Below are 119,584 nucleotides of genomic sequence, written 5' to 3'. Positions count from 1 at the left end.
ATACTAAAAATTTAAGGCAGCGCTCTTGAGCCCTCGGAAGTGCATAGATTTTCACTGAGGGAGGTGTCTTTACACCTAAATTTTTGATGGAAAGGCAGTGGAGATACGGTCATTTAGTTAATGTGATGCGAAGGACATTGTGGCATGTTCTTGAAAAATCCTCTCTGCAGACAGGATATGCAGACAGGGTTGAAGAGTAACCTTGTTTAAATCTGAAGTGTCATAGAATCAGCTAGGTTGGAAAAAGACCTTTAAGATCATCAAGTTCAATCATGACCCCAGGACTGCCAAGACCACCACTCAACCATGTCACTGAGGGCCTTATCTATATACAGTACGAATGCTTCCAGCAATGGTGATTCCACTGTTAGCGTAAGAATACACACATAACCACCGGAATGGTTATATGAGGCGCTTTATTGCAGCTCTGGGAAACCAGGGGCACTCGCCCAAATCTGGTTTCAACTTTGTCACATCGTGTTCACAATTTATCCATTAAAAGTTTCACAGTTAATGCATATTCAACATAGGTTGTTACATCAACTAATACATATGCATCAGGGATTGCCTCATCAATCCATTAGGACATCAGCCTCTTCTGCACTTGCGCAGCCCCCTCTGGTGATCATCCTGATGAAGTATGGAGTCTTCCTCAGATGAAGTGAGAAGTCTTCCTCGCAGTGTACTTTTCACCTTTGGCACAGTTGAATCACAACTCGCTAAAACCAGCCATATCTGTAATTATTCTGATAACTAGCAAAGATTTAAAACAGTGTGACCTTCCTGCAAAATTTATAGCAGGACAGGCAGACAGGGAGTATCCCAAGCTAGTAGATGTTTGGGAGGCTCTGTCTCTAAACTAACTGACAAGTAGAAGGTTGGTGTGAAATAACTCATTCATGTTTAGTGGGGTCACTAAATCTTGTTATCTCACATTTAATGGGGCCACTAAATTCCACAGGCTAACAACATAAACATTGTTCTCTTTCTACAGCCTAAGTTAAGCTAAAAAGTACTTTATGTTTTACAGGCACTAGCTTTTCTTTTATCAAGCATGCAAACACCCCCCTTTCTTGAAGGGATCATCACGAGACTGAATTTTTTACATAAAATGTCACCCTTTTCTAACACCACCACTTCCTTGGGCAGCCTGTTCCAACGCCTGACCACTCTTTCAGTGAAGAAATTTTCCCTAATATCCAGTCTAAACCTCCCCTGTTTCACCTTGAGGCCACTACCTCTTGTCCTATCACCTGCTATTTAGGAGAAGAGACCAGCACCCGCCTCACTACAACCTCCTTTTGGGTAGCTGTAGAGAGCGATAAAATCCCGCCTGAGCCTTCTCTTCTCCCGACTAAACAACAAGGTCTCTCAGCCTTTCCTCATAAGACTATAAAATAGTACCCTGCGGGTGGCTAGTGTGACTGCTAAAGACTGAAGTAAAGGCTGCATTGAGTCCTCAGCATTTTCCTTTTCCTCAGTCACTAGGTTATCCCTACTATCCAGTAGAGGATGGAGGTTTTCCTTGGCCCTCCTTTTTTTGCTAATGTATTTGTAAAAGTACTTTTTATTATCTCTCTTCCACAGTTTGAGGATTCCAGATGAGAGAAAATGAGAGACAAATAGAGAACGCACTAGTTTATTAATACAAGAAAACGTAGAGACTCTAACAGGTAAAGGATACTTTTGAAGACTGTATACATTACCAACCCCCATGACCCTGTGAAGACGATTAGGAAACCAGCTCCAAGGATCATCATCGGAGTGTGAGGATATGGGATCTACCATGGTGGGCGTCCCCACGGAGGAAATGTTGACCTGGATGGCACAAAGTTCTGCAACCTCACATCGCATGAGGCTCAGGGTTTTGGACTGACAAAACTGCAGAAATTATTTACTTAAGATATCTTCTTCCTCTCTGCCCTCCCTTCTCTAAAAACCCATTCATTTTCTCATCCCTTGGGGGAAGAAAATGCTGCCAGTACTCTCCCTATGTTATGCATACGTAAATCACGTGCCTTAAAGAATGAATAAAACCATAAACCCCAAAGTATAGCCTCCAATATATTCTTCCCTTCAGGGTCGCGTCAATGGCTTGTCAGACTGCAACCAATTCTGCCAACTGACTACTGCCTGAGATTCCCTCCATTACCAAGCATGTTTTGGTAGTGGGATTAAATGTCACCATGTGCCGCTTCTTAGTACCATTACTACTTCCATCCATGAACCAGGCAGTCTCAGGCTGCTCATTTGTCAACTCCTCATAAGGGGGACCTCATCCAGCAGTCTGGTAATTTACTTGTTCACAGTTTAGTGGTCTGGAGGCCCCAGTCACTCCGTCACTTACCATTTCATGTAAATACTGCACTCCTTTTGGTTAAGACTTTGCCCGCTCTTGTATGTGCCATCTAATTTTTTGTATAGTGGCTTCCTGGAAATATCCTATCTTATGAGCGGAAGGATTGCTTAGGACCCAAGTCATAATCAGACTCTCTTTCCTAAGCAACACTTCATGACCAGAAGTATGAGCTTCAGTATCCTGTAATTCCCAGTACATGGCTAACAACTGTTGTTCAAAGGTGGTGTATCATGTGGCAGCCCCACTTAATTGCCGTGACCAGAAGCCAAGGGGCTGACACCAACCATCTTGAAGCTGCCATAAGCTCCACAGCACTACCCCTTGACTAACTGGGACGTGCAACTCAATGGGTCCTGGCAACAGTGCATGCAATTCCATTTTTTCAGTCACTAGAGCTTTCACTGCTTCAAAACCCTTTTCCTGCTTGGGTCCCCATTCCCATTTTCCCTTTTTCCTCACCAGTTTGTGGAAAGGCTTAAGTAAGGTAGCCAACCCAGGTAACTGAGTCCGCCAAAATCCCCATGGCCCCTAAGAATTGCTGGATTTGTCATTTCGTTTCTGGGGTGGGCCACTGTTGCAACCTCTTCCCAGTTTGTTCTGGCATCTGCTGCACATGAACACTCCCTGGCCTGCTCCAGACCCAGGTACACTATCAGCAATTCTTCTGGTTTGAGGTTTTTTTTTGTGTTTTTTTTTTTTTGGTTGTTTTTTTTTTTTTTTTTCTTTATGTACATAGTGGGAACAGGATGGCTTGCAGTTCCCATGTCTCTCCCTTTCCTACCCTCTCCTGGTCCTGAACTCCTGTGCTGCTTTATCCAAGCTCAGCCCTGGTAAATCCCTTAACTGGCTTAGCTTTTCAATCATTTGTTCAATGGGATTTCCTTGTTCTGATACTAGTATGGGGTTGGGTTTTTTTGATCTTTTTCCTTTTTCTTTTATTTTATTTCCCACCCACCCCGTCCAGCAGTACAGTATCTGCTCCCTCCTCCATGATACCAACTGGGAATTCTGGGGTTCTTCCCCTGGCCTTTGCTTGTATTTATCCAGTAAGTTACTAATCTCCTCAGGACTGTAGTCTGTCAATTCATGTTTTCACTTGTCTATTTGCCCTGGTAATTATCTTACATTTTAAACACAGCAGGTGTGCTGGCTCCTTCCTTTTTCACATCTGCCTTGTCACTGGTATTTCATTCTGACTCGCTGGTATTCCAAATATTCCAAATGTCTGGGTCCCAATGCGGCTGTTACTACTGCCCGTTAACGCAGTCTCCTACCCGCACGGGGCTTTGGGAGTCTCTGCCACAGCTGTGCAGCCCACACAGCATACAATGTTGCTAATTTCCCTAGTTTGTTTGTTTTTTTTTCCCTGCCACCCTGATGCTGCTTGGGTGGCAGCTAATAAAGCTTGTGGTTGTGCTACCTCTCCCGCTTCCTCAGCATTTCTTGTTTCAACGGATCTAGCTGTTCCTCCAAGTCTTGGATTTACCCTCAGGTTACTTTAAACACACCAAGCAGCAGGGCTCCTCACAGCCACTCAGCGTGTTGCAGGCGCTTTTTAGGCTTTGCTTGTGGTGTCTCTACAAACTGCCCCCAGTACTTCAGTAGATTGAGAGGGCATTTTTTGTGGGGTTTCTTTTTCCTCTTCAAGTCGCTCACCCTGCTCTGTGGCGGCTACAAATGCCTACCTGCTCGGCTGCAGGTATAAATGCCTGCCCGCTCAGCAGCAGTTACAGCTGCCTGCCTGCTCAGCAGCAGCCATAAATACCTGCCCACAACCCCACTTTTTCATTAACCTTTTCTTGCCCGGAATGTTAATCTGCTACCTGTTAAAAACTTCTGTGTGAGCCTGACAACAAAAAATACATAGAACACCGTATCTTGGTGCAGCTACACATTTCAATGACCAAACACCGCCCACAACACGCCCAAACAAGAGATCCCACAAGCACACGCTGCACAACTACAATACTTGAAACACAAAATCCAGACAATCAGTACCCTCTATGCGGCCCTATGTATAGGATGTGGCGCAATCCAGTTGCGGTGCCTTCAGCCTCACATGCAGAATGTGATGCAATCCGATACCTGTGCATCTCCACTACATGGCCCCATGTACAGAAAGCGGGGCAACTTCGTAGTAAATCATGGCATAACCTGGTAGCTGTGCACTCCGATCCCCAGCCCCACTAATTCTTTATACCCAACTATTTATCTCACGCTCTCTCAGACCTGGAATTCCACCCTCATCACCATTTATGTTCCAGAGGTTGAGGATTCCAGGTGAGAGAGAACGAGAGACAAATAGAGAACTCACAACTAGTTTATTAATATAGGAAAATGTAGACACTCTAACAGATACAGGAAAGGATACTTTCGAAGAGTGTATACATTACGAACCCCAAGGACCCTGTGAAGACGATCAGGAAACCAACTCCAAGGATCATCTTCGCACTGCGAGGACAAGGGCTCTACCGTGGCGGGCATGCCCCCAGAGGCAACGTTGACCTGGATAGCATGACGTTCTGCAACTTCACATCGCATGAGGCTCAGGGTTTTGGACTGACAAAACTGCACACTCATTCTGAAGCAGGGGGCCAGCCTACGTCGGAAGAAGTGGCCAGCAATATTAGAAAGGTCTTCAAGGGTCAAGACTTTTCTGGAGAGTGCTACAGCGGAACTTTACGGGTAGGACCCAAAGCTGGATTTTCTCGGCAGGAACCAAAGCAGGACACACTGGAAGAAAGAGGGGGGAGCTGCCACGGACCATTACCTCACGTTTTAGGCTTGCCTGCCTAACACTATCTCTTATGACAGTGACAAGATTTAGTTCCATCTGTGCCTTCACCTTTCTAACTTTCTCTCTACATAACCTAACATCCTTTTACTGTCCATGGGGTGACAGTCTCTTCTTCCACAGGTGATAAATTTTCTTCACCCCTCCCCACCCCAAGTTTTAACAATATCTCCCTGTTCAGCCAGACTGGTCTTTCCTGATGGTTTGATTTTCAGCACGTAGGGAATGCCTGCTCCTGCACCTTAAGGATTTCATTTTTGAAGAGTGTCCAGCTTTTCTGGACTCCTTTTGTCCTTCAGTAAAGTTCCCGAAGGAATTCTGCCAAGCAACATCCTAAACAGGCCAAGGTCAGCCCTCCAGAAGTCTAAGATGGAGGTTTTGCTGACCTACTAGAATATCTGCTTGGTTGGCCTTCTCCCTGATCTTCATTCACAAACATTCAGCCTTCTCACTCACAACGCTGATTTCAAGGCAGTCAGTGCACTCTCTGACATGCAGAGCAACCTCACCGCCTCTTTTTCCTTGCCTATCCTTTCTGAAGAGCCTGTAGCCATCCATAGCAGCACTACAATCATGCGAATCATTCCACTGTGTTTCTGTGGTGGCGATTATGTCATGATTTCCCTGCTGCACAATGGCTTCCAGCTCCTCCTGTTTGTTGTCCATACTGCAGGCATTGGCATAAATGCATTTAAGTTGCCCTGTATATCTGGACTTCAACAGTGGCATGCTACCCCATGGCTCATTTTTAGTAAGTCTGGTGTTATCCCCTTCCCCCTTCAAACCTAATTTAAAGCCCTCTCTATAAGCCCTGCTAGCTCCTGGGCTAGAATCCTTTCCCCCCTTTGGTACAGGCATACCATATGTGCCGTCAGCAGGTCTGGCACTGTATAGACTGACCAATGATCAAAAACCACCAAATTCTGGTGCTGGCACCAATCACAGAGCCAAAAATTAACCAGTGAGATTTTTCTGATGTAAACATTGTCATTGATTGTGACTGGCAGGATGGATAAGAACACTACTTGGGCTCCCGAACCCTGAACCAGTCACCCCAAGTCCCTGAAGTCCATTAATCAGATTCTTGGCCAAACTCAAAACAGTTTGAAGAATATACTTTATTATAAAAATGTGCAACTATCCATAAAATTTTATTAGGCAGCCTTTTATATTACAATCATTGGAGGAGTCAGTCTGGTGTTTGCTATTCTTCTGTCTTTGCTCATGTCTTAACAGAACCAGGTAGTCATGCTTTACAACTAAGTTATACAGGTGGAATAATAGTAACTTCCCTATGATACATTAATAAACTCTTATTTTTATTAATGTAATATTAAAAGCAAGAGTAATGCTTGCACACCACACCTAAGTAGTTTTGGTAGTAAGAAACAAAAACTTGTCAGTTTGTTCCATTCTGGAAATCCAAAGGTAATACGGTCAATGTGAGAATTTGTTATTCAGAATATTAAACTTTAAAATGAATGGTTGGATAGCAACATTTTCCTATGATTGTAAATGCACCACTTTGAATAAAGTTTTTTGGCAAAATACACTGTAGCAATAATTTATAAGTAAAAATCATTCAAAGAGTTTTGCGGAGAATGTGCAGTCTGTGCAGCTAGTCTGGCACTGATAAACAGTCCGGGCTGCTGCTTATATCTCACCCACATAAAGCTTCCCTTGCACTCACTGCAGCCTGTCCTTGAAGCTCCTCAAAGCCTTCTTTCAGAAGGGTAAAGGAAAAATTATCAAATTTATGCCTTTAATAGACCAAACATTTTGGTGATCTGTAGCAATGAAAGAAATTACGAGTTTTAACAGCTGTGTGAACCCTGGTTGTGAGAGAAGTATGCAGAACTCATGAAATATAGAGTAAGGGTGGTTTAATGTAAAGCTTTTGAGAAGAAAAAAGGTAGCATGAGTCAGTGACTGATGGTCAGCCTTTGAATCACCTGAATTGTATCACTCTTCTAAGTTGCAAGGATGAATTTGCACTGAGTGAGTTTGTTGATAAAGGATGGAGAAAATCTGGCTTTTGGTATAATATTAAAGTAATATGCAGACAATGTTTATGTCAGGTTTTTTCTGCAGCTGATTTTGGCATCATTACTGCTTTGTTCTTTCATCCCACATATGCCACTTCTGCTGCTGGCAGAAGTATTCAGGACCTATGTGAATGGGGCTGTTTTGTCATTGCAAATGTACGCAGGGTACTGGTGAACAGGAACTGACGTTCGTCACTGCAGCCATGTCCCAGGGTTTGCTACAGTGCTACTCTTGGGTCTCTCCAAAAATAACAGAAGAATGGGCTAAGAAAAGCTCTATTTTGAAGTTGGTAGTTACACATGGTTCAAATCAACTTGAAGCAGATACTGCAGTTGTCTGTCCACATGCAACCTTAATTTTTTTGCTTTTTTAGATTTGTTAAGGACTCAAGATATTGTTGGCTGGGTTAATGCTGTACGGAGCAGACTCACGGACATTGTAGAGGTGTAAGCTTTACTCCTTGTGGTGTAGTTAAGAGATTTTCTCGTGTCAGCTTTGCTCTTGAACTGGTGCTCTGGAATACTTTAAGTGGCTTTTGTAAGCACTTACTGCATACAGAAGCTGCCAGTTCCTGAGCGGGCTCACAACATGGTCAGTCCAGCATGCTGCTCTCACTGAAAGAGCTCCCCACTTTTTTTTTTAGATATGGTTCTACAGGCATATGCTCCTTGTGATCGAATTTGCTGCCTAGGGAAGCAAGTTGTGCATCAGGTGGCAGCTTAAACCCTGGTAGCTTAAGGTAGAATGTAGATCTCCTCTAGTGGCTTAGCTTAGACAACAGTCTATCAGATGCATTAGCTTGCTTTTAATTCAAAACACAGTTATTACTAGCTTAATTCTGGTTTGTGTCCACCCTCTGTTGTCCTACAGATAGATTATTTGGATTCCACAGGTGCTCAGACAAGTAGTAGATGGCTGTGGGCCTGAAAGCTCTATGGCCACATTTCCACAGTGCTGTGGACCCAGCTGCTTAACATGTAGCCCAGCCACCTGTGTCACTGAATTGTCTTGTCTTCATCATACCTTTAGTCTCCTTCATACTATATGTGCCTTCAGTCTAATTTAAGTACTCTTGATACTCCATGTGGGTTTTGTTTTACCCTGGGTATCCCAGGATGAAACTTTCAGCTCAATTATGTGAAAGTTGACTGTAAACAACAAAATTGAACACATGCATAATATAATATATATTCAGTTTCTTTGAAACTTAAAGGTCAGGAGTGTACACAAGTGCTCGGCTTATTTCTGGCTATTTGGCATTAGGCTGTATTTGACAGAACAGATTAAACACTGGGCAAAAGTGACAAAAGCATAACTCTCTGTAGTGCACTTGGTATATACATTCTTATGAAAAACTAAAATGCAAGTTAAATACATACTTATTTTATTCCAGGCTATAGAATAAGTGTATTTAGGCAGTTTTTCAAAGTGTATTGTACACTGCATGCACAATAAACCAGTTTAATTGCTTGACTGTTTTACAATTTGTGTTCAAAGAACTGTATGATAGGCAATGAGATCATGTTATGGCACAACTTGTCCATTTGGACCATATCAATTTTTTGATTAAAAAATTTGAGAAACCCAAACTGATAAAGTGTATATTAAACATTTTAATATGAGCATATACTCCAAGAAAGAAAAGTCACGTTACATTCAATTTTTAAATCCCTCCAAATAGAGGATTTAAAACAAGAAATTTGGAACGTGATTTCATTGCAGTATTACACTGAAGACTGGTGTAATATTTTTTTACAATGACGTAACAGTTTTTAAATACAGATTTTGGAATCTTATGCTAGAAATTAAGATAATATTTTAGGGCACACATCTACCTTTAAAACTGTCCTTGAAAGGATGACTTGTCTATGTTGACAGGAACTTCTACATGTGTGAAATATCTTATAAAGATAGCTTATGACTAGCAGGTCACCATCAAATAGTAACACTAAGAATATTAAAGTCTACATTTCTAAATACTTACGCATGCAGTTTTGTCTCATACACATTATTTAGATGTGTGGACTTAAATTTATTGTGCCTCAAACACCAACAAACTTGAAAATACACTACGTAAATATATACATATATGATGCTGTATATGTTTAGTACCACAGTAAATACAACTGTAATCAAATGATACTAGACATATGTAGGACCATAAATTCCAATCTAAAAAAAAGGCAGAAAAAAATCATTTATTCTAACAATATTTCACAGTAGAAGGAGGCAGTCCTTTCTCAGTGAATTCCCCCCCCCTCAGTATTTGTAAACATCATAGCTATTATTCTATCAGTATAATAATTGAATAGTTTATTCATAATGGTAAGTAGCTAACCAACATGAATAAAGTTGTCATAACACAGTAACAATTTCAGACAAAACAGGTATTTATTAAAAGAAACATTTATAAATATTTTGTCTTGCATTTTAAACTACATTTTCATAAATAACAATATTTAAAAGTGCTGAATATGGTAGGATAGTCAGCAACGCCACTGTAAACAGATTTTTTTTCCACTTTGAAGATTATTTTTAGTTTAGATCCCATTTTGTCAAACACTACAACAGTTAAAATATTTGCATAGGGAATAGAGAATAGCCCTTTTAATCATCTCCTGAATTCTATATAAATTACAAAACCAAATGAGTTTAAGAAACAGTTCATTAAATTGTTCATATATATATCCAAAAAAACCACACAGGTTTCAAGTAAAAAGAATGATTAAAAAATTCCCCAGACTTGCTATTTGAAGCATGTTCAATAAATTAAAAAAATGAGAGGTAGTAAAACAAAGGAAAAAAAATAAGCCCCAGAAGATAAACTAAGACCTGCATCCTACCAGTTACTGTATAGCAGCAGACCTGCCTCAGCAGCAGCGGCTCCAGGGAGAGCTGTCACTGAAGGCTGCCTGCAAGGAGTAACTGGGGGTTGGAGCCAAGTGTGTTGGGGCTAGATTCCACTCAAGGACATAACAGCCAGACCTTCCAGTCCCATCAAAAGCAATGGACTTGTGCCATGTTTAGTCCTATACAAGTGAGAAGAATCTTGCCTCTTAAGTCTTAGTATAAGACCAGAGTTGTCAGTATTAAATATATATATACACACATACACACATACATACATATATATATATTTAACAAGTATTCAAAACCATTTCTTGGTCTGTCTTTAGCAGTTTGTGAGGGATGCTAACACTCATTTTGCTTGTTTATGGTAGGAAAGAAGATGGTTTTTTGTTTAAGTTCCGCAACACTGTCCCTTTAAACATCAAAATGCGTCCTAAAATTGGACATTTTTTTGATAAAAAGTCCAAGCAAACACCTATTAAAAACACCATGGCAGCCAAGTGATGGGGGTACCATGCTGCCTTAGCTCTGATTATAAGGGCTCAGTATAGGATTCTTTACCCAGGAAAGACACCTGTTGCATTTCCGTAGGCATTTTGCTTGGGTAAGGACTGTAGGTTTAGGAGCCCTTGAAGTTTGGTTTAATATTACTCTCCATACCGCTTGTTTTCAAGGAGCTACTTAAAATCAGTCAGGCTACAAATTAAGATAAGTCTTTTAACCCACCACCTTGTAAAACATTACTTTGTTTAAAAACATTTTTTACTGGATTTAGCTTTCAAAAAAATATTTTACAGGACAGATGCAATTCATCAAAATGTTCTAAAATGCTCTAAAATGCTACATGTAGGCAATCTTTTATTAAATTTCTTTATTCAAAAAACTAAATTATCAAGCTTTTTGTGGTTTTGTTTTTTGCTGAAGTACATAACATTATACAACAGTGTTAGAACTGGATAGCCAGTCTTTAATAAATCAATTACAGTATCTGACATCTGAAATGTACATTGAAAATCTTTGTTCTTTTAACAATTAAACAATATCAGCGCATAGATTGTGTCACCCAGATATGGATCCCTTTAAGTGATTTGTGCTTTTTTTTTTGCTTTTTTTTTTTTTGCTTTTTTTGACATTGCAAACTCTGTAATGAAAATGCCACAGTTTTGGCAGTGTACAACCAGAGGAATCCTCCGCTTGATTTATTTTAAATAAACAGTGATAAATAGCTCTTTCTTTCTGTACAGAAATATTGGCTTCAAAAAGTCAGTGTATTATACTCAGTAGAGCATGTTGAGTAATGCTACACCTTAAAAATTGGCTTTTTTCAGTTAGTGGTGTTAAAAAATGCAAGCCTCTTTCTGGTTTGCTGCAATTGTTTCTATGTACCATAAGACTGTATTGCACAAAAAAAGTTCTTAAATACAGATATAATTTATGTTATTGGATTAAACATTGCAACAACTAAGTGGTAAGTGAAGCGGTTTTACCTTGCACATGCAGTGTGAGGATACACAAGGAGGCTGTTCATAAAACTACAAATACATCATTGCAATCTTGACTGCAGTAGGGTGAAAGGAGTGCGAAACATGTATTTTGGCAAATCCACTGTTCCCCTCCCACGCCATCTCAAGCAAGGAGAACCTTGGCAAAAATGTAGACAGAGACCATAATATGTATTTGTTTTCTTCACAGTAGCCTGAGTAGTGCTAAACTGTAGTTCTCCAGGAACCCAGCTCCAGATGTTATTAAACTATTTTTCTTCCATCCCACCCACCCCCCAAAAAATCAAGTTATTTTGTCTGAAAATTAAAACTAAGTTTCAGAAGTAGAGCCTGTAATACTTTCAACAAGAGACTTATAAATCTGAGAGTTCAAAAACCTTGGAAAAGAGTCCCTATGCATTAGAGTGTATATCTGGAGTTGAGCATCTTCATACATGTGAGGGCTGGGATCCAGCAAGTTTCTGTTGATCACTTCTCTCACCCGGGAATCAAGACTAACCTGAAGATGAGAACAGACTAATGTTAAACAGTAATATCAGAAAGGCTGTTGTATGTATCTTTATTTCTCAGGGCACCATTGAACACTGTGAGTTTATTGGTTTATTCAAGCAATGCCCTATGCTTCTTTCAGAGCCACCACACAATTATAGATTGAGCCCATCAACTCTATTTTAGTTTTGACTTAGTCTGTGCATCCATCTTAAGATCTGTAAGATGAAATGCAGCTGTTTAACAGAATAAATACAGTGCAGCTAAATAAATAGCTGCAGTAACCTGTATTTCCCCAAATAATGTTATTTTACATTTTTTAAAAATTACATATTTAAAATAATTTCTCTGAAATGAATGACTCTCATTCTGAGAGCTGAAATGTTTTTTCCTGGTGGTTAAACTTTTAGAAGCTTTCTATTTATCATTCTCATAGATATTTCCCCCTTTTTTTTCAGGCACTTACACTTATACTCTCAAATTACCCAGAGTTTTTAATCATTGTTATTATGCTAATCTCCCCATTAATCTTAAATATTTCAGATTTGTTCTTCTTTCCAAGACTCTCTAATACCTGGTGATTTATACAATTAATACTTTCAGGATATCATGCATCCATATTGAAGTTGTTAGCAAGGGAGTATTTTAGCTTCATATTTACTTTCCATTTGTCATGAACTCCTGTGCTTAGGCAGAAAAGGCCATATTATTCTTGGGATGTCTGTAGAGATGATTTTAGAATATCATTTAGAAATCAGAATGAATGTACAGCTTATCCACAAAATTCTCTAAACTCAGTAAAATTAATGCCTTCTGGATTAAATGAAATGGCAGTAGCAGAAAAGCTCACTGGGGCCAGCAAGGGTTTACTCAACTAAGAAGAAAAAGGCTAAAACAGAGAAGAGAAATACCAAGCATTGATGAGTTAAGCTACTATGATTTATACCAGGTTTCAATCTGACCTTACTATGCAGCCTTAAAAATAGATATTCATATTGTCTGAAGGACTGAGTTCACATACCAAGATACCTTGAGATGTGAAGGAGGCTAACTGAGATGAGAACTCAGAACATGTGTGCATGTGTGAGCTTGTGGTTTTTTAAATATGGTGAAGCAAGTATTTGAAATACAGTGGTACGATACGGTACTGAGTAGTAAATATACATTTTTATTACATTTTCAATATCAACTGTAAAATTCGGCATTGTTAGTTTGTTGGCATGTTGGACTATGCTACTGCCACATCAGGCAAGCTCTTTCTCCTCCAGGATTTGCTGTTACTTGATTATCAGTCACAAGGCACAAATACAAAGCAGGCTGTGAGTAAATTGTTGCTTATTCATGCTAACAAACCCTAACTGTTACTCAAGTACACTCTCCTTGCAGAACAGCTATTACACCTGCTTAATGCACACTGTCCATCTAAGTGAACAGTTCTATGCCTACACGCAGCACCCTGGAGTCCCTTCTGTATGTCTCTATTATGGATCAGCTGTGGTGTTGCATAGAATCATAGAATAGTTAGGGTTGGAAAGGACCTCAAGATCATCTAGTTCCAACCCCCTCCCATGGGCAGGGACACCTCACACTAAACCGTATCACCCAAGGCTTCATCCAACCTGGCCTTGAACACTGACAGAGATGGAGTATTCACAACCTCCCCGGGCAACCCATTCCAGTACCTCACCACCCTTACAGTAAAGAATTTCTTCCTTATATCCAATCTAAACCTCCGCTGTTTAAATTTCAACCCATTCCCCTTGTCCTATCACTACAGTCCCTAATGAATAGTCCCTCACCAGCAACCCTGTAGGCCCCCTTGAGCAATCTCCCTGCCTTCCTACCCCAGTGCTTGCCTTGGTCTGGGCAGTTCCACAGCTAGCTGAGTTAAGGAATCTATCCATCTGAAAACGGCATTTTTTTTTCTGGGCTGTTTTTCAACCCAGGCATTTTTCTCATTGAATCCATTGACTAATATAGCTGTGCAAGCAGACCGGACTGCACAGCAGGAATGAAGAGACCAGTGGGGCTGCTTGGCCAGTGACTGCCAGCATTTAGACACAACAGAAAGCGAGGGCGTAATGTTATGTTGGTTTTGATAAGCAGTGTTGCAGCCATGTGTCTTGGAAATTTATTTGAATAGATTTAAATCTTAGAACACTGAATTTCTGTAGCACAGAAATGGCACACTCAGATTTAAGCAATTCTTCCTCAGACACAGATATACACACGTATCTTAGCAAAACCAATTTACGCAGCTAGCTAATTGGTTCTTTTTTATGAAATGTAGCAGCTGGGATAAAGAGCTTAAGTTTGCTAGGATGGTGGGGTTTTGTGCCATTGTATATAACAAAACTCAGTTGTACTTACAGAATTAAAAAAACAAATAATTTTGGAAATATTAATTTATATTGTATTTTTTCAGTGACTAAAGCCAGATGGCAAAACTAGTTGGAGTTACAAAAGGTATTTCCTCACTAAATAGATGAATAAAAGGTATCTGTTTAGAACACTAAGACCTTCTGCCTCAATAACATAATTACTGAACAAGTGATCCTAAATATTTCAGCTCTTATGCCAGAAGAAAACATCTGGAACAGGATGCCTGGATGAACAAGAACTTTTCAGCTCCAGTGCTATCTAAAGCATGGCAAAGAGTTCTTGTTTGCCTCATAAGATTTCCAGTAGGGACAGGAGTGAATGGATTGATGACATCTGCATCATAAGTTTGTAAGTAGTTTTGTTAAACCCCAAGTCAAACAACACACGGTGTTTGAATTTTAGCTGCTAGTGATCTTAGCCTAAAAAGATAACTGAGCATTCAGCACATACATATGTACTAGAGATATTAAATTATAAGAAAACCTCATTATTAGCTTGCTGTACTGGCTTCTATCTCACTCCAAAGCAGAAGCATACCCTATGGTACAAGAGAAAGTAATGGAGGCTTCATTCATATGAATGAAATTGCAAATTATTACCAAAAGCAGTGCAGAAATAAAAATGTAGGAAGCAAGGTCCACAGTGAGCATAAATTAGCATAATACCATTGAGTAAAAAGTCAGGTGCAATGCACAGAGTCAAGGCAAAGGAGCTTAGTACACTGCCTAAGAAAGACTCTTCTATCGTTGTCATGGTTTGAGCATGTTTTGAGGGTGTTTTTGTTCAAGGTTTTTTCCAGCCAGGTGGAGGAGGGGAGGCCGGGAGGAAGGAGAGACAGGACACCTGATCCAGGCTAGCCAATGAGGTATTCCATACCATAGCACGTAATGCCCAGGATGCATACTGGGAAGGAGAGGGGTGGAGCTGGAAAGGAAAATGGAGGAGGGGCACGCGGTGCTTGGCCAGGCAGGGTGGAGTGAGTTATGGGTCGGTGGCTGGTGGGGTGTTGTATTCTTTTCACTTGCTGTTTTCTGTATCAGTATTATTTGTAGTAGTAAATGGCAGTAGGGGTTTTGTGTTATGCCTTAGCAATTAAACCGTTCTTATCTCAATCCGCTGGGGCTACATTCTTTGGATTCTCCTTCCTAACTCTCCGGGAGTTGGGGGACTTGGTTTAAACCACGATATTTTTGGCGCCCAACGTGGGGCCCGAGGATTTGAGATAAGAACAGATCTGAGCGGATTTATGGTCTCTTGTCACAATGCTGATTTATTGGCTCTTAGAGGTTTTTCTCTGGATCTCACGGTTTCGGGATTTTGCCGGGTACTTTGTGTATGGATTGGATGTGTTTGTGTTTGTCGATCATGGGGCTTGGGCTAGGGTTTTTGTTTCACTGTACTTTATGGCAATGACTTGTAATATGGGGGGGCTCCGGCAGCAGGGGGGGATGGACGTGGTTGTGGACTTGGACTTGTACCAGGTCTTCCCACTGCTCTTCGCCATCCTTGTCCTTGTCCTCGTCCTTGTCTGCGTGAGGCTTCATGAAGCCGGAAAGGAGCAGCCCCGGGAGCTGCCGGCAGCTGAGGCTGCCAGGGAGAGCGGCACGGGGAGCCAAATGGCTGTGGCAGAGCAGTGGGAGCAGGCGGGGGAGGAGCGGAGCAGGGCAGTAGCTGAGCGGCAGGATCAGGCAGCGGGGGAGGTGAGTCCTGCGGCTGTTCCCAACCCCCCGACGGCCGAGAGTGTCCCCCAGAAGTCACCCGCTGAGCCCCAGCAGGATGCAGGAGACCACGCAGCACTTCCCAGCAAGGCAGTGGAGGAACCGGGTCCCGCCACCATTCCGAACTCCACAGCGTCTGAGAATATTCCCCGGAAGTCACCCGCCGAGCCCCAGCAGGATACAGGAGACCACGCACCATTTCCCAGCAAGGCAGAGAAGGAAGGTCCGGACTCAGGAGAAGAGAAGCTGGTGGTGGGAGAACGGGCAAGCAGGGCAGCTACATCAGCCCCAATCGCAAAAGTTAAGCAGAGTCAGGTTTGGGACTTGTCTAAGGTTATACAAGTACATAGGAGCACCAGGAGACTGTCCCCAAGGCTGGACAGTCATGAGTGGCTGGGCATGTGGGACAGTATGGCCAGGTATCTGATCCACTGGGCCCCTCCAGTGCTTTGGAAGCATTGGAAGTGGAAGGCAGCTGTATGGAGTCCCCAGCAGCAAGCTGTAGAACTGCTGAAGGGGACGGTGAATGATTTTGAGCCTGGTGGGCCCAGATACTTCAGGCCATCATTCCAGAGGTGCAACATAGAGATGTCTCATAATCGAGGGGTGGACTTAAGAGTGATGGTGTATTGAAAATGTGGGATCTGGGCATGACGTGAATGGTATGGAATAAGGGGTGGATAATGTCATGGTTTGAGCATGTTTTGAGGGTGTTTTTGTTCAAGGTTTTTTCCAGCCAGGTGGAGGAGGGGAGGCCGGGAGGAAGGAGAGACAGGACACCTGATCCAGGCTAGCCAATGAGGTATTCCATACCATAGCACGTAATGCCCAGGATGCATACTGGGAAGGAGAGGGGTGGAGCTGGAAAGGAAAATGGAGGAGGGGCACGCGGTGCTTGGCCAGGCAGGGTGGAGTGAGTTATGGGTCGGTGGCTGGTGGGGTGTTGTATTCTTTTCACTTGTTGTTTGCTGTATCATTATTATTTGTAGTAGTAAATGGCAGTAGGGGTTTTGTGTTATGCCTTAGCAATTAAACCATTCTTATCTCAATCCGTGGGGGCTACATTCTTTGGATTCTCCTTCCTAACTCTCCGGGAGTTGGGGGACTTGGTTTAAACCACGACAATCGTGCTTATGCATTTCTGTCTCTCTCCATTCCAAAATGTGGTTTGATAGTGGATGCCTTTTCTTCCCTCCAGGTGAAGATAATTTCAGAATTTGTCTATTTCAATTTAACGGTTGATGAAAATCTTACCTAATTTCCTAGATATTATCATACCTTTCATTATAGAAAATGATGTGGTCTCTATTCCTGGACTCTCATATAGGAATAACCACTTCAGATTTGGATTTTCTCCCAGACAGCTGTTGCATCAGATAAATCTATCATGATTCTGATATAAATTCCTTAATTTTGGTGCCTTTTCTCCAGAAATCCATTTTCATTACTTTCTGGCCAGCATGTTGCATTACTAAAGAAGCATACCTATTTCTCAGCCTTCTCTTACCAGAGTTTTTGAGTCTTACAGAGAACTTTGAGGTGTTGTGGCCAGTGATGCTAAATGGCCTGCCACCTCTGTGTCTACTTTGCGTGTCCTTTTCTTTCCTGATTTAATGTCCATACTAAGACTTCCCTCTGACATCAGGCAGGCTTTCAGACCCCTATCTGACAATCCAGGGTATAACACTTCTGCTCTGGAACAACAGAAACTGTAAACGTAACATTTACAACTTTACCTCTTTTGGTGATAGTATAGAGATGTAATCTTCATATATAAGTCTTGCTTTTTCTTCAATAACTTTCTTGTTCTGTTCCTTCTTTAGATCTTCACATGCAAGCCAGAAAAGCAGGTTCTCCTCACTATACTCTGTTCGAAGAAACTCTCTGAAAAGGTTCCTCCCAGCTGGTGTTTTCATCATCTTGTCAAAATTCTGAGCCCAAGACAAAATTTCTTCTGCAGTAGGGTTTTGGCTGCAAAAGCATAGTATCATTACAAATATGCTTGTATTTTTGTAACAGTGTTCTTATACATTTGTCCAAAAAACTCTCCTTTCAACTGCACTTCAGTCCAGAGTGAAAACTGGAGGCAACAGGGCTTCATCAGTGACAGGGGAATTTTGTTCACTCTTTACTTGCGCATTCATTATCTCAATAGCCCACTAAACGTGCTTAATATAACAAGACATGCACTTGGCTTTCTACAAGTTTTCTATTAGTGTTGTTAGCCATCAGACTCAAAAGACAAAATCCCATAACAGCATTGGATTCCTGCCCCTGCAGTTAAAGGAGATGTAATTTCAGGGAACTGGCAACAGACTTTCTTTCATAGAATCTCTTTTTTTCAGATGATACCTGATGTGCCCGCCTGCTCCTGATGGTGCTTGGCCAGCCACTAGTTGCCGCATGGTTTGGTTCAGGAAGGACAAGAAAAACAAAAGTCTCTTGGCAGCCAAGAGCATACTAATGAGGCCCAACAAAATAGTAATTCAGAGAGCTTTTAAATTAGCATATTTCTCTGTGCTTGTACCTAAGGGTTGCTAAGTTTCCCTCTGTTTGGTGCTATTGACCTGAATGATGATCCATTGGCATAAGATGTGATGGATGTTGCTGGCAAAACTGGAGAGAGAAGAAATGGGGAAAAGTCCTTATTCCCATTTTCTGAAGGAAACTATTTGTGGTTTGTAATAGAGAACACACTGGATAAGTGATCAGAAGACCAGTGTGCATCACTGATCCATTAATGTACCAATTAATAGCTTGAGAAGGTCATCATCCATGTACCTCCCATTCCTCCCGGCAGCTCTTCCCCACAAATAAGAAACTGTAAGTAAGCCAGCCTTATGAATATCTCTGCTGGCATTTCAATGTAAGGACAGATTTGGCTTCCTTTTGTATAAATCTATTTTTAGGAAAAGTAATTAAAAGGACATTCTGGAAGCATAAAAGTCAATTCTTGATATTAATTATAGGCAAATAAAAACATATATTAGACAACTGTTTGACCAACTTACCATTCTTCTATGACTTGGATACTCTCCATTTTGGTTGTATGTGTTGGCCTTCCTGCATTGTCTCCTCTGTCTTCATTCCTAACAGTGAGGCTGCAATGTAGTACAACACTTTATTTTGTCTAGAGAAAGTTAATTTAAAACAATGACTGTAGTAATGAAGACTTGTAAAAGATATAAACCTACGTAAAGTGGTTCATTTTCCACTCTTCCCTTTAAAATTTTGGAGAGAAATTTTAACTACTTTTCTCCTTAATTCTGATAAATAGCAATTAACAGTTCCTATTGGCATATGTAATTTTTTTACAAGCTCACAGTTTATCCACTGAAAGATGGACACAAACTTAGAGGTCACTTCTGTCTGGAGTAATTTCATTCAGTAAAATGAGAATACTAGTAAGAATAAGAGTAGGGACATCTGAATTGGACACTGATGAGGCTTTGGTGCCCCACCAGTTCTGAATGGATGTTAATTCTTTAGGAACATTGCCTTTTTTTCTCTCCAGGATACAGTGGCAGTAGATGACTCAGATACAGAAGTTAGTGTGTGGCAGCTTCTTATGATTTCGTCCTCTGACCTAAATCTGTTTTTCATTCATGAAAGTAAAACTTACTGCCTCTCAACAGAAAGGCATCCATTACCCTCATATTACCACAAGCACGGAAAAGAAAGACTTCCTTTATGTGAGTATGGTTTGGTTGTGATTTGTTTCAGCTTTTCTTCTTCTTTTTTGAGCTGGTAACTAGCATTACTTATTTCTCTGTAATATCTTTTTAATAGGATTTGCTTTAGTGGTAGCGACTTCCTCTGTGTGTTCTTTCCATGAATGTTTTGGGACGTGTATTGCCAGCAAAAACAATTCCTGATAACTACTGAAATAAAGTATGTTTTGCAAAACATAAATATTTATATAGGAAATGTGGTTCCAATAATTAACCTTAAGAAGTGGAAAGTTTTAAGGAGATGGAGATTTCCCTTTATTGGGTGTTCCCTATGTGTCCAGTTGAGACACATAGGGAACCAAGCAAAAAAATTCCCTCTCCCAATCCCAAGACAGTTCATATTTTGAATATTGAATATTCACCATACAATGATGATTTCAGTCCTCCTAAGTGGTTATATACAAAAATATGTTGGTAGAATAAAGCTCCTTCCCTCACTAATCTGAATAACTTCGGCTTAGCTCTGAGAAGAAATCCCAGCTTTGGGGCATTTTTAGCACATCTAACCTTTCCATATGCATGTAAGAGTTTTTTCAACATTTATGAGTTTCTTCAACATTTTTTTCAAACTTTTGGCAGAATTAATATGTGATCTCAAATACTCTTCTGAAAACTGGAAGTTTAGGCTCCCAGCTAAAGCATAGCACATATTAAGACTTAAACATTACAAAGACATACACTTTCAAACACAGCTGTTTGATACTGTTTGCTCCTTCACTTACCTGCCAAGACCTTAGTTCAGGCCCTTGGTCCTGCTTCCCCTGTTACAGCGTAGGAATGCAGCTCCTGTGCTGCTAAGGTGTTAGGGTGTCATCAACTGCTGCAGGAGAAACAACACATCCTGAACTCTGGGGTTGGCAGGTAAAAAGCCTTTCATCTCCTCTGAGGTGCTGCTCATCAATCTATAGAGGGAGCACCCAGGAAAGCCAATGGGAGTTCCGTATACAGGAGGAGAAACAAAAGGGACCATCCACTTTCTGTCTTGTAATTTTTAAGTCCACACATGAAACTGCTTAGGGTCACCTTGCACCTGTCCAGAACACAAAGTTGGGATGAGGGAGTAGCAGGGAAGGCACGAAGCTTCTCTCCCTCCTTTCCTTGCAGTCCATAGGTAGAACTGCATTTGTATTGTCTGCTGGGTGCAAAGAACTGAGTATCCTTTGATTTCATGGCAGAGTAACACCATGGAAAGAAGAAAAAACTTATGTAGGTTGGGAATATAATAGGGTGTTCACCCAAGTCAATCTAAAAGGAAATGAAGTTGTCCGCTTTCTTTCCTCCATCACATGAGCCACAGCTAAGCTTTACTGAGATAAGTTACTTGTCAGGCAGTAGACATTTAAGGTTTGGATGCACAGTCTTACTGGAAGTAGAAAGTGACTCATCCGAAAATATATGGGACTCATCTAATCTATATGGGTAATTTAATTTGATGTCTACGACCAAATACTCTTTGTTTTGCTCATACAAAATCTTTGCTAAACTTAGGAAAACCAACATAGGCCGATGAAGGTGGAATAGAAGTAGTGAGTGGTGAGTAAGAGAAATATGAAAATGGACAAGAAAGCCCTGTTGACTTCAATGCACTTTTTTATTAAAGGAGTAAAGGATAGGCCCTATGCATTTTGATTTTCTGTAAGATTACACCTCAGTAAAAAGTTCAAATGGTGGGCCTAGAGTGTGGTGGGCAGTTTTTTGGTATCTATACCAGAGTGAAAATGTGAGCTACACACTTGGCCATAATTCTTTCACCTCACCCTTCATAGCTGGAGTTCAATGTTTGAAGTTAGTCAGAGTTACAAAACAGGGGAGACTCTAAAGAAAGAAGTGTTATACTTGGTTGGAATGATTTCTCAAGTTTGGGTATTGTACTTAAAACTGTGCTAAATTTATAATACGTCTTGGCCTAAATTCTGTATTACGTTCCCAGTGACAAACACTAGCACTACATTTCAACTTTTATTTATCTACATCTGTCAAGCCTGAAGTTCTATTGGATACATTACTTTTGATCTGTTTTTCCTGTGAAAGAAACCATCATTTTTACATAGAAGTACATTGAATTCAGACATGTTCTGTTTTCACTCAAGGAACTGGCTCATGTTCACTTAGAAAAAAAATTAAATATTTACACACTGGTGACTGCAAACCAAATTTGAAAGCAGTCTTTAAATAACTCTGATCGCAATAACAGATTGCTACCTTTTACCTCAAAATGTCTATGCTATGTTGCTATTTGCTATGTTGCTATCTCCAGTTGAAAATACCCTATCTGTTTACATTTCTCTATGGAATTTAAGCAGTCCTCAGCAGCAAAGGCACTTTGCATACCTGAAGTTGGTGTCCTTGATACATTATTCCACCATGAAAGCTAGCTGATTATGGCAGAATAATTATGCTGCATAGTGTAAAATTAAACAGAGTAAAAGTAACAGGATAAACGAAATTATTTTGGTTAAGGCTTTAAGAAGAAGAAAAAATTGCTGATACTTATCAAAAGGTCATTAATTTAAAGTATGATATTCTAGAGAGGTATCTGATGTAAATTAACATATAGGGTGCCATTTATTAGTTGGAGTATATCAGCAGGTATCTTTAAAATCTAAATTGGAAATTACCCATGATAAAAAAGCACAATAAAACTAAATATGCCTTTAAAAGAGAGAGTTTGGGGTGTCTTCTAAAGGCAAAGTTTAAGTGGAAAGCACAAGCACTAGTTCGTCTTCTGTTCTTACAGAAGGTTTGTTCTGCCCACTTTTATGCTGGTTCTATTGTTCTAGAGAGTATAGTAAAAAGTACTCCAGTAAACCCAAGTGGCCTGAGCTCAATGTATCTTTCAAATATATTTTGGGTTTGACTTCTACAAAACCAATAATCTCTATAACTACTGCAACAGTATTATTACAAGTAATATCTGTTTGCAGTAAGTGCATTTCCATTTTGCAACTTCACAGACTTTATAAGTAAAAAATTTAATGACCAGGGACTACTAGAATACAAATTTAATAAATTACTCTGTATAAGGTCAAACTGTCCAAGTTCAGAAAACAAATCTTTATCTATTTAGCTATAATTATTTATTTAGCTGTTATATATAGCTATAATACATAGCCAACTATCATTTGGCTGTTAGTATTCATGTTCAGCAATTAAATAATTGTTCTGTTGAGTAATTACTTAGCTAAATCAGTATTGCAGGGCACTGATGCATGGTAAGGTAAAAAAGCCAAACTAATTGGATAAAATCATCATGAGAGTTGGACTTATTTAAGAGCAAAAATCTCATTGGCTCTTCCTCCAGATGTTTTCAGCCAGTGGTTTTAGCCTGTTTTTAAAGTTGCTTAGCATCCTTACTGCTGCACTTACCTCATACTGCCATTTAGAAACTGAAAATTGTTTTGAGCTTGAACCTGATCTTTTGTTCTCTGCATATCCAGTAAACAAATAGTCTTTAGTTGCTTCCCAAGGGTCATTCAACAGCCTAAATGTGGTCACTCTGACCAATTGCTGTTATCATTGTGGCCACTGTGACAGTTACTAAGATTAATATTCTGCCCATGTGTGGCTAACACCAGTTACTATTCACTCAGGTATTTTCTCAGTTGTGCACATCATATGTAGTATGCCTTCACATTAATTTGCAATTATACCTTGCACTGAAGTCAATATAATAATTAAAACCTATTGCCTCAGTGGTGTCTTTTGTGCTGCCATGAAGATAAGAAGTCAAACGGGGACACTCTGAGCTAGCTGCCATTCAGGAATCTGTGCTCAAATCCTGCTTCTTGCCTGAAATTTGTAGGTGCCAGGATCCGCAGGGTGATGATTGGATTTTAGGCTGAACCTGTGTATGTCACACTGTAGAGCCACAAGTCCCCCAGCCACCACTGAAACATCAAAACTTCCCTTATTCCAGACCAAAGGCTACATGAAGTGAGTTGCACATATATAATCTAAAGGCAGAATTTGGTTTTCAGATAAAAATCAATATTTAGTTAACATTCTCTGGATAACAGCTGTTCTGACATGTTTCTTTCACTGCTCTGCTACTTTGAAAGAGTGCATCTCACTGGCACCACTCTTCACCCTATCCTGCTCCTAAGAATTTTTATTACCAGATCAAGAGACAAAATATTTTTAGGTCAGAGGTCCAAAAGCCAAGAGGGATTTTTTTTTATGCTTGAGTCCAGCTTGCAGTGCAAGTGAGCTACAGGCACTGTAACTTAAGTAACAGTAATTTAGTAGATGCAGTTTAGGCATATGCTTAAAAAATATCCCCCCTCCAAAAAAAAAAAAAACCCCAAACAAAGCAAAGCAAAGCAAAACAAAACACAAGAGATCAGGATTTAACTGTGATTTTAAAATTCCACTGGTAGATGATGTAAAATGGGCATTCACCTAAAATGCTGACAAACACAGGTTGAATTTACCGAATAGATTCTGATAGGAACTATTTTTTCAGGGTTGTCTGGAGGACAAAAAGCACTCCTTTGAAAGAACAGGTTAGTGCACTCATTCGAGATTTGAAACACCCTTCCTGTGGGACTGTGGTGGGGTAGATGTTTTTCACACTGTTCTGCTTAAGCTATTCCACTTTGGTGAAAGTAACAGAGTACTCATACACAAGATAGAAACAGAAGACTCCTACCTTCATGGCAAATAATCACATAATGATACTTTTAAGAGTTTTATATAGAGTACAGTATTTTATATACCAATGAGGGAAGAACCGGAAAACCAGAACATACGATTAGTGCATTTTCCTGATGTGATGGGAAGGTGGTATCCAAAACTCTGAGACAAAGATGGGCACAAACCCTGAATTTAATCTTTCTGGATAAATACCTTCACTCTTCAATACAAAGTGGTTGTGCCCCTGTCTGTCTCCAACCTCTTTGATTCCTCTATTTTTACTACAAGTGTCTGGCTTAAAACATGCTATATGAACAGAAACATATTTTTCATGCTTTTAATTCAGTTGCAGAAAAAGTGCATGTCAGTTTCTTTTTCATTTTTTATTGTAATTCAATGTGAACAGACTGTCTTCAATACTGCGGTTCAGCAGTCAGTCACTGAAAAATCAATTGTTTGCACAGCTCTGTTTACCAGTTCATTCCTACATGCTGAAGCAGGTTCTGGCAGAAGGCAGATATGGATCTGATTCCTATGTGCTGTATGATAATGCAACACACAACAATATGGGCACTCTTTAATATCTTTTATGAACCAAAGATAAAATTATTTTCTGACATCTTGTTTTTCTGACAGCTGGAGTATTTAAACTTTACAGCAGCCAAAACTGATCAGGGGTGTGTTTCTTCATGAGTAGAGAAGCCTGATTATTTTGTTATACTGTACAAAGCAATAATAATGAAAAACCCTGCAATATTCTAAAGATCCATTCAGAAAGAAAAATACAGCTACGTTAATCTCAGAATCATAGAATAGTTAGGATTGGAAAGGATCATCTAGTTCCAACCCCCTGCCATGGGCAGGGACACTTAAAGTCTAGTCACTAATACCATCTTGTATCTCTCCAATCACACAAAAATAGGCATCTGTGAGAATGAAATGTTACATGAACAGTATTATCCAAGGATAACTTTCTAACTTTTTTTTTAAGCTGAGTAAAGGGTAACAAACCTACTTCGACCAAATTTAGCAAAAGAATTCACTTCTTTTTACTATAAGTGAATAATGTCCAGAATGATTATTCTGAGAACATCCAGAGATAGAATCATGGGTTTTATGAAGAAGATATGCCTTGTACGAGATATTTGCATAGGCTCAGGTAAACTTGTATTATATCCTTCAGGCCACTGGCTGTATTAGAGATAAAGGTGATGCATCGGCCATCAAAGCCATGTGTTGTGGTCTCTTACCTCTGGCATCTGAGAAAGTAACTTCTTGTAAGAATGGTAAGACAGAATGAAGTACTTAGACTACTGTAATAATACGAGTATATGCAAAGCATGGAAGTAGAGAGCCAATTTTAGCCAAATTAGTGGCGCTAAATGAATTCTAGAGCGAGCCCTGTGTGGGCCTCTGGAGCTCTCCAAAGCCAACCTAAGTGATGTGCAGTTCATCCACAGACGTGTGAAACAGTAAACATTGCAAATTTGGTATTTCCGTATGTCTGCATTTGTTGTCTGAGGGGAACAGTGGTCAAGAGACTTTGGAGTCATTTACTTAAATTGATCAGAATTGGGTCTTAACTCAGCAGAATATGGTAAATTTTGTTCCAAAGAAGAAATAGATCCAAAAAAATGGGAAGGATTTTTTTTTTCTTTTAATTAGTGTCCATCTTAGTTCTTTATAAGATTTATGGATCTTCACTGAATTCAGTACAGAAATGCAGGATGTAAAATTTTATACTGAAAAGGAGTGTTAGTGAAAAATATCTACAACCTCCTCTATGGAAGAAATGTATTGCCTTGTGCTTAAAACTAAATGATGGAGTTTTTGTTTAGTGGAAAGCAGTGCGTTGGGGAAAAGCCAAAAACTACCATAAGGCTGTAATCAGCCTACTTGGCAGTATCTGCTGAAACCATAAACTCCTTTCAAAAAGTCCAGGTACCTGTAGTGCTAAGTTTCTTGAGTGCCAGATTTACATTTGCCTTAGGTGAAAAGATGGTGCAAGATGTATAACCTAAATAGTGTTCAAACAAAGAAAACAAGCAGCTTGGACTCAGCTGTTTTAGAGTGAAAAAAATGTGTTTGTACAGACAATTTACAAACTTGAGGTCTGATTCTGCAGGCCTTACCTCATGTCAGAAAAACACCCAAAGAAATATTTTGTTTTGTTTTGCATTTTAAATACTGCAAGTATTTGCAAGGTTATCATTCTGGCTATTTTGTATTACAGCTAAAAACTCTTGAATATTTCAAAGCTATATTCAAAAATATTTCAAATCCAAATAGGGGAAGGAACGTAGAGTCACAAACCTCCCACCTCTCTGTTCCAATTAAACCATGGTCTCATCATTTTGATCTGTAACCAGAAAAGCTGCAGTGATAACTGGCCTTTTTTTTTCCCTTTTTTCTCATAGGTTACTAAAAGTAAAAGAAAATAGAAATAAATTATAAAACCAGGTGCTTTTTCTCTTCCAATGGCTAGAAAACATTCAATTTCTTCTTTTCTAGTTTTCCTTGGTGGTATTTTTCCCCCTTGATTCTGTTTGCTGTGTTGGAGCGTGGTGTACTTCAGATTTTTTTCCCTTTTTTTCCATCTCTTTGAAGAGAATACAGCAGAGAAACAGTCTGTAACAGACAGCTGGGCACTTGTGTGTGCTGTGAATGTGCTTTCAACTGAAAAGCTTAGTGTCTGCTCAGGATCCAGTAATAGTAAATGCAGGCAGACTTCTGGCTTCCATATGCACCTTTCTGCATATCATAAATCCTTTGGGCCAACAGGGAGCTCAAGGTGGAAATTTTCTGGTCTGATTCTTGCTACCTAGGATAGGTGCAGACCCTTCCACTAGGGTTTCATAGAGAGTGCACCTGACTGGAAATGAGATTTTTTTCTACACAGATTTGATAGTTAATTTACTTCTGAATTGGATTTTCCACAAAATAGCATTTGTGGAAAAGTTTAAGATTAATGAAATTTCATAATTTGTTTTGATGATTTAAAAACATTAGCATTACATTTTAAAATGAAATAATTAGTTGTCTTTGTTTCATTCATTGTTAGTAACTCTTATTCTAACTAGTCTTGTAAGTAAATCTAGTTAATATAATAAAATAATAGTTTTTAATCAAATACTGTGCTTAACTTTAAAAAGCTCTCTAGAAAAATTATATTCTGTCATAGTAGATGTTTTTACCCATAAGCTGATTACAAGAAAAGAGATTCATCAGGAAATCCAGCAGCTATAACAGTCCAGGGGTGACTAAAGAAATTGGTTGACAATTCTGTCTTTGTTCTGCAGTGTTCCTCTTGCAGTGCTATTTAGACTTTTCTGTGTGAAGGAATAGCTTTTATCATTGTGAGATATTTGAGAGTTTAGAAGGAAATACTCTTGAAAATATAAGAGATGAACAGGGTCCTACCTTTCTTCCTTGTGAAAGTCTGGACTAATGTCTGTGAATTTGTTTTCTCAAAGGTTTATGATAAAGCCAGCTGATCATTGTTCAGAGTTGTGAACTTCCCCATGAAAAATAAGAAACTTCTCAGTTCATCTGAGGTTGTATGTTTCGGCCACACTTTGAAGGTAGAAGAGGGCAGGCTGAATTTCTTACAGCTTTTCAATTGCAGTGCTTTTTTACTACTGCACTGGATTCAGCATACTTGGTCAATGCCATTACAGATTCAACTATAAACCCTTAAAGAAAAAGGAGATTGGTGGAAATTAAGGTTTAAGATATTTGAAGCATCTCAGGCTATTAAGATCTAATCAGTTAAAGATATTTAGCTTTGTCCTGATAGTCTTATTTATTTTGTCTTACTCCTCAGCTTGAGTAAAAGCAGAATTGAACCCAAGTGATCTAGTGCTTAAGAGTATAATCATCTCTGTTAATGGGAAATCTTGGCCAAGAATTTGGAGCTTATGTAAGATCATTATATAAGGTTATTAAATTGCATCCCACATGCCACTGTGCAGGTAAATCATCCTTACTGCAATATGAATGCTAAGCAAAAGTAAGTCATAGAGGGATGTGCTCAGTAAAGCAAGTACCTTAAAAGGTTTCAGCATATCGGCAGTGTTCCACTCTGTTCCCTTTCCTGTATATTTAACAATTTAAAATGGAATAGATCTAAAGTCTGGTAACCTTTTCTGCTCACAAGGGACAGTTGGACTACAGACTCTTTTTAAAGCCATGAGTTATATTCTCCTGCTGTATTTTTCATAAAAGTTGAATTCAGTATACATTTGGCAGAAAAGCTTTCAAATTTGTCCAAACTCTGCATTTTCCTTTTGGACCCCATGCAGAGCTTGAAAGCAAAGCCTTGTGGAATCAAAGATCCACGTGTCAATGCATCTTCCATCATAGATTGCTATTTGCAATATGATCTTTGATGTGATTTTTATACAGATCCTTTCTTCTTTTAGAAAATGTTCAGAAGCAGATTGATAGTGGAAAAACTAACCTGCTGGAAACCCCCCGACAAAAGGGACATTCTCCTAAGATACTCACAGTACGTCCTGAAATATTTTGCAAACATTTAGAATCTGAGTTTAGTCTTTGCCAAGTTGAGCACCGAATCACAGAAATACAGAATCACAGAACAGTTGAGGCTGGAAAGAACAGAGCTCTCGAGGTCATCCTGCCCACCTTCCCTGCTCAAGCAGGTTGCCTAGAACCATGTCCAGATGGCTTCTGAACATCTCTAAGGAAGGAGACTCCACAACATCTTTGGACAACCTGTGCAGTGCTCGATCACCCTCACAGTAAAAAAGTGTTTCCTGATGTTCAGAGGGAATGTCCTGTGTTTCAGCTTATTCCCACTGACTCTGGTCCTGTCCCAGGGCACCACTGAAAAGAGCCCGGCTCTGTCTTCTTTACACCCTCTATTCAGGTATTTGTACATATTGGTAAGATCTTCCTGAGCCTTCTCCAGGTGGAACAGTTCCAGCTTTTTCAGCCTTTCCTTATAGGAGAGGTGTTTCTACTCATTTTAGTAGTCCTATTTGCTAGAATTTCTCCAGTATGTCCAGATCTCCTGAAACTGGGCACAGTACTCCAGGTGTGGCCACCAGTGCCACAACTAACATATTTACTGCAATCACAGTTAAAGAAGGACTGCACTTGAAGAATATTGGGGAAGCTACCTAAAGAATGTAATATTTACACTTCAGGATGAATTCAGAGTGTAGGAATTAAATGCTGTCAAGGTCAATGCAGGCTGAAAGGTATGTAAAGGAGACTGGTTCTCTTAATGGTTGTCCTTGCTGAACTTGCTTTCCTCTGCTTTTGTGTGACTGATCTAAACTACCTAGCTACAGATATTGCAGCTCAGCAGGCATCCAAAAGCAGATGGGAACTACCAGCATGCACTGTACTTGAACTTTGGAAATAAAGGACAGTACCTCCCTCAAACAGACTAGCACTGAGGAAAAGTTATAACTGTAAGAGAGGAAAGGACTAGTCATTTAAAGCAATGACTTTCCTAAACTCTCCTTTTTCTCTGATTTTTTTTTTCCCCTGAAAATCTGTAAGAAAATCCCTGTTGGATTCTATTTTAAAGAGATTGCATTGCTCTTTATAATGATGGCCACACCAGGAGCTATTTCAACTTTTGGAAACTTTTAATCCTGTCTAGGATAAATTTTTGCTCTCAGATGTGGGATGCAATTTTTGTATAGGTAAGAAATCTACAGCTTGATAAAGTTTGCTTGCCAATGATTCCTAATGGAGTTACTCTAGCTTTGTTTCGTTATTGTAGAGCTGGTTTCTGCTTTAGGCAAGATTCAACGCAAGGGTATATTTTGCTTGTCAGGTCACCCAACAGATCACTAGTCTGGCTGTCAACTTCATTTGTTCTTTCAGAATAATATTAACATTTATATTCCATCTTGCACAATGGATGCATCTAATTACTAGACAATCTGCAGTGTCCTTACTCCTGGCTACAGCTATTTTGCAAGCAATTCCTTCATATATATGAGACAATTAAAAGTGACAGTAGTCTAGTGTTCACAGAAATAGAAATTGTATTCTTTGCAAAGGTAGCTGGATGAATAAATACCTTCCAATCCACTAGGAAGCTAGCCTAACAGTAAATGTTCCTTGGCCTCATTTTCTGTATTGCCTTTCTTTTATTGTTCTTCGTTTGCAGAGATGAAAATAGCAGCAACTGTAAAGAATTGAGCCTGACTGGGGTCACTCCTTTGATTCCATAGATTTAGTTGTTGTTTCCAAATAGGAAGAGACGCCTGGGAACATTTTTTCTTTTCATAACGGGTTGTGAAGTTCTTTAATTAAAGAGGGCTTTGTAAAGTATAATACACGATTTATGAACACCATATTTGTTGAAATTAGCCTGGACCAAACTAGTTTATGCTTATCTACATTACAGTCAAATAGTATGGGGGATCTTCTACTTAACACCTGTTCAACGAGACTGAGAACCACCGTGCCAGCCTGTATATGTTACAGTTGTCTCTTTTGATGGATGTTAGCTGCTGGTTTCCAGATTTTCTGTTAAACAACACCCTTAGGTGGGAAACATTTTCAACTTGGATGTCAACAGGAACTGAAGATATCCAGTGCTCCATAATGGCTGTTCAGCATCTGCTGATATGAGGCCCTTGATCAGCTACTTCAGGAGAGCCAGAGTTGCCATGTAGACAAATATATGCGCTATGGAATTATAAAGGGTGATAGGTAAGATTCGCATCTCCTTTGCCTTTCTGTCTCACATAATGAATGTCTGACTGACTTTTCTAGTGAGAGGATCACCACCTTGTAACTGTTACCTATTAGGGGTAAAGACTCATTTCCATGATACATTCTCTCATTTTTTCTCTTAAAAGTGCTAGATATTTATTGCTGTTTTAACTGTCATTTTAAACAGATTTGGAATGATACGTGGTTAAAAAAAACCAAAACAAAACAACTGCATAAGATGGGAATTTTGCTGCTTTAAGTAGCCTTTTTTTTCTTCCTTTTTTCCTCTTATGGCTTGGAACTGCAGACTGCATTTATTCTTGCAGAGATAAATTGGTCTGCGAGAGTTCACTGGCCCTGGTGCTGACTGGCACCATGCAGCCTGAGTCCATAAAGCCCATGCCCAAAACAGGGTTTCAGTGACGCATCATTGCCTGAGACTGTGCACTTTGCACTGATCAAAACTCTGCTGGGGAGTTAACGCTTGCTAACAGTTTAATTGTTCAGCTGCTTGCTTGAGCCCATATTAGACCCTAGCCCTGCTTATTTTACTAGTACAGGCAGAGCAGGTGTGATTAATCTGGAAAAGATTTTTTGGTTGTTGTTTTTTACCTGTTAAATATTTAAGTTTTTTTTCAGTCCACAATGAATAAAGTTCAGAGGATTTGCAAGGACACCTTGGCACCTTTAAAATGACACTATTTTTCAACAAGCCTTACTTCAGCTTATATTTTGATCAGAGACCTATTCTGACCTTTCACACATTTCTTCACTTCTGTCATTTTCCAGAGACTCCTTAGTTAAAGCATCTTTGTATAAATACATAATTATAAAATCCACAATAAAGAAACAGTAGATCAGCCCAAACCCTATCGGGGGAGATTTCAAAGGCTCCAAATTTCTAACAACTGAAAATCCCAGAGTAAACTGGACTCAGGCATCCTCAGCACTCCTGTTTTTCCTTTTTTTTTTTTCCTTTTTTTTTTCCACAGCAACAGTCAAGCTGTGTGTTGGTGACAGAAAATCTGTCATGACATTATGAATCTTCCTCCAGCCACCGCTCTGCAGACACCACGCTGAACAGTATTTTGGCAGGGGCAGGTGGGGAGCAGGCATGAGTGGAAAGGAAGAGCCAAGATGCTGATGCTCTGAAGCAATCAATCTCTTAAACAGCCTCTGAGGAGACATCAAGCTGCTTTACTCCAGTGGAGGTGATTCTGCTATTGCTTTCCCTCCCTCTAGTCTCCTCAAGAGCAGCTGTCCCTGAATACACTGTGTGCTGTGCCATGGCAGAATCAAGATCATTTTCTAAAGTTAACTAGATTTAGTCTTCTGTCTCCTTCTAAGGAGCTACTATCAGCATCTTATGTGTGGTTGAATTAGAATGAGCCTTGCATAATCCCAAATCCCCTCTGAGCATGTATTTATTCTTCAATTTAGGAGGATTGCAGTTCTGGTGGTGTTTTTTTTTTTTAATTCCAATTTTCTTTACAGAATTGTTTGCTTGAGATAGGACTATTTTCTGAAAGGTTTTCTTATCTTTACTATAGTATACATACAGGAATCTATGTATTTGGTTTGTGAAGCTTCACAAACACTAATTTGCTAAGATATTATGTTTATGTTCTACCCATTCACTACCTGATGGTAGTGGGTAACAATGGGTAACAATGTCAGTAAACTAGGAACCTTCATCTCTTTCCCAAAATGAAATTAACTTTCAAAGTTTAAAATACTAAGAATAAAATCCTGTTACTAGGAAAGCTCCAGAGAGCACAGGGCTGGTTTTGATGTTAAAGAGGGTTCTACCACTGGCTTGTGATCAAATTTAACAGACCAACTGCATAAGGAGCTCTACTCTTCACATTAAACATCTATTTTATTATGGGGAAGAACACATTTACCTCACATCTTTGAAAATTGAAATGTTTATAAGTTTACATGTCAAGTCCATTTACAGTATTAAAAGTTTACTCAAAGCACAGTTCTTGGCTAAAAATTAATTTAAAGTGATTTATACATGCTGAATGTCTGCATAGTATCTTGTGCTTCCACCATGATGTTGCAGGCCAGCAGTGCCTTAGTGACCATCCATTTGCAGACACTTGCTGAGATAAATGCAGTGTGTATCTTAGAGCTTTCTCCTAGAGAACTGGGTGGTTTTGGTTTACTTTGCATGTCCTACAAAGCAATGACCTGCACCAAAGCTGCTTCTGCGACCTGTGGAAACCCACTGCTGCTATGGGAGGTGGTGGCTCACAGTTCTTGACCCTGCTCCAAGGCTGTGCAAGACCTTGTGCTTTCACAGTTTTGGAGGTATTTGGCAGGGAGCTGAGAAAGAGAAAGGTGGGAGATAAAGGGTGGTGGATGAGCTTGGAAATACGTATTTCTGGGCTGCTTTTTGACAAGATGAGATGTATTTGATTAATTTAGAACAGGGCTCCACAGTGACCAGGGCAGGTTCTCATGAGATTTAACAGGTTAACTTTAAGATTTATTTAGTTGTTTTCACATTAAATTTTGCTTTTTGTAAATTTTATTTCTATGCGCCTTTTGGCTTGCTGGTAACATTTTAATTTCCTGCATTTGCGTCTTACTCTTTAGAAGTAGATGCATAAAAAATGAAGGAGAAGTAACTTGCTGAAGTTAGTATAACATAAACTTCCTCTAGCATACCTTCGCACCTTGTGGCATCGTTTATATAGAATAAATATGCTCCCCTCTTTCAGACAGTAGTGTTTCACATCTGCTTCAGAGGGAGGTGAAGGAAGTGGACAAAGCTGCCTTTACTTGCCATCTCTGGAGCTCTGGGATAAGCTGTATATTGAGTTACATCTGAGGTATATTTGTGTTCTGGCTCAAGGAGAAAGCAGGCTTACAGGAATTATTAGGCTAATGCTGGCAATCTGGCCCAGTGTCACAGACGGGCACAAGCCCAGAGGTTGGCAAATCAGGCTGTGATGCCCTGGGAGAGTAGTGTAAACAAGCATGCACAGAGCCACCTGTCCCCAGCCTGCCCTGAGGACCTAAACATTCATAAAACTCCAGCAAAATCGTTTGTTCTGTCTAAATTATAAAGCAGAATAAGCCATTAAATATCCTACCCGTTAGGAAGACATTATTCCCTCCCCTGATTTTTTTTTAATTTAAACTTTAGATATCATTCCTATCTTGTCCTTTGAAGGGAAAAGAAATGCTTTGCTTGGGTGTTATTTAATAAGTACTGTTAACATTACGTACAAAAGTAGGAAAAAATACTTGACAGGTGATCTATTTTTAGAGTGTCTTCTGCTTGTTTTTCCAAATGCTGAGAATTTAAATTTCTTACTTGAAGTAGCTCAGGGAACCTTGAGAGGCCCATTTCTGAGGACTAAGTGTTTAAATCCTTACTCCACACTCACCGCACAATGCATTCCTGTGACAACAGAAATATCTGCCAAGCAGCTCTCTCTCAAGGCCTCAGCACTGTGGATATGTGGACTTAAAGACAAGGTGATTTAAGACTGATTTTCTAGTATATTACATTCAGTAGCTTCTGTGACAGGCCACAGAATGGATTTTACACAGCTTTAAATTCTACCTGTCAATAAAACTGGTACGGCTTCCCTAAGAAAGCACCAGTGCTGCCCATTGCACTGGGATGATACAGATGATGCTGTCCCATAGATGCATAAAGCACAAGTTCCTGTGCTAGCTAAGGCTGCTATCCCTCAGAATAAATTATTCTCCAGGAAAGAAAGGGAATGTTTTCATCTCTGACCTCTGCAATAGCAGATGATAAAAACGGAAGGAAGTCCTGTGATGTTTTAGAGGATAAAAAAGAATGGAACATCTTTTCCCATTAGCTATTTTTAAAAATACCACCTTCTATTTCATTAAAATACAGTACAGTAGCCTGCACTTGTATATCCTGCACTAAAGTACAGCAATTCCTAATGCAATTTTCCATATTTGCTTTTCTCAGGTGTAATGTTGAGAAAGGTAAAATGCAGAGAGCTCAGTACATCTCTTTCAGATGTGTTGCCCTCTGTGTTAAGGGAGGAAAAGAAGAATTAAAAAATGAGGTTGGTGAAATAAAATAAAATTGAAGGCCAAAACTATTTTTCAAAATATGTGTTTTGTTTCAAATATTATTTTTTTTTTTCTTGCCAAAACTTTAACAAAATCCAGGAGCCTGGGCAAGCATTTTTGTACCGGCCCACCTCTTGTCTGCCCATAGTATAAAAGTTCCATAGGCATGGAAATTACTAGCCATTGCTCTTGTGGGAGACTTCAACCTATCAGATGTCTGCTGGAAGTACAATAAAGCAGAGAAGAAACAATTCAGGAGGTTTTTGGAGGGTGTGGAAGGTAGCTTCCTAACCCAGCTCGTTAGTGAGCCAACTAGGGAAGATGCCTGGCTAGATTTGCTGCTCGTGAACAGAAGACTGGTGGGCGATGTGATGGTTGGAGGCTGTCTTGGGCAAAGTAATGACAAAGTGATTGAATTTTCAGTCCTTAGAGAAGTAAGGAAAGTCAGCAAAAGCTCCACCTTAGACTTTTGGAGAGCTGACTTTGGCCTGTTTAGGATGCTGGTTGGCAGAATTCACTGGGAAACTTTACTGAAGGCCATGGGGGGGTTAGGCTGGATACTAGGAAAATTTTCTTCACAGAGAGGGTGCTCAGGTATTGGAACAGGCTGCCCAGGGAAGGGATGGAACAGGCTGCCCAGGGAAGGGATGGAATCACAATTCCTGAAAACATTCAAACTCTATGTAGATGAGGTCCTCAGTGACATGGTTGAGTGGTGGTCCTGGCAGTCCTGGGGTAATGGTTGGAATTGATGACCTGAAATGTCTTTTCCAACCTAGCTGCTTCTGTGATTCTATGGGAATGATAAGGGTTTTATTTTCCATGTATTTCAGAACGTGGCTGTAATTTCTTGCATTAATTTATGGTGTGGGAAACTAATTATGGAAGTCTCACAAGAAATCAAATGGCAGGCATGGCTTTTGTAGAGGGCATAGCTCAGAGCTGCCGGCCATGAGTCCCTTTCCCTCTTCCACAGGAGACTTCAGCAGTAAAGGTAAAGGCCTTCCAGCTCACATGTTTGAATTGAGCTACAGAACCAAGTGAAGTGGTGTGATCATCTTCACTTATCCCCTGGAAGCCTTTTCATGCTCCCCAGACTCCTGTACTGCAAAATCTCTCGCAGGGCAGATGTTAGATGTCTTCTGAGCCTTCTGTGTATGGTAAAAGGAGAGGGATTAGCAGGCATAATTTGTCCCACAGCTTTAAAACTCACTGAGCACCTTATGAAAGGAAGAGAGGATAAAAATATATGACTCCAGCTCTGGGTGGGAGACAAGAGCAAAATAAAATTGGCAGAATAGCTAACCTCCTTGTGCTCGAGAGGCTTTTTGAAGAATGTGATTTACAAGTGTTTGCAAGAGAACGACTGACTTCATGTCTGGTCAGGAAGCTGGAGTAATGGATTGCTAATAAGGTTGGGGAGGGGAAATAGCAGGTGCCTACTCTTACCTTGCCAAGCTGAGCTCAAAACTGTAAGGCCATAGCACTAGATACTTTCTCTGGACACAGTGTAACTGAGGAAATTGTAGACTGTCATGTTAGGAGTTTTACTGCAAATGTGGCAACCCTTGGGCTACCTGAGTCATTGCATTTACACCTAGTAAGGAAGCTCTTTCTTCTCTTCTTTGTGAGAATTATATGTTGTGGGAGTTTAAAACACAGGGTGAGATTCAGTCCAGCACCTTAAGTACCTGACTGGCACTTCTCTGTTAGGTGCTTTAATGAGGCAGTCTTCCTGAGGTAAGTGCCTAAGGTCTGTATTTGGTCAACGGAGAGAGAAAGGTCCTATAGAATATCTCCAGAGGGTTATATCATCTGGCTCTGCAGTAAGTGGACAAGCTTTTCCTGTTGTGAACTTTAGAAGCACTTTATTTTCTCCATTAAGGAGGACTGCTTCCTTCATTACCGGTGGTCAGGCACCAGTTCACAGCTTAAGCTAGTTTGGCAACATCCTGACCATGCCTATTACAATAAAATGGCGAAGCTAAGGAGCCTATTTATTTCCACCTTTTCCAATCTGAGCAAACCTGGGTAATCAGCCCTGCTTTGGCCTTGTGAACTAAGCAATTTACTGTCCTGACAATTTCCAGTGCTACTAGAGGTACCAGATCTGGTTGCGATGGAGTTAATTTTTTTCATAGCAGCCCATATGGTGCTATGTTTTGGATTTGTGACCAAAACAGTGTTGATAACACATGAATGTTTTAGCTGTTGCTGAACAGCATTTGCACAGTATCAATGATTTCTCTCTCACTGTGCCCTGCCAGCAAGCAGGGTGGGTGCGCTCAAGAGGCTGGGAGGGTATGCAGCCAGGACAGCTGACCCCAACTGACCAAAGGGATAGTTCACACCATATGACATCGTGTTTAGCAATAGAAGCTGGGGAAGAAGGAGGAAGGAGGGAGGTTCACTGTAGTGTCTGTCTTCCTAAATAACCATTATTCATGATGGAGCCCTGCTGAACACTTCCCTGACAATGGGAAGCAGTGAATTAATTCCTTGGTTTGCTTTACTTGTGTACACAGCTTTGCTTTACCTGCTAAATTGTCTGTGTCTCAACCCATGAGTTTTATCACTTTCATCCTTCTGATTCTCTTCCCATCCCAATGGGCAGGAGTGAGCAAGCAGCTATGTGGGGCTGAGCTGCCTATCAGAGCTATCCCACAGCAATGGAGAAGTACTGCAAATATTTGTTACCCTTAAGAAGGAATTATTAGTGGAAAAAAAAGTTTATAAGAAGATGTATTGAATAATTTTTTAATCTAACTTTTTGCTGTTAACAATTCTCTATTAGGCAAGGTACTACTTCCCCAAACAAAGGTGTGAGTATTTGCCTATAATGTTATGCAAACAGAAGACTTAATGCATATTCTGATTGTAACACAGGGTGGAACAGAAGAAAACAAACATCACATGATTCACAAAAGATATTTTTAGAATTCTAATGATTTGTTTGGATATACGAACTATTGAACCAACTCTTCAAATAGATAAAAGTGAAAGCTCATTAAAAGCCGCCCCATTTAACTTCTATGAATGGTGAGGAAGTTGAGGCACTAAGAGATTTGTGATGTAAGAGCTGCCCTCAGTCACACAGGCTGGGGGGAAACAAAAGAAAAGTCTCCTAATCTTGATATTGACAGCTAAAGCATTTTCATCACTATTAATGAATCCAGAAACATTTCCAGCCAGGTATCTCTTGAGAAATTCATGTTACTTAAATACAAAGACCTGTGGAACTAGGGAAAGCCTGTAACTGCACTCAGTCCAGAGAACCTGTTAGAATGTTCGATTCAGCTTTCCTGTTACCTAGAGAATTACCTACCTAGAACCCCCTATATAATGAGTGACTAGCTAAGTTACATATTTTTTTTTAAACAGTTTTTGTGGAGTTTTTAAGGGTACACAACTGAGGCAAGAACAGTAATCTGTGCTCTACCTGGACAGCTCATATTTACCAAACAAATTTGGCCCCAAAACAAATGACTCCATTTTAGCTGAGATTCTGAAACGTTTCATATCATCTTTTTCAAAGTTTTGTCCCATCTCTCCTCTTATGGAGTTTCCACGATGGAATCACAGAAGAAAGAGCTTGAAAAGATTTATGCATTCCTCCTTTTTGATCTAAAAAAACATAAGCGATGTCACTATCCCCTTTAACCCATTCTTTGACTTTATCCTGAAAACTACTTCACATTGACAGGATTTCTCCATGCTCAGTCTAATCTATTTTACAAAAACAAAGCCCTCAACCCCCAAAGACCCCTGAAAGTCAGATTATTTATAGCAAAACCAACTACTAAATCAATAATTGCTGTAATTTAGATGCATAAGCTGTTCAAATATATAATGATACTTCATATAAAGACAGTGGGGTCTCCAAGAATCACAAAGCTTATGAAAGCTTCAAAATATAGTTGTCAAATAAGACTTCTTGAGCTATAGCTATATTGCTTAAAAAATAAAATCAGTTGTCTTTACGTTTTAGAAATTAGGCTGTTACTTTAATGGGCACTCATGTTCCAGTATGCAAGGCAAAGCCAATCCTAGCTGTACATGCACAATGATGGGCTTTATTTCCATTCAGTAAAGAAATATTGTAGTCATGATGGATAATCCTATGAAGACATAATCTCAGGGGCTGTTAAAAAATAAGCAGAAAGCTAGGAATTAATAATGAAAAACCAAACACAAAAAATGGTACACCTGTGTCTTGACTACTGCAACAGATCTAGTCACACATCTCAGACAGGAGACAACAGAATAGGAGAGGTACATAAAAAGACACAACATAGGTGGATAGATAGAAGAGAGATAAGGATAAACCATGGTCTGGGGCATTTTCTATATTAAAATAGAGAAGACTATGGAAGAGAAGACAGCTGAAGGGGGATTTGAGAGAGCTCTGCAAAGTCATCATCATCTTTGGAACAATTACTCACTGTTCTTCACAGTCATAAGAACAAGGAAGCATCAAATTAAATCAACATCTAGTAAGCTAAACCAAATAAAAGGGAGCAGTAGTTTACAGAGCTCACAGATCTCTTGTAGAATTTATTGCTACAGGAAACTTGGGATGCCAGAAGTTTAGATGAGTTCAGGAAGTCACTTCAGAAAGTGGTTTGACAAATTAATGAAAGAAAATTCCATCAAGGGCTATAAAACACACAGAAATAAGCTCTGGGCCAGGAAGTCCCTAAACTGCAGATTGCCAGAAGTTGCGAGGAGTTTTGCTGTGGGTAGGCTGAGGAGGTGCATGTCCACTTTTTTGAATCTTTCTTTGTGGCATCCACTACAGGTCAGTTCCTGAAATAAGGTACTGAGCTAAATGAATCTCTGCTCTGTAACAGTATAGCTAACCTTACATTGTGCTCTTGTCACAAAAGCAGAGGTAACAGTGGCAAAACATCCTTCCTTCTCTTCCCATTTAATACACTTCCAACTCTTTGCTGTATGGATTTAACACACTGCAAAATAACTTTGGAAAAGAATGAGCTCTCACTCATCCTTGCTCCAAATATCTTCTGCCTCCAGGTGAAACCAGAAGTAACAGCCAAGGCAGGTCCACCCTGGTACTGCCTCCAGGATGTGGCATCTTGGGAAAAGCTGTCCCATTTGATGCCTGGTGCATACATGCTGGTATGTATTTTAAAATACACTGATAGCAAATAGCCTCAGGTTCTAGATTGGTGACAGATGGCTCATTCAAGTGAAAATAACACAGATACACAGAGGAATAGTCACTCCAAAAAGACTGATCTATGTATGTAACAGGGTGCACAGGCTCCAAATAGTACTGCATATTACTGTGTATTTCAACACTGTGTTCATGACAAGAAGAAATAAAGACCTGGTGCATCTCAAGACACTGAGAATTTAAATCTATTTCTGAAATTGGCTTTAATTCTTTAAATTTCCAGGTGAACTCTTTGTTTAGGAAGAGATAAGCAGTGGCAATTTTTGAGCCTTTTTTCCACTAAAATTATGCCACACCAATTAAAAGATAAAGTGGAATGTAAGGCTTGTGTTTTCAGATTTACAGTATATATGTTATTTGACAGCTAAGTAGTAAAACAGGTTATCACATATTCTATATTCCCATTTATGACTATCTATCTTCCTTTTACACTCCTGAATGTAGAGAACTACAATATCAAAACTACAAGCAGGAAAAAATAATGTTTTGAATGCAAATTATAAAGCATTCAGTATCAAGTCTATCATTCACACATACTAGTTTTACAACTGAAATTTCCTCATTTAGTTACAGTTTAAGTATGGTAAATATAGCTGGAATTTACTACTCTCTCCTCTTCCCCCTCACAAGATGTCCAACCAAATCAGGGAACTGTTTAATCAAATTCTTAAGTGAAATGTTAAACTGTGCCTCTTGACAGAAATCCTCTCCCACACGTTTGCGTGTTCCCAGTGCTTGGCACTTTCCATTCTCATCGTTTACCTGTGGTGGATATGGAACCAAATAGACTACAGAACATACCATGAACAGCTGCAGCAACAGCACCAACAAAAGCAACATGTGTTGTTGGGCCTTTGGTTTCCAGGTGCTTGAGACACAGCTGATGTTCCTTCATTTTGTGACTGCTGCCTCTTTCTCATTTCAGCTACTTCAGTGCCCAAGTGGCTATAAGAACACAGACATAAGAGATGTACAGAATTACTACAGACCGTCATAAAGTACATTCACATTTCTACAGCAATTCTGATTCTACTGATTCTCACAGCCCATGGCAACAAAAGCACGTGACAATCAAATATGCTGGTCAAGTAATAGTCCTATTGTGTTAAAAGCAGTTTGCAGAAGATCACATTTTAGTGACACACTAAAATGTGCCATTGAATCATGTCTATTCTTATCACTTTGGCTGGAATAAAAGGACTGTTTATTACCCTTCTGAACAGCAAACTACACAGCTTGTGTAGCACTTGGTAGAGACTGAGTTGCTCCTTACCACAGCACTATCACAACTCTTTCCATTGTAATAAAAATACAGTGGGATGGTTCTTCACTTTAAACATGAGCTGGAAACTGAGCTTTTTCACTTTTTGATTTCTCTGGTCAATGCTGGACCAATGAAATTGATATAAGTGATATCATATCGCAGGAACTAGTAGTTGTCTGTTTAAAATAAAGATTACTGTGTTATAACTGGGAGGTTTGCTACTTAGGAGCTATTCTCCGTAAATAAAATGAATATTAAATCGGTATTTCCAAAATACTTTTCCAACTTTGGGACTATTTTGGTCCCAGAAGATTTTCTATGGTCATTGCCAGTCTTTCCTATTTTTTGTTAGGCCAAGATATTTGTCTTTCCAGTGACTTGCAATATGCAGCTGGAAGTAATATTCCATGCATTGCCCAGTTTTTAAAAAAGGTGAAAATATTTATTGCTATGTTATATTAGGAAGGTTCACATCTTTGTGTGACACGTTTCCCAGACTAACGGCTATTACATGCATATATAAATTAGAATAAATTTTGCCTTTGAAAAAGTACAGATTACTGTGGGGAGAAGTCCAGGTTAAAACAGAAGCAGGTAGAAGATGGCCTGGTGTGAGCAGTATGTGCCATGGTCCACACTCCCAGGGCATCCTGCTGCAGCCAGGAGTGCTGAGGAATGGCAGGCTCTGGTTGATTCGTAACATGGATGCATCATGCACAGACAACACAGAGATGCGCTGCTCCATCTACATGCATTCAAGCAGCAGCTGCGGGAGTCTGCATTTACATGGTTGCTAAAACTCCTGAAGTTCTTCTGCTGTATCCTTATAGCCAGTTTGCACACAACAACATGTAACAAGGATGCTAAGCTTCAGAACTCAACTCATGCTGCAAAACTCAGGTTGGTGGTTATTACATCCTCTTGCATAGCTAACTTCCATTTACACTGTCACGGAGTAGAATCAAGTAATTTCTGAAGTGTCTGGTCAAAGTAAACAATGAAGAACCTTTTAACTACCTGTGGTGAGGGCATCTGCTTATGATATTGATATTACTTCATATGTCTTATCGTTGCTGAACTTGTGAAGATTAAAATGACATACTAAAAATACCACAAAAATATTATATTTTTTTTTTTTTTAGCAAATGTGAGCATGTGTTTTTAGCGAGAGATACTTTGACATGATTGAAAAACTGCCCCTGTTTTTATGATAGATGGGAAAGAAAGAGAAAGTGTTACAGCATAATATGTAGCTCAGACAGTGAATTATAGCATGGAGTCATTACCTCCAAACTACAGTTCTGAACTTCTGCTGACTGCACATGATACAGTTAAATTATTTCATAGATGGCTGTGTCATGCTGCGATCAGTACTTGCTTCAGCAATTTCAATAGCTGTGGTTAAAGGTATTAAAGCCAGATATTTTCACAGGGAACATTTGTTTCTTATAAGCAAAACAGACATTCTAGAAACATTTGTATAAACCCACAAAATGTATTAGTTTCAGAAACCACTGAAATTACCCATATTTAGGTATTTGTAGGGTTGTAACCTCAGAATGAAAACACCCCATGTATTCCACCTATGAACCTAAAGTCACGTATTTCTTACATAAGTTTAGATACATCTGTGAAATGTACTATGGCTAGAATCTGTTGCACTAATCTATTCAGACACAATGATGAGAGTCTGTGACTTTGCTGTAGTTTCACAATAATTGTAACTCAGCACAAGCTGCTGCCGCCACTGAAATAAATGTCTCTCTCCCTTTTCTCCTGCAAAAGCTCACAGTCACTCATTCCCTCAACTGAGTTGTTCCCTTCTCTGTGCTGGCAGCAGCATTTGTGCAGGTACTTGAACTGGATAAAAGAATACATGTGATTTAAAATTAACCCAGAGGGGAGAGAAAAAAACCCAACCCTGTTTCGGAGGCTTGCAGGTCTGGCTGTACACCATAGCAGTAGGGGCTGAGAGAAACATGGGTCTTCACTGTAGAACATTTCAGGGTACATTGTCTCCTCCAAGGCTGCTCAGAGGCCGCAGGCTAGCGAGTACTTAGAAGGAGACTTCTTGCTTTGCTATGCTCTGACTCTGGTCTGGAGTTCAGTGAGGGACATAAGCCATACCCTTCCTGACTGTGCAGCATTTGGAAGAGTCCTTGATTGCAGGTACAGTTATATTTATCTATTTAGGCTGTATTTGAACAAAAAAAAAGCCCCTTTTTTTCTGCTTGCATTAGGATTGTAAGCTCTCGGAGAGCTTCTAAGCTGAAATCTGTAAGAAATATGAAAAATCCACTCAGTGTGATGCAAAACAATAATATGTTTACTGAGGATGAAGTAGGATGGGTGGAAACTTTAGTTTCATGCTTATTTTGGTTGGACTTCATGTTTTGTGTTGTATTTGTAAATACCAGATGCCATCTACGCAAAACCATAATTGATTCCATTAGATTATTCAGGATGCAGAAGCAGGAATATCTTAATTCTTGGCTAAATTTAGAGACTGCACTGTAGATGGAAGGTTTATATTTGGTGCTTTGGCCCAAAAAAGAGATTTAGAATCTTTAATTCAGCAAGTCAGTCTGATGAGATAAATTATTTTTCTGTAATTAAGTGTGAAAGTTCATGACTGTGAAGGAGTAGGATATTGTGAACTGATACTGAGTAGACCTTCTAGGACAGTCGTGCAAATTGCACATACTGTCTACACAGCTTCCCTTTTAGCTCTGTAACATTGTCATTATTCTTCAGACCATCTACCTCGGTTAAAATACCAGGTGGTGGGCCTTTGTCCAGCGAAATATTTTTTCCCCTTGCCATTCTATATGATCTCTCACACTATCCCAACACAGGTGTAAGTTTCTCCTGACAGTTTTGCATCTTTCTCTTTGTCTCCATTTGGTGGCATGGTTTACTAACAGTGTTACGATTTCCATTTGTGCTGATAGGAAAGAGGAATAGAATTCTCATTTGCTTGACTGACTCATTCTCTTGGGGGTGGGTAGGTATGATGGCCCTCTGAGCAATCCCATAATCACAAAGGATTTAATTTTGCAGAACATCTGCTGTTGCTACTCTGCAGCTGAGGAAAAGAACCCTAGGGTACAGCAACTGTTTATTAAACAAGTTACAAGACAGGTAGTTCAGGTAAGCTGCAGAGCAAGAAATTCTGTGCAATGCTGCGTGTATCTTCAGTCTTGCAGTGATAGAGGAATATGAAAACTGAAAAACCCTTAAAAAATTGGGGTAAGGCTTCCTGTCAGTTTTGGAACCAATGGCATGAGGATCTATTTCTACATTTAGGCAGTGTAATTACCACTTATTCCACTGGGCACTCAGGGGTAATTATTACAGAAATCCCCTTGTGCACAGAGCAGTACCTTGGGAAGAGAACTCAAAAAGGAATAGCTGATGGAAGAATCATTCGGTTTATTACAGTTACACCTGTCAAATACAAACCACAGTTATTTCAAATTCCACAGGGTGCCTCCAGAAATTGAAAAGGAGGTAACTTCTGAACAGTTGCACTTCTTGCAGGACTTGTGCTAAGGTTTTACAGTATTTTCCCTGCAAATTTCCAAGATATTGGACATAGCACAAAACACAGGCTGCATCACTTCAGTCGTTTCAGTGGCCCCACTGATGCCTATCCTCTGATGAGGTATAAGCAAGCTTCCCTCCCCTCCATCCTCACTCCCTCCCCCAAAGCCTGTTGTAACAGCCCTGCAAACTATCTGAACTCTTGGCACTGTTCCATCCAGCCCCCTCTGCTCATCTGGGAGCTCTCCCTTGCACATTACCCTCCTGTAAGCATTTCAGTCCCCCTCTCAGGACTGAGGCAATTCTCTGGGGAAGCTCATGCCCTACAGAGTTGTAAAAAACTCCATTAGGGATTAAGATTTTTTTTATTGAATCTTCTAGAGCCATTCCCTAATGGCTGTTTTGAAAGAGAGATATCCTATAAGGTGTGGATGAACGCACACTACCAGTTTACACATCAGAGAAGGGGCATTTTGGTTTTTGTGCAGGTAGGACATGTAATGGCTTTAACTTTCAGGAGAGAATCAGAGCACAACCAGGTAGAGAAATCTGTCTTTTTTTTCAAACTTCTGCAATAGGCAAGAACAATCACCTTGCATCAGAAAGGTGCAGTCAATGATTTAAGGATACTGAGGGTGTTTTGCTCTGCAGGCAAGAAACTTACCCCTTAAAATACTGTTTTTTTTTAGGGGGGGGGATACATCTATCATAGCAGCTCTTCTTCATTGCTTTGCTTTAACTTTTCCAATAAAGGAGCAAAACCTCAACTGTGTAACTTCCATAAATTCGAACCTTGTAACAGCCCCAGATGTGACTGTTGATCTCTTAACCATACTTCATGTTTTCACTGTCTTAACTGGCATTCACTTGGTGCACGGTTTTCTAACAAGAGTTGTTTTTAAATTCAGGGATTAGTTTGAAAGCCTTCAAATGCTAAGCATTAAGGTAAACATTATTCATTTAAGACCCCATTCAGGCTTCATTGTAAGAAATAAATGTATGCCAAGGAAGGCTTTGTGTACTGTGGATTCAAGACTTCCAACTATCATTTTAGATTTTCTACATATTTGGAAAACCTCAACATTTATAACAGAGTTACATTAACACTTCCTTGATTTTTTTTTTTGAGTTGTTTGGGCATAATTGGAGTGATCTTTACGGATTTGGATGGGCTCGGGTTTTAGTTTTCTAAAACAGTCAATAGGAGAGTGACAGCAATATCCCTAAAACACAATGTTTTTTTTTTTTTCAGAGGAGTTAGGTGCCTTATTGAATTTCTAGTATATAAGACAGATTTCTAACTCCAAACACTAAGTAAAAACCCTCACAGCATGTTGTAATATGTTACTTCTAACACCTGTGATACGCTATCTGTTTTAAAGCCATAGTTATTTTAAGGACAGACTTACTAGCATACCAGAACAGTGCAACACAGCCCCAATGCACCTGCCAATTAAATAACCTCACAGATGCGTGTGCTGCTCTTGCAATGTAAAGATAGCCCTAACATAACACTTTTATTTGTGTTGTCTTCATTCATCTAGAGAAGTATCCTCAGGGTACCACAGTCTAAATGAAGACAGATTGTGAGATTTTTTCAGATGTCTCTGAGCTATTAAGATTTCCATATACCCCCTGCAGTGCTGAGTGAGTAGCTAAATCAAAACAGCACAGACATGGGCATGCTTTTAAGTGCTCCTGACCACTTAGTCTTCGCAGAATAATAGCATTCATACTGGTCACTCTGCCCAAGAGAAACTTTGACACAGGCACATTCTCTCTTTTGCCACTGAGTCCTGAAAGCCATTCAGTATTTCACAAATAAATTAATGTAAAGTAATAGAGAAGAATAAGTCTACCAGAAAAAGTGTAATTGAGTTACCTTAGGCTCCATTTACTTATTCCAATGTATCTGTAGTCTATTACAGTACAATTAGAAGCTATTGGCAACAATGGAACATTAATTGCACCTTAATTGATTTAAGTATAGCCTATTCCAATCAATTGCAGCAGCATGGAATGTTTGAAATGTTTGCATTTTTAAGATTTTGTGTTTTGGAAAGAAAGATCAATGCAAAAGGCAATTTTTGAAAACTAGTCTGGTTAACGGAAATCATGTCAGAATCTGATTTCTGAATTTTAACAGATTTGGTTTTTTGGGTTCTTCAAAAACTGTATTTTGCATCATGTTCAAGTTCTAAAAATTTGTAAAGAGTAAAAAAAGTCTGAATCAAAACAGACTTTGTATTTGTAACTAGACCTTCATATTGCATACCTGTCCCATGTTCATGTGTTATACAGGCCAATAAAAGGTATGCATATATTATAGCTTTTAAAAGCTTGGCTGCCCACATCAAGCTGTATGAACCATGCTTTTAAGTTTGATGTCCCATACTATTACCAAAGTGGCAGAATCATGAAGGGACTTTATTTCTCTTAAGTAGCTTGAAGTGCCCAAGACACCACATGGTCTCCATTCTGTTCCTGTGTAAGTGGCAGACCACCTTTCGGTAGTAAATATTGAAACTGCAGGGTTTGAATACTTGTTGGCTCAGGGAACAGGTTATTGCACCCACTACATTTTACTTTGGGGAACTGAAAACTTGAGTGTCTACAGGAAAACATCTTGCTCTTCTGTTGGTTACTGTAAATCAGTGAAGTGTTTCAATACATGTACACCTTTACCATACAGACATCTTTCTCTTGTCAGGTCTTCTTCTCTGGAGATGTTAAAGTCTTTCAGAGCAAGCCATAAAGTGGACTTTCTGTCCACTTGATGGAACAAGAAGAAAAAGGAATTTTGTGGACAACTGGCAGAAAGTGTTCAGACATTAAATGTTTTATTAGGATAGAAAACTGCCACGTGAATATTCATTTAAACTGAAATTACAGTTTGGCTGAACATTATAAAATCCTTGCCTTGTGTACAGTAATATTCTTCTTATTACTTTGACAGACAGCTTCTATGCTCATAAAGGATGTCTAAGATTTCCTTTTATTATTTTATGGCAAACTTAGTATCCTGAGGAAGCCCTGCTTAAATCTGTACATCATCAAGCAGATATGCATTTGTACTTCTGAATCAGTCATTACTGCTCAGTAACAAAACATTAAGCCTGACAGTAATGCATTATTGAAAAGTTTGAGATGCCTGCATGTGGTTTTTAAGGAGCTCTGCTAAAATTGTGATTAAGAGCACTCTACAGTCTTCAGGAACATTTTATAAAAAGCAAACTGTAAAACTCATCAGGAAACCTGTTATCTTTTTAAAGAGTATTGTTTTTATGGGTATGCACTTGAAAAACATGTGAGAATCCCATTTCACACTACATCTATCTGCTTACTCATCTATCATGGCTGCAGCTGACTTAGACACATGACATACTTTAGAAAGCTGAGAAAACACTTTCCTCACAGGGGGGAAATACATATTGCTGGAAAGGAAAATGGTTAAAATCCATGACATTCCCCACAAAGAGAACACTAAGAAGACTCTTGAGAACACAGAGAGCTTTACTGCATGCATTAGCACTGTAATTTCTAAGTAAGTTTCCCTATGCTTAAAGCCATTTGTGTAAAAAGTCAGATGTCATTTGGGGGTTATGTGAACTGCACAGATTATGAACAAATTTCAGCAAAAATTAAAGAAAAAAATCATAGGGCCAGCAGAAGTATTTGTAGCTAACTTAGCGTAAAAAGATTTGCAAGTGTAATTCTAGTATCATACAAGCTCTAATGTTCTTGAACTACTTTTTTTCTGCAAATAATACATACCATTCTGGCAAATTTTAATCTACAGAAACAGCAGCATTTAATCAAATAAATGCACACAACTTTCATTTATAGTGCATGTGCTGCTATAGGCTGAAAATGAATGAAGGTATTAGGAAAATTGTTTTAGTGTGAGAACAGCTTTTCTAAAAATGTTTTGGAAATGTCTCTAGTCTTTGAAGTGACAGAATTGACATTCTTCACTGCAAAATGAAGACTTGCATCCTGTACTTCCAAGGCATTTTACATTTTCAAATTCCTCCTGAAAACAGTTTTTTTGGTAATCATGTTGATTTTAGTCTCACTTACTTCTGAGGTATTCTGACTTCTCATTAACTGACTGACTTGTGACTAACAGGATCTCTGTGTATTCCAGCCCTCCGTTCCTCAGCCACCACTAAAAAAATAAAAGTATAATAAACAATATCAAGAGATTAGTGTGGCAGGGGGAAAGTATTTGGTTAACATTGTAAAACTGAGAAGGATAGGAATGGAAGGTGGCATGAGGCAGAAACTGGCTTAGGGTCTTTCTGGACGGATTTGAATAGTGAGAGAAGCTTAATCCAAGCACTATCTGTGGATAGGCTTGATCAAAACCAAGATGCTTCCAATAAGAGAGGCAGGGGTGGGGACTGTAGTGGTACCACACTCTGCTCACATTACAAAATCCATGAAGCTCATGACTGTAGAACGAAAGGAATATTTACCCTTAACAGATAGCGGCCAGACTGGGCGCTTACCCATTGCTAACGCATCTCTACTTCCACAGGCTACTTCTGCTAAAGTCATAGCCAGCTCCTGATACTTTTGGTCCTCTAGTTGTCATGAATGCTTGCTTGTGTAAGGAAGAGAGTGTCTACTCTGTACAATCATGCTGGCATTCGTATCAACAGCAGTTAAATCCTTGAATCTTAGAGCACTGTGCTGTTGGCAAGGTTCTTGCTTCCACGTTGCTATTTCTCTGCTCCTTTGCATTGCTGCTACTTCCAAACAACACATTTATCACTTCTGACTTCCTTAGTTGTTAACTGAAGGTTTTCAAGAGTTTGCCCAAGATTTGTATGTCAGTATGTGACACTCTACTACTACTCTGCAGCTGTCCTTGGTTTCCTCTGCTCCACTCTCACCCCAAGTCTGTAGCTGCTTTAAGTGACCTGCAGTCCATGGCAGCTTGAGGTGTTGATTTCTTACCTATGCTGTGGGTGGCCATCTGCTCACCATATAACAGGTTCAGATTTGTGATGCTTTTATTCCTTAGCATTTCTATAATGATGTCTGTGTCATGTCAAGCATTTCTCTATGTGTTTGATTCTCACAGGCAGGTCTTTACCTATCAGTTTGCGTAGAGTTATAATTAGTACCTGATAAGGTACAAGGGAAGATTCAGCATGACATAGGAGAGATTCCTTTCCATGCATTCTTTAACCTCTGTCAATCTCTTGATTAACTTTACTGCTGACAAGATCTTCCCATTGTTTACTGTTTATGCTCACTGGTACTGGGAATGGTGCTATGCCATGGGTGCAGTAACACTTCTGCATATGATAAGAGCATAAATCATCTTTGAAAAGAATGAACTTGTTATGATAGTTTTGCGTAAGTACCTTCCAGGTTGCCAACTCAGTTTGGGGATGTAGTTTAACAATTATCTATATAATTAAAAGCAAACACACTTGCTCTTGACTTCTTCCAGGTTTGTCCGCAATTTCTTTAGTATGTTTTTCTACTTAATTGCTATGTTTCTACCAGGGCCATACAGATTATTAATTTTCACTTTAGGCAGATATTTTAATCATTCCCTGGATGGTTCTGTTGCCATGAACATTTCAAACCGTAGCTTTAGGATGGAATCTACTATTCCCACCCAAATATTTGCTACAAATTGTAATAAAATATTATTCAAGTTATGTAGTTTGAAATTATGGAATCTTACACAATTTCCAAAATTACCAAGGTTCCCTTAAGTTATCATGCCAGTCTTCTTGCCATGAAAGTTTGTTCCCTCTGTGCTCCTAGATGTTAGGTGAAAATAAAGAAGACAAATAAGTCTTTTCTTTCCTGTTACTCAGTTTTTGCTGTTTCTGTGTTTCAGGCACTGTTTTTCACATAAATATTGTAGCCTCTGTCCATCTCCCTTTTATTAATCCCCACCTCAAAACAAAGCTTTACCTTCATTATCTCCTCTTTTTACAGAAGCAGCTAGTGTTCCCATGCTTGAGGAAGGCACCTTTTCTGAAATCCTGTATTTCCACTAGTCTCACTCTTTCACTATACTTGCTTGTTCTGCACTAGATGCTATTCTGTCTGCCTTTTAGTCACATGTACTATGCAGTGATTCTCACTTTTCCATCTGCTGCTATCAAGTTTTATGTCTTTCATGCTGTGTCACATGAGAGTTCCCCACTTATAAAGTGAACGTAGCCCTTTTCTTTAGTAGTAGAAGGATTTGCGGAGGTGTTACAGTAGCCACAAGCTTACTCAAGGCTTCATCATATCCCTGTAATTGGTGTTCTCCCTTCCCCAGGCTCCATGTCCCTCACTGCTTATTTTGACATCTGGTTAGGAATTCACCAGTGCAGAAAGAGGTGGGAGCTGCTGGTCAGTCACAAGCACAGGACAGTCCTTGGGAGGAGCTATCAAGGTCTCTTTTATCCCTTTGTGCTGTTCAGCAAATTACCAAGAAAAATAGGCAGGAAATAAAAAGAGCATCTGACAATACTGGAAAAATGGGAAGACAACAGACAAATATGGAAGACAGAAAACCCGGACTTAGTTGATTAAATCCTGGGTTAAACCCATTGTGGAGCAAGAAATCAAAGTGGGTGTTAGAGAAGTGACAAGCTATGTGGCTTGAAAACCTTCAAAATTTTAATAGGAGTATTCAGATTTTAATTAGTGTGAAATTTGACACACAAATTTCAATTTTCAATATACATATAGTGCCTTGAACTATGTATATATGTTAACAAAGCAAAGATTTCAGCAACAATATTTATATTGGTCCCTTAAGATGTTTTCTTCTGAGATTCCTTGACAGCAGAAAAAAGCATCACAGAGTATTTAAAAATGATGACACTGTGCTCTTTGAGCTTTGATTTGCATTCACCTGCAGCAGCCCACTGCAGGGGTTCAGGATGTATACAGCTGACAGCAGAGTGACAGACTTCCATGGGACCATTTACCTCCTCCAGATTTGCTCCAGTGCCTTAGCTCAGCTCTCTCTCCATGGTGTACTTTTCTTCCTGCTCCCAAGGTCAGTAGCTTTCCCTGGCTGCGATGTCTGTCAGCTCTGCTGTGAAACTGATGACCTGCAGAGCAATACAGCAGGCAGATCTGTGTCTGCTGGTGCTGCAACAACACTCACTTGGATTCATCTGTCAAAGCCACTAGGCAGCACAGGAAATAAAGAGATTTATGGAGAAAAAGAAACTTCAGACTTCCAGGTTAAATCCCCTTGCCATTACAAGAGCTTTCTAGAACCCACTCACTATTTTTTTCAGTGACAGAAAGCAGGTTTTCTTTCCTTTCTCTTGTTCTTGTCTTATCCCTTCCCTTGCTGGAAGGATTCCCATGTAGAAAGCTGCAGCCTCCTTTGTGTACTTCATCACCTGAGCATCTGCCTCAGCTGCCTGAATCCTCAGCAGTGTCCTGTTTGCTAACTGGCCTGGAAGGATGAGTTTCTCCAGAGCTACTCACAGGCTCCTTTCTGACTACCACAAATTTATGTGGCTGCTGGTACTTTGTAAATCAAGTAGTGAGAACTTGTAGCACAGCTCCTGTTTTGTAAACACGGAGGTATGTTGCAAGTGTGCAGCAAAAGAAAGACACAAATGCCTAAATTATACAGAAAATGCCTAGCAGTCACAGTGGTGTCTCCAAGTTTGTATTGATTCCCAAAATATCACACTGAGGTAAAGGGCTTGAGATGTTTTGAGACTAGTGTGGGGAGGAGTCCCTAAAACTTGGTGTGTGCTGGAACATATGTGTGGAGGTTCAGAGAAAGAAAACAAAAGATTTCTTCTCCTTTCCTTTCTCCTCCCATGATAACTTTTTAATGTGTTGGGTTTTAGAATACATATTTCCAACCATCCCAATAAACAAATTTTTAAAGCAAGCTGTGCATGTATTCTTTCATATCCACCAACAGAAAAGAATAAATTATGTATTCCTGCAGAATTATGTATTGCTGCTATTGCACTAGGGAAAACTTACATATTAAAAAACAATATAGCAGGGTTTCCCCCTTTTTTTTTTCTTTTTAACCCTATCAAGAATGTGAGTGAATTCTTTTAGAATTTCAAAAAATGCTACCTGCTAATTTGCATAGAAAGACTTCACCATTTTTCCTTCTGAAAAAGGATTTTACTTTGGAGGGCAGACACCAATGGTAAGGAATATTCAAGATGTTAATTTGTTCCCCCTTTTCTTTATATAATGGTATACTTGAGGCAGTATGTGCTTAGGGAAGTCTGTGGTGCTATTACATTGTTTTCAAAGCTTAAGAAAAGAAAGAATTGTAAATTATTTGCTGCCCAGAAAAAAACAAAATACACCCAAATGCAGAAAAACATTTTGAAGACCACTTATAAGTGAATTACAAAAAAGTCTTACATAAAGGGTCTATTTTTAACACATAATTTTTATAAAGTTTAAAGGATGAAACTTGAAACTACTCTCCCAAAATTTAAATGTCATGATTTTTCATAATCCAAGTCTAATTATTGTACTAATATTACAAAATATACCATGAAGACACGAGGGGCTAAAAACATGCTGTGAAAACTTGAAACCTTTGTAATTTCTGTAAATATGCAAATTTTGGTATGAAAGTGTCACATCTAGTCAGATCATTTACAAGCTCTCATATGCTGAGCACTGGCACAGATTTACAATAACCAGCTATGTTACTGTACAGCAAGGCATTAAAGTAGCTCTTCCACTTGAGGATGCAATAGGATAGAATGAACCAATTTAATTTAGATAAATGGATCCCTGAAGATCAGCAGACAAGACCTCTTGGAACACTGTCTTCACTGATTACTGAGTGAAGCTTGATGTGAATGTCTGGTCTATCACCCCACTTCCTAGAATAGCTCTGCTCACTGGGAATGCAGCCTGTTTGAGGTCCTTGTTTACTGCTGCATATAGACTCCATGAGGGAAGTTCATCAGCATCCTTTCAGGCATAATTTCGTAATGTTAAAAAAATTAGAGTTTTGCATGAAAAACTATTTCCTCTATCCAGTGAAATATACTTAGGTAGTTTTCTTGCTGAATTTCAGGAAAAAAAATGTCTATAATGACAAGAGGACAAGGCAAAGTTTTAATTTAAAGTAACTATACAAGAATACTGGGCAGCCTGGAGACTGCATCTTAAAGGATGGCATTAAGTGGACTAAAAAAGAACTATGAGCATGGCACAGCTGGCCCAGACATCTGTCTGCAGTTACACCTTCCCAGCTCCACAATTTGCCTTCTTCCAGCCATTCAGCTGTATTGTGACTTGGGCATTGACTTCTGTCCCAAACTCTCTTTGAAACTAGGCCCTTTCTGTGAGATCTGTAAGAGGATGGGGAATGAGGGAAGCTTGGATACAAGGCCAAATTTTATTGAGACCCCACACCCCAGTTGTCTCTGAAGACCTTCTTGGTGAGTTGTCACAGCAACTGTTCCAGCATCAGGGGTTTACACAAAGGCTGTGTTGGCCATTAGAGGTAAAACTTGTAGACCAGAACTCTCCATAGTCTCTCCTTGACTTGGCTGCTGAGTTTTCTAACATGCACTCGGCTTAATTTTCTGGTTTTGAGATTGTATTTGAAAGTTTGACCTGTCATTCTGTTGAAATTGGTTGACATACCTAAAGTTAGCAGGAACAGACAGACAAGCAGATACAGCAAGGTCTCAGAAGCATCATTAGCTTGTGAAACCAAAATGGCAAGTCTGAAAACAGCTTTGAGCAGTATGGTCTGGAATAGCCCACCACTGATTAACAAATTCCCATCCACATATGTGATCCAGGAGCTGGTTTTAGTCATTGAGGCAAAGGCTTGAGAGTGGTGTTAGGGAAGAACGTGGAAGAAGAGTAGAGCTCACCATCTAGCCCAGCTGTATTGAGTAAAGCAGAGTCAGACCCCACTGTAGGTTTATTTTATGCGTTGTACTTGGGCTAAATCCAGTCTCAACAACTGTGGAGTTTCATCACAGACTTTGGGGAGAGGAAAAAAGTAACGTAATAAAACTAGAAAATATGATCAAAGTTACCAAGCTTTGCAGCAGGCTAAGGAGGTTTGATATTAGGAACTACTTCATTCATTTTTTTAAAAAGGCAAAAATTAGAAAAAGTTTTTCTTTAGACTGTTATTTTTATTGGTTTTTTTTTAGTCCTGTAGGACACAAAACCTCAAAATATTTCAGCTGAAGCACCTTATCTAGCTTCCACTTCAGGCAAAAATATTTATGCCCTGTTTTTATTTGCCTCAATTGATTGTCCTGTGGCAAAGGGTAGAGTATGTCATTCTATACAACTTATGTTATTAGAAATAAGTACTGAATCAGTTGCTTTAAAATCTCTACACTAGTTACTGGTACAGTCTTTTCTTCCAAAACCCTTTAAAATAAAATAATAATGAAGCCTTTTTGAGTGAGTAAATTGGAAATTAGGGCATATTGCTAGTAGCATGCAGAGCTTGTTACGGACAAGACATCTTTCCTCTTATGAAAAGATACAATATGTTCTGTATGATAGGACTTTCAAAAATATCCAGTGGTTGTAATATGCTTTGTCCACAGAACCAGCTCCTAAACACTTCTCAAATTTAAAGCAAAGTGAAGATGAAGCTCTCACCCTGAAGAAGGTGAACATCTCTGAAACACTGTACTCTTAATACATTCTGAGGTAGAAAAAACATTCTTGAGACAAAACCTTTAACAAAAAAAATGCATAATCACAGAAAACTGCATGGAATTAATTTTATTTACTGTAAACCTATCTGTTTTAAGTATTAGATATAAGTTGCTTCCTCTTACGTTCCTTATGTTCATAATATTCCTTCTCTGACATTCTAGCTCTTTCACGAAGCAAAAAACATTACATTTGCTACAGCTAAAAAAATCCTTATTGTTTGAGGCAAAAGATGAGTATTTAACACAACTGTGCAGCCCCAGAGATCTACTATATGTCTTTTTTTGTTGATACCTGAATGGTGTGCAACTAAGTGCAGTGATAAATAAGAACAGAGGTCTCACAGAGGGACATTAAACACAATATTTTTCTGTAAAAGAGACCACTGCTTTGTTTCAAGAGCTCTCAAACTAAATGATGTTTTCATGTTATGTTTTATATTTGACTCATGCCTCTTGCAAAGTTCTGGCACATTCAGTGAATGCACAACTGAAAAGACAAAACTCAGCACTTTTCCCCAGCACACTTGACACAAGTCAGCATGGCTAATGCCTGTCTGATGGCTGTTGCTAGTTCTAATACACATCTCTTCAAGTGCCTTCATTCCACATTATAGACAGGAACAACAAAAAAATCCCAGTACAGTTAGTCAGTTATGCTTGGAGACAACTGGAGAAGAATTGCCCTGTGCTGCAAAGAGGAGCTCGCAGATACGGAACAAATAAGGTTGATGTGGCAGGCACCCTTAGCATCTGCAGAGCACATGGATGCAGAGGTGTCCGGACTACCATTCCACTGGAGACCACCTGAAGTCTCTTCTGAAAGGCAGACAGCTTACTGAGAAGATAGAACAGATATTAGCCCTAACAGTACCTCTCCCCAGCAGTACTGCAGGCATTATCTTTTCCATTTGTTATTTAGCTGCCCTCTCATGGGGAAAAAGTCATCTTGAAAACCCCATTGCTCGTTACATGCTACTATCTGCTGCTCATCTTTCTGAGATACTGTCAGCACTTCCATCACTATACTAGCTTGTGCATCAGCATTCAACATTGGATCAATAAGCATTCCGTGTATTTGAAGTTAGTAATCCAGTTGTCTTTTATTCCAGGGCTGTCTTGGACTGTTAGAAAGCTGTTCATCGACTTTCCTGAAGTTTGCAGAGTCTTCCTAAGAGCAAATTCCAACACAGTTCCTTCAGTTTTTCCACACTGGTCAGGCATATTTGTTTTGTTTCCAGGATCCTGCCTAGGGTGGACCTGAGTTCTGAATGCTGTTCTCCTTCAGGTCTCATTTTAAATGCATGTTTTGTCTTCATTTTCCACAGTATCAAAGTCCTGTTCATCATTCAAAACTTCAGGCAGGGACACTTCCTTTGCCCATCAATAAACATATTGCTAAGAGCTAATTCCAGATCTTTCAGTAGGCCAAGGGCTTTTCCTCAAACTGTGGTTCTAGTCTGGTTTTGTATCTGAACACAGCTTCCCAAAATTACCTTTGAAAGTTAGACCGGTCATTAACTCCATTTTTACTTGCATGTGTACCTTTTTTAAAACCACGTCGTTTCTGGGGCTCATTTTTGTACGGTGCTCGTATTTTAAACATAGAATCACAGAATCAAAGAATAGCTTGTGTTGGAAGGGACCTTCAAAGGTCATCTAGTCCAAACCCCCTCACAATGAACATAGTGTGGTGGTTAAATATTTCTACTCAAGCTAGTAAAAATAATGAAAACCAATAGATTTTTCAGTACCATCTACTTTCAGAAACATGAATGCTTCTGCCCATCTTCAGATAGCACCAACTCCTACCATAATGAAGGAATGTCTGAAACTTCTCCATTATCCTTTCTCATTTCCAGAGTTTCAGCTCTCAGTGGAAGATGATTTGCTCCTTTCTTTCCCTAAAGCTGGGGTAACAGTTTCCATTACTACTTTGGCTGCTCTGAACTGGTGCCTGGCTACAGTCTGTGTTCCTCGTGAGGCAATCGCATGACCTCCCTCCTCCAAGCCAGACATGCGGCTCCATCCCTGCCTCCAGCCCTTCTAAGGATGCCATGCTGCATAATAATGCTGCTGAATAATAAGGTACGGGTTGAGATAACTCCATAAGCAATTCTTACTGCAGGAGGAACATGGCAACATGAGGGAGATTTGTTTTTTCCTATTTGTATGTAAATAGAAATAAATACATACAAATAGAAAAAAAACAAATCTCCCTCATGTTGCCAGATGTAAATACATCTGCCACCCTTCCCTCCCATGTAACGGCAGTACTTTTAATGACTCACAAGCAGCAAGTGGTTAAAGGCACAGTGCTAGCTATTTTCTTTTAAAGTTGATTAACCACTGCAGATAATCTGAATGTAGTTAATGAAAGTTATGAGCACTTAGAAGTTGTGTACTCCATTGATACTACGTGCTCTGACATAAAAGCTAATTCAGCTAAACCAAAAAATGGCTTATGAAAAAATATGCAGGTGATGTAGCTGGCTACTGTTGTTCAGGCTTTCATGAAATCACCAAATATTCTACCTGTGATTTATTTATCCATAAACAAAACTTCTAAGTAACCTGCTCTATCCTGAAACACTCAAAAATATTCACAACTATGATTGCACTTTTTTCCCAGGAAAACAGACTGAAATCAAATGCTGCTGATGACAGCAAAGATATTTTAGAGATATTTTCAAGTCATATAGTTTAAAAAATGCAAGAGATTCTGAGTAACAAACAATTGTTCTTGCTGCACATTGCTGAAAAACAGTTAACCTGATTCTGCCAAGGATTAATGAGTTTTCCTGCTGGAAAAATGACATTTTTGCAACATTACAGGATTCCAGGGGTGTGGTAGTGGTGGAAAGATTTTGCTAGTTATGTTCTAAGCTCCTGGTTATTAGAAGACCCCCACCCCCTTTCAGATTTGTTCAGCTCAACATTAGATGCTTTCTGCCGCTGATGCCATGATTCATCAATTTCTGTAATGCCGGGAATATTTGCTAGATTATCTCCTATGATGCACAGTTATCCTCTTGCTGCCTAAATCCCATAATGTATCACTGAAGTGCCATTACTGGAAGTCCATAATGGGAAATCGCGGGTAGAGAAGATCTTGGTGCTATTCTGCAATTAATGCCTCAAATACTTTGACTAGAGTTGTTCAAATGGTGCTTCTATATTTCTAAATCAAAATTCAGAAGTTTTGCAGAATTTTTTCAATCATTTGAGGTGAACACAAATGTTCAAGTAAGACAGATTTCCACTGGATTTATATTCTCATTTTTGCCCAAGTTAATTCCTGTTTTGGAGCCAGAAGAGGGGATGAAAAACTCCACTGACACATTTATCAGCTTTGTGGTCTTCTGAAATTCAATTTAATCCAGAAGAACAGTTTTGCAGGAGCAGCTCCTTTCCTACTCACATCATTTATTGTTTTAATTGTTTATATTGAAACTATTATTTGTGTTCATGAATTGCCACTTCAATGACAAAAGGCCAAATTCTGATCTCCCTGTTTAGTAGTAAATGTGACTACTCCATTGACTCTATTGCAGGTGTTCTTTCTTTGCAGAGATGTCGGTGATCCTGGGTTTTCTTGCACAAATCAGGAAAGCAAGCCACTCTGGCACTTCTAAAGACTCCTGCTCTGTGTGTAAAGGCTTTTCATTCAGCAGTTCGAGACCACAGTCCCCATTTCAGTTAGCTTTTTGGTAGGCTGAGGTAAATCAGACAGGAGCTGGGTCAAGAAATTTATAGCCACTACATGCCCTGTGTTTTTCCTTCCCCTGTTGCTCCCTACTCCTGTACACACATGTACACACAAGATGAAGTAAAGGAGACTTTTAATGAACATATGGGTGTTACAAGGGATACCTGTAACAATGACATTCAAGTCCTCTTTCTGTCCTCAAGTCCTCGGGAAAGGAGGGTAGTAACACCCAGTGCACTCATTTACCTGTTGAGGATGATACAGTCATCTGTTGTCTTCTTGATATGTCTGGGGCTTTAATGTCAGTGAGGCCTATGCAAATGAGACTGGTTTTATTGTTACAGTTGAAAGAAGAACTTCTGCCACTACACTAAAAACCTGAGTCTCTTTTTGATTTATCATTCCCTAAAATCCCCACTGAAGACTGCCTGCATTAGTGAATTAGGTGTATAAGGGGTCTTTGTCAGTTTTTTCAGTTCTGCTCCAGAATTATGCATGGTACATTCCCTCTCACGAAGTCTGTTTTCTTCTGAATGAAGAATTATTCACAAGAGCTTAAAACATTATTTATTTAAACTCTCTTGAAACCTGTTGATTAGGACACTCAAAGTGAGTGATTTGTAGCAGTGAATAAATCCCCCCCAGGGAACAAAGGTGCCTGCTGAAGATGAGACTTGGAGAGTATCCCAATACATTCTCAAATGCACAACGAAAAGATTAATTGTTTCTACCCTCAAAATATCTGTGGCTAGATGGCTAGGAAGCTGGAATTGCACAGGGAGGCTGTAATCACTGTTGTCCTGTTGTACGCTAGCAGAAAAGGAAAAAGGTTATATAGTTACATATAAGTATATATATATATATATATCTGGTGAATGAAGTTCTAAGCCACTGTCCATCATATCTGAAAAATCATGGCAGTCAGGTGAAGTTCCTGATGACTGGAAAAAGGAAACTATAACCCACATTACAGACCAGTCAGTCTCACCTCTGTGCCTGGCAAAATCTTGGAGCAGATTCTCCTAGAAGGCATGCTAAAGCACATGAAAAACAACAAGGTGCTTGGTGACAGCCAGCATGGCCTCACTAAGGGGAAATCCTGCCTGACCAATTTGGTGGCCTTCTATGATGGGGCTACGGAACTGATGGACAGGGGCAGAGCAGTTGATGTCATCTACCTGGACTTGTGCAAAGCATTCGACACTGTCCCACATGACATCCTTGTCTCTAAATTGGAGAGACATCAATTTGATGGAGGGACCACTCGGTGGATAAAGAACTGGCTGGATGGTGGCATGCGAAGAGTTGTGGTCAATGGCTCAGTGTCCTGCTGGAGACCAGTAACAAGTGGTGTCCCTCAGGGATCGGTGTTGGGACCGGTCTTGTTCAACATCTTTGTCACTGACATGGACAGTGGGATTGAGTGCAGCCTCAGCAAGTTTGCCGATGACACCAAGCTGTGTGGTTCTGTTGATACGCTGGAGGGAAGGAATGCAATTCAGAAGGACCTTGACACACTTGTGAGGTGGGCTGATGCTAACCTCATGAAGTTTAACCATGACAAGTGCAAGGTCCTACACCTCGGTCGGAGCAATCCCAGGCACTGTTGGAGCAAGTCCAGAGGAGGGCCACGAGGATGATCAGGGGACTGGAGCACCTCCCATATGAAGACAGGCTGAGAAGGTGGGGGTGCTCAGCCTGGAGAAGAGAAGGCTGCGTGGAGACCTCATAGCAGCCTTCAGTATCTGAAGGGGGCCTACAGGGATGCTGGGGAGGGACTATTCATTAGGGACTGTAGTGATAGGACAAGGGTTAATGGGTTAAAATTTAAACAGGTGAAATTTAGATTGGATATAAGGAAGAAATTCTTTACTGTTAGGGTGGTGAGGCACTGGAATGGGTTGCCCAGGGAAGCTGTGAATTCTCCATCCCTGGCAGTGTTCAAGGCCAGGCTGGACAAAGCCTTGGGTGACATGGTTTAGTGTGAGGTGTCCCTGCACATGGCAGGGCGTTGGAATTAGATGACCTTAGGGTACTTTCCAACCCTAACTATTCTACGATTCTATGATTCTATGAAAAAATAAAAATAAGGAAGATTTGATTTGGAGGAATAAAAAGGTTTAGTAATCTCTCCAGCATCTCATTTCCTCTTTCTAGGAGTGCATAAATTCCCACTCGTCCTACATGTGCCTGACTCTTTTGACAGTACTCTTATCATTGCATTTTTTCCACCTCCATGGGTACAGCTTCTGCTGCAAGTACCACTGCTGTCTCAGTGAACCTTATCACCTCCTCTGCTAGTGAGGGAGATGTAGTAGTAGCAGTAAGAACAAAGGTGGTGGGAGGTGCAGCAGCAGCAAAGAACACCCTCATATTGTTTTTCTTGAAAATTTAGCCTACAAATGTGGAGATGCTTCGTAAGCAGAGCTAATTTGTAATTGGCAAAGTAATTATTATGTTAAGGTATTTATTTATTTATTATATATATGTGAAGCTCTGCAACTGTGTGCACATACATAGCTTTCTGCAGCCCTGCAATAAGCACAACATAAGCTGTTTAGTGGGCACCACCATCACAAAGGCTATTCCATGGATTAATGGGAATTTTATATTTTAATATTTTTTTCTATCAAAATGAAATACTGATGACATCCATTTCCTGTGAAATGTCAACTTTTTAACCGGTGGCACTGTACATGTTGATATACTGCAGCTATATTCAGCAACGGACATATTAGTCAGTGCAGATGCTTTCCACAGTAAGGCCATTAAGCAATCCCAATTTGAATTCCCTAGTTCTCTTTGCTGTCACAGTAAACAAAATCAGTAACACTTTCTGCTCACTATGAGATTTTTCTAGGAAAGAAGCTGTTTTATATAACACCTTACTTTTATGTCCTCATTCCCAGCTTGCATTTCTTCCTTGGGCCCTGCAAATATCACATTTCTTTTGCACAGTGTCCAACTGCTAGCCAGTTCCCACATCAGTCTAGAACAGGCCTGGTCAGCAAGGTTTCAATTAAACATTAAGTAGAAAAGTCTAAGTTTGTCAAAACCGAAACTGACTGCTTAAGCAATTGTTCTCAATAGATGTCCTCTTAAAAGAAAATCTTTTTCTAAAGAAAGTTTGGAAGTTGCCAAAGCATCTCACTGAAGTGGTTTTGGTTTGGTTTGCTTTTGTATTATGGAGGCTGATTTTTCATTTAAAGAAACCTTTGGTTTGAAATTAATCCATTTATGTTGGGAATTGAAATAAATTCTAAGACCCCAATGTTTTAAATACTCCAAACAAATTTCCATATTTTCTATTCAGGAAGGACTATTATGCTTGAGAAATTTTTTTTCACTGTTCAGGGCAGGAACATTATTGATAATCTTATTGATGCTCACAGGACAGAACAAATATTTCTGTCTCTGCCTCTAGACTGGAACTGTTCAGGACTCTCTGTCAACTGATTCCTATAGACCCCAGCAAGGTAAAAGTAGAATACAATGTTTTTATGATAATATAAGTTTCCCATTTGCCTATAAACCACTAATTTCCTAGATTTAAAAGTTGTATTCTCCTCTGGAATCCAATTTATCTTGTTTTCAAGCAGTTGTCCTCAAAAACCCTGAGTGCTTCCACATGAATAGGGAAAACTGCTGTGGTATGACTAAAAATGGGAAAACAATTCAGAGGAGAAATCAGAGCTCAAGTTATAGAATTTGTAAATAGCTGGTTGGGAAAAACCAAACCAATATTTAGAGAATACATTGAGAGTTCTTCCACCCAAACTGTATTCACTTGCTTTTGATGATCTGAACAAAGACCTTAAAGCTGGATCCAACTAACTAACTGCTACTGATTCAGTAGGGTGTAACTGGTAATTTTACAGCAGAAAACAATGTTCCTTCATAGCAAGTTATGTATTTAACTTAAAGCAAATACTAACAAAAGCTTTTTAGGTTGCCAAAGCTTTTCCACTTAATAAAACAATTATGCTTGAACGGCAATAGTATATGCAGAGGGATTGGTTTGCATTCTTTTCTCTAGAGCAAATACGTGGTAGCTAGAAGCAAGTTAGTTATTCTAAGTATCTCACAACAATAATTAGAAAAAAATAATATTTAGAATTTTTAATAATTTAATCTCCTCTGTAACAAGCATCTAGGCTACCTCTCCTTATTACGTCATTTCGTTTTGAGTACCTCAGTAGGCCAGTAGATGATACAACTGAAGGAATGGGGTCCTCTGGACATAATGGGGAAGAAAAGCTAGAGCTTCACTCAGTCAAGTAGTATCAAACAGGCAAGGAGTATTCAGAGAATTATAATACTATAATGTCAGATATCATAATAATTATAGCATCTGAGCTTTAAGGAAAACCTGTGTAAAAATAAACCTTATTTTTAAGAATAGTAAGTTGTCATATAATTACTCCTGTCCATGCTCACAGCAACTGAGTGACCAAAACCAAATTTACTGAATATTGTGATATTGTATTTATTCGTGGATGCATGTCAGCACATGGGCTGTCTGGAAAGTTTCCTGTCTGGACAACTGGGTGGGTCAGTGATGCAAAACTAAGTGATACACAGCAATTGCTGCCTGAAAAGTCTTCAAAGAGTAAGAAATTTCCCTGGTATTTCTTTCACAAGACAGGTATCTATTATTTGTCTAGGGTTGTTGAATCATAAATACATCTAGGAATTATTAGGCATGGTTTAGGACTCAGATTTTCACCTTAGTTGCTTGATAGTCAAGAAGATTGATACTGAGAACTGAGATGTGAAACTGCTATAGAACAAAGTGGCTGTTTCTATCAAAAGCAAAACAATAGTTCAGATACACTGTGTTTTCTAAATGAGTCAGGATTATTCCTGGCTTAATGCAGAAGACAGTTTACTCCCCACTCCTTGCTCAAGAGGATGATATATGTCATGATGCAGGAGTTTGCAGGTGTTCACCTATATTTCCTTTACAAACGCAGCTCTGCCAGCTGCCTCAGCTTTTTCTGTTTCCTTTCTCTGTACTTCATCCTCCCTTGCACAGTTTCAATGCTATTCACAGAGTGCTTATGCTTCAGTCACAGAGATCTCTACTGTAGGGCCCCAGTGGCAGTTCAGAGTGACTTGGCAAAAAGGAAGATCGCTTATGCCCTGTAACATCAGGAAGCTGCAGTTTGAGTCAGTGAGATTCGGAAACCACGCAGTTCTAACAGACTGACCCCAGATTTCAGGAATAATCTCGGTCTGGTTTCCTGCTGTAGCTATGCCTTTCTAGTACCTTAGCGCTGAAAATCCATTAGTTCAAGTGGGTTTATGAAGGCTAAGCTGCAGTCAAGAAAATAATGCTTTGGTTTTCAGAACCAATTCAGTTTTTGTCACCAAAACAACATGAAAGAGATTCTGAGTTTTTCATCCCATACTGTACAATGTACATTGTTGCTCAATCATTTTCTTCCGTGACAGCTAACACTGAGCACCCTGTGAGCGTACCCTCAATTTACATGGGTTACTCTGGTATGCTTGCTTTGGAAAGGTAGCAGGACAATGTTTAAAAAAACCCCACAACAACAAAAAACCAAGCCCAAATTCAGCAACAAAGCTCATATGCCATATATTCTTGAAAAGCTGAATTTCTCTAAATCTGGAATAAATAATCCATGGTTTCCCTATGGTAGTGTAACTATTATTACACTAACCTAGATGAAAACTAAACATTGTCCTCCTTCAGTACAGAGGCTATTTTTATCAAATGGGGGCAATAAATTACTTTTTTTGACGTGATACTCTAAACATAAACCAAAGGAAATGAGGAACTGCAATAGATGGAGAAGCTGAAATAATATAAACAGTTAATCATTCTTTAGACATGGTGAATTTTCCTGGCAGGAATGCTCTCACTTGGGAAGATAACTTAATAGACAGAGGACAGGAAAACCAGTTTGCTTCTAATGGCATTGCTATGGTGTAATGGGACTGAGATAGCTATATTCAAGACAGATGCTATTATTTGTTCTAGTTTTACCATAAGTGACACTACGATATTTCCAAAATCACGCCTGAAAGCCCATTAAAAACATCATGCTGGCCTGACTCACAACAAAATGTAGGAATTGGGTTTTTTTGAGTCCTGCTGAATGGAGAAGCTTTCAGAACACTCAGCCTGATGATCCTAGCTTTTACAGCAAAGTACAAGGCAAACTTAGCTGTCTAGTGATATGCTTTTATCACCCTTTCTCTTTTAATGGTATGACCTTTTCCATCTAAGTTATTGCAGCAATGGAGAGACATGTTGCTTCCCCATTTATTCATTTATTCCTGTTTCTGTGCATTTGTGTCACTTTCATGGAGGCTTAAAGAAGCTGGTTTCCTCACAGAAAGACACTTGCACATTTCTTAACTGCAGATCAAGTTCTGTGCTCCAGCTGCAATCCTGATAATTATAGTTTCATTTAGCATAAAACCATCTCTTACTGACCTTTGGTTTTAAAAGTGTTCCCTTTCAGTAAGCTGTTGTATCCTCCTAAAAGACCACACTGATTCTTTCTTCGATTTGTCTTTCAGTGTTCATCTTCACTGCTCTCTCATATCCTAAAATCTGACAGCATACAAGCAAGACATTTCTTTCAGGAAAAAACAGCAGTGCAGAGTTAATATTTACATTAACTAATTAGAAAACCTGGTGATGGAGATGAGGACAGTTTCTCAGTGTGTTAAACTTTACAAAGAAGGCAGCAGGCAATCCTGCTATGACTCACATCTGGCAGTGTGTCTGTGGATGAGCCATAGGCATTTTAAGACTAAGTTTTACACTGAAGAACATAAGCCTCAAACTTTCTACAACAGCCTTTCACCATGACTTTAATAAATAGATAATAAAGAAAGTTCCATTGCTCAAGCCAGGCACCATGCCCAGTTGGTCAGAGATAGTAAAGAAACGGGAGAGGAAAGATGATCCAGTAGCAGAGGGCTATCCCAAAATTTAAGAAGCCTGACTAAATTGATGTTTATTGTCTCTTAGTAAGTTACTTCTTTCAATATCAGTTGGAGACTACATGCTGTGAAATGACGTATTTCAGTTATTCATGTACAAAATATTTTTTTTATGCCATGAAACATACCTCTGATTTTAAAATCTTTCCAGTTTTGAACTGACTCCAGATCTCTCATTTGTGTACAGGTTGCAGCAGATACAAAGCTAGGGCATGCAGAGATGCAGATGCTTTTCTGCTTATTGTGAACGTAAAACTTACTTTTGAAATCCAGGTGGAAGAACAAGTGATTGACTATTGAATCAGCATAAGTGAGTCTTTTTTTTTTTTTGACTATCAAGCAAAAGAATCTAGCTTGGACTTGAGACATCAATTTTTAAGATTCTGAGGCTCATGGACACGATAATGACAGATACGTGAGAAATGTCGATAAACAGAGAAAAACTTTTAACTTGCAAAAATTTACTGTTTGCATTTCTCTAAGCTACTGTGTGAGGCCACAACAGTGAACCTGTCGGCATTAAAGGAGCCCTGTCTGGAATTACCAGAGGTGGTGTACGTTATTTGTTTCAGTCTTACAACCACTTTCAAACAACATCTTTCATCTCCCATATGTTACTCCTGTCATACTAATAATTTCACAGACAGCCTCTTGTCTCTTCCATGGGTCTCTGGAGCAGGGACTGACAGATAAATCAGAATTGTTAAGTGGAGTTTCGTAAATCCATCAACATTCTGTCGTCATCAGTACGGGTCCTGACCCCAGGAAGTAATTTTCTTACAGTCTTGTTTGACGTCTCCATGGCATTTAAAAGATTAAACACAAATGGTCTCTTTTCAAAAAGCAACAATTCCAAAATCGTCTGACACAACTCCCAGAAGTGTTCAGACCAAATGCTGTATTAGAAGAAATGCTTGGAAAAGGTCTGCCTTCAGTGCACTCTCTATCCAGGTTTGGTGAATATCTTCACTCAGGTGAAGTTTCAAAAGAATTGATTATATTTCGACTTATAAAAAACAAAACAGAGAAACTAAGAAACTAAGGGGTAGAGAAGAAATTAATTTGCTAGATATGGGTTTAGGATAACTACACAGCTGCAGAACTCCTACGCAAGGATAAATACCTTTTAGGTTGTCTGGTCAGGTTGAACGTTCACTTAATAACTACAGATCTTTGAAGAGAACTTATCAGGCTATTTGTTGCATGTAACATTTACTATGGGTTTAGTCTTTGTTCCAGGCAGGCACCCATACTTCATTGTTTTTAATGTTCTCCCTAATTACATTTTTCATTCCTTGCAACAACAGTTCATAAGTTGCACCACCTTTTTTATCTTTACTAGGTTACTTGTATGTTAATCCTATTGTATATGATCATATTTCTGTAAGATAACAAAAATATTAAAAATGAGCACAAACCCAAAACTTAAAAATGGAGCCTACTAAAACTAGAACACCAGGAAAAAAAATGGCAAAATTCACATGGGCACTATTACCAAGATGAGGAAATCAGAAAGCCAGCCTGTTGCTCCTGCTTCCAGTGCACTGTGGAGAGCCCTGGGTTTCCCAGAGGTGGCCCTGCTCAGCTGGCTTGCAGGTACCAGACCAGACAGCTCTGACTGCGAAGAGGCAATAAGCCATTTGCTTTTAGAGCTTTTGGTTTGTTAGGTTTTGTTGTTGTTGGGTCTTCCTGTTTGTGTTTGGATTTTCTCCTCTTAGAAGGGAACAGCCTTGTAAAAAGTACCTGGGCACAGGTAATACTTTGACAGGATGAGACATCTCAGAATGAATTCCCAAAGGCAGTACCCCAAGAATGCTTCTTTGGTCAACCTAAGTCCAAGCTATTGGTCCTTCAACTCCTGCTTTCTGGAGGTGGTACCCAGGTGGTAACCCAAATCAAATAGATGCTGTGGCAGAAAACTAACTCAGTAGAAACAAATGGTTAGCTGTTCAATTAACTGTCTCAATTGATTCACTGTGGTCACTTATATTTGGCAGGGAGAGAGTATCAGCTGTTCTGGCTTAGACTGGCTTAAGTTGCTGCATGACCAAGAGTGGAGGACTGATGACCAAGACAGTGCTTTACCTTGCCTCTTTCTGGGACTGAGAAACACAAGTCTGAACTACAGAAGGACTATGATTTGCAGCCATGGCCCTGTTCTACATTTAGGACCCTGAGTCATCCCTTTTAAAAACACATTAAGGACTAGGGTATGCTTTGAAAAAGGAAACAATGGATGTGCTTTCTTGCTTTTATTCAATATTGCAGAATTAAATAATGAGGCTCCCACACTCTTTAGTGCTTAGAACACGGCAGAAATCAAGGTGCTTCTGCTCCTAGGTGAACATTGTAATGGTGGGTACTTTGCTGCCTCTTTCGCTAATTATTTTTAATTGTTTGAAGGGGTTTTGAGTATGTTTTTTTGCAAAGCAGCATAGCATCAACAAGAATTGTTCAAAGGGAGACCATTTCTCCCTTTGGTTTTGGCATGGTTCTTGTGATGGGGAAGGGAAAGTCTGAATTCCCTCAGATTCACATGGTATGGAACCCATGTGTCTTACATTCTAAAATAAAATAAAGAAGGAGCTTTATTTTATGAAAGAAAAATAGAGAAAATTTCAACAGTTTTGGTGAAGGCACGAGGGATAAAGCCACCACAGAACTTACTTCTGACCAATCTCCTTCTCTGGCTATGTTTTGGCATAACAGTTTGTTTGTGCTTTGTGATTAGCTCAGCTCTTTTAGGAAATGAGAAGCACACTCTCAGCATGTCTCCTGGACTGAGCTCCTTTGGGATCTCAGGCAGAAAACATGTCCTGATGAGAGCGGGTTGTGACTTAGGTGGAAGCAGTTCCAAGCATGAGTAATAGGTACTCAAGGCACTTGACTGGGGACATTTGTGTACCAAAGGGTATGAAGAGAATGGAATATTGTGGGTTCTTAGCTACAGAGGACTTTTTCCTTAGTACCTTAGTCCTGTAGTTGAAAGCATGCTGTGGATGAGCTTCCACTAGATTTGCCACATAAAGCAAATCTGGGAATGACACAAGCTTTCATTGCTATCAAAAGCTGATCTTTCTATTCAACATCATCTGCTAGTATTTAGCCAGAGGTATCTTATTTATTTTGAGTGTGGGGTAGAATCAGAAGGAATGATGGAAAAGGGAATAGAAGTGTTACGTAGTTCGTTAGTTGTGATCTGTTATCCCCAGATCAAGAAAATTTAGTTGAATGGCACATAGTTTGAGTGTCTTAAGAGGAAATTCTAGTTGCAGATAACAAAGGAAATCTGAACCTGGGTTTTGTGGGGCTTTTTTGGTCATTCACTTATTGTCCATATGTCATTATTTGTTTCACACAAGTTATTAATACTTTTTTTTTAAGAAGGAATTGCATAATGTCTTTCATAATAATCAGGATGAACAAACATCTTCTGAAGACTGAATTCCTCAGATGCTACAAACATCCAACAGTCAAAGGCTATCAGAAATTGCTTTATTTTAAAAGGTGATTAATAATAAATTTCTTCCATTCTCCTCAGTCCTAAGCATAAAATTCTTCAGCATCTCCTGCTTCTTTTTCTAGCTCTTTAATGCTGGATTTCTTTCTCCCACAACATATTTTCCTACTGCCTTAAGTCTACACTGGAACCCAGATTTACTGTTGGTTAGATCTTGTTCTTTTCAGCCTCCTACCCACTGATGAATGGCTTTCTTCTCCCTGATGTTGCACTGGCAATTTAAATTAATTGCATAGACAGAAAATGTCTTTATCTCCTCTCCAAATTTTTCTCTCTCGTACCATAATTTTTCAAATCACTTTGTTCCTACCCTTTTAAACTTCAGTCACCATCAGCTCCTCTCTCCTTCATTTATAAACTCATCTGTTGTAAAATACCGTTGTTCATTTTTCTAATCTCTAAAATCCCTCTTTCCTCCCATTTCCACAGTAAAAAGACTCTCAGCCTCCTGACCTTTACTTTACAGCACCCTATGCTCCTTTTCCATAGTTCCAAGATTGTATCACTGTAGCCATTTAGTTCACCTTTTCTTCCCTATTTTTTTTTCTTTTTTTCACTAACTTGCCTCCAGATTCATGTTCTTGCTTCAGTACCCTTCACTGCTATCTACCACTACAAACTTTGTGTCTATTTTGCCTGTTTCTTACCCTTTAACACATTAAAGGTCCCTTTAACATCTCTGTGTTCTCTCAGACTGTGCTTGTTATTACTTCTGCTCTTGAAATTTTTATCTTTTCCTGGAAGATCTGGATAACCAGTTCTGAGTTGTACACACTCCCTAAAATTTTCTGTCAACCATCCCTGTCAATAATTCGGTCTTCCAGCTCCCCAAGTTCAGCAATTCTTGCCTCAGGATGTAAGCAAGGAAACAGCTGGAGAACCAGGGGCAAAAGGCTCACAATGCATATAAATGTGGCATAAAAAGTTGTTTAGATCTTATGGAAGGTCTGTATGGAAGGCAATGAAACATTTAGCATCTCAATAGAAGACTCATTTCACTTAGTGAATAGGATAAACTTCTGTTCTCTGAGGAGCTGACTCAAGCACTTCCTCCTGCAGAAAAAATTTGTTGTAGTTTTGTGGAAAGAACTAGTCAGAATTAAACTGAGCTGCTTTCATGTTTAGTCACAAAGTAAGAGTTTGCAGATTTTTCTGCTAGGGTGGAGGCCTGTGCTGATGTTCAGCGTTCCATTGTGTGGACATGTAGGAACGAGTTTTGCCTTGCAATTACTGATTTGAACTCATGTTTCCTCATTGGAATAGACCTGTGGACAAGTACCATGATATTTTTGTGGAGAATATTTTTTGTTCCATCCTTCAGAATGCAGTAGCACAAGCACTTCAAGAAAGTGTATGTCTGCTCTTACTCAATAATCAGCCACTGACCCTCTATACCACTGCAGATCTATTGCTAACCTTCCCATTCTCATTAACATGCTGGAAAAAAAATTAGGTGCTTTTAGAATACAATCTAAATTATCTTAAAACCTCTTGAATTTTCTTTCTGTGGCTTCACCCTAACTTATACACTTATTGCTATAACTGTGCTATGATTGATGACTTCTGGAGTCAGGTCAGATATTCTTGCCAACAATATTCTGTCTAAATCCACACCTGAAATTTTTATTCTGGGGAGCTGCAGATTAGAGTCCTAGCAAGAATAAACATGTGCCAGGGAATCTTTCTGTCTGCTTTTAACCCATAGGCCTATGTCAACTGTAAGCGTGGCAAGTTCCCATGGTCCATCTACATCACTGTCTTGTGAACAAGATGACAAGACTGTGTGTGGCATCACAATAGCAGCAGAGCCAGCGAGGCTGAGGCACTCAGGCTTGGGTGGGATGTGGAATGCCTGATGGAGTAACCATCCATTGGATACTCAAAGCATAAGTGCTTATTACTTGGGCACTCACACCAACAGTGTTGCTCCCACGTTTGTTGAGGGTGTCTGAGCTCCAGACCAGCCTTTAACAAACTGTGTACGCATACCTACAACCTCAGACTAGCTGCTTTGTCTGATTAGGGAACTGTTTTCTGACACATGCAGATAATACTCATGATGTGTTGCCTGCTCTTGTGTCACCTATGCAACATCTTAGGAACAAGATGAGGAAGGAAATGTTTTCAACATGCTAATAGCACTGACCTTTATAGTCCCATTATGCATCATTCAAAAGCAGTGACAAGGCATTCAAAATCTGAAACAGTCTGAAAGCCAAATTTAGAAAGTTTCTGAATGGCTTTATGTTTGTTTGAATAATACAATATTTTTAAAAATATAAAAAAATAAACTGAGGTAATGACATAATTGCATTTGGAAGGGGGACATTACTGCCTTCTGATCACATCAGACACTGGACTTTTTTTCAGCCACCATAATTTTGGGCACAACCAAATTTCGGTTCCTGGTGAGGTCCCTGTCCTGAGACAGGCCTGAGTATTTTTCTCAAAGCACAGTAGAATAAAGGATACAGCATGCTTATTGTCAGTTCAAACCTCTTCCTGAGTGTAAAGACAACTTTTTTCGGTGTGAAACCCACATAAAGCAGCATGATCACTTCCACTCAGGTCTGCACATGGGTCTAGTTCACCTACCTAGCTCAAAACAGGACAGAACCCTAAGCCAATTCATCCTAGTGCCCCAGATTCTTCATTTCCTTGACAAATGTTTAATTTTCTCCTGTGATTTGACTTTTGTTTTGAACGTGACTCATGTATCAACGAATCAAAGTGATGACATTTTTGGTTGTCCTCTGCAATCCCACGTAGGTGGACCAAAGTATTTGCATCACAGTTTTATTGGTAGAATCTTGCTCTTCTAGACTAATATCTAAGTGTCTATACTAATATTTTGTTTATTTACCTAATCCTACCAGATGCCAAGATTGAGAAGCAGTTTTAAGTAACTTGCTGAAGAATTTCTTGGAAAAGCCATTTTGTCTGAGAAGACAAATTATACCAATATTGAAGCTCTCTTGTATCCAAATCAACATGGAAATGTACTTTGGTGATGCTTGGGAAACAAAAAAGATACTTTTAGGCTTCCCCAAAGTTTACATAGATGAGCCTTTTCTCACACACTGAGTCCATTCCGCGGCAAATGGTCTCATGTCTTTTGCTGCCACTATTCCCAGCAAGGATCTCACTGAGTCACAGCACTGAAACTCAAGCAGCACAATCTTAAGATTTCTTCAGGTGTCAGCTGTACCTTGAATCCTCCTTACTATGGGATCATCTTTATTTAACTGTGAGTGAGAGGATCCTCATGGAGCAGTCACCCAGCCTACTGCCTTCCTACTCCAGGGAGCTCCGCAGATGAACTTACTAAGTGAAAGGGCTGGAGGAGGGGTTCTGTGATTGGAAGGAGTACTGCTGCCACAGCATTTGAGTCTCCTTTCTTCACCAGATACAAAGATTTTGCATTCTGAGGGTTTCCTCCATCTTCTAATGTCTGTTTGATCTAAAGTGCATTACCGGAAAAAATATTTAAAGGGGAGAGAGATTAATGGACAAAGGGAAGGGAGAGAGACCAATTTAATATGGACGATTGCACAAGAACAAATGGGGAATAAGCTGTCTTTGAATAAATGTGGATGGAAATGAGAAAAAGGTTTTCAACAGGAGCTCTGGAACAGCTTTTGAGTAAGAATAGATGTGAAAAAGAACTTCCTGCACTTAATATTAACTTGATCCAGAAAAAGAAGGTAGGAACTGCTTGCTGGAAACAGCCGGAGATTGGGATGCAATTAGCCAGGGTGTTCCCTCCAGCCTACGCTCCTATTTTCCAATGTTCTTACAACTACTACTAAGCCACCTGCTGGAATTGGCCATATTAATGAAGAGCAGTCTAATCCAGAACTCTGCTGAGCACACGCTGCCAGCCTGGTTCGATAGCAGTTGATTTGCTTGGCACTCTGCTGGATACACTCTGTACCTTAGAGGATAGGACTCTAACACAATTTAAAACTGTCTCTCACCTACATAACTTGGGGTTTAACACAGAAAAAAAAAAAGAAAAAGGAAATCTGCAGGAGGAGTACCAAGTTGGTTTTAAAACAGATAATGTCTTTAGGTGATTGCACCTAGCAACTGAGAGCACAGGGGACACTCTGTCAAGGTGTCTCTGGGATTCAGATCCCTTGTTGCATGTGATCTCATCGTCCAGCATGGTCTACTTAACAGAGCCTAATTAGCACCTTGCAATCACATGTCTGAAATATGACTGCTGGCTGGCATTGCATGTAGTATAGTTTCTGCCACAGAAGTCCATTCAAGTTAATGGAAAAATGCTTTACACATTAATAGCAATTCAATTATTTGGAGTCTTAAAACCCCTATGAACTTTAAACCAAATGAATCTCATCTACAGCTGGGTCTGAAATAAATCACAGTTTCAGACAAACTCAGCCTTCTTACATAAAAGTTCTCTTAGACCACAGTTACTTGAATTCAAAGAGAACTTTCCCTCCACCTTTGAAGTGACATGCAGTAACTTCTTTTAATTAAGAAATACACTAGATGGCTTACTTGGGCCATTAGCCCAAGGGGATTGACTTAAGGGCAAATTTACTGAAGAACTGATTGGTGGTAACTTATGCCACAGCCCATGCATGTGTCCTTTCACCATGGTAAGCAGAAGGCAATTAATTCAAAGTGTCTTAGGCTAAATTACTAAGAAATATATATAAACATATATAAAGTATATGCTGATATAGATTGATTAAAAACTCTCTCCTGGAACAAGCTCTGATAAAGGCGAAAGATGTGTTGTTAAAATTCAGAGTAATCTGTGGTTAGAAAAGGTATGCTACTTTCATTACTAGAATTAAGTATGAGTTGGCCTATTAGTCCAATCTCTGTTATTACCTGTAAAAATATTTTCTCATGTATAATATAACTGTGATCTTACAGGATCTTTTATCATAAAAACTAGCAACTGAGCCAAAAGAAGTGCACACATAATTTTTTTATACTTAATTTGGTAAAGCTAGGACAGATGTTATTTGACTGACTTTACTGTATTGGAGTTACCTCATTTTATGAGGATGACAGATCTACAGGTAATGGTTTAATGGATCACAAAAAATCCCAGATTGTTTTAAAGAACTGATAAGATGAATGTCAGGATATATACAGAACATATTGTGCTACCTGCTATATGCTTCTATTTTCTTGTCCTGATTGTTAAAATGGAGGGCTACATTGCTCAACCATCCAATGTCTTCATGCTTTTTGAAATCTTTTGCTTACCGAGGATTTTTTTTCTAACACGGTCATAACTAATACTTTTCATATTGATATTCTGCTTACATGTTCACAGGAACAGTGTAATTACATTGGTTGGGTTTTGCTCTGGTCATCTTCAGAATGTCTAAGAATGATCAGAAAAACTGACTGGTGACCCAGCTGCCAGCTCCTGGTTTTGTCCTGGAGAATTTTAGATCTGGAGATTTTCTGAATCTTAAGCTCTCTCTCATGTTTTATATATGAGCATTACTTTGGTAAAAGGGAAGCTGTCAAGCGAAGAGCAAGACAAAATTTTTAATATTAAATTTTAAAATTCTTAATATTAAATTTTGACCCTTGAAATCAACAAGAATTTTGATCTGCATCTTGAACTTGTAGGAAAGATGGCATGATGGACAACTACCTTAACTTACCAGGTCTAAACCCCAAAAATCTGGAAAGCCAGTAACAGTCTTTTCATAATGTGTTCTGTATTTGTTCTCAGTGCTTACCAAATTGTCTAGCTTCTCAAGATAATAACATGAACGACAGTCACCTCCTCTTTCACTCTTGAACTTTCTGGATCCTCTATTTTCCTAAAAATTCCTGAAATGTCACCTGCTTTGGCACATTGTATGAAACCTCATCACAGCATTTGTCACAGCATTATATGCCTGAACAAGAAAAATGCTCAGCAGAAGCAAAGTCACACAAGGTATTTAATTTTTCTATTATATCACGCACATACAAATATGAGCCACTCCCCTTTCCTAAATTTTACACTTGCTTGCTGAATATACTTGAACAATTCTCTCTCCTGCTATGTGTAACTGAAATCAATATTGTACATAAATCATACCCACCTCATCCCACAGATTTGATACAATATTAACAGTAATAAACACATTAAGGACTTGAATGAACTCACTATAATCAAAGCCACTCAATATGAGTTAGGCTAAATACAAGTTTTAAAACTACATCTATTTGAGATCGGTATGAGATGGTTACATTAATATTTTACAGAATATTAGCAATTTGATTACTAAAGTTGGTGGATATATTGTCAATATAAATATGTTGACTTGTTAGTACACAACATTATGATTATGCAATAAAAATTATAAACATTAAATGTATTACAACCTGATATATCTCGGTCTGAAACTAAAAATTGGGAATAGTTATGAAGTAGATCTGTTTCTAACTGGATCCTGTACGAACATGTTCTGTACAACTTGACAAACTTCCCCTCTACTGTCAATGAAATGGAACCATCAAAAATTATAATACTACTTTTTGTAGTAGGCGAATATCAAGGGAACAATATAAGCTAACAATGACAAATCACTGATTTAAGGTGACCAGGTTCCATTGGTAAGTAAATCACAGTGAATATGGATTTATTTTCTTCGAATATAATATTATACACCTAAGGAGAAAGGATGCAGGCCAAAGACAGAGCCTGAAGGCTATATCCTGAAGAGAAGTGATGTGTTTGTACTGGAAGGCTAAACAATTCCACAGCTTGCTCTCTGGCTCTGAGGCCAAATGGTCAATTTAGTTATATTTACTTAATTAGGCTGACCTGCTCTGGATAACAGGTCAGCCTCATACAAGCATTTCTTGGTCCCTGGACTGCAGTAACTTTCCAGCCGGGTCTGAGACCATTCTAACTCTTTAGTGCATAGACAGTCAAGTGCTGATGCAAAAGCTCAGTCTTTTACTATTTTACAGGGACATAACCTGGGACTCTTAACAAGAACTGAGAGCCATGGCAAAGTAAACCAAGTGTTCAGTGCAACCCTATACCAAATAGAGCTGTGCTACCTTGGCAAATTATGAGGAAATCTTGAGACAGCCGTGTGAAAACCATGCTATTTCTGTATTTTTCACTGACTGCTATTGAAACAACAGCTGTGATGTCCTTAAATGAAAAGGGTTATTGATCAATTGAAGTAGGTTTAATAAGAGCTAAGACAATGGTTGAAGGAGTGTGGAACACCCTAGTAAATGCCCTCAGGAGCCATTTAATATAAAAATAGAAAAATTTCAGGAGTGGATTTATCAGTTTCTGTGTAGTCTATGCTGCAAGATCATAGAATCATAGAATAGTTAGGTTTGGAAAGGACCTTAAGATCATCTAGTTCCAACCCCCCTGCCATGGGCAGGGACACCTCTCACTAAACCATGTCACCCAAGGGTCTGTCCAACCTGGCCTTGAACACCACCAGGGATGGAGCATTCACAGCTTCCCTGGGCAACCCATTCCAGTGCCTCACCACCCTAACAGTAAAGAACTTCTTCCTTATACCCAACCTAAATTTCCCCTGTTTAAGTTTTAACCCGTTACCCCTTGACCTATCACTACAGTCCCTAACGAATAGTCCCTCTTCAGTATCCTTATAAGCCCCCTTCAGATACCGGATGACATACAGATAGTAGAAGTAAAATAAGGTAATTTTCTTGCATAGGGTTCAGTGATGCTTTAACAAGATTTTTCAAGTGTCCAATCTCTGTCAGGTATCTCTACCCTATATTGCAATTTGCAGTACAGGCTTTGAGACAGATACTTGATATGGGATGGTTCTGCAGAGAGAGTGCAGGACAAATACAATATAGTCAGTTTTCTGTACAGCAAATGATTGTATACTGAATCACTGTCCAATGTCCAGCTATCAGCTCAAGGCTGACACTTTCATAACTTTATAATTTAAGAAGTTACTTCACTGCATAGAGGTATTCCCTCTATCCTTTTCAAGATCCTCACTACATGAGTACTTCATTTTTTTTGTGGTAGCTCTGTGACTTGATTTTGCATATCAAATAATCATATATAGAATTTTAAAATATCCTTGACTATTCTGGTCAGCACAATACTTACTTTACAGCTGAGACTCTATTATTATCATGCAGAGCTTTTTTACACTGTGAGAGTCAATGTTTATGAAAATACTTAGACACACATAATGCACGTAACTGAAAAAATGCTAGGAAGTAGACTCCAGTTACCAGGTTATCAAGATGCATCAGTTAGATTATCAGACCATTATAAGACAAATGCATTACAACAAAGTTATTTAGAGTTAAGCATCCAAATAAATTGTGAATATATTCTCAAACCATTCTATATGAATGATAAAAACCAGACATTTCACTCCTTTCTTCCCCAAACCATCTTGAAAGCTATGAAATATCCAATCAATATTTTAGGACTTTGCAATTTCTGAAGATAGTAAGACTTAGAAATATAGGTATCTCTTTGGGACACTGAGTAATTAGGACCACACTTTCCACCTATGTTCATTAAAACAGGGCTACCTGTGAAGCCTTTGTACAGAAAGTTATTACTCGCTGTTCTTGACTTTTGTGTGATGCAAATCATTCAGAAAGCACCACCTACACTGCTGTCTGGTACAATGTGAATATCAAAGAGTGCATGGTGCCTGCAGTGCTATCATAATAAGGTAGACTGGATAAGGAGTTCCTTCAGAAGGTTGCCCTCGTTACTTAAATAACAAACAATAACAATGGTATTGAAAATTTACCATACATTTTTTCACTCTAACATAGGTGAGGCACTGGTACAAGCTATGCAGAGAAGCTGTGGCTGCTTCATCCCTGGAAGTGTTCAAGGCCAGGCTGGATGGAGGTTTGAGCAACCTGGTGTAGTGGAAGGTGTCCCAGCCCATGCTGAGGTGAGGGTAGAATTCGATGAGCTTTAAGGTCCCTTCTAGCCCAAACTATCCGATGACTTCTCTCTAATGTAGGCTTTTGGGAGATCAGTGTGCATATGGTCATACTAGCTGGCCAGTGGTACCGTGAGAAATATCAGAAACTCCTGCATCTCCTTGCCACAAACGCATTGCTTCTTGGGGTGCCTAGTGATTTGAGCTCTCTCATTTGAAAGCCGTCTGAACTACAGTAAGCATAAAACTCCTGTGCTAAGGATACCATGACAGCCTTCATCCATGATTCCTGTGGTTTAATTGCCTTATCTCATAGGATTATTTTACTGTAACTGACATGAATTGCTGACAAATGAAAACATTGTTAACATCATACCACAACACAGCAAAACACAACACAGCAAAACATAACACGGCACAGCAGCAGCCCAAACCTTACTCAGCCTTCCTAAAGCAGCATAAAACCAAGTCTTGCTTGGACTGGCACTTAACTAAAATTAAAGAGCAAGGTGACATAATCAATTGACTTTTACACAAGGGAGCTGTGACAGAGTGGCAGTCTCCCTTTAAAGGCATTATTACTCTGGTATACTCTCTGCTGGTTTGTATGTATAGAGTCAGGGCTATATAGAGTGGTCCAGCTTGTGATCTCTCTCCATACTTCAGGAAGCACAGAGCTGGCATCACCGGAGAGAGCAACCAAGCTGGCTTTGGTAGCAGAAGCTGCATAGCTATGCTAATGCATCACTCACTAATTCACTCCCTTTCTTACTGAAGAAACTAGGCTATACATATACATATTATTTTTCCATGGAGAAAGATTATGCAGTACAGACGTAGTGTTTAAGATGTCTGAGTGTCTTTAGGTAATATGTTATGTGTGGCTCCAGGATTTCAGATTTTATTAACCTTTTATTTCTATTCTACTTCCCTACCTGTATTCTCCACATGCATTCTGTCTAGAAATTTACTGATTTCTAAGAAATTGCTGCCATTTGCTGACAAAGTAAATAATGTATGAGAATTTTTGTTGTATGAAATATGTCATTCATATTTTATAAACAAGGAACTTAAAGACAAAGCTATCACTCCAACATTATATGAAGATATGATAGTATCAATCTTAAATCAATTCCATTCTTTTTTTCTTTTTTCTCTTTTTTAATTTAACTCCAAATTTATTAATATACCAGAACATCAAAAACTATTCAAAGCACACCCATCATTTAAATTGAGTTTACATCTATTTTGTATCACTGGAGCTGTGCAAAGCAGATAAAGCATGCTGGGGGATCAAGACCCTCAGCTGGTTTGTAGAACCCATGTTCAGCAAAGGCCCAGGTTACACGGTGGCTGGGCAGGAGCAGCACAGACCCTGAGTTCATCTGTTTGTGTGCTATGAATATTCCCGGAGGCTGCTGCCACAGTCCCCCTGCATGGCTGCTTCCTTTGTGCATGTTAGAGACAGCAGAAGTGCCAAGGGAAACCTTTTGAGAACAGAAACCCAACTTAGCATTGAGACAAAGTCTTTGCAGAAAAGACCTCTCTGAATTGGTTAATTCACTCCTTGCCTGAGGACTGGAGTGAGACGTGCATGAAGCTGCCTATCTCAGTCCAACTGAAGCCAAGAACTGCAGGGGTGCCAAGCTGAGCTACTTTGGAGGGTGCAGTAACCCCTCAGGAGTCAGCAGCAAAGCTACTCATACAAGCACACTTACAGCCTGTATAGTAGCATAGAATCACAGAATCATAGCCATTAGGCTATGACAATTAATAGATAAAACTTAATTATGACTTAATCTGTTCATTTGTTTTCATACCCTATGCACAAGCTTTTACTTAACAGTATAGGAAGTTTGATTACATTATTATTAAGAGTACTGAGAACAAAGAATAGGTCAACAGAAATGCTAAATTTCTTGAAGGATTTAGTTTTTAACTAATTTTAACTCAAGCCAATTATCATGTTAATTTTATGTTCTTAGAAAACTCATTCTGTATTCACAGAATAAGCACTGCAAGTATGGTGAAGATGTATTTTTCATTTCAAAAGCTGAAGCTGAGACCCTGGTACGTGTGCAAAAGAAATCCCTACCTGACATCATGGAGACATGATCAGGAGGCAGATAATAGAACTGTGATGAACAGCTCTGTGACAACTAATACTGTTTCACACAGGACACTTCTAGTGTATTCATAAGAATCTCCATATGTTTCAGATTTAGAGGCATATTTCTTACTCATACAAGTAAGAAAGTGCTATTTAAAAGATACTAGGATTGTAAAATTTATTCAAGCTAATGTATTTTCTGTGAAGGAAAGTTTATATACTCTATATATATCGTTTGCCACATATATATATACACACGCATATATATACATATATGCCACTCATAAGCAGAAAATCATTCTCACATTTAGTCTGAGACTGGTTTAAGTCTGAGACTGGCTGACATCCCGCCTATCCTGTCTTCATAATTATACCACTCAGTCTCTTCTTCTTTCAGTCTCTTGGGTGATGAGGATTACTGTATCTGAGGTTCCGAGTATCTTATTTTTGTGATGGATTTCACAACTCAAATGGGTTTCCACCATTCTTCACTTGTCCATGTTCTGTTGTGGATTGTGTTGCTCCAAGTTGTGCATGTTGTTGATTTCAGACTGTGAAAACTTCTAGGTCTTAGGGTCCAGGCTGTGTTTTTGTAGTACTCTGGTCTCTCATTCTTCTATTATTCTTGTGAGGAATTCAAAGTGGAGGAGGGTAGAGGTGGTGAGATCAAAGCTTACTGCAATGTTGGTCTGATCAATACTAGTGCTTCTAAAGCATGATTCTAACTCAGTAGTACTCTTGGGGAGAAGAACTTCTGTCACAGCTCCTTTCAAATCAGTTCAGTTTTATGGGGCATTTAAACTTATGAAACTGTGCATGTTGTTCAGTATGCACATCCTTATGATGACTGTTACACAGAACAATTAGAAGTTATGCTAATTGAAATGTACAGAGTTCATAGATACATGCCTTTTGACATATCACTTGCATTTTGTATTTAGTATACTTCCTAAAAATTAAGAACTGCATTTTAAAAATAAAACATTTCATCTTTTCAGAGTAGATAAAAAACTGAATTAGGACAGGAAACTTGTCACCAAGCTGTCAGTTAGATTTCGATTCAAATCAATAGTGCAGGGAGTTCATTTTCAACAGCTCATTCTTGAAATGAGTTCACAGGTTCAGGGCAATTCTTTGTGCACAAGGGTCCATGTTGCATAACAAGAAAAATAATGACTATTCTTATTTGTATATTTCAACATAAAGACTGAGGGCTGAATATGGCTTTACACCCCTCCCAGCAGACCTCTCAACTCACCGACAGATACAACAAAGGTACCTGAAGTGCCAGCACTGTACCAGCTCTGGTGAGAGAAGACACCCCTAGCACCTTGCACAGACACCGGATGTACTCCTTGTCACATCAGAAAGCTAAAGAGAACTGAATGAAATTATCAAGCAGCAGGTTCATAGCAAACAAACGGAAGTACTTTTTCACACAAGCCATAATTAAATTGTGGTACTCATTGCCACAGAATGTGGCTGAGACTAAAGTATAAACAGATTTAAAAAAAGGGAGTAGAGAAATTCAAGGGCTTATTAAATACGATGGGTTGGGATCAACCCCAGTTTCAGAAATCCCTGTACTATGGTTTGCTAGAACTTGAAAGGACATACCAGGAAGATTGCTGTACAACAATAGCATTTCTTACATTTTCCTCCCTTAAGCATCTCCTACTGACTATAGTCAAAGCCAGGACAGCTGTTCAACTCACTATAGCAATATTTTTTATCATATGCTTTTAATTAATTTATGTTATTTCAGCTATTTAAAGAGATCTAAGGCCCTGATGGAGAAATGCATTTAATTGTTTAATACTCTCATATTTTAGGGAGGGATGTGCTTGTGTGCACCACAGCCTTTGCGTCTTGGGCCGTAAACATACTGGGGTGGGGCACATGGATCTTTTATTAGGACTTTGCTTCTTCTGATGGTGAACTCAAATAAATATATGTATTTGATAACAGTGATAACAGTGTAACAGTTTCTCCATAAAGATAAAATAATTTGTTTGCCTAAATGTCCTGTGCCACAGGAAAATTCCCTAGTGATTTACGTAAGGATGATGACACTAGCATCCATCAATGCGAAAAGGAATTAACTTCTACAGAACTCCCCACGTTTGCAATGCATGAATATTACATTTGTAGAAAGCTATTTATCACCTGTTACCTGTAACAGTATTGCCAGATGATCTATAACTTACATTTACCTAGCAGTGTATTTGAGATTTCATCCATTTTGCAGAAGCATCTGGCTGCAAACCTATGACACACGTTGGTGAAAATCCAGATACAGAAATGAAGAAACCAAATACCAAAAATCCTGAATTTTACCCCCACTAGTTTTAAGCCTGATGGTGCAGGTAAGGTTTCCTTCTAAATCATCAAGTAGCTATGAACTGTGCATTACAGGATTGACAGCAGAGCAAGCTAGGCAGCCTCAGCTTTCTTAACTGCTGGCGGTTGCATATACCAAGGAGAGGTGAAGAATCGCAGGAGCAGCGCAGCACGCCGAGGGTTTCGGGGCCGGGCATCACTACAGCATCCCCGCAGCACCGGCACGCGGCGGCACCGGGTGTTTCCCCGGGCGCCGGGAAGCCCTGCGCTGTTCGGGGCCACGCCAGCACTGCGCTGTCCCGCCCTCCTCGGCACCGAGGCCGGACCGGGAGCATCTCCGGCCCCGCCGGCCGCGCCCGGCCACCTGCTCCTCTCGCCGCCCCGCCCGCATCCCGCCGACATTTCCAGGGGAGGGACGGGAGGAGGCAGAGGGATGGCGGTGCCGCAGGGTACGGCGGGCGGGGGAGGCTGGGTGCCGCCCGGGTACCGCCGAGGGCGGTGCGGCCGGTGCCCGCGGTACCGGCGGGAGGGGTAACGGGGGAATAGCCCCTGCTGCCTCCCCTCGCCGGCGCGGTGGGGGCAGTGGGCATGGAGGGATAGGAAAGCAACTCTTAATCTTAGAGCAATGACTCGTTTGCTCACCCTCACCTTTCGCGGGCTCTTCGGATTAAAATAATAACAAAAATAATGATAATTAATTACAACCCCTACACACACACACATACACACTGCCAAACAGACTCACGTTAGAGGGAGCGGAAGGTCAAGAGGAAAGGCAGCAGGACCGCTGCCTCATCTAGAAGCTGGCGGCTGTCACACCGCCAGCCCGTGCCCCCGGCTTCCCCGGGGGCGGCCCGGCGCCTCCCCACCCGGCTCCCCCGGCAGAGCAGCTTCCCCGGGGAGAGTCGTGGCACCCCAGACACACATCGGGGGAGGATGGAGAGGGGGGAAGACGGCGGGGGAGGGCGCGGGCAGAGTGCGGCGGCACCTCTCCCCACCCCTTTGTGCACCGCGGGCAGGGACACACACACAGACACACGCACTCCACCTTGCAGCCTCGGCGCCGCAGCCGCCGTTGTTACACACGCATACACACGCTGACACGCGCCGGTCCCCCCAGTAAATGCATTTTCTGTTGCGCCCCACCGCCCTCCATCTATCCTCCCTCTCGCCTCCCTCCCTCCCACCTCTTCCTCTTCCTTCTTTGCCCCTTTGGTTGGTGGGGTTTCCCCCGTCACCCACGTCCCCGTCCCGTCTCCCCCCCTCGCCGTGCATCAGTGTAACGCAGACATGTTGTTGCCGTTTAACACGGTTCAAGCTCAAATGCAAGCGGAGCGCCTTACCCACCCCCGCCGGGCTGCGTGCGGCTGGCGCGGAGCGGTCCCGGGAAGGGCTGGTGCGGCTCGTCCCTAGCGGAGCGGCTCCGCTGCCATCCGCCCAACTTCAGCACCCGGCCGGCACGGAGAGGGAGACGGCGGCGGGCGGGCAGCAAGCAGGGAAGGAGGGAGGGAAAGGAGGGAGGGAGTGGAAGGAGGGCGGTGGAGAGGGAGGGTGCCAGGAGCGGCGCGGAGGCAGGAGCCTCCGCACATGCGCTCTGCCACCGGCGGCGGAGCCCGGCGGCAGCGGGAGTTTCCGCGCTATTCGCTGTCGGGTGAGTCACGGCCAGGCCCGGGAGTGCTCGGCGGGCTCCGCCGCAGGTCCCGCTGGGGACGCTCCCCCTGCAGCCATAGGGCTGTGAGAGCGGCGGGGGACGGGGTCCGCCGAGCGGCAGCATCCGAGCGTGTGGCCTGGAGTGCGTTAGGGCAGGAGCAACACGCTGCGGTGGTAGAAAGCGGAACGCTAGCAGTGCTGCGCTGCTGCTTGGTTTTATTTGTGACCCTCAGTGGGGTGTGCAAATAGAAGAAAAATAAAAAGTAGGTGTGTAAACCACTATCCGACTCTTCATTCTCCTCGTGCAGCTCTTACTGAGGCAGGGATTTAGTGGCTGAGTAACTTTTTGATGTTGGGCACCTCTAGCACGGTGCCTTAATAAAAAATCAATGTGGATCTGTCAGTTGCAACGGTGAGAATCGAGATCGGGATGTTCTGAAAATCTGGCTCTGAATCCTGAATCCTGCTAGTTTGTTTGTCCCAGCTTTTCTAACTCCACTTTATAAATTTTGGCTCAACAGAGAACATAGTTTAGCTTTCCTACTACACCTTAAAAATCTGGAGCCTGATACACCTTGAGGCAACAGCACTGGAAAAATAATGTATTTGGCATCTGGATTGTGTCAAATCATACCACGAATCCAGAAATGTTAATACCTCAAGAGAGAGCACGCTGCTGCATTTACCACTCCACCAACACAATCTGGCAAGATGATACAAAAAGGCACAAGGCTGGATCAAGGTGGTGCTATACCTTGCCAACAACCCATGTTAATTCTCTTCGCAAAACTGGTCTAGATCCCTGTGTATCCCATCTAGATCCCAAAGTGGAGTGCTGGAAAAACCGAAGCCAAAACTGCACAGACATTCGAGGGCTGAAATGAAAAGTATTGGAATAAATTCTTCACTATGCGGGTGATGAGGCACTGGAGCAGTTTGCCCAGAGTTGTGGATGCCTCATCCCTGGAAGTTTTCAAGGCCAGGTTGGATGCGGCTTTGAGCAACCTAGTCTAGTGGAAGGTGTCCCTGCCTATGGTGGGGGGAGCAGGGTGGAACTAGATGATCTTGAAGGTCCTTTCTAACTGAAACCATTCTATGATTCACTGATTCTATGGAAGCAGTCCTGGTGGGCTAACATGCATGAGAGCCATAAGAGCATAGGCATATCCAACAATCTCAGTTCCTGGGAATCTGTATTCAAAACATAACTAACATAACAATGTAGCCATAGCACTCATGGCTGTATGACTTGCTTTTTAACTTCTGGGATAGAGGCTTCAAATTCTGAATCATAAGAACCAAAGTCACTTCCCTGAAAGTCACTCCTCACCAAAGCATCACTCATATTTAATTCTGCTGTTGATCATCATGCAGTTGTTTGGGAACTGAAAGGCATAACTCTACTTGATACCAGAAGTTACTGGCTAACCAAAGACATGTTTGTATCACTGATTTTATATCATGTTCTGTCCAAGAAGGAATTTTGCAGTGTGTCTCCTCTTTGTCTTACAGTGCTCATACGTTACCACCTTTTCCATGGCAAACATCCCCCTCTGCTCCTCATATATGAACAGAATTTTCTTTAATTGTTCAGCTAATTTAAAATAACTAAACTAAGAGCAACTGATACTTACCTTGATGTTTAAGCTTTTAAGACTTGAAGAACAGCATGAGGGCCTGATTTTTTTTCCTCAGCTATCCCAAGTGTTCTAATAAAAATGCTACCTACTAGTAGAGTCTTGCCTAAGAAAATCAGGCCAATTTTAGTTGCCTAAAGAAAGATGTAAGTGTAACTCCAAGTTAAACATCTGAGTATATCTAGTGTATGGCAATTTGGAAGTCTTTATGGAAATTTAGCTTACCTCCCCTTTATTTAAAGTAGTGCTCAAAAAAGTATTAGAAAGGATAAAACATATTTATGAAATGTTAATGGTGGTTTTGTTAATTCTTAATTTGTAAATTGCTTAAAATACTACTTGTGTACATGCTTAATATTAGGAAGACAGTTCTACTATGATAAAAGCTATGAAAACTATGAGCAAGTGTCTTCTCCTGATTAAGTAAGTACATAGAGTATGCAGATGTTTAGCCTAAAAGGGAGACTGAGTAATGGGTAGGAATGAAAGGAAATCATTTTATCCATTTACCAGGAAAGAAAGAAAAAGGTTTAAAATTTTATAAGTTTGAAAATACTGTTCTTGAAATGTTTGAATATATAAAGGACTTAAGCATTTTATGACTCTTTTTAATGTTTCCCACAACCCTGAACAAGCCCAGTCATTCCTATTTACTATTGTTTCCCGCACTGGAGCCATTCTTTGTTGCTTGAACTCCTGTTTATAAATCCGCTTCCTTTCAGTAGCTATTCAGATGCTCTGTTCTGACCACTGCATAATCTCTGTGCCTGTTTTACAGCCTACAATTGCATTCAATGACTTTTCTTTCCAGGCCTTTCTATCCTCTCTCCATGGTTCATGTGTCTTGTTCCATGCTTCTTTACATTTCTTAACCCAAACAGTTTCCGTATTACCAAGCATTTACTGTTGGGTTGTTTTGTTGTTGTTTTTCTTTAATTTTATTAGAACATGTTACTGCTTTTCCAATGGATTGTCTCTGACTTTTGAGAAAAGAGAAATGGATGGAGCAGTGCATTATAAAAGGACTTCTGAAAATCTATAACACCATGTATGTGAGAAGTCTTTCTGGTACAAAGAGTCCATATAAATCTAATCATTTTAGTTCAACTTTGCGATCTAATGTCTGGATCCCTATTTGCTGTAATGGACATGATACTATATTGCTTGTTTTCCAGTACTCAGTAGATATAATTATTACTTGACTGCATAGTTCCAGTCAACTTCTTATTTTCTTTGTAGAATACAAGACATTTAAAATTTATCATAGAATAGTTAGGGTTGGAAAGGACCTTAAGATCATCTACTTGCAACCCCCCTGCCATGGGCAGGGACATCTCACACTAAACCGTATCACCCAAGGCTCTGTCCAACCTGGTCTTGAACACTGCCAAGGATGGAGCATTCACTACCTCTCTGGGCAACTCATTCCAGTACCTCACCACCCTAACAGTAAAGAATTTCTTCCTTATATCCAATCTAAACCTCTGCTGTTTAAGTTTCAACCCGTTACCCCTTGTCCTATCACTACAGTCCCTAATAAATAGTCCCTCACCAGCGTCTCTTCTGATACTGGAAGGCTGCTATGAGGTCTCCACGCAGCCTTCTCCAGTCTGAACCGAACTCTTCAAGATTGCATTCAGTTAAGAGCTGCCTCTGCCCATCTTCAACTTAAAAGAAGAATAAAAACAAAGCTATCATTAAAACAAATCAATAGCCAAAGGATTCAAGTTGATCAGAAAACCATGCTCTTTTTTCATACCCCCAGCATTGCTTCAGTGTGATACAAAATGGAATATATAAATATGTTCTAGCCACTGATCACATACGTATTTTAATCTGTAAGCAGCAGTAGCAACAGTTTAAAGATGCTGGCAATTGTAGCATCAAGTAGGCAATGTGTTGGAAAATGTTCTGTAATTACAGAGATGACTGTATATTTATGGTATGCTTCATGCAAAATACTGCTTTGAATCTGACTTAGCTATATGCATGCAATACCATGGTTCTTTTACAGACATGGCTATTTATAACTGTCAGACTGTCTGATGCTATTTGACACTATTAGGAAGAGTTTAAGGAATTAAATAAACCTTTTGATGTTGCTATGCAGAGAAACATGAAAACTAAAACAAACTTCATCCACCAAGCCATGAACCTAATTCTTCTTCTTTGGCACAAAGCAAATGAATTAAAGAAGTGATCATCTTCAGCTGGCTATTTGGATGGAAAGCTGGCTTGCAAAACGCGATTAAAGCTACAGCATCTTGGTGTTACAGAGATTTATTTTTTCAGTAGCAACAACCAGAACAGAAGTGGAGTCTATCTCTGAGAGTCCAGTTTCAGATTTCTCCAAGCTACATTTATAATTTGGCTAGTTTATATGCAGAAACAAAGGCTTCTGAAGTCCCCTTATTAAAGACCTGCTCTTTGCAGATGGCAATGCACTTGTAGCTTCACTCAGAGCAAGACCCAGAGATAATGACATCTTGTTTTGCAGCTGTTTCTGTTAACTTTGGCTGAGCAATCAGTATTTCAAAGGCCGGTATTATGTGCCAACAGCCACCAAAACCCAAAATTCTGTTGACTCAAATGAGAAGAAAAATGTCACTGGCACTAAACTGATGAAACCAGACTGAACTGTAGCTCTGGTGCTTGAGATAGCTTCCTAAGGGCTTGAGCTACCCTGATAGTCTCTTGATCCTAGCTCAGTAATAAACTGATATTAGCATTTTACCATTTCACCAAATATGTTCTTGCATCACAAGCTAGACAAAGATTCCTAGCACTATTCTGAGAGCTACAAAGATTTTATCTCCCTTCTTTAGCAGCTATAATGAATAGGTTTTAAAAGGTTTAATTGTATTTGAGAGTTGGAGATTCACTTCAGTAAATGTCATGATTTCAGTATTCTGCAGTAAACCACTTCTCATCCTTATGTGGAACTGACCAGAAAAAACAAGTAGCTGGTAAGTATGTTTTTAAGGCTAGTAGTCAAAAAAGCCACTTATATCTACCAATAAATTATATTTGAATGGCAAAAAAGTCCATAGTATTTTGAACTTGTCTGCTTCTAGTGAATGATAATCCCAAGGTTATGAGTCTTGATAAATTAACGCTAAATTTTCAAGATTAAGGTCCAACGACCTTAATGTTCGCTCTAATGATGACATCTCTGATTACCCTTAAAAGTCATAGGATTTGCCATAATTCCATCTCCCTAAAACTTTGTTTTGTCTCAGTAAAAAATGAGTGATAGTTTTAAAATTTGATCTTGAGTCAAGAAAGGTTTCAAAACTTAGTTATTCCCAGTAAATGAGACTTAAATATAGATATAGAGGTAAATCCATATTTAAGAATTTGTGTAACGATAACACATACTTGATTGTTTTGTCAGGTAGGAGTTTGTATTTTCTATCACATTTTACACAGTTTATAATTTCATATAGTTTGCTGAAGGTCAAATGAAAGCACAAAGACATTTACTTTATATATTCTGTTTCTATATAGTTTGTCTATTTGATATTTTCATGAAAATCTTTATTAAGCTGAGGCTAAAGGTCATAATGCAAATAATAGCAGGTAAAAAGCCCCAAAGCCCCTCTATATCATAACAGAAAAGTAGCTGTAAGTGTTTATATTGTGGAAATTCAAAATGGTAATGTTATACTTAAAACCCACAAACATTTGAAGCCAGAGAATACAGAGAATATGGGTGAGCCCACCTCTTAAAACAGGCAAATATTTCAGATGGAGAATTGTGCCTAAATATAGAACCAGGTAGATGTGCTGGAAGAAAATTGGATATTTTATTTTGTGGAAGAGTTTGATAGGATCTTTTCTCTATTGTAAGTACAGGCAATGTGTTCAGTGTAATGGGAAGAAATTAATTTTGTGTCTAGTAGTGAAATCAGTCCGTTTCTTTTCATTGTTATTTTTGAAAAGTATGTAATTCTTCTGCCAGAAGAACCAGTCTTGGGTTTGGAAGCACACATAAGTGTCCAGCTGGAGTTTCTGAGAGAATGAACAAGAACTTCTTCAAGGGGGAAAAAAAAACATGAAATACCATAATAGAGATTTCTGCTATGGAAATAAAGGGAAAAGATATCTCTTTAGAAGTTGCTGAACTTTTAGCTCTTGAAATTCTAGTGAATCTAATTCTGTATACTTCTCTGTATGCTCTGCAGCTGGCAGCAGGGCGATGAGGGTCTGGTCTATGGCTGAGACCTTCCCTTTCCTCAGCACCCTGTGAGGCAGGTTTTACGGCTCGCAGCCGCAGAGGTTTTGTTACACAGCTGAAGGAGCAGGGTGAGAAGCTTCCTGTGCTATGGATGGCGTGTCACCCTCTTATCCATCCCCAGTACACTTGGCAGGAGTTCATTATTTCAGCCCAGAGGCTACCAGCATCAGAGAGGTGACTTTCCTGGCTGTCCAGCTGCAGGCTGCCAGAGGTTTTTGTGTTACCACAATCCCCAGACATGTACTGTAGCCTTGGTTCCAGGCAGCTGGGAAGTGTCCTGTGCTTGTCACTTCCGGCTGTATACGTTACCCCACCAACAGGGATTCAGCTTTGGTCCTGCTTGCCAGCCTTGCTGTCTTCAGCAGTCAATGCCATATCACTTGGCAAAGGCTCTTCTTTGTCATTGTTTACTTCTTTGTCACTGCATATTGAAGAACCCATCCAAAGTCATACCGGTTTTAGTGGCTAGGGATCAGCACCTGATAGTAATTTGACAAGATTCCTTACTGCAAATTAGACACCTTTTCTCTCTCCGATTGGCAGCACAACCTGTATGCTTCACATGTGCCTGTGCTTGTGGTGAGTCTCAGAGCAGTGGTGGAAACACTCTGGGAGAAAAGCTTATGTGAATGAATCTGTATCCATGTTCCCTTTTCTGTCACAGCATCTGTTCATCTGGTTTTCAGACCAATGAGGAACCCAGATGTCTCGTGTGGCTGCCCTTCCTCTCGTTCACCGAGAGATGGAAGCAGAGCACTCCCTCTCCCGTGCCAGGTCACTGCGGTCTACTTCTGCGCTTAGAGACCTTCAGATGGGGGAAATAATTTAGTGATATGATTCAACACAGTAGGTTGCTCAGTATTCACAAACACACCCCTCTTTAGAGAATGTCTGGTCTTTCTACTGATACTTGTATTTGCACACAAAAAATACCCTTCTCTGCTCAGTGCTTGCTATTTCCTCTTTGCAATGTATAAGCTGAAACATTTTGAAGTGGTACAGTCCCAGAGGTGACTTAGGTAAGTAATCGCTAGCAGATGTAATGAGAAAATAGGCAAATGTCACTCAACTGTCCTTGTGAATGATGCCTCGAATATTCTGTAGTACATCCTGCTATGGTATCGCTATTCAAACCAGTAATAAATGGAAGTATAAACTTCATTCTTACGTAAAGTCTTCCACAAATACTTTCAGATAATGCACTTAAAGTACTTGTCAACAATGCCTGACAAAAGTGATTGGAGCTTTTTGCAAAATCAGAACAAATGGCCTCAAAATGGATTGCAAGGGACAAGTTAGTCTGTTCCCTACAGGGATATTTGAGGCCCTTCCTAGGTCATTTTCCTAACTGATTGCTTTTGGCTGTATCCAATTGCTTGTCTGAATATTTGGAAAACATGTCATTACAGCATTCGTATGTCATGTAAGAACAGCAGAATGGTTATTGCCCTGGTCAGAAAGCCTTAAATTTCTGTAATACAGAAGTAATGCTTTCTATCTGATAATAACCTTCTACAAAAGTTATAAAACCAAAATTCATTGGTCCTTTACAGATCAACAACTTCACAATCTCAAGATAGAACTCACAGGTTAGCTAGCTAACAATAGACTTTGTAAATGGGCATGGATTTGGCCTGGAGAGAAGCTTATAGGTAGAACAGAATTTTTTTTTCCATCTACTTGAGAGACAATGTTGTCAGCAAATGTAATCCCCCTCACAGAAGGGATATGTCATGTGTAAATACTGTGCCTTTTACAGCAGTTGTCCTCCAAAAACTCTTGGGCCTGCTTTTTTTTTTTTGGTTGTTGTTCCTCCTCAACCACTTTTGGGGTTTTTTTCTTTTTTTTTTTGCTTTGACTGAGAATAACTGTCATGAAAGCCAATACAAAGAAAGCTTCTGTCAAAGCTCCATTAAAATTACCATTTTGCTTCAATTTAAGCATTCTGTGGGAAAATAGAAATTTAGTGGCAATTTCCTGACTTCTGAAATAGTCTTCTGAAAACCATGAGGCAGCTTCCTTGTCAGATTTTCCTCCATGATCAGTTTAGCTTTTAGCCTGCACACAAATGGCTTTATGCAAACACTTGAAAGATCGGTACATCTCTTACCTCCATATCCTTCCAACAGAACAATAGAACAATGTTGACCTGTGAGTGGTACATGGAGCTCATCAGAAGACAGTGCTTCTCAGCTATTTGAGACTGTCTAAATGTTTTTAAAACATCCCAGTGTCTGTGCAGTGTTGCTACACTCAGCTCAAAATCAGTATAAATTCTGAATGGTCATATATAGCTTGGTTTTCCCCAGTTTAGTTTCTTTTCACAATTTCAGGTGTTCAGGTATGTAGGATATGTTCTGTTTCCTTTTTACCCATAGTTATTTTCTGAAGCAACCAGAAGCTCAGAAGCAGTGACATACACCATGCTCTCTTGTCCCAGCATCACCATTGCGAGCTGCAGTGTTTAGTCCAACAGCATTACTGATGGTTTGAGAGATTTGCAGCACGTGAGAAATAGGGCAAGGGGTGTAGGTCCAGTGGTCTGTGAAACACCAATTCGAAAATATGCTTGTTTGTGCAAAATGACTTTTTTTATTACTCCAATTGAACTTGTTTAAGCTTCTTGCTTATTACCCTTGCAATCTCACTGACCTGTGATTTTATGAATCCTTTTGGAAGACCATCATATTTGAAAAATCATGGCAGTCAGGTGAAGTTCCCCACAACTGGAAAAAGGGAAATATAACCCCCATTTTCAAGAAGGGGTGTTGGTCAACAAGAAAATGAACATGAGCCTGCAGTGTGGGCTCGCAGCCCAGAAAGCCAACCATATCCTGAGCGTGACCAGCAGATTGAAGGAGGAGATCCTGCCCCTCTACTCTGCTCTCGTGAGACCTCACTTGGAGTACTGTGTGCAGTTCTGGAGTCCTCAACATAAAAAGGACATGGAACTGTTAGAACAAGTCCAGAGGAGGGCCACGAGGATGATCAGGGGACTGGGGCACCTCCCGTATGAAGACAGGCTGAGAAAGTTGGGGCTGTTCAGCTTGGAGAAGAGAAGGCTGCGTGGGGACCTCATAGCAGCCTTCCAGTATCTGAAGGGGGCCTATAAGGATGCTGGGGAGGGACTCTTCATTAGGGAATGTAGTGATAGGACAAGGGGTCCTTTCTAACCCTAACTATTCTATGATTCTAAGACTGGAAACTGCACTCTAACTGACAAGCAAGAATGGTGGTCCTTCATTTCAGCTATATATTATTTTAAATGCAAACAGTCCTGTAGCAACGGTGTATTAGCAGCCTTATTTAGGGACTTCTGCCAAGCAGTGACAACTCTAACAAGGCTGAACAGAGCAGCATGGCAGTTGACTACTACACTTTTAGTCTTAATTCTTTATTTTTTTAGGAGCGTTTCATGTCCTAAACTTACAGTTCATTTAGAGGTTAAAAGTGAAAGGTATTTGCTTTACTTGCACAACTGAAAGCATTTACATTTGTGTATGTCATAATTATGACATCAATACAAATTACAAGAACTGTAAATTTGTCAGTCAACTAAGCATCATGGTTTAATGAGCTGAGCATGTGACTGGAAGCTAAGAGGCAGCATGTAGTTACTATTCATATATGGTTATTATGTACCTGTCAAAACTCACTTCCCTAAGTAGAATCCTGGATTAGTCTTTATTTATTTAAAGATTTTTAGGGTAGTCTATATTTACTTAAACATGATAAAACAATTCTGAAGTTATACCCAGACAGCCACATAAGGTCATTATTTCATTTTTAGTCTCTGTACCTCAAAACAATTACTGCATTTATCTTCTTCTGCTGCTTTTATTTTGAATTAACATGTAATTTCTCCATGTTTATTTTCTAACACATATGCCTAGAGCAAGAAAAGAGCTTGCCATTGTGTCAGTTGTTTAATATTATACGGTCTGATGGAGCTAATCCATAAACATGACTACAGAAATACTGTACAGAGAAATGTGAACTCACAGTCTTTGTTCAGGAAGAATCACTGTGGGTTCCTAAAATAAAATCAGTCAAAAACCTTTCCTCCCTTTTGAAATCATTGGCTAGAATCTAATCTAGGGTATATTATTGTATATCCTGAAGAATTATTAAATTTAATGTAATCCAGAATGATAGAGTGATATATTAGGTATGAGGGTATCTTCTCTACTAAACATAATTGATAATATCTAGGGAATTTGTATCTGTATGTAGTAAAAATCTGCCCACCAAGATTCTTGCTCTCCCCCTCCAAGAAATTCAACATTTTGTCAGTGTTAGTTTGTCTTAAAACTAAGAAATAGTTTTAAGGCAAAAAGTTTGTCTTAAAAATAAGAAATGCTGTGGACAACACCACCGTTTGCATACGTAAAAATACAGCTCTTTGCGATCAATGTTTGCTACACCAGTCAGAAGCCTAATAATTCAGTAAATGGTATGTAGCTGATACTGCCCAGTAAAATAGTTTAGACACGACAAACAAGAGGAAAGTCTTTTTGAGAAGAGTTGTATCATTGTTTTTAAGAGCATTTCAATACTTGTCACAATCCAGAAGGCAACAGACCAGAACCTGAACAGCAAACTGAGCCTGAAAAACGAATGTTTAAAAACAGCACTGTCTAACCAAAAAAGGCCCATTCCCAAGATATAATCAGAGCAATAGTGGAGGGAAAGCATCTGGAAAATTAACTGTGCTAAGGAACACTACAAAGAATTCCTAAGCACCACTTTATGAATCAAATCAAAGGGTGTAAAATGAAATAACATCAAAGCACCTTAAACTGTAGTGCCTCTTTTGTACTGACCAACTGTTATTTACAAGATCCAGGCAGTTTTCATGGCTGGTGTGTTGTCAGAGGCAGGTACATAAGGTTGCCAACAGTAAAAATAATCACTTTTCAGAAATGAGTCATTATTTTGGCTCAACAACCTGAGACACCCCAAAGTCTCTTATTTTGAGAGAGAAGGCATGGAAGAGGAGTGAAGTTTCTGAAAAGGTGGCCTTCTAGAAACATCATAAATCGGTCACTCTAACTCACCATTTTATAAAAATCACAGTCCCAATTTGATCTCAATTATAATGATATAAAATAAAAAAGTTCCACCAAATTTAATAGAATTGTTTCAGCAGTAGCACTGTGTTAATTCAGATCAGGGTATGATTCACAGCACATTTTAAATCCTATAGGCAGAAAAATGAAAACATTTGTTTTTCATATAAATCTCTCAGTGAATGAGGACGTAATCCAAGAAAGTAACCTTTGCTGTGCAATCCTTTTTTTTTTTTAAAAAAAAAAGAAGAAAACTGAAAAAAACAGTAACAAAATTTTTTCTTTCTTAGTAGTGGATTTGTGATTTTGCCAATAGTAAGGAAAGAGGACTATAAGCATTGGCCGTGTATTTTAAAAATAATTTCTGCTCTGTTTGTCATATCACACACAGAAGCAGCCTCTAAGAGGCATGCATAATCACTGGCCATAGGAGAAAATAATACAAATGGCATTGCACATGCATGCATGGATACACAATGCCTTTGGTGTTGGGGGCTTTCTGAGAAAACATTTTGATGAAAAAAATGACTCAAGCAACTGCCCAGGCCATTCTTTTAATAGCCCTTTATAAATTCAGATCTTGGATAAACTGTGGTTTCAGTTATCTAAGCTCAGCTTGGAAGTCACTTGTCCAATTCATCTCTGCTTCACAACTGAGTAGATGAAGATGCAGTTCAGTTCCTTGGGATTGGGCAAACCACTTTGTCAGTCTGCTTTTATGCCTTAGAGCTGCTCATATTAGAAGCCAAGTTGCCTTCCAGACCTCTTCTGTTTATTGATAAACCCCCATCTCCCCAGCTATGACCAGGCTTGACCTTGTCAGTGATTGTCTTCTTCGACAGCATCTCTTAGAAGCTGTTAGACCATATGGTATTTTGGAATTTAGTACAAGGAAATGTGTCTGAATTTGTGGTGATGCTGGCAGCCAGAGTGTCGTTTGTAAGGATATCTGCAGCACCAGATAATCTGTTTACAGAAAAGGGCAGGGAAGCTTTTAATTACAAAAGCTCTTAAGCCCTGACCCCATCTATTAATTTGCTGTGAGTCAAAGGTAAATCCAAATGTAGGAGCATATCAGAAAATCCTGTCAGTGAAACCAGAGGCTATTGGATGTGATTATTTTATAAAATATGTATGGAAAGTAAAATGGTGGCTTCAGCTAATTTTACTAATCTGGTATTCCAGTTCTTACCCACTCAAAGCTCCCCTGGGCTTTGCTGTAGAATTATTCTATTGGAATTGGAAATGGAGTCTGTGTTTCAAAGTAAATAAAAAGGGAAGGGTTGAAAACATCCAAGTTAAGGGAATAACAATGTGATCAACACAGAAGAAATACAGTTGTAGGAGTGGGAGAACTTTGCTGATGAGAAGGAAAACAGGAGAGGAAAAAAATCAGAGGAAAAATGTGTAAAAGGTCTTAAACTTTATCAACTTGAACAATTTCTTAACCACATTTCCAAATAAATATATTCCGTTCCTTGACCATTTTGGTGTTGTACTTTTCTCTCCTTCCTCTAAAAGAAAGGAACATGAAGCTGATGTCCCAGCTTTGCTGCTGGCAGAGAGCTTAACATTTCTGTGTAAAGGAGTTACCAGCGCAGACCACAGGGAGACAGATGTACACATCCACACTTGTCTTATGGAGAAATAGCTGTAATTACTGAAGTTGGAATACCCAGCTCTTATGAGTTCAGTATTTAGTGTGGTTACTGAAACCAGCCAGAGCACAGCACATATACAACTGGGGAAAGGGCTGTCTTATTTCTATTTAGGAACTGTGTAGCCTCCCTTCTTTCTGACTAGCAAAAACAATGCCATTTCAGTATAATCAGATGTTAGGCAAGATCCTATTTAAATGTTCCAGCAATTTGGTAGAGATTTGCTAGTTAATGCAGCAGTGAGACTGTGTATATCTGATGTGCATTGGCCAGGAGTATGTCCTTCTGGTGTCTGCGTTGTCTTCCCCTTGTTGTGTGATGTTAGCCCTTGTACCCACACAATTTCTGCAAGTCTGCAAACCAAACTGTCTAGTCAAGCACTGTGTCAACTAATGGATTCACAAGGACATTGAAATCGTGTAAGGTGTAGTAATTAACATATGATTTGGACCTGAGTATGTGTAAGTCTAACTTTTGGGGTGAATAGCCAGAAACGCTACCCCTCCACTGCAGGGATTTGTATCTGCATTGCTGTTGATGGCCCCCATTTGAATTGATACTTCAGAGTTTCTCCATCTTATGGATTACTTATTATTGTTTGTCCTTTACCAAAAAAAAATACAAACAATATAAACGTAAATTTTAGTAAATAATTCAAATTATTAGAAGATGCCCTTCAGATGATTTTTTTTCTTTTCAGTGTATAATAGTGATGCTTGTCATTGATAAGTCCACATTGTTAGCTTTCCCTCATCTCACCCCCAGGGTTCATTACTGTGAATGAAAACTGGGTCTGGGGTTTGAGAATCTGTTTCAAAGCACAGTATGTCAGCAAAATAGAAGCCTTTCCAGTTTAATTATAAAGCTCATTTATTCGAATTTTCTTTCCCAACAGGCAGTAAATAAGCATGTCTGGTTTGGTTTTTTCTTTTTTTTTTTTTAATATGTATTTACTTTTTTTTTTTTTTAATGTGAGTATCACAACATCCCTCCTACACAGCATCCACATAACTTTTCTCTGTGGGGAAGTAACAGGGAGGAAATTTCACATGACAGACATTACTCTTCTTTGTTTAGTCTTAATTTGGGAGTGTTCAGATGCTGTGATGATTGGCACAGCATGAATAGCAAAGTACAACAGAGTAATTCTGCTTCTCGTGCCACTCTCTCACTCCCACAGGACAGAGTCAGACTATCGGATCTAACTGAGGGTAAAATTTGTCCGACATTTCCCAAAGTGAATTTTCACCTTCCTGCTACTAGACTTCATTGGAGTATGACTGTGACTTGGATTCTTCTTAAGTTGTGTTGTAAGGAAATGAGTGCTGTTTCCATTTTGCAAACATTAAGGTAAGTTGCTTGCCCAAGAATGCAGAAGTAACACTGCTAACATCAAGATCAATAAGTGTGCTCAGTCCATTAAACCACAACATTTACAGTTTTCCTTCAGTTCCACTATGATTTGGCAGTAAATTTCCATTTGTTTGTGAAATCCAGAGCTCTCATGTGTTTGTGGCAGAAAAAAAAAAAGAAAATAAATGGTGATTTTAAAGAGTTTTGTAAGGCAAAATAAATCCCTCCAGGCATACCTAGAGTACATAATTTCCTAAAGGTCGCCATGATAACTTTAAGAAAAAGCAGTAGATTCAATATCTTCTTTTTTCAGTGTGAGTTTTATATCCTCATCCTCATTCCATATGTAGAGAAATGCAAATTGCTCTCTGACATCGTAATGCCCTTAAAAATCCTGTGCAGAGCTAGAGGGCCTCTCCAACTTGATAACAAAAAATTGTAGAAACAGGTTTTGTGATTACATAGAGCACTTAGAAAAAGCTAACTCAAAATGGTTTATTTAGGTTCAGTGTTAATGGCAGGTTTGGTCTTCTTGGACTGTGAAAGCGAATACATGAGAGTCCCTTCACTTTTGCTAATAGTTGTCATCCTACACTGTTTGCCTCAAGGCATTTTACATTTCATAGCTTTATCCTGCAAGGCACCAAGTGTCTCCTCCATGGTCCTAAATTCTTTAAACTCCTGTAGTAATTTGAGGGAATAAGGAGAGAAGCTGGGAAATAAACAGGGTTCAGTTTCTTGGTTATTAAAACTGACTTCTTGTAAGCATTATACAGTGGATGCTGTATTTGATGTAGTCCTTGCTGTGCTTGTAGGGGTTGTTGCTGCTACTAAATTAATCAGGTTTTAGCACTATGAGTTAGCAAAACAGTGAGGTGGGAGAAACATGCACTCCCTATTAAAGCCTTATCCCTGAAAGAGCCCCAGTACCTTCAGAAAACAAGCCAAAAAGCAGACTGAGAAAAATGAGTGAAAGCAGCAGGAATTTAAAAAGCAAATGCTACATCAAAGGGACAGGAAGGAACTGCAATAACACTGCTGTGATTGCAACTGGGCACAGTCCCAGGAGCTTGGGGAACAAGCACCTCCAATAAACAGAGCTGTCTCTCTACCAAGTGCTTACAAAGGCTCGGTGAAACACGGAAATACGCTCAGTAAAAGGTGATGAGCATGCTGGTATTTCTTCTTCACAGGCATTTACTCCTCAACCATCAGAAAATTTAAAGCTCAATAAGGACACATCTTGCAGCCAGCATATGAAATATCTGTGAACCCCAGTATAGGGGTGCCCCCATTAAATCATGCTCTGGGGGTTAACCAAGTGTATTCAGATGTGCCAAGAGGTCCTGTGTAATACCACAAAGGTTTGAAATGGATTAGGAAAAAAAAATGCATTAGGCCTTTTTGCACTTTATTCTATCTTTATTCCTCCCAGCTGAATGAAACGACAAATCCAAGGGTAGTCACATTGACCGTACAACACCGAGGCAAATTACTAATTAGCTATTCATTCTCTGCCGAGTACCCAAAGAAAAGGAAAGTATTTAATTCTGAGTGTCACCATCCAGTCCTGCCTTGCACCCTGATGACCACAATGCAAATAACCACTGTGACTTGGAATAAGTTACTTGTCCCACTGTATGAGTTCCCTAGCTTGAATCTGAGAAACAGAAGCACAGGAAGAAGTACCTTATTTTCTCTTCTAACAAACAGGTGTGTGCCATGGGATGTGGACCACTCTTAAAAAGTAGGAAAGGGGAGTGTCTGATTGCTCCTTATATGCCAACTTGTATGGCTGCCCAGCAGGAGACATGGGCAAGCCATCTCTGGGTTTATGATGTGCACATTGAAGCCATGATTCTGCAAACAGCTATGCATATGCTTTGTTTTATACAAGTAGGCTATTTCATATGCTTAATTTTACATGTATGAGTAGGCCATCTGTCTGTAAAGTTTAAAATGTGCAGAAGAGTGAGAAAGCATATGATTATTAAGGAAAAACAAAAAAAACCCCTCCACAAAGCTAAATGATAATAATAATAATAATTATTATTATTATTATTAATAATATAAGAAAACAAACCCCAAATCTTAATAGTCACATTTATATGGAGGCTTCAAATGCTTTGGAAGGAGCTGAACTGAACAAGAGGGTAATGCTTTTAATTTTCAGAAGAGCCACAAAAGGATTAATTGCTAATTGACAATCATGTGGTAGGAACAGACTTTCTGATATGTGGGAGCTCAGACTGAAGACTGGGAGCTGGTGTAGGATCCTTGCATGGCACAGTATATCTTGCAGAGAGAATCATAGAATCGTAGAATAGTTATGGTTGGAAAGGACCTCAAGATCATCTAGTTCCAACCCCCTGCCACAGGCAGGGACACCTCACACTAAACCGTATCACGCAAGGCTTCAAAAAAGAAAAGGGCAGAAAGATGCTCAGGGTTGATCTTAAGCTTGATCTCAAGCTTGATCTCAAGTTTCCCATCTGTGAAGATGATGGCAGTACTTTCCTGCCTCAACAGAGAAAGCATGATAATGAAAACCATATATAAGCACTTGATGGGCTGAAAAATGAGGTTCTGTGACCAAAAGTACCATGGTGGTTTCAGATATTTGTTGTGTGGATACTTATTTTCATGCCTTTTCAGCTATTTTATGATTGAATTAGAAAACAGAGGCAATAAAAAGTTTTGTGTGGTAGCTTTCTGAATAGCCAGCAAATAAAACTGGTAAGGAACAAAAAGTGAGTTTTCCCACAGGAGCTCATTGAGCTAGCCTGATTTCAGAAACCCTGTTAGCCAAAGACATAAAGGGGTAATATAATACAACACAAGACTACTGACAAGCCAAAATCCAACATTTTCCTCTTTGAACTGTGCTCCGGATCTTTTATGTGTCATTTAGATATCAATCCACAGCACACCCTGCACTTACTTGCTGCAGAATATGCAATGTACTGTGACTTCTGATGTTGATCAAAGAGATGCCTTGATTGGGATGATTAAAGTAGGAAAGCAGACCCATGTGTTTCTCTTTTGCACAAATGCACACACGGGACAGAAATTAATCAAAACAATGTTAGGAGCTGAGGAAGCCTTATACTAACTACAGCCTTTGGTCTGCTCTGACTGTGAGCACAGAAAAGGCTCAGGAAAGAGAATATATGCCTTTGACTATTAAAATCTCTTCTCAGATGTAGAAGAAGACTTGCCAGATGGATCATAATGAAGGCAGTAAGACTGGGCTAGTACCTCTAAGTAGGAATCCTTCTTTGGATTCCTTTGATGAGGAGGTGTTTGGTCAATCACAGCTTCTTTCAGGAAGCTAGAATTACTGAAGAAAACTCTAGTTTTACCCATCTCCTAATGCCTTTGTTCTGTAACTCTTGCAAGGAATGGGTTTTTTTTTGTTTGGTTGGTTGTATTTTTTATTGGTTGGTTGCTTTTTAACATGTTTCTCAACATGGCTGCCTACATTTTCTTGCATGGTATCTTCCTGAGAGATCTGATATCAGGACATAAGAAAAAAGCTGCAAATTTTACTTGATCTCCTATATCTCAGGATGCTCCTTGACATTTTAATCTTTACTGTGGTAGTGAAGTTTTTAGGAGCTGAAAAGGATTTTCCCTCTCAAAGCACAGAATCTATTGGAAGAGCTGTATGTAGGCATTTCACATTCTAATTCTTTACAATTTCTTCCAAATCTATTTTGCCTTTTTTCTTTTAAAAGGAAAACTTGAAGCTAATTCGATTCACTTGTGGGCACAGCAGTCATAGTGACAGCTACCAGTACTCACGTTTGTGTCTGCAATTGGGGAGTACAACAGAGGCATTCTGAGCTTATGTACTGTATGATTCCTGTAAAATGTGGCCAGTCTGACAGACACTTGTGCAACCTGGAGATGGTCTCTGCAATTTAAATCTTGTATTGAGGCAGAAAGACTGAAAGAAACACTGTGGTCAGAGCAGATAACACTAATTATACTGGTTGACTGGAAATGCAGCAAGCATGTTGAGGCTTCATAGGTACAGTAGTATTAGAGATCATGACACTTTTCACTAAGAATGTGATGAAACAGCTCAAATCTCCTCCTGCTTTTTCTTCCTGATTTAAATTTTTTTCTCAACAATAAAGAAAAAAAAAACAACCCACCACTACATAAATGGGTATATAGGCTGTGTTTGGATGTAATTTTCAAGATACTCTACAGTGGCTTCTGCACTTGGTGTGTACTCACATTTTCTTTGCATGGAAAAGAAGGTGTGTGAGTGTGGGTGGGATTTAATGATGCCCAGATCTGGTCCAATGCGGGCTGATGCCAGGATGTCTGGATCTGGGAAATGCAAGGCAGTTCTGGATGCAGTAAGGTGAACATGGCCATGGAGATCCAGAAATTCATAATGTCTATCTGGGTGGCAGTTTAGCAGCATAGGACCATGTAAATATAAAGCAAAGTTACACTCACTAACAAAATAACATCCACTAACATTTACACATTTCTATCCCTTCTGTCCTTAAGATCTCTGACTTCTTAAAGGAACTATGGAATAATCTCATGAATCTTATAAATTAACAGGAAAAAGTAGAAAATACTAGAACAAATTAGGAAGGCAACATTTTTTTCACAAATAAAATGTTTTATTGCACAAGGTATTTCACAAGGTATTTTTGAGGTTTTGGAGTTTTTTAGATGACAAAGCCAACCCAAGCTGTGCACAGTTGCATAGCTCTTATTTTTGAGATGTAAAATAGAAAGTATAGGCATAAATAAATTTGTTTCAGCATCTAAATTAAAATCACTTAATTAAGTCTACTAGTACACTATAGATCTAAATTCCCTCTATTGGAGCATAGATTAATGATTTTCAAATACTTCAGGAAAAAAAATCTAAAATTACATTTTTATTGAGATTTTTCTAGTGAGTACAATGTTATTACTAGATTATAAACAGGGTGGAGAAGTGAAGTATCTTACTGTATCAATTTTGAGCCAACACAGTCACTGCTTAAAAATAAGCAAATATATAAATCAAACACTTGCATTAGATAAAATCTGTCTGAGAATAAACAGGGCATCTTTTGTAGGTTCTACTTAACAGCATGACTTTGAATAAGAGATATTTTAAAGTAAGTGCTGCATGCAATGTTACCCAACACACAGAAAATGGTGCTTTAATTATTCATTTCATAGAATCATAGAATCATAGAATAGTTAGGATTGGAAAGGACCTCAAGATCATCTACTTCCAACCCCCCTGTCATGGGCAGGGACACCTCACACTAAACCATGTCACCCAAGGCTTCATCCAACTTGGTCTTGAACACTGCCAGGGATGGAGCATTCACTGCCTCCCTGGGCAACCCATTCCAGTACCTCACCACCTTAACAGTAAAGAATGTCTTCCTTATATCCAGTCTAAACCTCTGCTGTTTAAGTTTCAACCCGTTACCCCTTGTCCTATCACTACACTCTCTAATGAATAGTCCCTCACCAGCATCCTTATAGGCCCCCTTCAGATACTGGAAGGCTGCTATGAGGTCTCCACGCAGCCTTCTCTTCTCCAGGCTGAACAGCCCCAACTTTCTCAGCCTGTCTTCATACAGGAGGTGCTCCAGTCTCCTGATCATCCTCGTGGCCCTCCTCGGGACTTGTTCCAACAGTTCCATGTCCTTTTTATGTTGAGGACTCCAGAACTGCACACAGTACTCCAAGTGAGGTCTCACGAGAGCAGAGCAGAGGGGCAGGATCACCTCCTTCGACCTGCTGGTCACGCTCCTCTTGATGCAGCCCAGGATACGGTTGGCTTTCTGGGCTGTGAGTGCACACTGCTGGCTCATGTTCATTTTCTCATTGACTCATGGCATATATTAACATACAGGAATTTTTAGCTGTCTTTGCATCTTAGAACTTGTTGAAAGTTTTTCCTAAAACTCATGGGGTGTTTTTCAATGAAGTATGAATCTTTAATATCAAATTTCCATATGAACATGAAATGTACAGATTTCTGAACCTCAAATCTTAAGCAAAACAAGATAACGCTGATTCTATCCACGGCATAAAGATAATGCTAACTGTATAAATTAAGAGTTAACCCCACCCCAATGATATGACCACAAAAACCAAGCAACTTTGGTTCCACAAAACATTCTGAAAGGTTGATACTTATGGTAACATAACCATAGTGAAGCTACCCATTACGTGTTTAACATCATGCAAATCTGGCTTTTAGAATGGAAAGAAAAAAAGAATCACAACTATAACTAGACCCTTTTCTCCCACACATTCCCATTTTCTTTAAATTTATGTATTAATAGCATCCGTTTTCTGTGACTGACCAACAGAATTTCATTTCAGGTTAATACATTCTGATCACAGTTTTGTTCTCCATCCCCATCTTTTAATGGAACAGCCTTTCGGAAACTCAGCAGAGACAATATTCCCCAGCATGAGGCACCCACTTTTAAAATCAGATGGCTTGGAAAGCTCACTCATCCAAGCATGCTAATTGGTTGAACGCCCTTGAGTGCTTTATCACATTATTTCCAAGGGTTGCCCTAAATGCTAGGAAGCAAGCCATGGTTCCGGTGATTAGTGCCAGAAAGCTGAATGTTAATTATTGCTGGGCTACATTAGTATAGCAACTGATTATCTGTAACAAATTTCAGAAATAGACTATTGAAAGAACTAATTAAAATGCAATTATATTATGAATTTATGATCATTTCAGTACAAAGGTTGATCACATATTCTTCTACAGTTGTTCAGAATGGCATGGAAAATTATCAGTTTACTATTAAGATTCTACCAGTGAAATAGAAGAGATTGTGGTAATGACATTACAGAGATTGGAAAAAAGAAATAAAAGTTTATCTGAAGGAAAAATGTTTAGTCAGCAGGCATTGATTTTATTTCTGTGAAAGCATAAATTTCAGAACAAATTTTCTTTTGATGAAAGATGACAATTCTCTGAAGGTTGACTTGTTCTGACAAAAGCAGTCTAAATACATTAACAAATTTCTTCCTTTTAAAGTGTTTTCCAGTTTACCAAATTATTACAGAAAAAAATAAATATTGCTAGATATATGTTTGTTAATTTTAAATGTGCATACACTCTAAGTTTGACTACCCATTAATATGACTTCAAAAATTAGTGATGTGGATAAATGAGGTACAGCTTATCTGGATTTGGCTGTTATATTCGTCTTGGCAAAGACTTTTAGGTCATACATCCTCTGTTAGCTTGCTTTGTTTCATCATAGGGTGAGGTTTCTTATTGGGTATTAAAACTTAATTCTTAGTCCTCCATTTCATTTTTAAGTGAATTTCAAAATGATCTGTGCATGGTAGTGGAATGATAGGGACTATAAAAAGTCAGAGCCTCTATTTGGGTGACAATCTTGTTCTGTTCCTCTATACTCTCACTAAATTCAATAGGCTTCACTAGCTAAAACTGAAAAAAAAGAAAGCCCTCCCCCTCAAAAAAACACCAAACCAAACCCAAACAGAAAACCAGTGCTGTGAACAGTTCTTATTTGTAAAATCCATTTGTAAGATATAATTTTTAATTTATTTATTAAGTCATAAGAAAAAAAGCACAAAGAAAGAAACCCCACACCACATAAAACGCTGTGTCCCAGTCTGGACATCACCGACTGAGTCTTATAATTTGTGCCTTTCACTCAAGTATCCTTCTGGCAAAGGAGAAAAGTTAGACACAACGTCATATCTTGGGACTTAATGTATCCAGTATTTTGGGCAGCTGACTGAAAAGCAGCTTCAAAAGCACGATCCTGTCAAAGATCAGTTCCCAGCAGCCCTTTCTAATCTAAAAGAGCTAGGTATCTTTTCTGATCTTAGTTTTGGCTCTATGGAAGATAAACAAGTGCCAGGCAGAAATACTTTACACAAAGTAAAGTTAAAGTTAAAGTAAAGTAAAGTGCCAGGCAGAAATCCTATACACAAGCACATCCTGTGCTTTATTTGTTAAATGCATGTATGAAATATCAGTGCCCAAAACAAAGAGCAAATAATGGAGATCTTGAATCATGGGGTTAATGCATTTATAAAATGTCACAGTGTTGAAAATGGATCTGCTGAAGTCTCTATCACCTTTCACCTTCATAGGAATTCAATTTGGAGTGTGAAGTGCAGCAGTATAATCTAAAACAGCAAATACACAGGACTTCTTGCAAAGGTTGCTTTGGTCATAGGTGCTCTCCTAGGAACAATGGGAGAATAACCTGGTTTTTTGGATTCCAAACCCAGTTTATGCATACTTGTCAGTCACTTCCAACCAAAGCAGGCTATTCCCAGTGAGGAAGGAAATAAGGAAGAAGAAACACATGGAAAATCTGGGGGCTGTAATGAAGTCTTTTCAGGTGAATAAGAGTATCTCCAGACAGAGTTTGCTAGGGGCCAGTGGGGTATCCCATTTGAGGTTTTTACCTCTCAGCATTATGTAAATGAACTGTATGACACTCAGGCTTGAATACTGCCGGTAGTCCAAAAAAATTAAAAAGGTATGTATTTGATATTGTATTACCTATGAAGTTGTCACAAACAATCTTAAATTTCATAAATGTTGCTATGTTTTAGTTAATTACAGTCATACCACAGGTAGAGCTCTGTTTTGGCAAAGCACCTTGACCTATTATCTAATTCAAGTGAATAGGCAAAACACTGCCAGAACTTTACTTTTATCATAAAATACTGTTCCACTGAAATTGAAATATCTTTAGAGATACTGATTTTGTTAACATGTTCAATGGAAAGCTTCTTTGCAGTTCAGCAGTCACTAGTCTGTTCCCAGGAAAAAGAAAACTTGCATGAAAAAGAGAGTGTTTTGATCATAAATAGAGTTATCACTATGATTCTTTTTTGTAAATCTTCTAAAGTCTTTCCTTTCATGCTGATATTTAATGCACAAAAATTTCAAAGCATCAACGATTTTCCAGTAAGGCAGCTGTTAGTCTCCAGGCACTTAATCCCATCATGCCAAAGCAGCATTACTGCACTGAATGGCCTCCCTAAAAATCTTGTCTCTGAAGACCTGTGTGAAAGTTCATAGAATGGAGGACAGACACACAGTCAGGTTATTTGAGCATGCTGAGTTTAGAGAAACTCAGAGGTGCAGTGGAGCTATGCCCATGGCAGGGGGGTTGGAACTTGATAATATTAAGGTCCTTTCCAACACTAACTGTTCTATGATCCTATGATTCTATGCACAATTTCATAAGAATAGCAGTTTACTTTCTCTGTTCTCTGGGTACCTGTTTATCGGAGAGTCCTGTGGTGAAAGCATGAGAGTAACAGACCCAGATAACCCTCTGTAAGGCTGTAGTAACAGTGTACACTCACAAGATTTAAAGTCACCAAGGAAAATGTTTCTCTTTTGTCAATGTTTTGGAGATTTGATAATTATGAACACTGGTTTCTTAGGGATAAGTGAAAAATATGGTTCTGCATCACATCAGACAGACATTTCTTTGCAATGTTGACCTGAACCATATCTTAAAGTTTTAGTAAAGTTCACAAGCTTTGTAGAGTTCTAAACTTTTCTACATTTTGACAAGTGGAAAGATGACAAGCTACTGTTACTGAAGAATTAGACAATGCACGTGTAAGTAATTGTCATTATGCTGAAAAACTTGCTACTGGATTAATGGTGAAAAATATTATCATCAATGAAATCACATTAAAGATATAGGAATAATCACAAGTAGCTGGATTGTAAATTGATTCATCTACTTGGATAATAAAGAGGAATGAAGTTCATATTTATACATAATGAAAAAGAAAGAAGTTAACTTCTGGAAAAGAGAATAGATGATTTCTCCACCTTTTTTTAGACAATAGCTTATTTCTTAGAAATAAGTCTGGGAACTGAGAATTTATAAGAAAAAAAAAAGAAGAATAGAAAATATTTCTGATCTTAGTTCAGATCTGAACAATGGAAAAAAAATGAATTTGAGATCAATGTCAAATGATTTATTTTATAGGTTGATGGCTAAAACCCAGAAAATGTTTCATTGCCAACATTTCAAGCCTTAGTAAACATTTATTAAAAATGAAAATAAAGGTAAATTATGAATAAGATATCCTTTATATATTACTCTTAAAATTGTTTGTTTAGAAAAGAAACACAGCATCAAGCTTACTAAGCTTTCAGCTGTTTTTTTACCCTAGAAATAAATTTATTGAAACTAATGCTAATGCACAAAAATGTTACAACTCTCTTCTACTTGAATTTCATGCTGAAAAAATCTTCTTGTAGAAAAATTTTATTCTCTTTGCCTAGTATTCCTGTCATGGAATTTTCAAAGCAAAGGAAGTTAAAACTGAGATTATCCAGTTATCTGGGTTATAGATTTTTCCTGACACAGATACCTACAAGCTTTTTCTGCTTGCCCAAATATTCTTGACAGGAAATACTAGAAAAACATGTTTCCTCTTCTCTTACATGTCATTTGGCATTGCTTTTTTGCATCAATCTACCATTGAAATGCAAGGTTGGATATTAGATCCTAAGAGATGTGTTATTTTCTGTTGTGATTACTTATATTTTCCTTATGGTATGATTGTGCTTTTTGCCATGATTTCAGCAAAATTAATCACTCATGATCTAACCTAAAGATTAAGGGTAAAACATGCGCTATTAATGCTAAATAACTCAGTTGAACATTTTATTCAGGTTAAGCTTCCGTTTATATTTACCAGTGCTTGGGTAAGGAGGCTTTGATCAGGAAATGTTAATGCCTTTGCAAAGAGAGATTTTATGCTTGTCTTTGAAATTAAAATAAAATCTAAAGGAATTAACGATTTTATGGGACATTTTGTAGTGTCATGCACAAATAAGCAAGCAAAGACTGGCTCAGTCTGAGAAGGCTGACATATCCTGAGGTGGAATGGAAAGAAGTGGGTGTTGTACTGTTGATTCAGCAAAGAACCCTCAAGCTTACTTGTATTTGCAGAGAAATCAACTCTGTACAATTTGGCACCTGGTGCAATTCACTAAGTTCAGACTGCTGCAGTACAGATTTTAATATAATGGTTTCTATAGACCTGGTGTTGCCTGAGTGATTCAGATGGGTAGGTTCTATTTTCAACAGTGATGTACAGTAATTCGTTTACTAATTAATGATAATTACCCCATTACATCCTCTTCATATTAATGACTGTTAGAGACTTAAATTCCTATGAGGATTAGAGTGTAAGGAACTTGAAAACAGGTTTTAGCCTTCTAAATTGGTGTCACCTGCAATAATAATGCCCAAGTATATTTAAAATATATATTTATTACACATTTATAAAGATATAAATTAGTGAATCGACCTGTATGAATTCAGAATTATGATTATTGTTCAAATGGATGGTTTATCAATGCAGGTTATGTCAATCCATTGTGTCAAATGAGTAATTCAATAGATTAGACTGAACAGTCACCTACTGCCTTGTCATGGTTTAAACCAAGTCCACACACAGCCCGTTCACTCACTCCCCCCCTTGCTCCCATAACTCCCGGAGAGTTAGGAAGGATAATCCAAAGAATGTAGCCCCCACGGATTGAGATAAGCACAGTTTAATAGCTAAGGTATAACACAAATCACTACTGCTACTACTACTACAAACAATAATGATAAAGCAAATAACAAGTGAAGAGGATACAACACCTCACCAGCCACTGACCCATAACTCACCCCACCCTGCCCGACCGAGCACCGACCGATACCTCCTCCAACCCCCCAGAGCTCCAGCCCTCCCGGGTCTCTCCTGGTTACATCCTGGGTATGACATGCTATGGTATAGAATACCTCTTTGGCTAGCCTGGGTCAGGTGTCCTGTCTCTGCTTCCTCCCAGCTTCCCCTCCTCCCTGGCAGAGCATGAGGCTCAGAAAAGGCCTTGGACAAACCAAACATTTGAGCAGTAACTCAAAACATACTTGATATCAACAACCATTCTCAGCCCAAAAGTCAAACCACAGCACTGCACCAGCTACCAAGAAGGAGAAAAATGACTGCTACTGCTCAAACCAGGACATGCCTTCAGAGGAGTGTTTAATGGGTCTAAATAGGGCAAACTTCAGTGCTTTCATTGTCAAGTACTGTGCAAGCAATAGGTGCTATGACACAGCTCTTAGGCTACAAATGTATTTTAAGTAAATCAGATGAAACACATTTTATTTGGCTCCATCGTTCCTTCTATAGCATAGTGTACTTTCTAAATATCTCCTAACCAATACTAGTTGAGATACTTTGAAAGTCTTGTTAACTTAGTTGAGAAAACCACTTATAATGTTACCTTCCAAAAGATTAAATCCAATGTGTATGTTGTAACTAATACAGATGGAACTAAACCACTTACCTTTTATGGAGAAATGATCTTGATTTGAATGTTTTCAGTGGTGGATAACAGACCAGTTGCTCAGAGATTTTTTTTATTCCTTCTTTTTTGCACGTCTGTGAATTTCTCTAGCTTCTTCTCACCCAGCCACCAAGGTTTGCTTTCCCTCATTCTGCTGTTACAAATGTTTATTGACAAAAATATTTGTGAGACATTATTTTTAAATGCCTATTGTAATTTTTAATCTGTGATAATATTACATGTCCTAATTCCATCTCTTCTTAATCCTTGATGAAAATGCTCGTCTCCCAGTCCTTTGATTATCCTTGTGGATCTTCTGTAAGTTTACACCAGTGTAGCAGTATTCCCTCTTTGCATTGCCACTGCCAGAAACAGCACAGCATCTACATTGTAATTACATCACTGCTATGTACAGAGCTATTATAACCTTTCTAGTTCTATTCCCTTTTCTTAGAAATTAACCAAAAAGTGGTATCCTTAATGTACTATTATAGGCCATGTATGAAAAGTACAATTGAAATAGTTTCAGAAACAATTTCTGTAAAGCACAGTTTCAAAATAGACTTTTCTTGGAAATGAACAAACCCACACACAAACCCACAAAAGAAAAAGAAGACATTTTAGCAAGGGGAGAGAAATGTATCTTTTCTCCATGCAATGTCAGAGGCCAGCAAGCCAACTGTCACAGCTTTTCCTTTGGTCCTGGCTCAAACTCCTGACTGCCATGTCAGTGGCTAGGCAGAGCCTCCCAAAGAAGGCCACCTCATCTCAGCAGGACCAGAAGGAACACCTGGGCTCCATGACACTGGGGAAGGGAAAGGGGGTGACTGAGGGTGATGAGGGGTTTTGTGAACCTTGGTGTTGAAGTCCTTACTGGTGTATGTGGGATGTGTTTCAGTGTATGAGTTGAGATCCAGCTCTTCTTCACTCCCACCCAACTGCCCAAGAGAAGTGTATCTATCCACCTCCTTTCTCCATTCATTTTCTCATTATTTATTGTTATAGGCTGTCCTAGTATCAGCTGAGCTGTTACAGATGCACTCAGACAGTAAGTTAATAGACCCCAATTACTCTAACACAGTGAGTTAGCTCTGCTGGTGACAGTGCTGTTCTGAAAGGTCATGTTTATTTGATTATTCTCCATAAACTCAGATAATTTCTTAGAATTGCCATGTCTGCAAGTATGGGTTATTTATTGTAGGGTGAATTCTCATTTGGCCCCAATAAATGCATGTTTTAATCTTGCTTGCAACTTTTGGAGACAGTCTAGCTCAATCTTTGTTTGTGATTCATCACACCATCAAGTTTACTTGCAGAATTTATTCACAATGGTTATATATTTTCTACCAGTTCACTGATAAAAGTGTTAATTTCATTAAGGCCAAGACCCAGTCCCTGGAGAAGATTGTTAGAAACACACTTTTCCAGAGACAATTACCTATTGACATATCTCAAAATACAACAGTAATTCCATCAAGCTTAATGAATTTAATGTTTGCAGCTTGTATTTCGTAGTCCAATTATTTTAATAGAATGTTTTCCATAAAATAAAATATATTACATTGCCATCTACCAGTATAATAAAAACTTGTAATTTCCCTTCTTTTTTTTTTTCTTTTGATGAACCACATTGATTAAACAGCTGCCTTTTGTCATTAATTGAGTCCAGCCTGAAGTGTTTTGTTATATTTTTGAGTACAAAATCAGTCTGACAGACCTATCGCTAGGTGGATAATTTCTATTTAAAATTTCTAAGTATTGGCACAACACTGTTTTTCTTCCAAATATTTGGAGTTTGTTTTTCTTCTAAGACTTCCAGAGCAAAACAACAATTATAATTATCAAGATTCTAGGCCAGCTCTTTAAAAACTTTTTGAGCCTACTGTTCCAAAATTATTTTAAATATAACTGCATGCTAAGTGGGAAAAAAATCTCTTTCCTGAATTTCAGGCTATTATCCTTCTGAATCAGAAACTCTTATTTTCTCATGTGACTCATACAGACGTCATTTCTGCCATCAGACAACCAAAGAAATTTTCATGATAAGTTTATTTCACAAAGCAGAAAAAAAATTTCAAGTTGTTTTCTGAAATTAATTCTCACAAGAAATTACCTTAATGCCACCAGAATTATGAAAGTGGTGGTTTATTTCCATAAGTGAAACATTTAGTCACAGAATGAGTGGAAATATATCTGTTAAAAGCAAAGACATTAGATTTTATGTGGAAAAGAATATCAAAACTAAGGTATTGACTCAAGTTTTTAACAAAACTCATGCAGAATTTAACACGAAACCATGTAACACAATATGCTGACAGGCATTAACAATTGCCACAAGTCCTGGTTTCAGCTTGGACAGAGTTAACTTTTTTCTTGGTGGCTGGTACAGTGCTGTGGTTTTGATTTAGTGTGAGAATAATGTTACTAACACATGGATGTTTTAGTTGCTGTTGAGCAGCGCTTACATGAAGTCAAGAAATTTATCAGTTTCCCATGCTCTGCCAGTGAGGAGGGGCACAATAAGGCAGAAGGAAGCAGAGGCAGGATACTTGACCCAAACTAGCCAAAGGGCTATTCTATACCACTGAATGTCATGCTCTTCATATAAACTGGAGGGTGTTGGCTGGGAGGGGCCTGTTGGTGCTTGAGATTGGCTGGACATCAGTCATTGGGTGGCGGGCAATTGTATGGTGTATCATTTGTTTTTCTTGGGTTTTAAGAATTTCTCTTTTCCCATTACCACCACTATTATTATAATCAGCATTGATATTAAGATTAATATTTGAGTTAATATTAATGTTAATACTAAAATCAAGGTTAATATTTACTTATTTACTTTATTGCAGTTCCTCCTTTGAGTTCTTCTCCCACTGGAGGGTGGAAAGGGGAGAATGAGCAAGTGGCTGCATGGTACTTAGTTGCCAGCTGAGGTTAAACTATGACCCCAGAGAAGGATAAGGCTGCCTAATTTGTCATCATCTAAACCCAAAGTATTTAAGGCTAAGGCTAAAGCTGAAGTTTCTTAGCCAAAGTTGAGACAGATAGGATCAGCTTTACATTATATTTTTAACAACACTGAAAACTGTGGTCCAGTCTGAAAATATCCCTATGTCATGGTACTCAGTTTCTGAGTATATTTAAGTAAGAGAATACACTGATTAAAACTATTTCATAGACTGTTTATAATTTGTAATGTTCTGAAGATCTTAGCAAGCCAGTTAGCTATAAACACAATGACAATTCTCTTGAAATCCAGCCTAAGTTACCCTGCAGTGGCACATTGATACTGCTAACTGTTCTTTACACAATCTCCTTCTGTTAATCTTCAATATTGGAAAAGCTTTTTAGGGTCATATAGAAGAGCCTTTTAGATGTTAGATCATAAAAATTAGCTTTATTCAACAAGTACAAGGTGTTTACTTGGCTCCTGAATCAGTATTTGTAACTATCAGAACTTGAAAAGGTCTTCTTTTCAGTCAGATGAAAGATTATTGTAGGGACTTACAAGTTACCTTTCCATAACTGTTACATAAACATATACACATAGCATCAAAGCTTTCCAGCTATAACATAATTGAATCTTCTTTAGAATCATAAGTAATGTACTAGTCTGATTTCCTCTATATCATCAATACCCTCTTAGAAATTTTTACATCTTAAGTTAGAAGGCAGAAAAGGAGGATCATGAATAACTAACAAAAATAATTAATGACTCAAGCCGAGCACTTGATGCTCTTAGTCTGCCCTTCGTTTCTTCATCTTAGGAAAATTCAGTGATGATACAGGTTTCCACAATAATCTAAGTATAAAAATTAGGAGATATGAACCCACTGGGACTTTCAAGAAATAGACTTTAAGTGTGTAGAGGCTCTTGCAAATACCTGCAGCAGTATATTTCCAAGGAAGGCAAAAATATATCTTGTGAGATTTAGCTTTAATTGCTTAAGTGTCTTACAAAGCTGAGCAAAGTGACAACTAAAGATGAGCAAAAATTATCTCCAGAAACCATTGAAAGACAATTGTTTGAGTGGAGTACTAAGTAGACTCAACTGAAGCCACTTTAGATCTTCTGCATGTACATTAACCCCTTTCCTGATGGTGCAATACACCCTTAGATGCTGTTGCTCCTATGATGCTATGTGGCCTTGCATATAGCAAAATCAAATTCCTAAAAGATTTCAAAGGACAAGTTTTAGGCTTGTGGCTGTCAATGTACTTTGGTTACTTAACCAAAAAGCAATGAACATTCCTGTCCATGATATCCTTGAGAAAGAGTGAAATATTGCAGTCAATCCAGCATTTCTGATTCTCCTGGGAGAGAGACAGACATGGTTACAATGGTTATTCTCCCTTTTTTTAAAACAAAATAAAAAGAAAACTAGTTTTGATCTATGGATAGATCTGTATTCAAACTGTGAAGAAGCTGAAGTTCAAAAATTTCCCTTTCTCCCTTTTCTACTTCCCTCTCCCTTTTCTAATTAATCACATCGGAGTTTGTGTTCAAAGGTAGGTGGAATAAGGGTCATCTACAGTGCCTAGAATATCTGGCACTTTTCAGAAGCATCAATCGACTATATCTTCAGTGGACTAGTTAAGTGCTTTGACAAATGAGACATGGCTCTATGGAATGGGCAGTAGGCTTGATTGTCATTATCTTTAGATATTGTGCTCACAGATGCAACAAAATGTCAACATGATCCCATTTAGGCACTCAGAATCAGGCAGAAGTACGGTCAGCTTCTAAAAGTACTGTATCTATTGAGTGCCTGAACTGCTGTCTGCATGAGAGCATAGCACTGCAGACAGCTCATCCACTTGTTTGTCATTCCTCACTACCCATTTAGAGAGACATTATCTGAAAAGTTCACTATTGCATGTACCTTTCACAATTATTTTGACCTTTTAAGATCTGGTTCAGGTTTGAAATTGAAGGTTTGGATGGGGGCAAACACTGCTTTAACTATTTCAAAACATGACCTTTATTCTACTTGAGCTATGTTCAGATGATGATGAACAATTTGATCTTCGTTTCTTCTGAGACAGATACATTGTGATGACAGCCAAAATAGTGTTAAAAATAGGTAACTATAGAAACCCATTTCATGTACACTTTCTCTTACAGGTCTCATTAATAAGAGTTATTTAAAAGGAGTTTATTAAAAAGAGTTATTAAAAAGGAGTTTTTCGAATGAAAAGTCAGGGAATACAGGAAGAATACAGGAATACAGGGAAGAACTAGATGCTGTCACTTGGTTCTTGTGATTCTCTTCCCATCCCTCCCTCTGACGGAGTGACGAGGGAAATAAGGGAGAGAGGTAATACCAGAGCTAGGAACACTAGTACAAGAAAAAAGCACATTCTATGTGTACAGGTGGATTTTCTCTGCCTCTCCACAACAGGGTATCTATTTCTGCTCCCTTTGACAGTTGCCATTGCTTGGATTGTGCTGTTGTTTACATGTCATTGCTAGTGTTCTTTTGTTTTGCTTCTCCTTGAATGTTGATGCTGTAGGCAGCTGACTTCACTGCTGGGGGTGCCAGAAGATCCTAGAAATAGGGGCAGGATCTTTTGTTTATAATCTCCTGTACCAGAGGAAATAGGATGGTTAGAGCTTAAACAACAAGGATTTAAAATGAGACCATGGCAGCATGAGTTAAGGCATTTGGCTAGCATTAGCTGAAAAAAAGTGACAAAGCTGTCAAAAAGATGATCTAACTCCAATAAAAAGAAAGTCCAAGTACAAGAGATTAGATTAGATCATAAGGTTTACACATATAAGCAACATGAGACCTAAGATGTACACCAGATATGTCAGATAGCTGAGCAGTGTCAGATTTACTGTATTTACTTAAATAACTGTATATATCAATACTTAGTCTTAAGAAGCTCTACTGTAAGAGGTTGTTGTTTTTTTTCACACAGACTGCAACTTCGGGATTGTGCATTCTTTTCCTTGCAGTTTTGATTACAGATATTGAGTTCTTATTATTACAGAAAGAAAATTACTGTTGTTGAGAAACGGATGTTACCATTGCCTGGTCATGTGTAGAGTTGTATATTCCTCTTTATTTCTGTTAGTTTTTCCTATACCTGAACTCTACTTACAAGCTTATATTTTAAACCTGGTTTTCTGTTGAATAAAAGTCAGGAGAATACTGCAAATACATAAATATTTATTTAATACATTTTTCTTGAGTAAATACTCTGCTTAGAATAGTGGTCTGGAAAATTAGCAGAATGCACAAATTGTAGCTGCCACAAGACACTACTATTCCCAGGTTCCTTTAACCCTGGTATTCTGTTCCCTTGGTTGGAAAATGTTCCAGATAGGTGCAATACATATGCTTTATGTATAATTGTGTTTCATGATATCATCGAAGAATTGTCTTTAAAACTTTAGCTGATGACTCTTACACGCTTCGTATTATGGTGACTGGCACAGGTATCTATTGCAGTGTTATCTATACTAGAGTAAGCTGAAAAGAATCTTTTCTGTTTTCTATCCTGCACAATTTGCCAATAGAATAGCTTGCAGCAACAATTTCTATGAGTAAATTCTATTCCATGGAGATATGTTTCTGTAAACCACTTTTCCTTCCTCTTTAAGAAAAATCAATTTTTCTTCCAAGGGTAGATGAATAAGTTATACCTGTTGTAATGAATCTCTTTTACTGTTTCCCACAGGGGCTTGAATGCCTTCTAGAATTGTGTGAATTAAAGAGAGACCAAATACTTTCCTTTTCTCCCCATCTCCTGCTGTTTTCTCTTTCTTTGTTTTCTTTTTGCTTTCTTCTATCCACTTGTTCAGCTTCTTTTACTCCAAGACCCAGGTCTCCTCTTTTTTTGCTACTATGCCTGCATTTGTGGCCTCTGAATATCAAAAGCAACAGAAAAAAAACCCCAAAATTAAAGAATCAGCTTTACCCAGATGTAAATGCAAAATATATTTTACATCTCTTCCTTCTAATTCTGCTGCAAGAGTGTAGACTCACCTTATGATTAAAATACAGCATATTCAGCTCTGTATGTTTTTTGATCACCATTCCAACTTGCTAGGTTTTGGCTTTGGATGTCTGATAGTGAGGCTTCCAGAAGATCTTTAAGGTCAATCCATTCTTCATTGTATAGCTATTGTCAGGTTAATCTGCTACTTGAGGTTATTTTGAAGGACTGTAATATATTACTTAATTTTTTCCCCTCAGTTTATTATTTCTTAAAATACATACATTCTCATTTCTCCAGAAATTTAGTGAGATTTTTGACACATTGAGGAGGAACTCTGGCTTATTACTTTGTGTCTGCAGAGGGAATTGTAATATGCAGTATTAGCTGATGCACTACAGTTCTGAAGGTAGAGTTTTATTCTAGATATATATTAGCCAAATTGAAAACTTTTATGAAATCAGCAACAGTTCACACATTATCCTGGCAGCAACATTCACAATGGTCTTACTGAAAGAAAGAGTAATAATAAAAGATTCTCTTTCTTCTGTCCTTTTGAATATTTTTATCAAGCAATCAGCTGTAATTTTAACTTTACAGAAAAAGGATTGGATAAGGAGACCTTAAATGAAAGTAATTTTAATACATCTACTAGTTCTGTACTTTTCTGTTTTCATTAAAGATCATTGCTTGTCAGCCACAAGTAACCATAAACTTACATCTAACCCTATTGATTCAAGAGAACACAAACCAGCAGCAATTTCTGATAGAGGTACTATTCTTCACTTGTATAGGGATGTTTCTATAATGTAATGTTCATACAGTTACTGAGTAACATCCATCTTCCAAAACCATGGGTACAGGTTACTTTAAAAAGGGCTTTTTGTACCCTAATTTTGAGAATTTATTTATAATTCAAGACATGTTTATGGGATATTTAAGAAAACAATTATTCATGGAATCAATCATAGGAGATACAACTGGAAAGGATCTCAAGAGCTTGCTTAATCCACGCTGCACCCAAAAGAGATCCCTAAGTCATTCCTAATGGACATCTGCCTAACCTGTTCTTAGAGACCTCCAATGATAGAGGTCCTCCAATCAGAAAATGTACTCTGATGCTGAACTGTCCTTGCAATTAGAAGA

General features: G+C 39.2%; 1 protein-coding gene across 2 annotated transcripts; it reads right to left on the bottom strand.

Moving 5' to 3' along the window:
- Positions 1–11,076: 11,076 nt before the first annotated feature.
- RGS17 (regulator of G protein signaling 17) lies at positions 11,077–85,002 on the bottom strand. Of its 2 annotated transcripts, none has more exons than XM_005150074.3 (5): positions 84,866–85,002; positions 41,272–41,415; positions 19,152–19,241; positions 17,877–18,111; positions 11,077–12,050 (listed from the first exon to the last, which is right to left on the bottom strand). In XM_005150074.3, the coding sequence occupies exons 2-5, from the start codon at positions 41,388–41,390 to the stop codon at positions 11,862–11,864; spliced, it is 633 nt and encodes a 210-aa protein (XP_005150131.1). In that variant the 5' UTR covers positions 41,391–41,415; positions 84,866–85,002; the 3' UTR covers positions 11,077–11,861. The 2 variants fall into 2 exon arrangements, with proteins under 2 accessions (XP_005150131.1, XP_030905667.1); XM_031049807.2 differs by having other exon boundaries at positions 11,862–12,050; positions 84,870–84,976.
- Between the last annotated feature and the right edge of the window lie 34,582 nt (positions 85,003–119,584).

This window comes from Melopsittacus undulatus, chromosome 3, assembly GCF_012275295.1.
Source record: "Melopsittacus undulatus isolate bMelUnd1 chromosome 3, bMelUnd1.mat.Z, whole genome shotgun sequence".
NCBI lineage: Eukaryota > Metazoa > Chordata > Aves > Psittaciformes > Psittaculidae > Melopsittacus > Melopsittacus undulatus.
The sequence above is the reverse complement of the archived record's forward strand: the minus strand, read 5'-3'. Positions and strand labels throughout refer to the sequence as shown.

Bases quoted from the DNA above. Each gene is read 5' to 3' on its own strand.
- RGS17 (XM_005150074.3), bottom strand. From the start codon at position 41,390: ATGAGAAAGAGGCAGCAGTCACAAAATGAAGGAACATCAGCTGTGTCT. The intron at 19,242-41,271 runs GTATGTTCTGTA...ACTACATTGCAG, and splicing joins TGTTGCTGCAGCTGTTCATG to CCTCACTGTTAGGAATGAAG. The intron at 18,112-19,151 runs GTAAGTTGGTCA...ATGCTTTTGCAG, and splicing joins ATCCAAGTCATAGAAGAATG to CCAAAACCCTACTGCAGAAG.